Source organism: Larus michahellis, chromosome 2 (genome assembly GCF_964199755.1).
Source record: "Larus michahellis chromosome 2, bLarMic1.1, whole genome shotgun sequence".
NCBI classification, from domain to species: domain Eukaryota; kingdom Metazoa; phylum Chordata; class Aves; order Charadriiformes; family Laridae; genus Larus; species Larus michahellis.
Window position 1 is genome coordinate 3,293,146 of NC_133897.1, and position 134,779 is coordinate 3,427,924.

At 45.5% G+C, this 134,779-nt stretch overlaps 1 protein-coding gene across 2 annotated transcripts; it reads right to left on the reverse strand.

Annotated features, from left to right (window-relative positions):
- Positions 1-59,292: 59,292 nt before the first annotated feature.
- Positions 59,293-121,561, reverse strand: WNT9A (Wnt family member 9A). 2 transcript variants are annotated; one of them, XM_074573891.1, is made up of 4 exons: positions 121,382-121,561; positions 83,054-83,313; positions 78,734-78,996; positions 59,293-66,217 (listed from the first exon to the last, which is right to left on the reverse strand). In XM_074573891.1, the coding sequence occupies exons 1-4, from the start codon at positions 121,474-121,476 to the stop codon at positions 65,744-65,746; spliced, it is 1,092 nt and encodes a 363-aa protein (XP_074429992.1). In that variant the 5' UTR covers positions 121,477-121,561; the 3' UTR covers positions 59,293-65,743. The 2 variants fall into 2 exon arrangements, with proteins under 2 accessions (XP_074429992.1, XP_074429993.1); XM_074573892.1 differs by lacking the exon at positions 121,382-121,561 and adding an exon at positions 79,259-79,418 and having other exon boundaries at positions 83,054-83,190.
- Between the last annotated feature and the right edge of the window lie 13,218 nt (positions 121,562-134,779).

Consider the following 134,779-nt stretch of genomic DNA (forward strand, 5'->3'; position numbering starts at 1 on the left):
GCAACATCACTTTACTATCATTATTACCATTAGTACCCAGCTAATTCCAAGGAACCAGTCACTGTGCTCCCTACTGTACAGAATCGCCATCTTCCCTTGTATAAGTATCTGTAATTAGGATTAGGGTATGCCATTATATTGTGTCTGCACAGATCTTCAGAGCCTGATGTAACGGAGGAGGACTGCAAGCTGGCTGGTGGACCAACCCCTCACACATTTCTCAGTTAAATGGGGACTGGATTAAGGGGAGGTGGAATAGCAGAAAGTTCACATGACATCAGTTCAAGTAACGTGGTTTAGAAACCATCTGAGGTCCTTTGCTGACAGTCTCAAACCACTCTGAGGAGGGTAGGTTCTTGGTCACTACCAAAAAAAAAATATCTCAGGAACTGTGCATCAGAGCAAAATTTAATTCACCTAATTCTATGAGTGTCCAAAATTGACATAGAGGGGCTGTTACCAAGTGCTCCATCATTGCACCGAGACATTCCCACCAGCCTCACTGAATGTGGAAGGCACTAAGAACCTCACAAGAGATCAGGTCCCCGCTGAGCCACCACCCACTTCATTGCTGCCTTCAAAAAGCAACCAGCACCATCATACCGTTGAACGGATTTGGCCACCCTTGGGTCAGATACATGCTCTCCACCATTTCCCCTCTGCCACTGACATCTCACACTTTAGCAGGGATTTTTCCAGCATCCTGGTTTCTGTGGGAACTGCTTATGGAATCTCACAGCCTGCTCTGGTAAGTGAAGGAGAGATGGGCTTCCAACAGGGTCCTTCATCTGAATACTCTCGGGATTTGATAGCAATAGGGAATTGGGTCCAGGCAGGGGAGCTGATGAAGCTGATTTAGGAATGGAAAGTGAGTAGCTCAGCTGAAGTAGTCAATTCCATAGATATATAAAGTCAGAAGAGATTAAACACAGCCCACTAGTCTAATTTACGAGAGAGATGAATGCAGAACTTTTTATTATTACTATTTTTACAAGTATTTTGTAATGATGGTCTGTAGTGACACCCACTAAGATCCAGCCTTTCGTTTCTCCATTGGGGACCCTTCTTCTTCTTTCCCAAGCATGCACGTACATTCTGTAGAAAGTCAAACATGGTTTCTGCTTCTGGTTCACGTGCACAAAAAAAAGGTCCAAGTTAACAGAGCTAAATTTTTGGCTCAGGGTATGCTGCAGCTTTGGTAGTTTTCCATATGTCCACATACACAAAAAGGTTGAAAGCAGCCGCATTGCTGTTGTGAAATATGAGTGTCACAGAGAAGTCAAAAAGGAAAGTCATTGTTCTGTTCTCAGATCAGGGCTCAAGCAGCTTTCAGAAAATTAGCCTGGGGCAAAACCCCAAACCGTGTCAATAATATCTAACACTGAATAGCTGGTTTCTAAGAGGGACCCATTCATTTTTGGACTCTGAATGGTCCCGGAGTTGTTCTAGCCCTACCTTCCAGGCAAGTACATAGTTTCACAAAAACAGTTAGAGTTTAGACATATGCTGTGTTTTAGGAAACAGTGAATGTTGTTGTAGGTCCAACAAAGAACAAGGTCCTCGCTCACCGAGGGGTTCCCAAAAGCAACGGAGATGGAAACTACCCTGCATCAAAGAGCTTAGAGACAAAGCAAGTATTATTGTGGTCATTACAGATCAAGGCACCAAGAGATTAAAGGCTTCATTCTTATATATATGTGTGTGTATATATACACACACATATATATATGAAAATATGTACACTACTCCAGCATTGTAAAGAGACCCTTAAGTGACACTCAATTAGAGATATCTATTATACAGTATGTACTAAATCTGCTATGCAGAATGGCTAGTGTTGAGAGATAAGACAAGGGGAGCGTTTTTCGTATTTTCCACCAATTCATACATAAGGTAAAGGGGTAAAATAACATGCCCAAGTTACAGAGGAAATTTGTGGCAAATCTGTTAATGAAGCCTAAACAACCAAGTTCTGATCACGGATTTGTACTTTTCAGGGGTTATTTTTGTTATTTTTTTCTGTAGAAGTCATTTAAAAAAATATATATTTTAGCAAAGACTAGAGCTGTTTCAGCTGGAAGTGGACTTTTTAAATGGCCTTTCTATAAAAAAATAATGTCCCAACTCTCAACATAAGTGGGGAAAAGAAAACAAATATCTTCAGGAAATAGTTACAGCAAATTTGTCACCAATAAAGTAGTCAGTAGTTTAAATTAGACACACCTCATTTGTAGATCTATGTTGATTTCACCTGCAAGGGCAAGAAACAAAAGAGAAGAAAAAGTCACATAGAGATCACACGCTGTTTTCAGCAACCTTTGCAATAAGTTGCTTTGCCAAGCAAAACCCACTTCAATTCTGTGTCAGACAAAAAAAGCAAATCTATACTGCATGAATCAAGATAATGTTTTCATTTAACAAAGGAGTGTGTGTGAGTGGACAAAAAAGAAGGAGAACAGTTAAGAATTACAATTAATTAATGTAAGAATTTGACTGGATCAATCCATATGTTCATTTCAAGCCACTAAGCTTTGGGCTTCTGCACCTGCACCATTCAGGTTGCCTTCCACGCTAACAAAACAGCAAACCTGATTCAACATAAACAGTGTTCCATGCCACAGACAAATGACTTCAATTTAGGATTTATTTATACAAAACAAGCTTAGATTAGAAGTAGCAGATGAGAAAAGGGATGAGAAAGGATGAGGGGGAAGCAAAAGTACAATTGAGATCAAAGCCTTTGTTCAAAAAAAAAAAAAGTGTGCAAGTGTAATCCTTAATTACAGAAGACAACTTCACATTTATTCCAAAAGAACTGAAATAGTTGTTGATCTTGATTAAAAAAGAAACATTTTTTTTTATTTTATTTTTTTTTCTTAGCAGCTTCTATGTGGTTGAGAGGTATCTAAACCTGCAGGGAAAATGATACAAACTGACGTGGTGTTAACATATGGTGTAGTAGAAAAAAGAAATAGGGAAATCACTAAGGGACAGACAGCCAAATCTGCGCAGCTCAGATACCTGTTTTCCCCAGCATCTTGTGTCCTACAACTGCCTACATCTGCCCGAGCCCAGGGTAGGCACCGGGTGATGTGACTCAAAGATGGTCTCCCACTATACAGAGATTGGTACCTCAAAGGTTCCAAGAGCTCTGATACTGTCTGCCAGGATGCCCAAACTGATGACCACTTCCACTAAGAAAGCACCTGAGTCAGAAGCCTCAATCCCTTCCATGGAGAGCCCAACTTGGGTCTAGTAAAGAGTCATGGGATATTGATACTGGTGCTCTCTCCTGCATGTTATTATTTTAGCTTTTGGTCTTTGCCAGTAGGTCTTAGGTGTATTGTTGTACACTGGGAAGTGTACAGAGAGTGAGGCAGTATAAAGGCAGCCTGCTGTGATCAGGCTAGACTGAGACTTCTGTCTTGCAAACGTCTAAGATAAAAAGACACAAATGCAACACAGGGTCATTAAACAGCCAATTTCAGACTCAGCCAGTGCTTTCCACATACATTGTAAGATTTTATTTCTATCCAGATGAGTTATTTACCCCCTTAAAAATTCAACAAGTATCAAACAGATTTTCTGATGCCTTCCATCACACACATCCAATATGCTCAGATTCATGACCACAAGCCGACAATCTCTCACTGGCTGAGCATGACAAACCTCATGGTCTGAATTTCCCCCTTCCCCCATGTACGGGAAATGGTGATATCACTTGATGAAGCTATTTAAGGAGGATATGAAGACAGCCTGCAAATACCACTAAGGGGAAAGTGAATTTTAAATGAGATTAATCCAGAGCGATATTATTAATGTAACCTATTGGAAAGTCCATTTTACAGATTCCAAACAAATTTGTATTCAAGTACCACGCGAGCAAAGAAATTCAACAAAGTAAAATACAGGAACATAGAAATTAACGTATAATGGCCAAAACAGCAGGCCATGTAGTCTCTTCATCTCAAATAGTAGCAAACCTAGAATAATACGGGGCAAAATATGGGTATACATATGTGCATGCACCTATCCAGATACAACCGTACCTTCACACATACACAAAGACACACATCACAGCTGAGAAGGTGTGAGGACCTACAAGGTTCTATAGCTCCAAGAGGATGAAGATTTAGCAGGTAGAGGAACCAATATCCAAGCAGCACGGGATTAGGTGATGTTCATCTCTTAACTACGTGTGGCTGTTAACGATACCCTTGTGCAACTTGGGATGGGGAAGTGAGCAAGGGTTCACTGGCCTCATTCTGAACCCATTGATGCCAGCTGTTTCCTTCCCAGAAAAACTCATAATTAGGCAGCTAAGATCAGTCTGAGATATAATATTTCTACTTGAAAGCTCAAATGGAGTGAAATCCTGCCAGAACAGGTCTCATCTGCATTTCATGATGGAGAATCAGGGTGAATCTCAAAGATAATGCTCTACATTTTTAAATTTATTCTTTCACTCACTGGGAAAAAGTGGTATTCCATGGTTAAACATTGTAAACTAAAAAAAAATAAAATGAAGATCATTAAGTGGTTAATTCCCAAACCTTTTGCCAATAATCACCTGAAAAACCACTTTTTTTCTGGCTAGCCCACATAGTTGTCTAGACAACCAACACCTGCTCGTAATTAATGACTAATATCCCAAACCGGAAACAGTGCTCCCTTGTAACACAGACGTGACCTCTGATCATCTCCATCTACCAGCAAATGTTCAAAACAGCTGAAGACGGCCAAGCCCAGTTAACACTGCCCACCTGCTGCTGCAGCTACTGAAGCCTGGGTTGCTCCGCTGTGCTGAGTTCCTCAGGGGTTTTGTTTTGTTTTTTCTGCTCTGCTGTGTGCAGTGACCTGAATTGGCACAAATCCGGCCACTCACGAAATTGGAATAACAATAAAAAAAAATATCCGTGGTGTTTGCTGTATGTTTGCTTTCCAGAGAAAGGCATGCCTCCTGCATTCTACTAGAGCAGCTGACAGTAGCTTATCTTTTAATCCCCCGGGATGAGTGGGAGCCCTTCATTGACAGGGGTCTACAACTAGAGCCATCAGGGTCTCCCTCCAGGGACAATCTCCAGGGACCCAGTGCAATATTTATTTTACAGTTGACCAGACTCCACCATCAGCCCAACAACCCAGGAGAATAGCCAAGATCTGGGTGAATTGCACTCTCAGACTTGGAGGCAAAGCTCCTCCAGCAGGAAAAGTGAGCAACAACTCTGGTCACCTCCATTGAAACTTCTCTTTTTAGCTCTAATCATAGGGATATGTAAAAAGAACTCTATCTGTGCCTAGCCGTTACACAGAGGAGCACAGACCGTTGAGGTCCTGCCTCCAGTGATGCTGGTTTTGATGCTGATGACTGGATAATGCTGCTTTCCTAAAGAAAAAGACAAAAATCTTATTTTGTGGAGGTCAAATGCACAGAGGGTATGTAATGGTGACCTTGCTTCCTGAAAAAATGGGCCAAATGTAAGATCACAATGTGAGAAAGCCCCAGATGACATTTTATATCTAATAAACTATTTATGTTCAGCCTAAAGCCTGTATCTCCAATTCTTCTTAATTAGTACTGAATATTAAGAAGTCACAACTATAACAGAGGGAGCTACCATTGATGCTTTACCTTTGCTTACTAGAATCTCAGATTTCCACTAGCAGCCAAAGAGTTACAGGACTGTCTCTGGATGCTGGGTCTTGGTCATTCATTCTGCTCATTTGTTAACACCGACCACACGAAAGCAGATGAACAAGCAAATATGCGAGTAACTTGGGTGCTGTTCAGGATTTAGCATGGAAAGGGAATATTTCCAGGAGCCTATTTCCATGCAGCCAAGCAGTTTCGAAGGATAAGAGTGTTTATTAGTATATGCAGAAGTTGCTCCTTCACTACTTGTCCCTATGCTAGAATGTAAGCATAAATGCAACTTGAGGGTCATAACAAACAATCTACTGGATCCATCTAAGGCAGACTTTGCTGCTTGCTGTGATATCTGACTTCAAGAAAGCAATGACTCCATCACTGCTGGGCATTGGCTTCCCATGCCATCCCCACACTGTTGTCATAAGCTCTCCACAGGGCAACCAGCATGCGGTTCAACTATGATCCCAACTTCTCTCCTCTAAATTCTGCATCCATTTTTTGACACCAGTCACCTAGGTGACCGGTCACCATTCAAATACTACCATGCTAGGCATCCCTGGGTAATAAGAGGAGGGAATGGACATAAAATTACCAAAATAAGTGAAAGTTGGCTTGTTAGCTCATATGGAGCCATGTAACTGTTGATTTCACACCAAGCAGAGTTGTGACCTGTAATTCAATCTAGTGCCTGTGAGCAGCAGAACTCTGCTCCGTAAGGGAAAAAATACATTGCTGAATGCAGAGATATGGGGTAGAGATCGAAATACAAAAAATTAAATGACCTGAAAACTTGCAGTGTGCTCCCATTCCTGGACAGGTTTCCCCCCGAGCTCTTCACCCCTTTCCCAACAAGATGAAAACCGGGGCGTGAAGGCAGTGATTTCACACACGTGCACATGCCTTTGCACATGTGTGTGCACACGCATGCTTTCTCATTTCTAGTTGCATGCTGTTAACAAGGCTTAAGCTTATAAAACTGGTTAACAGCCTGGGGAAAGGACATTGATTTTATTCCTTTTTTTTGTCTTGGGCTGGAAGATGGAGAAGGGGGTGGGTTGGGAGGTGAATGGAGCAGGGCAGCAGAAGAGAGATGAGAAGTGAAGGCAAAAAGAGGAAAGCAGAGGAATTTGCAGGATTTGTCCAAGTTCATCCACCTATTAATAAAGGTCAAATGAGGAGTGACAGGCAGATAACACTGAGCAGGCCTCCACCATTTCACAAACCATCGCCTATAATTTCAGGGAGTAGGAACTCCAGCTGACAGATTTTTGGAGCCAGCCACAGCGCTGTCATGGGGCTGGGGAGAGGAAGAAGAAGGGGGTGACTGGGAGGGGGCAGAACTTACGGAGAGGAGAGAGAGGCGAGCAAGGCTGAGGTCAATGGCGAGGTGTCGGTGGCAGCTCATGTTCTGTGGTCTCCAGTCACAGGCACAGCAAAAGACGCTGCTCAGTTTGGATGCACTCGGAGAAGAAGCACTTCATAAACTCTGCGCTCAACCGTGGCAGAGCTGGGAAAAGACGACCAGCTTGTCTCCTCTGGGGTGGCTGCTTACACTGCATTACCTGACATTTTCCCTGACCCAGCTTTACATGACTCAAGTGCCAGAGGTTGCATTAAGGAGGTGTGAACATCATGAGTCTGGATACCAGCCAAAGGTCAAGAGAGGATTATTTCCATCGACTTCAACTGGACTTTCCATCAGTTCCAGGTTCAGCCTGAGACTTTCCCTGCATGTACCCGAGAAAACGAGGTGATGTGCCATGTAATGAGTGGGACCACACAGTGGTGACTCTTGGGGTCCTTCTCTCATGGCAAGTTTTCCAAGGACACCTGGAACCTTCATGTTTGGGGTGTCCTAGCAAGTTTTTTGCTATTGTCTCAGAAGAAGTGGCCAGGACGATCTCACAGGGAGGAAGATGTTCAAAATACGGAGACAACATGCAAAATTAAGGCTAGAAAGGCAAGATGGTGAGATGAGTTCCTTGCTTTGGGGACTTTTTCAACCACTAAGGACAGACTGGCCAGACAGTCAGGCAGACAAACCTCAGTTGCTGCTCCTTCACTTACAAATACTGGACCAGAGAAAATGTCTAAAGCAACAAGGGGTGCTGGGAGGGTAAAGGCATTGAAGTCAGTGAGGCAGTTCAATGTTGTGATTGAGAAGGAGTTGCGCCATTAGCTTGGTAGGTCCTCATCTGGTTTAACTGCCTCTGCAGATCTCACCCAACGTGCTGAAATGCATCTTCAGCTTTGCCATCAGCCCTCAAATAAATTACCATGGAGAGGTGTTTAGAGACCTCATAGTTAGCAATGTATTTTGAGAAAAGCACTAAAGAATGATGAAGAGTTGGTGAAATTTTATGTTACAAATATTTTTACAGCTTTAGCCCTATTTTTAGTTAACAAATCATCTATGGACCAATTATAATTTCCTTCACACATATTAAGTACACACAAGAATTTGCCAAATACACTGGTGCTAACCCCAAACATTCAAAAAACATGAGTCAGCCCTCTCTCTGCCTTCCCCCCTCCCCTCCCAGTCATATTATCAACTTAAACTTCATCAGACTTTTACAAAAATAAATGTAGGCTCTTTTTACTTGCCTTCTAGTACTGGATTTTTTTCTTTCCATTTTGACTTTTTAAGGTTTCTTCTGCACTTCTGAGGATTATTACTTTATTTTCTTTTTAAAAAAAGCCTGAGATTTCCTCATATTCACTTGTCTTTCAGAGTGAGGGATGCATAAAAAACTCTCCAGCTAAAGACTGGGACAAAAGCACGTGCAATCTTTGAATTTCCCCATTCTAGCTGTACCCGTGTGGTCTTAGCTGTTTTTTCTTCATTATGTGGAATACGCTAGTAAGTAAATACTGTGATTAATGCTTTGTCTGCCCGGCTGCGATGGCAGATGGATTGAGGGCGTGGTCAGACCCTTGTAAGCATATGTTGGAGCAATTTGAAAGATTTCAGCCTTTTTAAATGGAGAGTCATTCCCCCTCCCTCCAAGCTGCCCGTGGTGAGTAAAGGCCATTATTCTCTTACCTAAACATAGGTGACCAATGCCACTTGAGATGATCTACAATATTCCAGCTGGTGTCCGGCCTGTGGAGGACCATGAGTCTTCTGCAAGACCTGTCTGGTATCCACCAGCCCCGTGTGGATGTCTCAGACTCCCAAGAGCCTCGAATGACACTAGACATTTGTATTTCGGGACCTGTCTGCTCTTTCTCCAATGTAGTGAGATCCACGTGCATGGGCTCTGAAGATTACTCATACAAATTATTACTTTGTATTACGGTGGACTTGTGGTCAAGCTACCATAGTATGGCCAACATGACAATTTGCTAACCCGTTCACAATTCTCTGCCCACAGTCCCCAGGAAAATGTGATTGGTGGAGTGGAGTTTGGGCCAAATAACCACCTTCAAATCCATGAAACTTCTGCAACAGAGTTGTCTCCCCCTCTCCCATGTATCAAAACAAAGGAGATGTCTCTCTTTCATTTATGAAAACACTGCAAAGCCCCTTTGGACAGATTTTGGAGCTTTCCTTTGCTGCTGCCAGTGTAGTTTGTGTTAGACAACTTAAATCATAAGTTTCTCAGCAGAGGGACTACAGTTGTGTATAGCCATGCTCTCTTGGTTGCAGAACTCAAGATGGTCTGATTTTCTTCTTCCCCAAACTCTGACCAATACAGACTTTTTTCCCCTTTTTTTTCATGTAGATTAGAGTACCTCCTGGACTGTTCAGTCTGTTGGCTGCTCAGAGTAATAGTTTGCCACAAATTTCCTATCCATTAACCATTTTGAAAGCAACACCCATCAGGGGGCTCCATCACATGGTGAGCTGGACCATCCCTTTTCAATGACAAGAATATATCCTGAATTTTGTTCTTAAAGATCTTTGGAGTTGATTATACGTTCAGCTCAGTGTTAAACTTGTTTGACAATACTGCAGATGCATCTCTTAATGTTAACTAATTTACTAGGCTTTTCTGCATTAAGTAGTGTAAAATATCATTGAAAATAATGCAAGAAAGCAATCAGAATATGAATAAAAATAATAGATGTGCATAATTTCCTTTGGATATGGTAGCAGGAAATGTCAGAGTAAACTGTTAAATAATATAAAAGATAAAATTTAATTTAAATTAAATTAATAATTGGCCAGCAAATACATTTTTAAGGGAATTATTAAGTGAGCATTTCCCTGGCAAACATCAGAAAGCTAGCTTGTTCAAAGCAGCAAAGTATGTATTTTCTCTTAGATCAAATAAAATTATTTTAGCAATACATATACATGTTTATATAATAAATATTATATAAGTTAGTAGTAATACTATCCTGGCATTTTATATTAGTGATGGGGTAGTGAGAGAAAGTCTCCATTCCACCGTAGTGCTCCTGAAGCCCTGAACCTCTGTTCATGCTGAACCTTCATCTACAAACTCCCCAAAGCTTCCTTTGTACCTTGTTATTGAGCTAAAGTTACAGAGACTTTTTCATCCCTAAACTACCAATCATGTCTTATTTTTCTGTAATGCAAACTTTAGTTTTGAACATCAACATTCACTTTTTATTAGTGTTGTACTTGTTTCTAAATATCAAATATCCATAAATGAAGTCTTCATGGGTTTCCATTTTGCTGATGGGGTTAAGAAGGAAAAAAGCTCAAGAAATCCTCGTCCCCCTTTGATTTTACCCATTCCGGAGGACCACAGTCTGCAGATACCTGTACCAGAGGAAAAGTCACACAAGCTAACATTCAGGGAGGTGAAGCAAAACCCCACCAGGATCCAAGCCATCTCTACTCGTGTGCACCCAAACTCTCTGACAAGCTGGAGCAGAGAACTGGATGAGTGCTGGATAACTGCATAATCAGGACCAGGACCATGCGCGCCTAGAGAAGGTCCAGACACATTGCAGGAAGAGAAAAGCCTGAGAGGCAAAGGGGATCAGGATGAGTTTCACACCTCCAAATCAAGCAGAGCTGTTCCTGTCTGACTTTACAAGGCAATGTAGAGGCTTAACTCTCATTTTAAGGTCATAGCTTCAACATATGCTTAACTACCAGTGTAAATAGAGAAACTCATGAACTGCAGTCTGGCTTTCTAGGTAGCTGAGGCTTATAAAAGCATGTTTGGTGCTCTTTGCACTTCAGGACTTTCTTTCCCATCTAATTGAACAGGGCCACAGAAATGCTCAGCACACACAACATCATCTGTAAAAAGCTTCTTTTTGGAACAGCGCTCATTACCGTGCACTGTGGCAGACACTGAAGTAAATCCCTTCTGGCCTGTGTGGTTTTGTGAGAATCCAGGAAAAAAAAAATAAAAAAGCAAAATTCACCAGATCAGCTTTCTAAGCAGTGACTTTCCTTGCGCTTTCCTAGAAACCCTGCTCTGGTTTTCCCATCTCCTGCCAAGCTGTATAGAATTGGATGAGCATTATTTTTCTTTTTTCTCTTTCTACACGAGCTAGTGCCAGTGCAAGGAATTTTATTATTGTAACTTAACTCTCTCTTGCAAAGTGCATTTAAAGCACCTGGCTTTACATTTTGAATGAAACCAGAACTGACCCTACTTTGCTGAAAATTTAGCTGCTCTTTATTTGACTTGCAGGGGTTTAAGTCAGCTGCAATGGATTGGGGTTAGGAGAGTCTCTGGTGAGAAACACCTATAAGAGGAGAGAGCAGCTGGAGGTAAAATAGACTTATAAAATCCCTGAGAGACTCAGAGATAGCACTGTCTGGCAGTCTTCAAATTCTACCTGTCCTGCTGCAAATGAGGACCAATATGGGGGGTTGAGTTTTTTTGTTTGTTTGTTTTGCTGTTTTCTTTTAAACGGGATTATAGAGGCCTTAACTGAAATTGAACCTGGAGACCAGGGAGTGAATGGGTGTCTGGAGGCTGCCTTCAATATAAAGAGAGAACTGAGTGACTAGCACAGACTTAAATAATTTACAGACATCTGATATTAAAATGAGAGAAATCCCACCCCCACGTTTACTGACTGGGAACTGTGCCCTGCAGACACTTTTAATGGCTAATGTGGCTCCATGCACTCTAACCTTCCTGGAATGCTTTTTGCTGAGTTATTTATTGATTTTCTGGATCTAAACAAAAGCAGAGGAAAGAAACAAAAAAGATATTAATAATAAAAAAGCTAGATCAGATGGAAAACAGCTGATAACCCAGCTTTAAAGCAATCCCTGGAGGAGCTGTCTGTAAAGTCATCCTGAAGATGTGACAGCTTTGTAAATCTGGTACCACCAGGTCAGGACATCAAATTGAGTTAAGCCAGTTAGAAAAATAGTAAAAGTCATTAATGGCATCCGTCACACTAAGTCTGGAGTATTGTGTCCAACTTTGGAGTAGTCAGCCCAAGAAGGATGGGGACCTGTTGGAGCGAGTCCAGAGAAGGCCACAAAGATGCTCAGGGACTGGAGCACCTCTGCTGTGAGGACAGGCTAAGAGAGTTGGGGTTGTTCAGCCTGCAGAAGAGAAGGCTCCAGGGAAACCTTATAGCAGTCTTCCAGTACCTAAAGGGGGCCAACAAGAAACCTGGAGAGAGACTTTTTATAAGGGCATGTAGTGATAGGATGAGGGGTAATGGTTTTAAACTGGAAGATGGTGTATTTAGATTAGATATCAGGAAGAAATTTTTCACTGTGAGGGTGGTGAGACACTGGCCCAGATTGCCCAGAGAAGTTGTGGATGCCACATCCATGGAAGTGTTCAAGGACAGGTGGGATGGGGGTTTGAGCAACCTGTTCTAGTGGGAGGTGTCCCTGCCCATGGCGGGGGGTTTGGAACTAGATGATCTTGAAGGTCCCTTCTAACCTAAACCATTCTGTGATTCTATGATGAATCAGTTCTGCAGTTTCGTCTGCCTGAGAGAGAAGCCTGTGATCAAGAGCAGTGAACAGAAATCACAGGCTTCAAAGTTTTTAATTGGGAAATGAGGTTATATCAGAATCTAGAATGTCCAAGGACTAAGAAAATAATAACTAATTTGGAGGTTTATGTAGCTGTTATTATTACTGAATGCATTAATTCTTTAATGTTGAAGTAGGAATTCCAAGCAAAACACCTCTTTCAAATCAGAGGCAATGTTTGCAAATGATGTATATAGCTCACTTTGCATCATCCCTCTTCCATTTCATTTCTATTCATCAGAATGATCCTCTGACAAAGTCTGAAAAGGATTCATCTAAGACAGATTTCTGTGAAATCAGTTAATTTCCCTTCTAAATATGTGTATCTAGCTTCAGCTACTCAAGAAAAAGTAGAAATTACTAATGTAGACAAGATATCAAATTTTAGATTTCTAATATTTAATGTGAAATGAATCCTACTCTTTCCTTTATACCACCCCAGTTTCCTTGGAAAATGAGGGTATTGGCATTGCCAAACTTCAGATGGTGTACTGAAAGGTTACAAGCCATAAAAAATAATGCAGTGGCAGTGGAGACCTTGAAAATACTTTCTACAGCAGCCAGGGTTAAGCAGTGTTGTCTTCAGTGCTAACTCTTTGTTCTAGAACATTCACTCTGCTTGCAGAGGTCCATCTTTTTATTTCATTATCTGTAAAAGGGGAACGATACCCAATTCAGATTAATTCCTGAAACCAGACAAACAAGGACTGCTCTTAACAAGTTTGGGTCATTTTGAAATCAGTGGCTTTTTCAGGGGTTGAAAGGGTCTGGTGGCCAGAACAGGAATGCTGTCAGATTGACATCATAATTTGTCACAGAGTTGGGGATGAAAAGCAAAATGCCATCCCACTTGATTCATGAAAGGTTGTCCTTCATGTCAGCTGCTAAAGAAGGTTCATTGCCCTGTCTCAAGCATTGAGCTTGAGGTGAGAGCTCACCTCAGCCACCCTCTCACTAGCAGTGGGTTGTCCTCATCTCTGACCCTGCTTTGAGCAAGAGGTTGGACAAGATGACCTGCAGTGTCCTCAGACCTGAATTTGCCTATGATCCAGTATGGCTTTCAGGGGAAAGGTGGTCTTGGAAGCAGGGAGGAAAGGAAGACCATCACCACAGGAGACTAAAGCTCAAAATGCAGTGATTTGTCAGGGAACCTGACAAACCAAGCAAGCTCCTATCAGTAATCCAACAAAGCTCAGCTCAGTAAGGCTGAACCCCAAGGGGACAAACCCCATCGCGGTACTTGTGAGGAACAACTGTTTGTGGATGAATCACTACAATCACTGCACTTGAGTCTTGGTGCTGCAGTCAACGGATCCCATCTCTAACTTCATAACCTCGGTCCTGCCTCAGAACTTTCCACTTGTGTCTGCAGCACCATTTCTGACCTTTGGCTGCTGTGCTAAATTTTTCTCTTACTCTGTCACTCCATATTTGAGATGCAAACCTCAACCACAGTGTGGTCCCACAGTTAAAATTTATCAAGAGAACATATGGCAGACCTGCTTTTTATATTTGCCACCAGCAATAACCTCAAAAGTTTACCACATACTAAGACGAGACAGCATTCATTTTCTGAAGCCGTCTTTATTGTCCTTATTTAGAAAGAGCTGTATATCACCATTGGCTTTTTGCTTTCTTGGTCAATACTCAAGTGCTCAGGTCACTTAGTACCATCAGGCTTGTGAAAATTTATTTGCACATTGCTAATCGGAGGTGCTTTATCTCTTTACAACATCAAAGGTGCTGTGAACAGTGCTGGAAAATTTTAATTATGCAATGACCCTTAAAAACACTAGGCAGTAGGGAAGGCTAGAACTGTCCTCTTTTTTACGTCTGTTCACTTGTCAAAATTTAGGAAAAAAAAAAAGGAAAGGAAGACAGAAAATAATTTGTGCTGTTTTTGCTAAGAATAGCAGAGCAGAGGAAAAGGCCAAGTTAAAATTTGTTAATATATTTTCCTATTTAAAAGATCAAAAATGCAAGGCAGCCTCTACCTAGAAGCAAAACAAGCTTTCCACGGCAGCAGGTTGAAGGAGACTCACAGTGAAGATGTTCTTGTGGTCTAGTTTACTAAAATAAACAGAAAAATCTGGAAAACCAGGGCAACTGCTTCTGAGAGAGGGGATGGGTCTTTGTGTGCTGATCCCTGAGAAGGAAAACAGATTTCCCACCCCAGGCATAGATGAACTTGCTTAGAGCAGAGATGGAGAGCGGGGCAGAGAAAAGTTTTGAAAGACACAGCTAAAATGAAGCCTGCAGCACATTCCTCAGGTGGGACACCCTTGCAAAGGCAAAGGAGCAAATACACAGCCATACTCAGAGGGAACAGGGAGAAAGAGACTTTTCCTAGGAACCCAGAGGAGACTGTGTGGAAGCAACTGCAACCTAAGGACCATCTGGAAATTTCTAGACTGAGAATAAGCCAGAGAAGAATTTCCCTGCAAGGACACAGTGGACAGGAGAACTCTCTATGAAACTCTGTTTATGTATGCAGAAAAATCTCTAGTGGCAGATCTGAAAGTCTCTATTCCAGAAGCTTATTGCTCCTGTTTTAAGTCTAACAAGCTCTGGAGATCAAAACTAATCCAAAGGTTTGTGGGGTCCTCACTACAGGAAAAAGACAAAGCCACTAATGGCCAACTCATGGTCCCACTGTAGCTCCCTCCAGACTCAGTTCTGCTCTTCAGCACCTCACGGTGGCCTCAGCAGTATCTCAGCTCTTTACAGAAACCAAATATACCCTCTTAAAACTGGTTCTCACTGAATATTCTCTCTTCATTACTGTTACATTTTGTCCAAAGCTCCTTTCACTTATCCATTAAGTCTTTGCTTAAGGCAACTGTTTTCCATTGTCCCCAGCATATTTCCTGGCATTTTTAGACCCATTTGTCAAACAGACAGGAATGACTGCTTTTATTTCACCTTCGAATGTCATCACGTTTTAACAAAAAAATGTGATTAATAGTCAACTCCTATAAATGTGGTATGGTCCTGCAGACAGTTTCCCTTCCTCACCAGCGAGGAATTCTTCTCTGGTTCACTGTTATGGGTGAGCTGTGAGCTTGCTATGCTTTTAAGGCTTCAAACTGCAGGAGGAATAGATTGACAGACAGACAGACAGATAGATAAACAGATAGAAAGACGGACAGACCAGCACTTTGTTCACAGCAAGGATCACAGCCCTACAATCTTCTGACAGAAATCCATGAGGCCAGCATGTTCCAAGTACTCCTGTGCAAAGCCCTACAAAATAAGTAGAAATTACAACAAATATGCTTGCATTTTAAATTCTACAGGAGTTGGCACTGCCTGGTGGTCTGCTGGTTGGGAAGGGAGCAGTGAAATCTACATGATTGCAGTGAGGAACCCTTGAGTTCTCTGTGAGGGGGTGAATTTGCTGAGCAATGCCCAGCATCCAAGCCAGTGCTGCAGGAAGCTGTTCGCAAAAGTGATCTTCCTTCTACAAAGAAACTTGCCAGAGCTGTGTGTGTCACTTCAAAGAACTCAAACTGCTGCTGCATGACTTATGCACCCAACCAAAGCAGCTCATCTGCAGGGACTGCTGAACCCCATATAACCAACCTCTCACTAACAAGTGCTCGCTCTGGCCGTGTGGAAAGTCAAATTTGGGGTATCAATTCAAGAAAATCATGACCCATGAAGACAGAAAGTGATGAAAAGCAGCCAATAGGTTATTCACAACAGGGTGTTTTCCTACATCTAGTGTCCTCCCTTGTCTTGAGATACAAAGAGTTTGGTGGAAAAAGTGGGCCACTTTTCTTGTGCATTTAATTCTGAGGCTGACAACAAGGACACCAAGGAGGGCAGTTCGACACAGCATTGAGGATTGCTGGATGTTTTTAGTAAGGATGCTTGCCCATGGAGAACAAAAGGTCATATTCCAGCCTCTAGCTGCAGCACATAAGATAGACACAGGCACCATAAACTCAGAAGAGCGATTTCCTGCTCCTTTAGTTGTCCTTCCTTCCTCAGAATCTGGATTTAGAGTTGATTCCCAAAAGCAGCATCAAAGCCTTGATTAGGTGCCTACTCATAGACACCATGCCTAGTTGAACGTAAAGTCTTTCTCCAACTATTTTAACTCTGTAAGAGGCACTTACAAAAGCATTATCTGACTAGGGAATGAGAGGACCCATCGATGCTTCCTGCTTACACACTACAAAGTCTACAGTTGGTATCTTCAGTGAGTCAGCCAAATTCAGAGAAATAGTCTTTCTACATGGGCCACCACAGAGAGATGACATGGTAGCAGCGGTCAGGCTGAACTTAGGTTTCTGTTTCCACCAAAACTGAAAGACAGGAAGAAACAGTGGGTCTTTGATGATCTCCTTGAACATTTAACATCAGCCTGTGCTCATGTATTTCCATAAGCACTAGTAATTTCCATTCCCACTAGTAATGAGCCTAGGGATAAAGGGCCAAGGATGGGGGTGAAATCAGTAGCCCAGCTCAAGTGCATCTACACAAATGCACGTAGCATGGGCAACAAACGGGATGAGCTGGAAGTCATTGTGCAACAGGACAGCTATGATGTAGTTGCCATCACAGAAACATGGTGGGATGACTGTCACAACTGGAATGCTGCGATGAATGGCTATAAGCTCTTCAGAAGGGATAGGGAAGGAAGGAGAGGTGGGGGTGTGGCTCTGTACATTACAGAGTGTTTTGATTGTATAGAGCTAGATTCCAGTGATGATAAAGTTGAGTGTTTACGGGTAAGGTTGAAGGGGAAGGGAAATAAGGGAGATGTTGTGCTGGTAGTATGCTATAGACCACCCAACCAGGATGAGGACACAGATGAAGTATTCTATAAGCAGCTGGCTGAAGTCTCGCAATCGCCAGCCCTTGTTCTGGTTGGGGACTTCAACCTGCCGGGTATCTGCTGGAAATATAGCACAGCAGAGAGCAGGCAGGCTAGGAGGTTCCTTGAGTGCGTGGAAGATAACTTCCTGACACAACTGGTAGGTGAGCCTACCAGGAGAAGTGCCTTGCTAGACCTACTGTTCACAAACAGAGAAGGACTACTGGGAGATGTGGTGGTCGGAGGTTGTCTTGGGTTTAGTGATCATGAAATGGTCAAGTTTTCAATTCGTAGAGATGTAAGGAGGGAGGTTAGCAAAACCTCCACCTTGGACTTGTGGAGGGCGGACTTTGGCTTGTTCAGGACACTGGTTGAGAGAGTCCCTTGGGAGATAGTTCTGAAGGGCAAAGGGGTCCAGGAAGGCTGGACACTCTTCAAGAAGGAAATCTTAAAGGCCCAGGAGCAGGCTGTCCCCAAGTGTCACAAGTCTAAAGGGCAGGGGGAATGGCCAGTCTGGATAAATAAGGAACTTCTGATGGAACTTAGGAGTAAAAGGAGGGTTTACCACCTTTGGAAGAAGGGACAGGCAACTCAGGAGGAGTACAGAGATCTCATTAGGTTATACAGAGAGAAAATCAGGAAGGCAAAAGCCCAGCTGGAGCTCAGTTTGGCCATTAACATTAAGGACAACGAAAAAAGCTTTTATAAATACATCAACAAAAAGAGAGCCAGGGAGAATCTTCATCCCTTACTGGATGCGGGGGGGAAAGTTGCAACCAATGACGAGGAGAAGGCTGAGATACTTAATGCCTTCTTTGCCTCTGTCTTCAATAGTCAGACCAGCTATCCCCAGGGTGTTCAGCCTCCTGAGCTGGAAGATAAGGATGGAGAGCAGAATAACCCACCCATAATCCAGGAGGAAGGAGTCAATGATCTGCTTCTGCACGTAGACGTACATAAGTCTATGGGGCCGGATGGGATTCACCCAAGAGTACTCAGGGAGCTGGCAGGAGAGCTCACCAAACCTCTCTCCATCACTTATCAACAGCCTTGGTCAACAGGGGAGGTACCAGATGACTGGAGGGTGGCTAATGTGACACCCATCTACAAGAAGGATCAGAAGGAGGATCTGGGGAACTACAGGCCTGTCAGCCTGACCTCAGTACCAGGAAAGATCATGGAGAGGATCATCTTGAGTGAGCTCTCACGGCAAGTGCAGGGCAGCCAAGGGATCAGGACCAGCCAGCATGGGTTTAGGAAAGGGAGGTGCTGCTTAACCAAACTGATCTCTTTCTATGACCATGTGACCTGCGTTCTGGATGCGGGGAAGGCTGTGGACATTGTATATCTGGGTTTTGGTAAGGCCTTTGACACCGTCCCCCACAGCATTCTCCTGGAGAAGCTGGCGAATCATGGCATAGACAAGTGTACTCTTTGCTGGGTTAAAAACTGGCTGGGTGGCTGTGCCCAGAGAGTTGTGATTAATGGAATGAAATCTTCTTGGCAGCCAGTCACCAGTGGTGTCCCTCAGGGCTCAGTTTTGGAGCCAGTTTTGTTTAATATCTTTATCAATGATCTGGATGAGGGGATTGACTGCACCCTCAGTAAGTTTGCAGATGACACCAAACCAGGTGGGAGTGTTGATCTGCTTGAGGGTAGGAAGGCTCTAGAGAGGGACCTGGACAGGCTGGATCCATGGGTCAAGGCCAAATGTATGAGGTTTAATAATGCCAAGTACCAGGTCCTGCATTTCGGTCACAACAACCCCAAGCAGCGCTACAGGCTTGGGGCAGAGTGGCTGGAAAGCTGCCCAGCAGAAAAGGATCTGAGGGTGCTGGTGGACGGCCGGCTTAACATGAGCCAGCAGTGTGCCCAGGTGGCCAAGAAGGCCAACAGCATTCTGGCTTGTATCAGGAATAGCGTGGCCAGCAGGAGTAGGGAAGTGATCGTGCCCCTGTACTCAGCACTGGTGGGGCCTCACCTTGAGTACTGTGTTCAGTTCTGGGCCCTGCTGTACAAGAGGGACATTGAAGTGCTGGAGTGTGTCCAGAGGAGAGCTACCAGGCTAGTGAGGGGTCTGGAGACCAAGTCATATGAGGAGAGGCTGAGGGAGCTGGGCATGTTTAGCTTGGAGGAGGCTGAGGGGAGACCTCATTGCCCTCTACAACTCCCTGAAAGGAGGTTGGAGAGAGCTGGGTGTTGGCCTCTTCTCCCAAGGGAATAATGACAGGACCAGAGGAAATGGTCTGAAGTTGCAGCAGGGGAGGTTTAGATTAGATATTAGGAAGAATTACTGAAAGAGTGGTCAGGCACTGGAACAGCCTGCACAGGGAAGTGGTTGAGTCACCATCCTTAGAGGTATTTAAGAAACATCTAGATGTGACACTTCAGGGCATGCTGTAGTGGCAGAGATTGTAGGTTGTTTGGTTGGACTCGATGATCTCAAAGGTCCTTTCCAACCATGAAGATTCTATGATTCTATCATTCTATCATTCTATGAGGGCTGAGAATGAAATTGTTGTCTTCACCATGGGGGAAGGGTTGTGTGTGCCTGTTACTCAATTTGGGAAGTGGGCATTTTAGTAATGACTAATATTTTTCCTTCTCTCTGCTTCCTGTCTCCTAACCTCAAAAGCATCAACCTTCTTACTCACCATTTGCCTGTAAAAAGAGTTAAAAACCCATTTGTACTAGATAACATATTTCGGATTGTTTGATACTCCATTGCTGTGTTTCCAATTAGGTTTCCTTGCTTTTATCTTCTTTGTGTAATCTATTCAGTCCCTCCCACTAATTAGAACCTTATTTGCCTTTTTCCCCCTTTCAACAGTGTTTATCCTTTGCATTGCTCCTCACATCTCTGCTTAGCAAGATAGACTTCTGTTATCTTTATTTTTTAAATATATGTTTAGATTTTATTGGCACAGACGCTTGTTAAAGCGATCCAACTATTCATTACAGACCTCATGATTTTCCATAGTAAATTTTCTAGACAATCAACTCAGAACATTATTTTTTGTCTCATTCTACATTCTTTCAGAGAGTTATGTTTTATGAAAAGCCTAATACTTCAGATTATTACCTTTCATACATAACATTCCCTCAGAATCAGTTGATATCTGATGATATTCTGATGGCTAGACCTCCAGATGTTTTGTTTTATTTATCATACTTGGCTTGTTTTCTAGGACCAAGTCCAAAACAGCCTCTAATCTCAGGGGCTGCTCAACAAATTCTATGAGGGGCTGTGAAAAGTTATTAAGGGGGAAAAAGTCTTTACACAACAAATAATTCTGCAAATCCTAGTGTTGTCCTTGTGTACTTAAAATATATGTTGATCAATAATAACGTTGTAAGACGATTAATAAGGCATTTTAACATGTGCTTTTGAGAGGGCATGAAAACTCTCAGAATAAACTGATTTCTTGATAATGCAGGTCAGAAAAAAACTTTCCAAGGGCAGCTTTCCAGAATTATTGATCAGGAGGTTTTCGTGCTTTTTTATGTGGCAAATGGCACTTGCCACTGCTCGAGATTGAGAACAGGTTCTGGATTTGTAATCTGAGCCAGAATAGCAGTCTCCATGTCCAGAAAACAAATAGAATGAAGATGAGATGAACCATATGTGTAGCATGCTGTGATGCTCGCCTGCCTGTGTGGAGCTTTACAAGGTTCAGAACTGAGGAGCACCTTTCTGGAAGAACAGGCCACAACCACCTGAGCTAAGGGGCAAGTCTAGAGTTAAACAAAAGGTAAGCGAAGACCAAGGGTCACAAAATTAGAAGAAACGAGCCAGTAAGTTTGCAGTTAACAGTTTCAGTTCAGTGAGTAAAGACATTAACAGATTTAACTTAGTGATGGGCAGGAGGTGTATTTCCATAATAAAATGGTCTCTGAGAAACAGCCATTTTCATACCACACTATTTTCCCTGTACTTCCAGCCTGGTTTTGGTATCAGAGACAGATGAGAGAATCCAGAGGCTGAGACACAAGCATTTGCAGTTAAGTGAAGGGCTCTTATGTCCAGTAACATCAAGTAGACAAATCAGCCACCCCTACTAATGACTGACACCATCCAAAGATCTTAGTGGTGTGGTTGACTTGAGCAAATTTACTTTGCTTGGCACTGCTATCGAGGCACTGTGTCCTTCCCTGGAGCAAAAGCTACCTGCACCATGGGCTGTGAATCTCCCCAGATAGTGCTTCTCCTTCTCCTGCCCATGACTGTGCCAGAAGAGGGTATCTGCAACCAGTTCAGGGCTAGGAGGAAACTCTGTGGTGGTGCTGCCTTGCCAGTTGTCCAGACCCAGGCAGGAGGGAAAGAAAAACGGTAGGGCAAAAAATAATAGTTTCATACTGAAAGAGGGTAGATTCAAACTACATATAAGGAAGACTTTTTTTTACAATGAGGGCGGTGAAACAGTGGCCCAGGTTGTCCAGAGAAGTGGTCGATGTCCCATCCCTGGAAACATTCAAGGCAGGTTGGACAGGGCTCTGAGCAACCTGATCTACTTGAAGATGCCCCTGATCGTGACAGGGGGTTGGACTACATGGCTTTTAAAGGCCTGGACTACATGGCTTTTAAAGGCCCTTCCAAAAACAAACTATTCTATGGTTCTATGAAAAAGGGGTCTTGTAGCTCCCAGTGCCATCTCTCACCAATGCCATCTCTCACCAATGCCATCACTGTGAGATGAAAACTCCTCTGAACAGATCCCACAGTCCAGGTGAGGTTGGAGCAAAGAGAGAGCAAAAGAGAGTTTTCCCACTTTAATTTCACCCAAGCATTGTGTCAAACTCCAGCTTTCATGAGATCTCTATGATAGGAGAATGAACAGGAAGTTTAGCAGCAACATGCAAGAGTAGAATGGCCATTTGCTATTCTGTTCAATACGTTTTACACACAGTTTTATCAGAAGAACCAGATGAGGTTTCACATTTCCAGTTCTTAATAAGATCTTTTGCTAGATTCAATTAAGCCACTATTTGTCTTATTTGTCTTCCCTTCTACTCTGTTTCCTTCATTAATTAATACTTTAGTGGAAAACACAAGTTCAGTGTCACAGAAAAATCTCTAGTCACCTGCAGATATATACCTGCATGCCCCCTCCTTCATTCTTATAACTGACTTCAGATGAAGTCCCATAGCATGAAGATAAGCTGAACTAAATGCATAACTAAGCCCACAGTCTAATCTTGTCAAGCTGCTCTGAAATTCCTCTCATCAGGTTTTGTATCCTTGATTTCTTGCAGACGGGCTCTCCAATATCTGCAGTGCTTTTGGGAAAGGCAGTAATAGGACAAACAAGACAAAACCAAACAGATTATTTTGAGTTTCAAAGGAAGTTTTGAAACCTTTTTTTTTTTTTTTTATCTTAAGGCACCCCACCGATATAACGTGAATTTCTTCCTTTGCATTCAACCCAAGTTCAAAATTGACATGCTGAAATTCAGAATACAAAAAAAAAAAAAAAGGTAGGAAATTTGAGGATTTTCCCACCCCACCCCACTTTCAACAGTTTCCAAACCTTTTTACTACGACAGCCTGAGAGGGCTCTTTATTTTTACAGCTGCTGCATACCTAGTTCTCCTCGCTGGAAGACGCACACGCAGCTCCAGCGATTCTAATCTTTTCATTCCAGGAAAGGAACCAGCTGTAAATCCACTGAAGCAAGATCAGGATACAGCACCAGGACTGTTGTTCTGGCCTCCCACTGGTTAAGACTTCCCTTGAACTGCTCTCACACTCAGTCCTGTCATGGGTCCAGGAGCCTCTGTTTTAAGAATCCCTTCCCACCTCCCAGTTCTGACCTCAGTAAGCCTCTAAAGGCAGGGGTATTATGATTTGCATGATCTGGTGAGACACCCCTGCAAAGCAACAGTTGAGCCAGATTTGGAGGAGCAGTGGGTGCTTGGTTTCTTCAATCCTGAAAGCACCTGAGAGAGGTGCTCTGTTTGCATCCACTCCCAATTTCCAAACAAATGGTAGGGGTAAAATTACTCCATGCACACTCCCTGTCCCTGTGTGATGCCATAAATGAATTTGCGTGATGTTGTAGCTCTTGATAGTGCAGCTCCTTCCTTTTTTTACTTCAAGCAGGGTTGTCACTAGCCCTGCTAAAATCATATCAGCTTTCAGCTATATGGTAGCCTATAACAACAACAAAAAATTTGGCGCTGTTTTAAAAAAATCATATTAATCTTTGAAAAGAGTGACAGCTTCCCCACATCCATGGAAAACTACCCAGGGAGTCACCTCGTGGTGGTGACAACGTCACCTCCAGAACAGGTCTTTCCCAGATCTTTACGGTAACCTGGTGCCGAGTGTACACAAACACTCACAATGACTGCTTAGCAACACCTCCTGCCAACCCAAGCCGTGGCAGACCAAACAAAAATGTGTGCTGCACTCTCCAACTATTCCTGCTATGAAAATACATCGTCAAGGAACAGTAAAACCCGTGTTGGGCTGATGGGGATGAGGTGGAGCAGGATCTCCCGCCCATGTCTCCACACCACTAATACAAGTCTAACGTTGTCTTCGTGGACTTGGCAAGTCTCATTCAGGCTCCAGCGGGCCTCATGTCCCCAGTAAAAGCTGTCACGCATGAAAGATAGATAGATAGATAGATAGATAGATAGATAGATAGATAGATAGATAGACAGACAGACAGACAGACAGATAGACAGACAGAGAGAGAGAGAGAAAGAGAGAGAGAAAGAGAGAGACCCTCTGTTGTGTGAGGGGATGAAGGAGGAGGAGGCAGCTCCACAGAAGAAGCCAGCAGTAGCTCCTACAGCCCAAAGGTCAAGAGATCTGTAGGATTTTTGTAGATGTGGGCTGTCCCCTCTTATCTTGTCTAGATCAAAGGTGGCCCAGCAAGGGGGAATGTGGCTATTTGTCATGAAAGGAGACTATTGCTCTCAAGGCCAGGAAATTAATAGATTTTGAGATCAGAGGCCACAATACACCCCCTATAGCAGCGCTGTAAACTTCTGCAGGGTGTCCTTCAGTACCATTCAGCATCTGGCAGGACAGGTCCCCACTTAATGCTGGCCGTGACTTAGCTCAAGCTTTCCACGTTTGGGGCATCCGTTATGATTGATTTTGGTGGCAGTTTTGGAGGTGGGAGTGCCCATACCAACTAGGGAAGAACAATCCAGAGAGACCAGAGCTAACATGGGGGTAAGCTAGTGTATCCACACAACCTCCTTTCAGGGAGTTGTAGAGAGGGAAAGGTCTCCCCTCTGCCTCCTTTTCTCTAGGCTAAACAATCCCAGCTCCTTCATGGCTAGCTTGGGGGCAACCCTGTGCATCGCTGAGTCTTTCATCCTTACACCATACTTCACCATAAATAGCTGTTTCTTTGGTTTTCTGAGAAGCCAAGCAGAAGATTTTCCTCACTGGAGGGACAGTCATCGGAGATGGGCATGTGTCAATAGGATAGTCTGCATTTGCCACCAGCTTAGCTGACAGTAGGCTGCAGGTCTTTTCTTTCCTAGTCTGTCTTGAATATATTAAAATGGTATAAAATCCAGAGCCTGGTATGTGAAACCCTATTGAGTGGCTGTTAATGATTCCCGGTCAAAACTCAATGACAAGGCACCATGCAGTTTCCTAACAAGCATTTAATAAGCATAGAAAACCTTGTAAATCATGTTTGGTAAAAAACGTCAAATATTTAGGACATGCAATAAATTTTAAATGACTACTACTGCGTAGCTCCTCCTTCAGACATCCTTCTTTGTATTGCTCTTAGATATATACCACTGTGTTTCTTCATAGATAACTTCTCCAAGTCAAGAGTGTGGCTGTAGGACACCCTCAGAGGTGGAGAAGAATGGCAGGATCTCAGACATTCACCTGCTGAAAGGTGTACACCTCTGGCAGAGCCTAGAATAGTGTCCTTTTGAAGAGAGTTTAGCTGAAGACATTTAAATTTACTCCCATATGCAATAGCATTTCAACCTTGAGATTAATACCTGACTCACTTTCCTTTAGATAATATGACATAAACCTATAAAAAGACAACCTGGACCACAAAACACATATTTGCTGGTCCTGCATCCACCAACCCTTTGTCGGTAATTTGTATTTCCAGCTCCTGCCTGTGTTGTATGTGTTTCAGTTGTACAAATGTCAGCTGAAAGTGACACCAGCTGTGACACCAGCTGAAAGTGACACCTCTACAAGCTTCAAAGGCAGTTTCTAAGCACAGCTCATAAATACCAGTTCTTACATTTGGCTACATCTGAGCCTTTCTAGACATGATACGCTTCCCTGCTCTCCACATCTACAAGAATTAAAGCTCCCCCAAACCTCTGCCCCTCCCTATGTCTTTGAACCTTTTGTCTGGACTAAAGAAATCCAAGCTGATATATAAAGCATGTGTGATACATCAGCCTGGTAGAAAGCTCCCTCGTGTATTAGCCCTCTTCTGGAGGAGTGAGATTTTTGTGGTATGATGCACAGAGCCAAACCTGCCAGCATTCCCTGGAAAGCAGGAATAAGGGGGAAAAAATCTAAGCTCATTATTTGAGATCTGATCATATTATTATTATACATGTATATCGTAATTATTAAACAAAACATCCACCCAGCTAATTTCCCAATTGCCACCCTGGCAAAGGGCCCCTGGGAACTGAGTATTGGAGTCAGGGAATATTGATCCGTTCGGAGGGTAAGGGCTGGGTTTGTCCGTGTCGGTGAGCAGGAACATCTGGAGGGGAAGGAGGGTGCGTTCCCGTGTGGAGCAACAACTGGCTGCCCCGTGCCTCCAGCCCAGTCACAGCTGGCACAGGCACAGAGCCTCAGCCTCCCTCCACCGGCACCGCTTCCACATGCTATTACCCTCCCATCATATCCTCAGCCACTCTGTGTGCTGCTTGTCACTTAGACCATCCGCACATGGCAGTGGCACAGCACAGCCCTGGCCTCTGGCCCTATGCAGTGTAAGGATACGGGATTATGGGGGAGCCAGGAGTTGTATCATTTGCATCCCGGAGGCATGAATAAGACCGTTTCCAAATACAGCAGCAACTTGCTGTCAAGGGTTGCAGGACCATTCATACCAGAAGCAGATGATTTGTGTATACTGTCATCCGACGTTACTAATGCTGTTGGGTTCCCTCCCAAGTGGAATACCTCCCTCTTTGAGGCAAAGCCTGGCTGGTATTTAACGGCACAAAGGATCTCTATCAGCTATCCCTTCTACTGAAGTTCTGACAAATCACTTTCCCCGTGCAAGTCACAACAGGCTTGTCAACCTCCCGCTCCCAGCACCATCCCAGAAACCCTTCTCCCCCGAGTCAACCGCCTGTGGTCAGAGCCAGCCCATAAAAACAGCTCCCCCCGGGAGGTGCAGACGACTTCTCTCTGAAAGAATCCTCATCCCACCACCATGCCACAGAGAAGGGGGTCAGGTCTCCTGCCCGTGAATCAAGAGCTTCCTATCCTTGCTACAAAGCCACAGGGCTGTTTGATGATCCAAAGATTTCCTTAATTACAATTCAAAATCAAATTCTCAAAATAGATATGATTCTATTTTGGACTGAATCCTGGGGTTGATTTTGATCTTCCTAGTCAAACTGCCTCCTTCACTTCCACTGGAAATCACTGCCTGGAAGCCTTTGGCACCCAGTGGAGCAAGCTTTTATAGAAGCATTAAAGAGCAGATGAAAAATTCCTGAAATCTAAAATGATGGGACAGGAGTTAGCTAAATGTCTGGTTTTAGTGCTCTTGCCCAACTTACTAGATGTGTTTGTCACCTCGAGGTGTAGAAAGCTGGTGTACTGCTGAGGTACTAAAGCACTTCGTGCCCTCTGATGCAGCATGCAAGCCACTAAGGACAATAAAGCAAAGGCCTTTAAAACCATGGACAACATTACAAAACAAGAATGACAGCACATGCCTTTTTTTTTTCATGTTGGGGAAACTGAGGCAAGACAACTTACTTAGCAGAAGGGTGTGGTACCACTTTGAGAGGCCAAAAATCTCTCTAGCACACTGAAACCTTCAGCTTCATTATAAACCAAGTTATCAAATGGATGAGATGGAATGTTACTAATATTTACTGCTTCTAATTTCACCATTGGAACAGTCCATGGGAAAATCTGGGCCAAAGAAAAGATGTTCCCAGCCTCTGCCTTTACAAGGCAGTAGGTTGAGGTGTACAAAGCCCTCCAAGATGTATGCAATACAGACAGGTCATGTAAGTCTTGTGGTTGCCCTAATAACCAATGACAATCTGAGAGTGGCCTGAGCATATCCTCTGTAAATTATATCACCCCTCCAAAAAAACAGCGGTTAAAATCTAATCTCAGCTGTCTTGGGGGTAAATTTAGAACAAATCTTGCTCATGACAAAAAAAATCACCCCTCCCCTGTCTGGGCTGAGAACCAAAATCAGGCTTGAACATCTACATTCCACCTCTACAGTCACCCCATCCTTAGAGTGGGAGGTTGGTGGAAGAGTAAAGGAATGAATCAGGAGCTGCTGTTTGCATGACTTCCGGGTGGTTAGCTTCCCACTCCATCCTCCCAGTACCAGTGTTTAATTCAGCCCATGACTCTCACACTAGCACCAGATCAGCCTTCAGCTCCTAAGTGACCTGAGCATTTTGGAGCATTCTTTTCTAAAGCAAAGTCCCTCTCACTCCAGCTAATCATCAAAGTTGTGACAAAACTGTCCCATGTCTGGGTTGATTTGTAAGTGGGGATGGGAGAAGGGGAAAGGAAAGGTACTTAGGTATCGATGTAGTATAAAAAAAAAAAAACAGCACAAGACAATAGGCATCTTTTTCCATTCTTTGTGTTGACTTTCAAGTCTGTCCTTAGAGCCTTATGTAGCACACACCAAAGGAGCTCTTCTTTCCTGGGGTTCCTAGGCCACGATGGCTCTCTACCTGCATGGCCTTTGACATATCTGGAAAGCTTCTCATTGAGTTCACCGAGCTCCACATAGCAGTTGAAGTATCGAGTGTTCCATGGGCATCAATGGATATAACACACAGGTTGAGCTGAGGACTGACAGACAAGCAGAAATTCAGTTTCTACTGGTTCTGGCTTAGTGACCACCTTATCTTGGGAAATGTTTTCAGACTCTGATGACAAATTCCACATTCTACTAATTTCTCTTACAGAGATTATTTTCTTTTTTAAAGCAGCGACTTTCCCCACTCCTTCGCTTTTCTTTGTTTCATTTTGTTTTCTTTGGTTTTCCTAGGGGTTCAGCAATGGAGATGGCTTTATCCATGAACCCACACTTAATCAGGGTCAGAGCATCGTACCTCTTCCCACTTCCCCACCACTGCATCTTCTTTTGCAAAGACCATTAATTAACACTGTACACAGAGCAGGGTTTGGCTTCTCTGCTGAATACCCTGAATTAGTGCCAGCTGTGAAGGATGACGCAGCCCCTGAGCGCACTGAGAAATGGGCTGAGACCACAAATTCATTTCATGTCAGTCACCGCTACCACACTACAGTCTTTGACCACCGCAGACAAAATAGACTACTCTCAAACTAGCCGTCTAGAAGAAATAGGAGAGGGATATTTTAAATTTTCCATAAGACAAGTGGATCCAACTTCTTAGGTGGTAGGGCTTGGATGTCAATATTGGGACCTTTTCTTAGAAGATCCACAGATGGGATAACAGCAAATGCTGATCTTTACTTTCTGGTCAATTATAATTCAGACAAATGACAGGATGTATTTAGCTGCTGGACTCCAGGTGTTACCTTCACAGCCTTTTTTCCAAAGCAAATACAGCAGGTTAGAGGGAATTGTCCTGGAGGGGAGATCCAACCCTCAGGTCCCCAGCTGGGTCCACCACTCACTGAAAGTGTGTCTGTGTGTGTGATCAAGCCAATTTATCCAAGGTAGTAACCAGTCCCCTGAAGCTGTGCAAAAAAAACCCAGAGGTGATCCTTTCTGTTTGTCTAGTGGGCTGGAACAAAAATATAACAAAGGAGCAAAATGATAAACCCAAAAGAAAGGCTGAGATTAGACTTAGAGCTGGTTCTTGAGAGTCCATTCTTAAATTCCATGTTTTAGGGGAAGCATGGGAACAATCAGGATGAAAGCAAAGGTTTCACCTCACTTTTTCCATTATACACAATGACACTGCTTGGTCTGTGGCGTGTTCCATGTAAAAGTATCAGAGAATGCCATAAATTACTTAATTCAATTGCTTTGTGCTCTGTGCTATGATGCACTCAGAGATATTCGGTAACTGCAGTGCTAGCAAAGACATATGGAATTTGGAGCCGATCTGGAGAATGTAGAAGAGGTCCTTGATGGAAACTGTGTCTGATGATCCATTTCTGCTTGCATTCCTGGACATTTCATTATGACCCTTCTTTCCATCTCCATTTGGGTTCTTTCCATACATTTTCAAATACAGACATTCCAATGCCTAAAATCATCCCAGACAAAGCATATCCATCATCATCAAGATGTGCTGTACAAAGTCATCCTTTTCTGAGACCTCTCAGTGCTGGAACTCCCTAACACATTCAGTATACCCTCTTACATTTTTTACACTCTTATAGAATTCCTATATGCTGCGGTTTTATGGGAATAAATTCCATACTCACAAATGTCCCCTAAAAATGCATGAACCATGTTCAGAAAAAAAAACAAAAAACAAACCCACGACACTCAAAATTCGCTGCAAAGACAAAACATGCGGTCTTCTATCTTCTTCCTTTTACAGGCCTCACCTGGGTCCATCACAGCTCAAACTATTTGTACATGTCTTCAGTACCCCCGGTCAAATAAGATAGTAAATTCCTAAGGAGAAAAACAGTCAATAACCCACATCAGGTCTTACATCAAATCCAGGACCTAGATAGATAAAGTATATGGGGGAAAATTCTGCTCCCTGTAAGTAAGTAGTAACCTTTTAGTTACTAGTAGCCTAATTAGTAACCCTGACAGGACTGGAATAGGGCCCTTGCCATGGAATACAAGTAGATGGGCAATGGTAGAACAAACTAAGAAAAATAACATGTTTTTTTGCCTGCAGTTCAGGTCCTCCCACAGCAGGACTGAATCAGCCACAGTGGGGGAGGATGGAGGAGAGCTCCTTTACTATGGACCATATGTTGCTATGGTCTATTAGTCCTGTGGCTAATCAGAGGGTTTAAGGTCTCCAAGCCATCAATACAGGACTATAATCTCACATTACGAATAACATCAAACTCACAAATGTACACTGTACACAACATTCATGGAAACAAGTAATTCTCCCAGACTAATAACCATTCCGTCATTCCTTTGGGTCTTGACATGCCATGGCCTCAGGCTCAGGTTATTTCATGTTCATTTGACTTCTTTGTGGCCCTGTGTGAGGTCTTTCTGGAGTTTAAGCTGGAGGACAGCCAAGGTGTCAAAGGGACACCTTTCCTCTGAGCTGTTGAGTGGAATGTCCTAAGTTTATGAACACTGGAGTAATTCTAGGTATATGGCCCTCGTGAGCACCATCAATCGCGGATTTTCATTTCAAACTCTCCCTACTTTTTATGGCACTTCCCATGGCTGGGTAGGAGAAATGCTGTCACTCCCACCAGATCACTACAGCTTACTGAAGTTGCTGAGCTGGGTGCTAAGTTATTTTTAATACCCAGAGTGGAGCCTCCAGCAGATTCCTGGTGAGGACTGTGGAAATCTGAGAATGAAAAAAACCTCTCAAATATTCCAACTCAATACAACTTTAGTGTAAAACTAACTGTCCTGGTGCCTGCTGGGACGGGACTCCTGTAACTAACTGTGACTGTTGACCATTTCTCATGGAGAAATATATGTACATGTTCTGCAAAAACCCAGGGCAGTGGTCGATGGGAGTCTGTGGGACATGGTGCTAACAATTCAGGCATTTTTAAGTATACTGATTTATCTATTTACTGATTTTTCTATCACGCATCTCTAGAAATCAGTGCTGAGGTTACTGAAAATGTATCATACTCAGGGAGTATTATCCATATTAAAGTACTGTAACCAAGAAAAGAAACAAGCAAAAAGCCTGAAATATCAGTTTAAGGTTTTCCCAAACATCTACAATTACTCTTTCTCACACTTTACTGGACATATTCAGATAGATGTGGATCACTTAGACACATCTTTCTGAGAATATCATAGGAATTCAAATAACAAAACAGGCCTGAGTCTGACCTAGTCCAGAGCAGGAGTAAGGACTGCTCTTATTTTATGAAATTACTCATGAAATAACCAGAGCAGACTGAGATAATATTAAGCTTCAGAGATATTATTCTTTATTGGAGATTTTCTCCTTAATAACTTTCTGACGTGACAGAATCAAAACTTCCCAGTAGACCATGTCTATCCTGCTCAAACTCAGTGACAATTAACAAGACAGGTAGGCAACATGTAAATGCTTTCTCATGTTTGCTATTCAGGGCTGCTTGGGAATTTGCTGGTGAGGCACGTCTTGGTTTCAAAGGGCTGCTTAATTATTTGTTTTTAATGGGAAAACGTGATTTCATTGCAAAAAAACTTCTTTGGTCTCCAGGCAGATACTGCCTAAGAATCTGTCAGGTTCAGGGTAAAATTTCCCATCAGAGCCTGAAAAATCTTCACAAAAATTTAGCTGTAGGTTGGTGCTTGGAAAAAGAGATTGGATGAGAAAACCAGTCAGTGACCAATTTCTGAGATTTATCATGATGCAGAATTTTTATTTCAAAGCCTGCTCTCCTTCCTACCTTCTGGCTTGGGCAGCTCTTTGGCTTCCTGCAAGGTTTGGCTCACCAGCTCATTAGACAAAGAAATAGATAATTTCTCAATTTTACAGGTAAGATCCAAAAACACACTGAAAGCATCTATTTGACAGCTATGGACTTGAAGTAAAAAGCTGAACATGGACCTGTATTTCTTATGATTCAGACCAGTATGTTAGCTTCAAATTCAACCTGCTTCATTTTAATATGTGACTCAGACAAGGGTATGAAGCATACTTCGTTCCAAAGGGCGCATGCAACTGTAGTCCTCAGTCCTAAGAAAGGGCTCTTTTTCAGAGGTAAGGATGGATAAGCAGAGCAGGGCTAAGGAATAACCCATCCCACCCTTGAGTGCCATAAACTGCATTAGCAGCAGGGAATCATGAGTTCACACATCCCTCTTAGGTGCTCTGGAGAGCTTTAGCCTTCCCAGGATCCCCAGGGAACAAGAAAACAAACCTCACCAGTTTAGACTCATCTCCCTATGCCAAGACCTATCCTTGCCAGCCCAGAGCCCTGCAGATTCAAGTCCCTGAGTTGCCGTGTAAGGTGGTTTCAACATCATGGCATCTCAGGCTTTCCCACCCTGCTCTTTTACAACACAATCACGTTCCTCCCCCTGCCTTCTGCTTAAGCCTACCTTGAACTGTGGCCAATGATGGATGCAATGGCAGAGGATTAGTTTCCCCTGACACAGAGGAGGCCAATACAGGGCCAAGGTGCGGACAGGAATTTCCCCCAAAAGCACTATTACTCCTCCAGCCTGCACAGACAACCAGAGGCTCAGCAGCCTTCACCTCCCAAAGCTACAGCCCAAGGAGCCAGCGGCTTTGTTCGGCTACTCTGCTGCCTCAAGAGAAACAAGGAAGGTATTTTCTTTGCTTGTCCCTTAATTCAGTCAGCAAACATTCCCCACACAAAAAACCTGGGCTGGGAAGAATTGATCTATGCACCATCTTGCGTTTGCCAAATGGATTAGCTAGTAGTTGCTGGGTGTCTCGAATGCAAAAGGGCTCCTGACTCCTGTGTATGGCAGGTCTTTATTTAATTTATTTATCATTATTATTTCCCTCCCCCTTTCTCACCCTTGACAAGAAAAGACCCGACCGGTTTCCTAAATCCTTTTTTTTGGAGGGGAGGAGGGTGGAGCAGGGGAGGGGGAAGGGATTCTTTCATTAGCAAAGCCTGTGAGCCTAAAAGTGACTTTGGAAAGCAGGATATTAACCTTTACAGCTCCTAATGCCGTATTACAACGACTAATCCTACATTCCAGGGCAGGCTGAAAAATGAGGAAAGGATGGGTAGAAGAGAAAATATCACTCATTGTGCAAAATGCATTCACTCCAAAGGAAACAGATGGAGGTAAAGAGACAGGACAAAAAAGGAACCATAATAGATTTGGGTGGATTTTTCTGGGGATGTACAGAAATTTCCAGAGAGCAGCGGGGCTCTGGAGGGATTTATTGAAATGACAATTTCTTTTCCTCTCCTTGGCTTCATGCCACTTCCCATGCCCTGCCACAAGTTCTCTGGTCATGACTGTTATGGGAGCATTTATCACCCAGGTGGTGAGGTCAGGGCAATAGTTGTCCCCACCAGAGCTGGAAACACTGTGGACAGCAATTCAGTTGTGTGGTGGGATGGGAAAGCCCCACAACATGGAGGGAGCAACAGGGCTTCTCAGTGGCTCTCAGCAACCCTCTCCTCTGGATGAAGCGTGGGATGAACAAAACTATTTCTCCCTGTGCTATGACACATAACGCTGTAAGATAAAGCTCTCCTTCATGTCCATGTTAACTTTCCAGCAGGCTTAACCCACCAGTCCATCTCAAAGGGTGACAGGGTCTATAGAAGCCTTAGGACAAGCTAGCTCTGTCCCCATAACCCCCCTGCTCAAACATTTCACTCTGTATATTATAGGGAAGTCAGAGTCTGATTTCATGCAACCACATGTGACTGAGCCATAAGGCCATCAGACAATAAAAGTTTTACTTCAAGCTGCTGCCATGCACGCACGCAACGAAGCGGGAAGAAGAGGGATTTTGGCAGAGGAAGGAGAAACAAGCAACCCTGAGTAAACAATAAAATATCAGCCACAAACAGGAAAAGAGAGAGGAAAGGAGGGTCAGCACTTGAAAATACCTTTGTTTGAAAGTTAACGATGGCTGTGACCTGAAGAACATCTCAAGGTTTTGGTGTGCACCAAAATAGAACCTGAGCTTGAGTCAGTGATGTCTTCAGCACAGTCTTTTCCAGAGGTGCAGACTGGGGAATCACAATGTCGTCTGACAACGGTTCGGTTGGTTTTATCAGTGCTTTTTAACCAGCAGCAGTGACAAAACAAGGAACTGTGCCCAGAATTTGTTAGGATCTGGATAGCTGTTGAGCCTCTGGGAGATTTTGCTCTAGATTATTCTTTTTCAGGAAAAGAGATGGAACTATCACATGGCAATAAATTGATTTGGATAACATTTTGTTCCAGAAAAGAAAAAAAAAAGAAAATTAATGCATTAAGATGAAAATTTCCTTCTCTGACATGTACAGTGTGGAATGATTCATGTTATTCAAGCAATCTGGGGGAGAGAGGGTAACGAAGGGGATTAGCTTCTTTGTAAAGTTTACAGTATTTTTTAAATTACAGAATTCTCTTCAAAGCCGAAGTCAGATCCCACACATTTTACGTGCCTTCCAGTCTGCCTCTCTGCAGATGAATGCACTGATACATACCCATCTACAAACCCAGACATCTAAATAATAATTAGATTTCATTACTGTAGTCTCAAGACAGCTCCTCGCATCTTTCTTAGAGTCCTTGATTGCAAGGGAGAAAACGGAGGCCCTGGCTTGAGATCTGAGAGCCGGGTACAAACACATCCTGAACGATCACTGCCAGCTGCTGTAAAATTGCTCTCTATTCACCTTCCTTGATCACATTCTTGCTTCTCTGCTCAGACACCCCACTTCTAAACCATTTTTCTCTTGGTTTACACTCACATGAATTAAACAAAATAAACAAAAGCAAATCAGCCCTGACTAGCTTTCAGTTTGCTCACTTTCTGCAAGACACACACCAGGGCTTTGCTCACAGCATAGCCAAAACCAAAGGACAATTAGACTCCAGGTTCCCTTTTAAACTAAACATTCCTATCTAGGTCATGGGTTCTGCTCCAAACCAGACAGTGAATCCACCAAGGGGTACATAAAAGAGTTCAGCATTGCAGCACTCAGTTGCACAGCTCCTTGCAAATCACCATTATGCTACAGACTTCGGCGATGTTGACCTGTTGAACTTCTTGTTCAGGATCTGACCATCCTACTTTTTCACCTAGGTCTGCAGACAGGGAAAGCATGTTTGTTATTCTTGAGGACAGATTATTATTTTTTTCCTGGATTCGCAACCGCTAGCAAGGAGCAAAAGGGGTTGGAGAAGCTCATTGCCTTGCTAATGTGTGGTTTGCAATGAGAGCTGCAGAAAAGCTTCTTGAAGGAAAACCAAACTGGCTTCAGGAATGAGCCAAACCGAAGTGTTTGGGAGGGATCCGGAGGAGAGAATGAAGAGTGGGGAAGGGGAGAGGTGAAAGAGGGTAATAAGAGCTGTGTGTGGTACTTCCACATAGAAAAAAGAAGTCTTGAGGAACAGATTTGGGATTCCTCCCTTTGGAAAGAGTTGAAAAAGGAGCAGAAGCCTGCATTTAAGAAGAGGTTAGAAATGTTTAAAAAACAAATAGACCAAAAAAACCCAAAACCATGTCTTTGAGGGTTTCTGTCCCATAAGCACTCCCATTCCAGGAGAGCACACTGGGTAAGGCTACGTGACCAATGAAAGCATCCTGACCCCAAAGGCACCACAAGAATAATAGATCTTATATTGCGCTTTCCTTTTGTAGATTTCAGAACATTTTATGGGAAAAATTGTGTTTTCCACAAAAAAAAATGTTTTCCAACAGGAACCAGAAAAAAAACCAACAAAACAACAAACCAACCCAACTTGTAGAAATTTTCCATCTAAAGTATAAAATCTAGAGGGAAAAACCACTGGGGCAGGAGGAAATTTTTGTTTATAACCAAAACGTTTCACTTCTGAGATAAAAGCCAAGGCATGGGGAAGGTAAAGTGGCTTGTCCAGAAGCCCACTCAGGACTTGCACCTAGATGTCCTAAGCCGCAAGCCAGTCTGCCTTCAGTTAAACTGTAACGTCAACAGAGATTTCAGGCAAACATCGAAAAAAGAGTGCGGTATTACTGGTAAAGTTGCTGGGCTATAAACCAGCCTCTTTAGAGATCTCCGTGCCCACACACGTACTATTCATTGCCGGTATATAACAAAAAAGCAAGTCAGGCTGCTTATCCCCCTGCAATAACCAACCACTAAAAGTGCGTAAAGCATTCCTTGCGCAATCTGCTCATCTGCTGTGTATAATATCACACGTACTATGTACAGAAGGTCAAGCTGTACAGGCACAAGCCATTCCCAAGGCTCTGAAATTCCTGCGTGCTCCACTCGGGCAACTTCTGTGAGTGAATTCCCCTGAACAACACCGAGTTACAGCCTCTCCAAGACCTCAAGATTTTCTCCTAAACAAACAGCACGTTAATCCTGCATGGAGTTTTTACAGAGCACACGGATCATGTCACGTATGGAGACTCTCAAGATGTCATCTGCCACTTAAGAGGTACTAAGAGAGCCAAGAATAGCAGAAACCCAGAGCAATGCATACCCTTGGGTGCTCTACAGCTGTGCTTGAGTTTGGAAGACATGTAATTTTCACACCATTTCTCACCAACCTAGATTCAGTCAACTCCATTTTCCCAGCTCTGTGGTCTAAACACACAGATCTCCAATTTTCACTTTGTCTTCTCATTCAAAAGAGTTGGCAGTGCCTGTAGACAAAACCCTTTCAGTCTACTGCATTTCTGTGCTTTGATTTACATTGGCTTCTGGAATCGGCTCCCCTGTTTAATAACTATTTCATTAAGCAGAGACAAGCGGAAAAAAACCAAACAACCAAACCTACCTGAATGGATTGATCAACATTAGTTGATGACTTTACTGCACAACATCTGGGAATGAGAATGAGGTGGAACACTGAGAACTGGAGATGAAAGATACCACAGCAAGGTCAAGCAGAAAAATGTGCCACTCTACCTCTTTCCCACCTCCTCGTTTTGTGGGTAAAGAAGTTTTTGTGACTTTCAGCCCTAGCCTTACCCATCTCTTCAAGCTAACCATAGACACTCCTCTAGCTAATAGAGGTAGAGAGGCTCTACCAAGGGGGGCATTCATGTCATCCAAACAAAGGAGGAATTCATCATTAGGGAGGTAAATTTGTAAATTGGCTATTGTCATTTATTAGCCATCACGTGCACGGTGACTAGCATAATGGGCTCTTCTCTCAGCTGGAGGACATCACATACCATCACATACCCTCTCCGTAAATGGAACAAATCTGTTCCAGACGAATGGAGAGATTTTCGCAAATTTTGCACTTAAAACCAGCATTAAGCATAACCAATCTCAACTACCACCAAACCTGACAGTATAGGATACAGAAAAACACCTTGTAGGGTGAATTTCTTTTCCTGACTTTGTGGAAAATGGAACAGAAATGCTGGACCTGCAATAAGACCCAGACAGAATCCCAAGACTTATGGAGACAGAAGCATATTGTTGGGTTGAGTTGAGGGTGTATTGTACAGCCATAACCCTGTTGTGTCATGCTGCCGGTAGGTTCAACCTCCAAGGCTTTCAAACCAAACTGGGCTTAGATATTTAGGCTTGACTTTTTTTCTTAGGATCTAAGCGAGTTAGGCACCACGATCTCACTGAATTCCCTTTCTACACCTCTTGTGATCCTCTAGAAGCTACAGCTTTCTACTGCTGCTGTGCTCTCCAACTAGCTATGGTTCAGTTCTACAAAGAGTGCTGCAGTACAGCCTGACAACAAAAGAGTTAACACGATGCCTAAGGCATGCTTTCAACATACAATGAGATTAAAAGTTAGACTTCTGTGTGATTTACTGGCTGATGCAGTACTCGGAGAAATATCATCCTCCACTAGTCCCAGTGGCCCATAACTTATTACACCCAAATCCTCTCAGGTTCAAGAATTCATAGATCAGATTCTTGGTGCATTTATCTGCTATTTTTTAAAGTATGAGCCTACCATATAAGCCTTAAAACAAACTCCACATGAGGAAGAAACCTCTCAGAACTGACAGCAATCTCGAGCAACTGACTCGAGGCCTCACCTTGAGTACTGTGTTCAGTTGTGGGCCCTGCTGTACAAGAGGGGCACTGAAGTGCTGGAGCGTGTCCGGAGGAGAGCTACCAGGCTGGTGAGGGGTCTGGAGACCAAGTCATATGAGGAGAGGCTGAGGGAGCTGGGCATGTTTAGCTTGGAGGAGGCTGAGGGGAGACCTCATTGCCCTCTACAACTCCCTGAAAGGAGGTTGGAGAGAGCTGGGTGTTGGCCTCTTCTCCCAAGGGAATAATGACAGGACCAGAGGAAATGGTCTGAAGTTGCAGCAGGGGAGGTTTAGGTTAGATATTAGAAAGAATTACTTTACTGAAAGAGTGGTCAGGCACTGGAACAGCCTGCCCAGGGAGGTGGTTGAGTCACCATCCCTAGAGGTATTTAAGAAATGTCTAGATGTGGCACTTCAGGGCATGCTGTAGTGGCAGAGATTGTAGGTTGTTTGGTTGGACTCGATGATCTCAAAGGTCCTTTCCAACCATGAAGATTCTATGATGCTATGCTTAGTCATTGACAGTCACCATGTCTGTCAGACATGCCTTCTTCAAACACAAGGCGATCAAGGTCAAAAGAAACTCTGTCTCCCATGATAAACCTGATTACAACAGTCCAAATCCAAATCCATCCTCTGGCTAACAACCCTTGTGAGGCATGAAGAATGAAAGTCAAGTCCAAGGACCCCTATATCAGAGGAGGAACAAGTTCTCGATGTCACTCTGCCAGCCAAAATGCTTTCTGCTGCTGGAGCCCTCAGTGCAGGCTTGGGGCAGGGATCTGCTGTGAATCTGTTGTCTCCTGACTTTCTTCTTCTACTTTTGGAGTAGAAGAGCTGGCTGAGAGGGACTGCATATGCAGCCTTGTGTCCAGTTCAGCAAGGCACTTCACAAAAGGGCTCTTGCCTGCCACCCTAAGATGTCCCTTGAAGTCAGTAGAAGAGCATTTGTTGGGTCAAGCTCTAAAACAAACGGACTTCAGATTTCAAGATCCTGTATCTATCCATAAAGCGCTATGGCGTGTGTCAGCTACCAGCCGAATACACAGGGTAGATGTGAAAAATAACATCTCGTCAGAGAGGGCCTCAGTGATTGGAATAAAAAAATTGTACTAATTTAAATTGGGACCAGATTTGCTCAGGAAAATTACAGAAACAACAAAATCATTCTATCCAGATATGTACTTTTCTCTAAATCTTAAAAGAAAAAAGCGAAAAAAAGTCCCGGTTTGGCTTGGACTGAACTGAGTTGAGTACGAAAACCAAAACCAGTCACTAATTAATTGTGTCTGGTTTTCTGGTATTTATGCACCATAAAAATTAATAAGGGACTTCTCTGGGAAAATAAATGGTTAGCTGGAAAGCCGTTTTTGGCCTTTGTTTTTCTCCGTTAGTCATAGCCTCTCAGTGAGATTCCTTGAAACTTCAAGCTGGTTACTTCCCAGGAACTTTTAGTGATTTCCAAAAGCCAACATTTCAAATGAGGAATTGATGTAGTCTCCCTGATATCAGCATACAGAGACTGGGTGTAAAATTTAACTGTTCATGCTGATTCCCAGACCTCATATTCTCAAGGCACACATATGCAGGAGGAGCAGGCACAAAATATTAAAAAGCTGCATGTGTCTTTTAGATGCATCTCTATATAAAATTTCCTGGATGTCAAGGAAGCCTCTGTTCTTAATAGTGGTAATCATCTGTAGTCGCCATATGGAGGTCAGCAGTTTTTTTCTTTTCCACATAAGAGGCTGCAAAGCTGGGCAACATTTAGACTGATCAGTGGAGTCTGGTGCAGGGTCTTGCACTGATCTGTAGTTCCAGCCAGTCTCCTCATATAATCCAATCTGGCACTTGGAGATATCAGCCTAGTCCTTTAAACAATATATTCTATGAGTACAGTATTAATTATTGCACCTGAGCTGAAAATTTCTGCGCTCCAGTAGGTTTATCTGGTGCAGAGCCGTGGAAGCAATAGGGGAAAACTACTCAGCAAACAGCAGATTTAGAACACAAGCAAATTTTGCTTGGACCTCACCATAGACTCAGATATCTGATATTACCCGCCTTCCTGGTGGAGTTCCCATACTCCTTATCAGCCTCTCAGTCTCTCAAGAGGCAAATCCATTGCACCACCACCATCCCCACCCACGGAAGCAACACACAGCAGCCTGGGTGGGCTGGCAGAGGGAGGGCAAGCGCATGGCTTTCTGCTGAGCAGACCTTGGTGCAGATCAGCAGTGCTTAGTGGACATGGGGAAAAGGAGCCCAGGAGCCCTCTTTTAGGTCGTCATAAGAAAAAGCAGCACTGACACCACCTCATTGCATAGCAACTGGGAGCCTCAGATTGAAGATCCTGGGCTAGCTGGTCAGCTGGAGTAAACCAAAATAGCTTTTGACATTGACAGAGCTCTCTTAATTGACATCGTCTGAGGATCTGGCCCTCCTCTTTGTTTTTTGTTGCTTTTTTAATCTTTGCAATTTTCCTGGAATCTGAGACTTTAGCTTTTCCCCTTAATGAATCCACTTCTACAGCAGCACAGCATTGGAGAAGGAGTCCTGTTTGGGCATTTCTAGGCAGCAAGGTCTTCTTTGAGACCTGTGGAGAGCTGCAGGTGTTTGGCTTTAGATGAAAGGAGGAACTAACAATGCTGGTTTATTCCTGACATTAGTCCTGATATTTTACTCAAGTATTTCAGTGATGTGAGAGCCAAACCTTTGGAAAAAAAATATATACGTAGTACACAGTGTTGGAACAAGTGGATGGATTAAAAGAACATGATTATTTTGATTACCTTGATTTAGAGCACCAGCAGTGCTGAATCATGTTCAGCCAAAGAAATATCACGGACAAAATTTAATTCTTTATATGCAGAAAAGCACAAGAGTAGGAAGGCAGGGAGGAGGGAGGAAAGAAAAATTACTGTGAATCAAAAGACGAAAATATACACCAGTTCAACATTTTCTTCTTGTAATGATTTTCTTTCTCAAGAAGACGACCACAAAACACGGAGATGTTTAATCCATTAAAAGTGCAGTTTTCTGGACAGAATAATCTGAGTTTAGTCAACCCACCAGCCTGCTTCTCACTGGGTGGGCTCTGTCTGGGGAGGGGATAGGCTTTCACTTGATTCCTTCAGAACAGGTCAACGTGCCACAGGCTTTATGGATGGTATCTAATAACCTTTGCTGGCAGATTGTAAACATGAGCACTATGGGAAAATTGATTTCCTCAGAGAGTAGCACAGATCTGAATGTCAACTGGTACCACAGTGGCAAGGGGGAGGACAACTTTTGGTGAGAGCATGGGGAAGAATGAAATTCTGGTTCTTTTTTGATGGTTTCCTTCACCACTCATTCAGCTCTTCCATTTTCCTCAAAGGTTGGAAAGGCAGAAAGATACCATGCTTTTCTGCAAGGTACAGATGGACAGAGAGAGGTTTTGAAGGTCTGGCTTGAGCCAGACCAATGTAAACCATCCCTGGAGAAATAGTGACTTTCCTTAAGCCCTAGCATAGGCAAGGGCAATGAAAGGATTCAGATCTCTCCTGTCCCTTGCTCCTTTCCTCAGGAAGGACAACACCAGGACCATTAAGTTACAGCAATCACACACAAACATTGATGACCTGTTTGGAAGATAACCTGGGATGATGAAAGAAAAAGCAAAGGCTTCTCTGTCATGGCATGAGCACCATCAGACTGTCATCCTCCCTCCAGCAGTTGTCATGGTGGGGTTGCACCTCGTCTTGGACATGGGAGGTCTAAATCCAAATTTCAATATATCTTTGCTCTTAAATGTACCAGGTCTTTGGATGTTCTGCCACGGGCCTGCATGCATCTCTTATTTTGTGACAAGCTCTCAGGGAGCTCAGTTTTGTCTTGATGCAGAGTAAAAAATACATGAAAGCTCACAAAAAAGTAGCACTTCTATGGTAATTGAAAGAAAAATGGTTTCTTGTTCACATTACATATATTCACTCTGCTTTCATTTATACACAGGCTCACACAGACATGCAGATCAGGTCTTAATGGCACAGAGCTGGAAGAAAGGTTGTGTCTGTGGTCCTGTTTCTGCTGAGTTTTCTGTGCATGGAGCAGAGCTCCCTCCATAGAGTATTTTCACATTAGAAAGCTGAGCTACTGTAGTATCATTGACAAAGCCCAAGAAAATCTAGCCATGATAAAATGACAAATCTAAGTACCTTCTTTCTTAAACTTATGTTTGCTTGCTTGTTTTAATGAAAAGAATGGGCTATAAAGTCAGAGGAAAAATACACACAGTCTCTTTAATTCATTTGGTTAAAGAAATGTTGGGACTAGGTCTTTACAAAAGCAAAAGAGGTTTTGCCCCTCTCTGCTCTGGCAAAACCAGGAAAATATGCTTTTTATCCCTCCAATTAACACTTCAGTTAAAGATGATCTCCCCATTAAAAATTATTTTTTTTGCATCAAAAAGATCATTTGTATTCAAACACACAGCAAAAGCAACCCTGATAATCCAACAAGCCCTGAACGCAGCAGGTAAGTGAGGAAACGTGGTCCAATACAGAAATTCTCAAGAGGTGTCCACACTGAATCCAGTCCTGACATCCTCACATCTCTGGAGTGAGCAGACACCCAGTAAAGCCCCTGTGCTGATGCATCCCACTCTGGCAACAGTGATATGTTAAGGGGGAAAGGAGAAAGGTTCAACTGACAGAGGCTGAAGGCTGGGATTCCCAGGAAGAAAAATTCAAGGGAACTCTCTTGCCTGAAGCTCACCTTGGTCCCAGGCATCTGGCTGTGGGTCCTTCCCCACCAAAGTTGTCCTAAGCCTCTGCCCTGCATCTCTACCTGTCTTGGGGCATGGGAGGCACCAGGCTTACCCCATCCTGGAATGAGTACAGAAAAACAGTCAGTTCCTCCTGGTTTCAAGAGCTATTTGAGGTTCAGCATTGCCCCTCACCTTAACTGCAATAATGCTGGACACCTTCTTGGACCTAGTAAGCCATTAATAATGGGTAAAATGCATGCAGGCTTACATGTACAGGCACAAACCTTGTGAGGTCATTCCAAAACCACACCTGAACATGGGGCATTTTGGATATGGAGCTTATCTTGCAGTGCATGGCAAAGAGGTCTTCTTCACTGAGGATTTTCCCAGAAAGGCTACAGCTGCCCCAAAAGCCCCATGCATTACCCAGGCACTAAACCACACACAAACTGAGCCCCAGAGGACACGGAGTTAACTGCTCATTTCCCAGAACCCTCAGGCAGCGTGTCACAGGCTAATAAAAAGAATAATGGATCATCGGGGAAAAACATAATTAGGCTTACAAAACATACCCTAGGCTTCTGGTTTTGTTTCAGATATCAGTCCTACCAAAGGAGCAGTACTTTGTGTTTCTACAATTTCCTGAGTAAAATTGGGAGGAAATTATAAAATGCAAAATGAAAAGTCCTTATCTTGACATGAAAATATTATTCAGAATCTCTGTGGATTGTTTTGCTAATTTCCAAAATGAATGATCAAATACTGAGTGATCCTTCTTTGACTGCCAATATTTTTAATAGGCATCTTAGTCAATGTTAGTACAGCTGTCCTTTCAAATCAACTCTTCTGATGACTCACACTTGGATTCAGAGATTTCCCGAGGTTTTATCTGCTCTCCTAATGCTCTTGGTGGACACGTCCTTGAATCCTGTCACATGAGAGAGCAGGAGGTGCCTTCTCATCCAAAACACACAACCCACTGGGCAATGAAAAGGACACGCACAATTAAAAGAGGCAGGAAAGGAAGGGAAGAGGGGGGGGAAAACAAAAAGAGGAAAAAAAAAAAGAAAGAGTAGCAGGGTCATTTCATGCTCCAGCAGATTGGCATTTATATATAAAGCTCTTGGAACGCTGCAGTTCTGCAGCCATCCTCCAGCCTTACTCATGGCGAGTTCACATCACCTGTTTCCCCTTTGAGTCGACATTTCCAAAGACTTTGGCTTCCTGACATGCAGTTGGAAAACTGAAAGGCAAGAAAGTCTTCACATTCTGAAGAAAACACGGCTGCTTGCAAAGCCCCAGGGAAATGCCAACAGCCAACAGCAATGAAGAAGAGGAAGCCATGAGACGTTATCCCTACTGTAGAATACAACTGATGATTTAATATTAATTTGAGGAATTTTATTTCCCCCTGATTAAAATTTTCCCATGTCAATTTGACTGAAGGTTGAAGGATATTCAATAGTGTGGTTGTGGAGGGGAGAAAACATTCCCCTGTAAAAGCTCGTTCTTCAGGTGGAAAAGTGCTTTGTGGCCTAAAGTGTAACATGAGAAAGGTTTTGTGTAGATAACCATAGTTTTGTTGCTGCCCAGATTGCTCTTGGTCCTTCTGAAAAAAATAAAAAATGGAGAAGTCTCTGAGCTGAATACTTTAATTTTGAAGCCTCCAGTAGCTTGAAATATCTCCAAACCTATTAAAACCCGAAACCAAAATAAACATTTTGTCCTCCCTTCATGGAAGCATAAAGAATGTCTTAAATCAACCCATCCACTTGCCTGCCAATACCAAATTGCCCTCAAGAACATATTCTCCAGGGCTTTGTCAAATCAGCTTTAGCATTCCTCAAGCAACAGGGGGTTCTACCACTTTCCTGGAAAGTCTATTCCACAATCTGTTCCCATACCCTTTTTTAAAAAGCACCATAAAGCGCCTGTTACCTGCAAGTACCGTAGCTGGAGAGGAATCAAATTTTCCATTCTGTGGTAAATCCCATGCTTTCAAATATCTTTCCAGTCTGGATCCAAAGCAAAGCAAAATATTTTCAAAATTTTCTACTACACACAATTCTGAGAGAAAAGGACACTTGTAGCTGATAAAACTTTTCAAGTCAATAAACACAAATTTTTTGACTGAGTTCAAGGTTTATTGCTTCTATACAACCAATATGCTGCAGCACTTTAAATTAAAAAAAAAAATAATGGAAAAGACATTAGGAAACTGAAAACCAAAACTTCTTTTTTTAAATGAAAGTTCATCGGAATTAACATTTGCAAACCATTTGAGTTTTATCAAATTGGCTTTTTCCAACAGGAAAACGTTCCTTCAGAAAATTTCCCATTGGCTCTCGGACAGGGCCTTGCAATATCAAGGTCAGAAAGAGTGCTTTTTGTTTCTGCTCTCCAAGAATTTAAACAGCCCAACTATTTCTTTCCCAGAAGATGCATTTCACAGAAAAATTGTTATAGTGCAATTGAAGGATTCCTTTTAAACTGAAGGAATTTAAATATTTCAATCAGTGCATTCAGTAACAGTACAGGACCTATGGCTAAATTAAAACAGTGCTTAGGTAGAGCTAATTCTTTTTATTTTCTAAGAATTTTAATTCATGTACCTTTTTTTTTTTTCTAAAAACGTTTATCCAGAACCTAAGTGTTCCTTAAATTAAGAAAAAGTGTCAATATACAACTTGAGCTACTTAGAATTGAGTCTGGGCTTGATGTGGATTGTCAAATATTGGAGAAGGGAAAAAAAAAAAAAAAAAGGAGAAAAATAACCCAAAAAACAAAATGAAAGAAAACAAAGCGACCACACACACACACAAAAAAAAAATAGAATCTTTCCCATTTGATGATCTTTACCCAGGACATCAGGTCCTGGATACCAACATGGGGCAATGTTCATCCCTCTGCTCTCGAGATTGTGTAAGCATATACCTGACGTACACATACTTCTGCCAGAACCCAACTCATGCCACCTCCCATTCATTTCCATTTAAAGACTTACCACAAACCCTCCGCCACCAAAGCCACCCAGCATTGATTAATAATTGTTTGCGGAGGGAAGCTGCTTGCACTGTCAGCCATTTAGTATTGATTGAGAAGCACTCTGTGAGGAAAGACTGGGTGGCTCCAGCTCTGGAAAGTGCCAAGGAAAATAAAGCTGGTATTAGTGGTCCTCAGCTTCTTTGCTGGGGCTGAGAAAAAGGCAGTATTGTGGGCTGGGAGACTGCTCATCGAGATCTTGATCTTTGCAGTTACCTAACAACAATAATAAGCACTGGATAAATAGGTGGGATACTCACAAGGGGAACCAACAGAAGGAATTAAAAGTGAATAAAGTAGGAGGAGGACAGGAAAAAAAAGGAAGGTGTTAGACTTTCCAGCATTCTGAGAGAACAAGGTTTTAACCTCAGCTGGGGGAAAAACAGATTTACTAAACACAGTGATCTCACTTGTTTGCATAGCGTTCAGTAACATGTATTTTATTACCTATACTACCTCCATGCTAGCTTACAAAGCCTTTCCAGTGGCCCTGTGAAGGATGCCGAGCGTATGGAAAAGAAATAAACCAGCTTGAGGAAGGAATGGCACAGCTGGGTGAAACAAAAAAAAAAAAAAATATTACACGCTAGAAACACACTGGTTGGGTGTAAAGAAAACAGAGCGAGTAATGCCCTGGGAGTAAATGTTTCTCTCCTCTGCCCAGTGTCACCTCACCAGTGAGGGTCATTTGAACTGGTGATGGGGAAGCGCAGACAGTGGTGAGAAGAGACCTCTTGCTTCTCCTCCCTTACAATTTATGCACCATAGACTTGTTGGGCATCGGCAGATGGAGGAGACATGGTGACGGGAAGGGTGAGAAGGTCCCATCTTCGAGGGATCAGTCTCTTTCTGCAGCACACCTTCTGCTCCAGGAGCAACCACATCAGGCACTGCCAGCACTGGGTATGGTGAAGCTGATCAGCCCTGCTTGATGCATGGGCACCAAAAAATCAGGGGTTAGGCCATTGCACTGCACTGCAGATATGAAGCAGAGCCTGTCTTCCAGCTCATGTGAAACATGCTGGTTATTTTTGGTGAAGAAAGTACCATTCTTATATGCAACCAGAGGACAGAATGCACCAAATGGGATTTCATTGAAATCAAAGTTGAGCATCTTTCTTACTACAAAATTTGGACCCTTGGCTATGGCCACAAGATCTGACAATAATGTATGAAACAGGAAAACTGGTGGTTTGCAGCCCAGAGACAAAGCCCAGGAAAGCCCCAACAGCCATTTCCGAGAGCCCAGCTCCACTTTAGAGGTCTCCTTTTCCATCTCTTTGCACCAAGAGCATCTGTGAGCTGGAAGGAAGCAAAGGAGAGCCCGTGAACCGAGTACTAAAGTTCAACAGTGCTAAAAAATATAACAAATGGAAAGCAAATCTCACTGGAATAATAATAATAATAATAATAATTTAAAAAAAAAAAAACAGGGACAGGAACAGACTAGTATGAGGTGAACTGAAGAGATCTCAGGGTCAGTCCAGTTGAAAAAAATATGAACAAGCCATCAAATGACTTGTCTCCTTCCATGCATTACAAGAGCAGAGGCTCTGCCTGCTCCTTGAGCAAAGATCACACAGGAATCATTTCAGGTGAGAAATCACCTACACAGTTATTTTATATTGAGCCCAAAGTAAGAAGAGGAGATGCAGATGAGTAATAGGTGGGTTGCTGGACCCTATGTGCCACACAAATGGCATTTGGTCAAGGTGAAATCTCCCCCATCTGAGAACAGGGCACCAAATTATGTAGGACCTGTGCAGACCAGACCTATGCAACTGCCTGTGCATCAGTTCTCCAGCAGCTGATGAACCTGCCACTGCTTTACCCAGACAGGGGCAGAGGTTTGCCTGGGTAGAACATGGGTAAAAGAGTGACTTTTTGAATGATCTCCAATACCTGACCTTAGCTCAGCCATGCTTGCTCCGTTTCCTGGTCCTAACTTTGTGTAGCGTATTTTCTGACCTTTGGTCCATTCCAGGACCACATTTTTTCTTTGCTTTCCCCTTTATTATCACCTTCACTTATTGCCTGGGGTTTAGTTTAACATGAGAGCTGCCCTCTTGCCCTGAACATTGGTTTTACCCTTGGATTCTCCAGCTCCTGACCATGAATGGCCTTGAACACAGCACCACAATCCAGGCTCCGTTTGCCCTTGTCCATCAAATGAATCCCCAACAGCACATACAAGCAATGTACCCGTGATTTGACCTGCTGCAGACAAATCAGGTCTTTTCTGGGCCCCATATAGTCATGGTACAGCAGATGTGACTCTGATGGGATGAGCCCTGTTTAGAGGCAGTAGGTATTAGCACAGATACAGCACTATGTTCACCTGTTCAAATGGCTTTCAGCTCGCAGCCCGTTGCTGTCTGACCTCCTCAGCATGTTGCTGGAGCAGACAGATGTGAGCTGACTTCATCTGCGGAGACCTGACAAACCTCGTGCAATAGATCTCTGCTGCTGATAACACATATTAATATTAAGTCTCAACAAGGTTCCTCAACGGCAACGTGAAAGTCACAAAGCTGCAGCTCACAACAGTGAATGAGGCCAGCAAAGAATGGCCACATCTGATTTTATTCGTATAAATTTAGCCTGTGTGTGACCATTAGACTGGACACGAGCACTGCGGTGGGGGTGGAGGGCAAAAGGTACAGCCTAGAGAAGAGAGAGGCATGGCAGGGTACCTTAGGTGGCTCCTATAAGCTGTTAAGTGGGAGAAGTTGTCTTAGTGTCTAATGTGGTTAAGAGCCTCTTATAGATGGGAGAAGTGCGTCAGCAGAGCTTTTCCACGCACTTTGGCTCAGGGCTGAAACAACAGAAGCCGTCAGAAATGCTGCAGCCATCCCCCAGGCAGCTACCCAGGGATGAGGGTAGAAGCTCCATGAGACTGGCTTGAACGAAGACTTGTTTCCAGCTATCCTGAGCGGGCAGTCCCAAGCTGCAGGGTGACCACGGGCAGCAGCAAGGACCTGACCTAGTAATTGTGTATAGGACAAACAGCAACGGTGTTGCATCAGCTCTTCCTCCCAGCCCATGGTCAGCCATGCCAAGGTCTAGTTGGAATGGCCAGATTTACGTCCCGGCAGAAGTTCATTCTTTGAAAATGAAACCACAGCTGATTTTCTTGATTGAATCAAACCCTCTGATTTTCAGGAGGACATTTCTCAGTAAGACAGACATGAATTCTATGGGTTGGGCGGGGGGTGGGGGTGGAAAAACAACCAAACAAAAATTCCTCTTTCCCGTTAGCCACAGTGATTGCGCAATCATCCCAGGGTGCTGTCAGCTGGCCCATTCCAAGGAGCTCTCTCCCAGCTCCACCTGGTGGCAAAAAGGACGTTCAGGCTGTTGTTGTGGGCGTCGGACTGGGCTCCAAGGGGACGGGGATTCACTTGCTGCTGCTGCCATTTTGCATGAGTGGTCCCCGTTCTGCGTGGCATTGGCTTACCTCCTCTCATGTGGTGGGAACAGCCCTTCACCCCATAGGTAAGTAAAGCCAGTCTCCTGCACACTCGCGTGGTGTGTGGTATGGTGGGGAAATCCCAGCTGGGAGGAAGGCACTTAGGAAGAAAGCAAAGGGAGCCTTGGGCTGGCAGCCAGGCAGAGCTGACAGCTGTTTGCAGTATTTGCCTTGGGGCTGAGTCACTCTGACAGTCAAAAATCATGAAAGACAGTCAAGAGTCCTCTCTGAAGGTAGTTAGAGCAGTCATATCTTCTAGCTTGGCCTTTAGGAGGTCCAAGGCTGAACTCAGTTGCCCAGACACAGGCATCTCATGTCCTTTGAGATGACCTAAAGTCTCTCACCTGTCCTGCTTTCTTTTTCACATGAAGGAGAGGAATTTGCACCAATACCTCATGCTGGGGAAGACACCTTCAGCTTCACGAGAAGAAAAGGCTCTGGGGTGATGTTATAGTGGCCTTCCAGTATCTGAAGAGGGCATACAAGAAAGCCAGAGAGTGACTTTTTACAAGGGCATGTAGTGATAGGGCGAGTGGTAATAGCTTCAAACTGGAAGAGGGTAGATTTAGATTAGATATTAGGAAGAGATTTTTCACTAGGAGGGTGGCAATACACTGGTCCAGGTTGCCCAGGGAAGCTGTAGATGCCCCATCCCTGGAGGTGTTCAAGACCAGGCTCAATGGGGCTTTGAGCAACCTGGTCTGGTGCGAGGTGTCCCTGCCTATGGCAGGGGGGTTGGAATCTTGATTTAGAAATTAGAAACATCTAATTTCTAAATGTCAAAAATTATCAAAAAGCATGAACTGGCCAAAAGTCCTGGGACTGGCTCATAGCTAATTAAAATGCTACAAACCCAAGGATGTAATACTTTGACTTTTAACATAAAGCTGGTTACAAATACTGTTACTGTTATATACATTTGCAGAAAATACTCTCGGGAAAGCAACGTGTATCCTTTGGGGATCTTCTCCAAGTTTACAAGTAACAGCCTGGCTTATACATGCCAGGAGCTGAGGTCACTTCTATGAGAAATATCGGGGTGGGAGAAGTGAAGCCTTTGTAGGAAGTTATAGGGGCTATAGAGGGCTAATGCTGGGTTCAGAACCATTGAGGAAGTTGTTCAGAGCCAATACAGTATAAGGAAAGTGGGGGAAAAGGGGAGGCAAAGCCATGGTACCAACACTTCTGAAAAGGCTGCACCCACTGGAGTCCTGCTTATTCCATAAACCGCCCAAGTATATATTAATCTAAAGCCGCATGGAGACCAGCAAAGCAGATGTCCCAATCTAACCTCCACCCATCAGGATCTCCAGGGCAGTTTGCTGCAGCTCAGTGTCCTCCACCCACTCGGGTAGATCCCTTTGGGAAGGGAGAGGTGCCAATGTGAGCAGCGGCAAGGCACCGAGGTTGCAACACAAAATCCACATTTTGCTCTCTCCTGGGTCAAAGGACTGCGTAAAGGGCACTTCCAATGAAAAAAAAAAAGGCAGTATGAAAGCCACACTCTCTCCCCTAACTCCAGAATCAGCCAGTATGCATGGAAATAACCAAGGTGAAGTCAGTAATTGATCATTAATTCCAAAGCAACTTTAACAGTGGTCATAATAATTCCCATAAGCTCTAGTTGAATTACAGCTCAGGTGGGAGACAGGCTTGACAGAGCATTTAGGGGGGAGCATTTAACAAAAAGTCTGCATTTTGTTACCTGGTCAGATTTTATGCTTTTCACAAGGACAATATTTTTCCCCTCAAAATGATTAGGACTAACTCTATATCACAGCATCTCTTTCCTTCAATTAGTGATTCCTACAATGAATGTACCAGACTTTTAAATAGTGAACTAGGAGCTCTGTGTAAAGCAAGAATGTTCTAAAATGCTTATTTGGGAAGAAAAGAACGGGGGGGGGGGGAAGATAACTGATTAAAAATAAATAATTCCTAAAGCATATATTCAGTTCTGTAACTCTTGAACACTTAAATTATAAGGTCTTCCACACAGCTTTCTTTTTTGCATTTTAAGTGAGTGTAACCTGATGGAACCCCAAAATACAACAGAAGTATGGATTCATGTGTAAACAAGCTACACTTTCTGAGAGCTCTCTAGCACATCCCATACGTCAAGCAATATCAGGCAATTGAGATGTAAAACTGAGGTGGTGTGGGCAAGGTTGGCCTTGGGTCGATCTTGGCAACAGGAGCCAAGAGATGGAATCAGGAGACTTTGGTATTATACTGATGATCTTCTCTGAGGATTCTCTTATCTGCAGATAACCATGGGTAAAATATTCCTGTAAATACTTGCTTTCAGTGGAGAATTTTGGTTTCAATTCAGTTCAAATATGCTCTGATTTCCATGGAAAATATTACTATTTTCATCGGATTTCCTCCCTGCCATCCCTTCCTTTGTACTTCCATGGACTGAAAATACCTTTTTTCCCCCTCAACGCTAGCTTATGAGAGTTATAGCTCAAATGCCTCCTGTCCCTGCTCTGAGATACAAACCAAGCTCCCTGGCCAGTTCGTCTCCCACAGTGCCCGTGGAGGGGACACACTGTGCATCAGGGGAGTCTGGTGTGACCAAGAGCCCAGTCTACAGGGGAGAGTGGGAGTAGAAGCAATTGAACTTTGATTTTCATGAGGCATCACAGATGCATTTTCTAATTTAAAAAATTATCCCTTTTCAGTTTTCAAACAGAAAATTGCTTTTTGCCCAGACGAAAAAGAAACAAAACAAAACATTATCCAATCAGTTGTATTCAGTAGCACCAGTGGCCTGTTTATGCCGTTGAAATAACCCACTCCAGCTCATTTTCTGTCACGAAATCTTGCTGAAGCTTCAGAAAACTCCATGCGTGTCTTTTTTCTCCCCCTCTGTAGCTTTAAGCCATGACTGAAAGTGAAAACCTTCCCTCCACCAGGTAATACAACACTTGCTTGGTACCACCAGTTTCTCCAAAATAAAGCCCTCTCACTGCAGCACTTTCAATTTCCAATGCATTTTACTGCCACAATAAATAAACAGCTGACTTCCCTGCACGGACCTAACCAGATCTCCACAAAATAGATGTTTGACATCTTTTCTTTCACTTATCCAGTATTTACAATCATTTCCATTTCACTCGGAGGCACCACTAACTTTCCTTGAGGGAATGAACAGCATGAGACACCCACTGGAATTCACAGGATTGCTTGAGTGAAGATTTCCACCACCTCTAATGTGGTGACCCATGAAGGAAAAGCAATTTAGGATGAGCATCTTCATGCCAAGTCCATCATGTGTGCTGTTATGTGCTCTATGCAGCCTCCAAGCACACTTTGCTGTGACATGAAAATCAGGAAAGAAATAATTTGATTGTCTTTAAACTCATTTCTCTTGATGGTAGATGGCACGTTCCAGTGCCATTACAGCTGAAGTAACTGAGACGAGCCAGCCCAGAAGGGATAGGGAATCATGGAAGAGTCAACCAAGCAAGACCACAATCAGCCCAGGGCTTTGAGATAGGCCGCCCACAGCATCCAAAAAAGCTAAGAATGGCTTCTTCATGTTTTTTCCCAAATATCAGCTGGTAGAAATATATTTTTTAAAGGAGGGTGAATTCAAAGTTAATAGCCAATGCAATCCAGAAATAAAATTCAGTTATAACTATACCCCCTCCTCACTATGTCCTTGTACAGGCAGCCTGCGTTTCTGAGCTGGGAACATACCCCAGTCACCTGTCACAAGGAATAAAGAAAGGCTAACAGGCACAAGTGAGGTCATTCACACCTGGGGAAGGGAAAAGCTTGGTTTTGTTGAGGTTTCCTTGCCTCAGGAGACAATAACAGAAGAACAAGAGAGAAGTAGCTCATGGAAAACACGATAGCAGCCCAGCCTTGATGCTTGGGACATTTTGCCATTCTGTAAAATTAATCAAGACACCAAATCAGGTAAAGGACACTCACTAGTGTCTCAGATGTCTTCTTTATGCCCTTTTTTTTTTTTTTAAACTGTGTCCAAAACTTCAGTTAAAGTGCTACCTTGGTAGAAGTTACTAACCACGTTTTTTCATCTTTAATCCTTACAAAAAGCAGTGAAATCTCACACACGCAGTGTCTTCTGTCCTTCTATCTGAATCATCAAGTAGGGTTAGCTGGTAGACTTTCCCAACAGATATCAGGAGATTCCTTAGGGCTGGAGGTCCCTCCGGTTTACACCTCAGTGCCCAACCACTTTTGTTTTCTTTTTATTCCCCCAGTCCTCCCAACAGGCTGCCCAGTTCTCCTGCAACATCGCTTACCCTGCTTTAGCAAGCATAATCCCTTGAGGGATTCTTCCATGCAAGTGAGGGGGAGAAATAAGTGATAACTTATCATAAGTGCCCTTGCAATTAGCACCTTGGAAAATAACGCTGCCTGAGGAAGCTGAGAAGGCCATAAATGAAAGCGTAGCCAGGACAGAAGCATCATTCTGTTACTAAGTCTAAATTCTTACTAAAGTAAGTGGGAGCTGGTGGTGGTGGAAGACAGGGATAACATAGCCTAGAGATAGGGGCACAGCTCTGAAACTCTTCTCCCTTGGTCTTACCTGATGCAATATCAAGCTCTTTAAAGCAGGAGCTATTGGCCAGAGGGCACCTAGTAAACTGAAGCTACTATCAGAGACTTTGTATAGGTAGTTCGTCATCAAAGGAGAGGTGGAGAATAGACCGAAACACAGGCTCTAAACTTGAATTCTAATGTTTATAACATGGATGTGTTATTTCACTCTCTGATCAGAGCCCATTAGTGTCTTTCTGTTGACTCCTGAAGGCTTCATATCAGTCCCTGAGTTTGGCACTCTTGCAATGAATCCTACTAGACATTAAATTTATAGAATATATGAATGTAAATATATGAGCATGAGCACATATACACACACATAGAGGTAACCCAAGGCAATGGAGAAAGAGGACTATAAGAGGCACCACTTACCCTCTCTATTGTCCTCTAAGTTTGGTTACTTCTCTATTAAACACAGGTGGAGGTCGTACTACCTCCATTCCTTATATGGGTACCTCAGCTAGATAATTAAAGGAAGCTGTGGCTGTTCAGTCCTTGGGCATGTTGAATGAAGCAGCAGAAGGCTACGCAGGGCCTACAAACAGTGATAAGCACACAAATGGACTACCCTCACTTTGGTTGTCTTTTGGCATGAGATCTTTTTCAATGTCTGGCCACCTCTTATCTAAAAAGTGATGAGTTTTGTGAGGTCTAGTTATATTTACTCACCATTACAGAAATTATTTCAGTGGTACCTGGAGGCTTATGTGCTGAAGCAGCTGTGACAGATTTGTTTCTTGCTTTAGTCCTGGCCAACTGGGAAGGCCAGCCTTTCCTGAGATGTGGTTTCCCCATCAGCAGAATAAGAGAACTGACCAACAGGCTTCGTGTGTGAGGATTATTTGTAGAGCACTTGAATTTATGAATCTATTTTAGCAGATTTAAAGAGTGTCAAGGAACATTCCTAGGCACTGGAACTTGATTGAATATATTGCTAAAATATTAGAAAATCCCCGACATGCTTTTGGCTCAGGTAAAAGCACGCTCCCAAGCAATTCCTGGGCATGGTTCAAGAGTTAACATGGGCCAAGGGCCATTCCCAGGAGGCATTTTGCATAGAGCCCACCTTGTTCTGGAAGGCAAGAGCATTTAATAAGTCGGATGTGGGCTGTTTAATGCCAGGTGGCATCAGCATGAGAGCTATGTTTAATTAACTAGCGGAGATGTAGCCAGAAAGTCTAATCCACTCCCTGTACTGACACTGTGACTCTTGGAAGCAGGAGCAGGGGTGAACTGGGAGAGGATGTAGAAAGTCAAATGGCTCCTCCTCTTTTCCAAGGAACCGGTAGCATCTCCACTCACTATCTCTATATCCCAGGTCCTGAGGGAAATGCTCCATTTTGTATTTAACAGCAGCTATGCCCTTTATTAGCCTGGCTGTAGCCCATCAGTACTGTAGCTAACCACGCACAAGGGAGTAATACGGTTAACATCATCTCCAGCCAGTTTTGATTCCTCCTGTAAGACTGCTAATTGGCAGAAGTGGAGGAGACAGCTTCTAGCATTAGCCTGGAGAGCCAGGCTTGAAGCAAATCCATATGGAAACCCATGAATCATGCCATTATCCCATCTGCTTCCCATCACAGTAAGGCAGGATATGAACACTGAAGTGCAGCGTGTTTTGTGTCTCTTTCCTGGCCACCTGTGGTACCCCCACATCTCAAATAGTGTGGAGGGCACTTATCACTACCTGGTTCTAGACACAGTTCTCAAAATGACCAAGGCATGAATTTGGGCAAGTCTCATATCCTTTCTAGCCCTCTTTCATCTCTCTGAGTTTTTACTTCTATTTAGACTGAAAGAGAGTAGGCATAACATCTTCTCTTAAATAACTCAGTTAGGATCTCTACAATGAGATGTTCAAAAGCACCTACACAGCTTGAGCTATGTTAATGATGAAGATAAATCAATATCTGGGACCTGGCTCTCCCATCTCATCTCTTGGTGATTGATTAGATTTTTATTTTTTTTTTGTCCAAGTAACAGTCAGATTTTCATCTTCCATGCCTATTTAAGAGCAGCTCTGTATAAAATTCGTCCCCTTGTTATTTTTTCTCTGTCTTTCTCCTCATTCTTTTTTTTTCGCTCACAAATGCACATGCTTTTCTACATTCATCTACGCTCAGTCAATAGTTTCCTAGCTGGATTACACACCCAGTTCCACACAAAACACATCCCTCAGATGCGTAGTTAGAAGTTTGTAAAAGGTTAGGGCAAGTCCTTACTTGTTTCAAAATTAAAGGCATCTCTATTGCTTATGGGATTTTACTTAATTCTCATGCTACCCTGCTGCTCAGCACATCCACAGATGCACTCTGAAACCACCTTCTTGCAAAGATCTAGCAGTGTCCCTAAGGAAAGCAATGGGAGAAAAAGGGGAAGGAAACCCATTTTATTTTTCTGGAGGTGAAGTCTCCCGTTTGACACTTTTCTTTTTTTTTCCTTTTTTTTTCTTTTTTTTTTTTTTTAATCCCAAATTCTTACAATATGCATTCTAGCTTCACCCACTTCCTCTGCGGGAACAGCTGTCAAAACGCTGTTACATCCTAGGCTACTGCGGCTTTACGACTCACATTAGCAGCTCTTTAAGGGTCTGGCGGAGGCTGGCTGTGAGGTTTCAAGCCTGTGATTTCTCATTACCCAACTGCCAGGAAGTGTAATGCAAGGTCAGATGGGAAGCTGAAGGCGGCAGGGAGGTACGCTGCAGGGTTTGATGGGAGGCAGAACAGAGGTAGCTCCATGGATCCCACATCTCCAAACCCATCGCCTCCAATCATCCATACTTCCTGCTTAAAATCACCTGGACCAAACATCAGCCAAAGCATCCACCTGGTTCCTCAGGGCATGGTGCTGCTCATTCTCATCACAACAAGGGGCAAAGTAAAACAAAAAGGAGAAGGAGTATTGGTTGTGCAGGGTTCTCACTGATTTAGTAAATATTTACTTGGGTGGATGCTGCAGACAATAAGCTGTGAGGAGTGCAACAATGTGATACGATAAAGATACCATCATCTTTGTTTGACGATGGACAGTGATGATTGTCTGTAGAGTACTGAGGAGACATCTCTTAAAGGGTTGATTAAAGGCCTGGATGTGATTGCAGCACCACAGTGGAAAATGAGATTGGAAGGTAAAATAAGTGCAAGAATTTTTCATGCATGGGAATGAGAGAAATGGACAACCAACTCTGACTTTGTGAAGCACTTTGGAGACAGAAGCCAGAGTTTTCAAAGTCCTCCAACACACTATCAAGAACACAGTAGCCCTTGTTTAACAGTCTAACCTGTGATGTACAGAAGTCTATAAAGGGTACGCTGAAAGGACAACTGTATCTAAAGCTCTTTCCAAGCTTAGTTTTTCTATCACATGCCCAGTCAGCCTGCCAAGCAACTTGGGTTGGCTGTCTGCTTGCTTGAACCATCTGGACCACGCTTAGCTGCCTCAACATGGTGCTAAACTGTTGAGAGTGAGTACCTGGACACATGCATGGAAGCCATTAAGTTACTGCAGGGTAGGAAATTACCTCCTGCCAGCTGAACCATTACTGGTTATGAGCTTTTTCTTACCCCACCCCATGCAGATGCTTATGTTAACATGCTTACTTGACCATTGAGAGAGATGACAAGGATGACTGTGACTGGTTGCCTGCTTCAACAGACAGTAGTCCACTAATCTAAATAGCCTCTTGCTTAAGAACCCACCACCTGCTAACTCAATAAGATCTTTTCTCCCACAAATTTTGTCTATTCCAGTGCTAGGGCAAGGGTTTGCATTGGGTTGGTTGTTTGTTTGTTCTAAAGTTCTTAAGCAGTTGGACCTCAGGTGGCTGCTGGTTCATTTCTCAGCTTTGTCCCCATCCGCATGAAAAAGCAGCATCTGTCAACCATCCCACAGATGTGGTCCAGAGAAGCAGCATCTCATTTCATGCACACATGTATGGGGACACCATGTACTTTCTCAGAGGCTTGGCAAACCCAAATCATCCATGTGCGAGGATCATTAGTAGGTTGTGAGATGAAGAGCAACAGGGTCTGGTTATTTAAAGCTCAGTTGAAGTTAATTTTAGGTACCAAATAGCACCAAGGAGGCCTTAGTGAAGAAAAAGACATTTGATCAAGCAAGACAATACATAGCCTGGGATAATGACAATTTTTTTAATTGTTGTCATTCAGCCAGACTAAATTTGGCCACAACCCTCCCTATTTTCAGCTCCTGTCAGATACTCGATCAGAGTAACTTTGCAATCACTTCATGACAGTGACATTCCGCCAAGGTATCATGACTTCTCCAGCAAAGCATGATGACTAGTGAAAAGCTGACCCATCAACCTCTTGAGCTTGTTTAACATTATATTGCTCAACACACCAACACAGCAACTGGCCCAGCCCAGAGCACTATGTAACCATCCTGAATCAGACTGTACATGGTGAGCTGTTTCACTGGGAGAGCAGAAGATGTCGGGGGGAGAGCAGGAATCTGGGGGTTTTGGCCTTGCTGCAGACAGGTCACTCTGTGGTCATGCAAAATTTGCATAGAGGCATTTCTCCAGCTTATGGTAACACTGCGAGGACAACTGCATTTGAACTTCTGAGACACTACGCTGGCTGTGATCAGAGGGCCAGGTCAAGGACCTAAGATGGACATATCTGAGTTCACTTGGCAAGGGTCAATTGTTGCCAAGGTTGGGCTTGTTAAGGACCTGTTTCCTGGGCTGTTGACTCTGCTTTCTGCAGGCAGAATTACCGCAGAGAGAAAAGTAGAACATTTTCTCCTATGAAGGTTGTGAGCATCCCTTCCCCTGAAAACCTGGTGGCTTTCAAAGGAGGAAAGACTGCAATGGAACCAAATAGATGAGTATCTCAACCACTCAACTAATTAATGGGGATTATTTCACCACCCTATTAGGCTATATAGTCTTTCAGGGCTTACATTAGCCCAGGGACAGGCTAGTTCCAGGACCAGTGGTCAGGAGTGGTGCTGAAGGAGGCACAGAGGCTCCTGCAACGGCTGAACTTAGACCTTTTTCAACAGATGCAAAGAAAGAGGAGGACGCTTCAAGTATAATTTAAAATACATTTATTGTTTCATTTGTTCTGGCTTTTTTTGTTATACAAAGATGTTAAATAACTTAAATACATTCTCAACAGTCACTCAGAATCAGATTTATACCTACAAGCTGTACATATGAGGTAGAGAAAAATAACTTAGGCTCCCATAAGACATTGGAAAAAAAAAAAAAGAAAAATACTAATCCTTCATGTTAGTATTCCCACCTCCCTTTAAAAGGAAATGCCATCCCAAGTGTGCAAAACAAATCCTAGACTTTACATTCAGGCCTCAATGGGCATTGTTAGAGACTGGGGTGGATTGGAACAAGGGAAAATTCCTGTGGGAGTTTGGTGATCGCTGTTTCAGATGGGTCCATGTCCAAGGGGAGCTGGCAGGGTTATCCACACAAAACATTGCTTAGCCCTGAACTCATCCCCACCATTATTAACCTAGGTGCATATGTCTTTATCCCCTTCTGTTGTCAGCAGGGAGAAACTGGCACCTCCGCATGGACCAAAACACATCCTAGAGGTGCCTACACTAGTTGCAGACAGAGCCTGGGCAAGCACACCTGCACCATGGGCTCCTTATCTAAGGTGGATGACTCCAGGCCCATTGCAAATGCCCCATTATGCCAAGCATGTCAGCACCTCTCCCAACTCTCCTGAGCAACCCCATGAGTGAAAGCGGAATCTCCTGTCCTTTTGGGTCACCTGGCCAAATGCCACTGAGAAGGGTTTTGCCCATTTCTGAAAACCTTCAGCAACAATTGAGAAAAATGCATTGTTCAGATGTGTCCCCGGATAGCCTGCTGAATTTTCATTTGTCTGAATCATTTATGGTCTTAAATGACACCCTACTCGCTCCTTGCCTCTGAAGAAACATAGTTATGGAAAGCCTACTGTGATGCCAGAGCTAAGCTGTGCTTGCAATATCCATTCTCTTGTCCTTCCAATATCCATTTTCTTTTCCTTCCCACTCACAAATACTTGAGATTCCCCTTTTTTTGTTCAGAAATATTCTGTTTCCTGGAACCTGCAAATAACTTGGTCAAATCCAATGTTCATCAGTGAAAAATACATTTAAAAGCTATTCAGTGGTAATATCCATGGCCCTAAGCTTAACTGCTTTAGCAAGGACCAGATTTCTACTGGCCTGATCCTGCGCCATACTGAGCCTCCTTCAAGTTACAAGGGTAGTAATGGTTATAAAAGGCACTATTCCTCTTGCGGGAAAATGTTGCTATCCAAAAGTCATCACCTACTTAGCATCCTGAAAACCAAAAACCAGGACGAGCAGACCATGGAAGCCAGACTCAACCCAACAGATGTGCACAGAGCTGAATAAACTAGGAACGAAGAGCTTTGCTGCACCTGTTTTATCGAGTACAGAACAGACCTAATTTTACTGCAACATCAACTGAGGAATTTTTCACAGGCACTATAATCCACCAGAAAATTACCTTAAGCAGCATCTACTCCATGAAAGTACCCTTGAGAAATCTGTCCCTTCATCTGGGTTCTCATCCAACCCTACTACAGCCAAACCAACCTAATTTCTCCTCAAGTGTTGGCTAAAATAGGGCAGCTGAAAAACGATTAACAAAGAAATTCAAAACCTGGTCTGAAGGAAGGCAGATGTGTACGAGCTGGCCAGCCATAAAAAATCCTCAGAAATTATTTCGTCCCTGCTCAGGTCTCCAAATCAGCAATCCCAAGAGCTCTTTTGAAAACAGATGGTCCATAACCATTCCCCTGCTTCCAAAGGTGAATGACAGGCTTCCTGAACAGCAGCAGACCAAGTTCCCAGCTCCCCAGTTTTACACTGCCTCATTCAAATAGATAAAAAATTGCTTGTGTTGTATCAAGCCTGGAATTTGGTCCTCTTCGTTTAACCTTCCCATGTGCTCAGACTTTTTTTTTTTCACCAACAACCTTTTTAAGAATCATTCTTCCCAGGCCAACTGAGATTAACGGCAAATATTTAGTTATTGTAAATAGGGTTTGGGTTTCCCCCATCCAGATCCAACTCAAGACCAGGATGCACAACCGAAAAAGGGTAATTTTAAAGTTTCGGGGTAGGTTTTTGTATTTTAATTACAAGGTACTCAATCTTCATAACTCATTTTTAGTGTCAAGAATTAAAACAAAAAAACAACAACAAAGCCCCTTTGATTAAGCGCGGCTTTTTCTACCAACTGGAGTCTTTTGAGAGCTGGAAGATGATGAGAATGTAATGTTTAGGACTTGTTTTGCATGTCTCCACATCCCGCATATATGAGTCAGTCACACAGAATAGAAGCTTGTTAAAAAACAGATGACGGGTGCAACAATTATTTGTGTGGGTTTTTATTTCTTTTAATAGAAAATTCTAATATAAAACAGCAAACATTTTCAGTTTGCCTTGTTTACAAAAATATTATATATTTTTTTTATATTTCTGACATAACTAAATGCACTATTCAATAAAAATATTCTTCCATCAGCTAACTTCTCTTTTAAAAAAAATTAATAAAAAAGTTATATAAATAATGGTTGCACCCCCCCACCCCAAAACTGATCTTGCAAGTCTTGCTGGATCAGCTTAGGAGAACCAATATTTGACACTTTTGGGGGGACAGGGGCTGAAAGGGGATCAGAAACCAGAGACGTCCCCCTACACCCATCAATCCTTCTCCAGTTACATCTGCTGCAAAAAAATGCCTCTCTGTGGGTAAGAAAAAGGGAAGAAGTTTCTTTGCACTTGTTTTTTGTTTTTTTTTTTTAACATGAAATGACACCATGAAAGACTCACAGACTCAAATCCACTCTTGTAGTAGTTTTACGACAATTAGCAATTTCATTGAATTGCTCTGGAGATCCAATAGTGTGGTGGTAGAATTAGCCTCTCTGGAAAAACCCAATTTCATACAGCTGGAACAAAAAGGGTTTTACAGGACACTACCCAATGTTTTACAGAGGACTTCAGGGTCTCTTATCTAGGGTTTTCTGAACTCATGGATGACTAGCAGAAGCTTCTGCTCCATGGGTTAATTGAATTCCAACACACATCTATCACCAGGAGAAAACACAGGTCAAGGACTTGAAGAGCTTTTGAGAGGGTTGGACATCATTTCTACCAGCTGCTACGTGTTTCATCCTACTTAAGCTCCACTGGATTTTTCCAAAACGAGGCTTTTCCCCCCATTCTTTCTTCAAAGATAAGGCAAATATCGGAAAATGCTGGAACTAAACACCCCCCAACACCCAAAACACACGCAATGTGGTGGGGGAAGAAGAAAAATAACCCACATATGTTTTACCACTCTAGGTCAAAAGGCCAAGAAGACAAGTTCTCCTGATTTCAGAGTGTTAGTATATTTTATACACTGCCTATACATTTAACACATGTGCCTCGCTACTATTTAGTTATTTATATTTTTTTTTAACCACAGGAGAATAAACCTTGCTATTTACAATATATAACAGGCAAGTAATATATCCACATTAACATAAATACAATTTGTTTTTTGTGGTTTTTTGGTGATATTTTTTTTTAAATACTTACAGAAAGCATCCAGGCTTCAGTGCGTGAGTTATAATACACAGAAGAGCTCTTTCACTCAGTAGTTCATTCACTCTTTGCCTCTTTCCTCTAGTCAGGCTTTGACAGTCTGCTTTATTGCTCACCCATCTCTCTCTCTCCCCTTCATTGCCAAATGCACCAGGCTACCTTATTCCATCCGACCCAGGCATTTTCTCTGCAACGATACCGATGCCAACACTGCCCTCTCTTCTGCATCTTGGGACTCATTCTCCTCTCACACCAGTGCAATGTGGATTTACTCCAGCGAGGTCAACGGAGACAGAGACACCAGTGAAAAGAAGGAAAATGAGGCCCATGGTTTAAATATAACAATAATAATAATAATAATAATAATTAATAATAATAATAATAATGCACATAAATTGTGGCCCATTCTTTAATCAAGAACAAATATTTTTTAAAAAAGAATGGAGCCAGAAATAGTAATTCAGACCCAAAAATCCTCATGTTTTGAGCAGGTTTGGATCCAGCCTTACTTTGGAGGGGAAGAGCTATTCTAGCACACACACAAAAACGTAACAGTGAGTTTGCACATATGTGTGAGAGAGAGAGAGAGACAGCGGGAGAAAAAGAATTTAACATAATACCACATTGAAACCATAAGAAGGTCCTTCTGAAGGGCTTTACAATAAATAAATGTTCATTCAATATTTATATATATATATTTATGTGTCAGCGTGTGTGTATATATATACACACATGCACACACTGAATAATATGTTTCTAGTCAGTTTATTTTTTAAACCATTAGATAAACTGCTCATGGGTGACTTTCAAAGTGGTGCATCTCCCAGAAGCTGCAAGACCTTCCTGCAAACTTTCTGCGTCGAATGTACCACCGCACATTTGCCACGGTGGAAGGGACAAATGCTGTGTGTGAGTTCCTCCTTCCCCAGCACTACCCCAACCTCCAGAACTGTACAGCAAATAAGCAAACCTCAAAAAAAGAGACGGTGCGCTTCACTTTGCAGGACCATAGAGCTATTAACAGTAACATCCTGTCCCTCCCCATGCCCCCACCTCAAGATTTGATGTCAATGAGCCAGGCTGAACTGCAGGTATTTTTTAGCAAGGAAAAAAAAATATAACTTTTCTCCTCCCAGTAGATGCACATGAACAGATTAAATATTAGTGGCTACTATTTGGGGAAAAAAATTTAAAAGGAAAGAAAAGAAAAAATAATGGTCCATCTCGGAAAACTGCTCTCTTTTTGTTTGTCTAACACCTATTACTGCTTGAAAAAATCCAACCAGCTTTCCTCTTTTGAGAACCAGATCAATGGCTTATATAAAATAGGTGGAAATTGCTACTACTGGACAATCAAAACTTGCTACCAAAAATAAAACAAAATGCCCTCCGCTCTCCATTGTTTCCTTAGAAAGCTTCATTGAGGCATTCACTAACTGCTTCCGATCCACTTTTACGTGAAGGATGTTGCCACATCAAGTCCTGGATTTTAAGTATCCTCTTCAGAGGGAAAAAAAAATGCTGAAAGTTGTCATCTATTTCACAGCGTCAGAGCGATTTCCCCCTGCAGTCAATTTCTGGCTGCTCTGGCCACTTGATAGTTTGTCTCTGCGTCAATTGGTTGTTCCAAATCCAGTAGTTTATTACCATTTAGCAGTTGTATTTTTAAAATACAGTTCTCAATCTAGTGGTTAAAAAAAAAATAAAATCTTAAGGTCATAGGGTTTACATACAGCTTGCGTCATGTACCACTGCCATGGTTAGAGTAAATGGAATGATGACCTAGTAAAAGAAAAGTCAGCTCCTCCAGAGGTCTATCCAGTCCAAAACGGCTGCTATACAATGCAAGACAGCACTGCATTCCAAGATGCACTCGAATTTCTCTTGTCCTACTCAGAAACACATGTCCAAATTCAGCTGGTATAAGACTAAAAAGTTCCAGTTTAGATTTCTGAAGCAGTTACCACAGGGTGAATTCAATCATGAAGAGGTGGGAAGAGGAGAGAAAAATAAATCATGAACAAAGTGAAAATAAAACAAAAGAATCTAGTGGTTTTTAAAAATAAAAATTAAAATTAAGACAGCGATAGTGCTAAAAAAACTGCATTTGGAGAAATTGTTTGAAATTGTTTTAAAAAAAGAACACACGATTGGACTGAAGGGGACAGGCATGTCCGGTTTTCTACTGTCTTCCCAACCTCTTTCTTGGATATATTTCTGTCTGCAACATGGTGGACCCAACATTTTTTGAGCTGTACTTGGTGATCAAAGCATGCGGATACGGAACTCTCGCTAAAAAGCTTACCCTCCCAGTGAGTCTCTTTGTCAGAGCCTTGTTTGCTCGATGTGCAGAAACTCCACTAGAGGAACCATCAGGGCTGCTCCTGCTTACCCTACACACTTATCTCCAGTTTTAAAAGGGGAAAAAATTTAACCACTTCCCGTACCATTGCATTCAAAGCAGAAAGATCTTTCTTTTGTATCTGCTTAGCTCTCTAAGCAGTTGGGTAAGCTTCAGGAATAAAGTAGTATAGATTATTTATGCCAAAGAGAATATATTAGCCCAGGAGTTCATGGAGGATTGGTAAAATGATCAAGATGTTCCAAGGATAAATGATCTGTCAAACTGTGTAGACGACTAAGGTGAAGGTCAACTGGTGTCTAACCCCAGCATGACAGGCACTTATTTCCACATGGTTGGACCTCATTAAAATTCAGTCTACAGGAAAACAAAACAAAACAAAAACAAAACAGCAACACAGCTGGGTCACCTGTACCCTACAAAGTGCTTATGTCTCAACATAGCTTTCAGATCCCAGAAGGTCAATCAAACCCTGTTTGTCTCCATATGTAGTTCTCATAGATCGCCATTGCCCGTCACCAAGGGTTGCCATCAAGCAGAAGACGTGTCAGTCTTTGCAGGTGTAAACCTCCTCTCTCTGGGTGCATTGCTTGCATTCCACATAGCAGCACCAACGGACCTGGCATTGGCACGGACGGGTGACCACCCGGCTCTGTGTATTGTGCCCTCGCCCGCAGCAGATGCTGTCACAGTTCTTGTCTTTGTAACATTTCCTTCCTGAAGTCCCAGGCGAGTATCTACTCATCATACAGAAGCTTGGGGAATCGTCAATGTAGACAAGATCCGTAGTCCTTGGGATTTGATCACTGTGACCAGGGATGGACTTCTTGGGTGGGGAGATGTCTCCTTCCCCTGTGGCCTCGTTGGTAGTGCTGCCCACTTTGAGCGATGTCTCATACTTCTGCTTCAGCTGCTTCCCTATTTCATGGAATGGAGAGAGCTGCCTCCAGCATGTTCGGACAGTACAGGATCCAGATACACCGTGGCATTTACAGGTTGTCTCCACTCCAGCTTTGATGACCTGCAAACACACACGGCCCCAAAAGAAAATCAGTTATGGGGGAAGAAATCAAGACGTAGGGAGGAGGGGGGGAAATTGGTAGAAGACATTCCTGGAACACAAAGTTGATGACAACACGGAAACTATCTATTGGAAGAGGACAGAAAACATACGCTACAGGAAATACTTGTTTTAGAAGGCTCCCTGTTACTAGGAATATGACATTTGCCTGCCAAAACAGTACTTTATTGGCTAGTTAATGATACTGGCAAAGTGTACAAAGGCTGTCCAATGCCGGCACTCATCTATGTAGAGAAAGGTCTGAAGCTGTGATGCAACTAAGAGATTAATACATATTTTAACCTATATATCTATTTTAATAAGAACAAGGGGATAAGATGTAACAAATGTGGAAGGAGTTGGTTTAGTGAAGAGGGAGAGCACTGCTGTAACACACAGAAACACACAGGTGGGGTGGCACACGCTCCAGAACATGAGCTTGGACAGTAGGAACCTCCTCCACACCACCTTAAACTCATGCAGCTCTCAATTAGCAACACAGACTCAGTAGAAAAATGGTTAAGCTGTGCTTATAATTATAGCTGTGCTGAAAATAATGCTGAAATTATATATAAGCCCTTGAGAACAACAGCTTGAATTGCCATCACCAAAACCAGCGGCTCCAGGGAGCTTCTGCCTCTCCAACCCACCTTCAGGATGCTATTCTATGGTGTGGTAGCATGTTCAAACGGACCTGCCAATTTTTTTCTGATAGCAATGAAGCCACCTGCATGTGCTTTTACAATCAAAGCATGACATTGCATGTTGGCCAAACATGTGTTTAACGAAGGACATTTTCATGTAGGGTAAAACCCAAGCCTGCCACAGTCGCCTTTGGGCCCTCCCTTTCTCTGAAAAATTAAGATGTGAAGAAATGGAAAACAGACACACGTGTGAAGAGTTCAGTAATTCCAGGTCCTTTAATGCAGCCCCCAGGATTTACTCTGCCTGTGGCACCAGTTGTTGTCAGCTTGGAAGGCTGGCTTCCCACACACAAGGTTTCAAGTGGAAAAAAGTGAAATCTGGGTTGATGCTGCAGTAATAAAGAGTCCGTCCCAGTGGGTTCAGTGCTCAGCCCATCAGGTAGCAGCCCCTGGGGACTATGACAGGGCTGGTGGCTGCAGGGAGGACTAGGGGAGCAGCCTTCAGTTTTCAACCAGAGAGAAGGTGTGGAGCAGTCACTCTGCAGGGAGATAAGGGGACTTTAATTTTTTAGTTCTGGCCATGAGAACATGAGAACAGACCACCTGCACTAAAGGCTGAACCATCCTGTCCCATCATGAGCAAACAGGAGCTGCTCCATGTCAGGATGAGGAATCTCAACTGCTGCCTTGATGCTTCAGCAGCACCTTGGGGTGAGAGAGTCCTGAGATTTGACCAGGCAAGACAGTGAGCAAGGACACAAGTATTTAGAAAGAGTGTGCTACAGGGGTGGGAAAGCCACTTAGCTAAACACTGTGTAGGGCCCCTGGTGAAGGGATAAAGGGAAATGTCATCACACACAGGCATTCAGGGGCTGCTGCGCCCAAATGTTGTCTACACAAACCACCATCCAGGGAATAACAGGCTACAAGGTTCACGTCCCAGGTTGGTATAACTTCTATAATGTATAGAAACTTCTATAAGGTGTTTTGGACTAGGATGGAAATTTATATTTTATTCTCTCCCCCAAAAAACCCCAAACAAAACAGAGCACTTGTGACGAAGGTCTTCAAACTCAATGTGGAAAAGAAAGGGGAGGCATTTAAGTCCTTGGAAACTGAAGTGGATTCTGTCCCCTCCACATTGGGACTCTCATATCAAACTTTATGCCTGCTTATTCCTCTGGACTACAACTATCAAGGGCAAGGCTTGGTTTCAAATTCTTTCGTAATTACTTAATTATTTTTTTTATTTTAAAATTCAAACACTTGCAGTGGGTGTTGTAATGAGAAATAAGACTCGTCTTGCCGATCCCTAGCGGAGAGAAATAACTTGTTCAAGATATCAGAAAGGAAATGTGTGTTTGATTTATTCCTAAAGCAAAAGAAAGTCAGTCTCCATATAGCAAGATGTCCAGAACCTGCTTGGGGATAGCTTGCATGGGAATAACTCTCTTCAGACCACTACAAAGTGGAAATGCAGAGGGAGAGCAGAGCCAGTGGAACCACAGTGTTCACATACGAGATGGACGGAATGGAAAGACAAGGTTATTTTCAACAGAAAAAGCAGCATGGGAAGAAGCAGTATCAGGAAGCGAAGAGAAGAAAGCAGACAGTCAACGGTTATTCACCCTGGAGAGACACAAAGATGGTAAGAGCCCTCTGGGTGCTATAAAGGAACCCATACCCATAAATTGACTGATGCTAAACAAAAGATCCCATCCTTTTTGAATCAGACTGCAATAAAGATGCTCCATGGCACAAAAGCATGCCCATCTCCTTATAAATGACACCTGAATGTTCTCCCCTACCTTCTCCCAGAGATGGGTTTACACGTGGGACGACTCCATGGACGACATGAAAGCAGACACATTATTTGGACAGTCACAGATAACCTACATTTTTTTCCCACAGATTATAAACAGATATTTATAGCTCTAGTTCTCCCTCCCCACCCCTTCCCCAAAAATAGGTTACATTTTGACTTTAAACGGGTAAGGTACAATCACCCCTTAAAATAGCAAGTTAGAACAGAGCCTGTTTTATAGAGCGGTCTCCTGTCAAGGTACTACTGAAAGTGCCCTTCCTTTGGGCATCTACGGTATCCGAAAAAGAAAAAAAAAATAAATCTCCCCCCTCTGCCCATTATAGCATCTGCCTACATTACGGCCTCATGACAGCAGAGGACTGGCTCCAGTCCATTTCCTGACCATCCGGTTCTTAATTATTTGGCTGCATGAGTCCTGCTGAGCACCATCTGCAAATGTGCAATAGGTCATGGACTCAGAATTGGGGTCTGGCCCAATCCTGATATTACAGAGACATTTTTAGAAAGGCACTATGCATAATACAGCCTTCAGCAAAGCCTGGCCAATGGTCACACTTCATTCCTGTGACAGCCAAGACCTTTTCAAATGCAATCCAATAATACACAGTAGCATTCAAACAAGTGACGGGTTACAGAGAGAGATGTGTTACTGCTTATAGTACTCAGCTGGGCCGGCTTGGTTAGGGGCTGTCACGCTTTGCGTGCCAAAGTGTCTAGCCAACTCTGCAAGAAATCCCACAATGTTAGACAAGAGCGTACAGAACACATTTCAACACCAAGGGAAAAAAAAAAAAAACAAAACCAAAAAAACCTCTCACCCATACTGTCCCTCACGCAAAGTCACATTTCACTGGTTGTCCAGAAGTGCGAGCTGAGTTCATGTGAAACAAAGCTCCTATACCTGATTTCACGCCCAGACCATCAGCAAACTGGGCAAAATTGCTGAGATACTTGCAGAAGGGCTGCACACTGCAGTCATTCATCAGTCCAAGCTTTTCTCAACACTTCCACCTCCCCCAACCCATTCACATCTGCTCCACCTGGAAAAGAAGACGACCACCATTGTACAGGAGATGTGAAAGCAAGAAACCAGCAGGAATTGGCTTGGCTGGTAGATATGCTCCTGTGCACAGCCTTGTCCAGATTTAGAGACGGTTGAACAAGAAATGGTCATGAAATGCAGGAAAGGAACCTGGACATGGGGCCACTCTCATCAGGAGCTGCCTCTCCAGAGCTCAGTGTTGACATTGCAGGTGCAGTATATCCAAGGCATCCACATGGGGCTGGCAGATGTGGCACAACACGTGTTGGGAATCCAGACCCTGATGGATTGGCAGCTAGCAGATGGCAGCAGACCTTCAGTCAAGAATAGGCATGTAGGTTTAGGCATCTGAATCACACCATCCAGCCAGGGCTGACCTCACCAAGGCAGACTTTTGAGTTTAAACACTTACATTTGAGAAACACCTCTAAACTCCCATCAGACTCAGTGGAGCCAAAGCAGGGAGGGGATGCTGCAGTGAAGTAGACACCTGCACACGTTCAGCTGAGCAGCTCTCCAAGGCTCCACCAACTGTGCTGACCACATCTTCACTCACTAACAGGAGCCTAGGGACCAGCTCGCACAGAGGCACCTCAGTTTAGATATCTTAACCCGTGAGCAGAATCCCACCCTCTGGTCAGAAGTCAGATGTCTAAATATCAGCCTCTAGCATTGCATTATTTGAGGTACTGTAAAACATTGCATTTCATCGCCAGCGCCCCCTCCAGGAGCAGAAATGTCTCTCAAAGGGTACTAATGAGTATATTTAGGTAGACGAATCCTGCTCTCCTTGTCTGTGCTTAAACAGTGATGCACAAAGTCCCTAACGAGCCACAATCTGGTTTGTTTCCTGACCCACTTCTAGCTCCTCGTTAAGCAGTGGCTAGGACAGCTTAGACACCATGCGCTGGTGGACCAATGCATAAAAGGTTTCCATTGTCCCCGTTCTCATGAATGCACCAGTTCATGAAATCCAGCATGTGGATTTTCATATGGCCACTGTGCAAGTGTGGTGCATCCCAGACGCCCCATAAACTTTCTTCTTGAAGGGCCGGGAAGGGCTCAAGAATGTTACGAGGCAGCTATAGTGAAAATCCTAGAAAAGTTTCTTCCTCAGCCAGCCTCCCCTGCTGCTGTCAGTCACAATGCAGCTACTCAAGGCGACGCGTGATGGAGAACTGCTGCCTACGGGTCCCTAACCACCCACGAGCTAAAATGAATCTTGGCAAAGCCCTTCTGTTTCCCGTCTCGTTCATCAGCTTCCACAAAGACCTTCTTCCTCTTGTTGCAGGCTCCTGTCAGAGACACTTAAATCCATCTCATTCCTCCAGGAAGGAGGGCAAGACTTATCCAAGTCAGCAGGTTTCTGGGAGCAGTGTTGGAGAAACCTTTCCTGGCTGGGCCCTGGCACAAGTGGGTAAATGTCTATATGATGCTTTCAAACTTGGAGGGACTTCCAGGATAGAATAACTTAGCTTTTTTTGCCAAAAATGTCTAGGGTACATGAGGCAGAAGATGACTTTAATGCAACCTTATAATTTCAAGAGCCATAGGTAGCTCCTGTTTTCTTTTCAAGGTACATCACACAGTTCAGAGCCTGATCTGCCTCCATCCTACATAGTCTTGAACCTCTCTTGAACGCAAATGGCATCATCACCTATTTAATAATCATATTTCATCTACACCACAGTAAGTCTCCACGTGCATGCTCCTATCTTGTCACAGATGTGAAGGAAAATATATTAGCTTAAATCCAAAGTACAAAACATTTCATGCTCCCTATGGCCTAAAACACCATGGCTACCACACATCAGCAGAGTTCTAGTAACTCATGAGTAGCAACACAAGTACGCATTTGAATCCTTATTGCATTATATGCTGTAGGGAACTTCTACCATGAAAGCAAAGTTGAAGACAACCAATGGCTCAGGGACAGCATCATTCAGCAAAACTACATCCTCCCACCCTCCTCTGAACAGCCACCTGGTCATGTGGTCACAAATAGGACAGCAGTTTGGGAAAAAAAATAAAGCTCTTTGAGCAAATTAGTTTGTTTAATTTAGGAACACAAATTCCCATTGGTCTTGCCATGAGAATGCCAAATACTGACAAAGGCGCAGTGAGGAAAACAATTATGATAGAGCAAGACTGAACTGTCTTTATTGGTGCTTGCTGCTAAGAGGAAATTAGATAGCACTGCAGGACCGCCTGCCCAAATGGCTTTACAAGAGCCGTAGGGAAAAGGGATCACAGCAGAGCATTGCTATGCAACATGTAATCCTTACTCACAACAATGGTTTGCTACGAAGCTCAGACTAAGTGCCCCCATAATGATCAGTCTCAGACATGCTGCAACACACAATTTCTCAGTGTTTTAGCCGAAACGCTGAGGACAGATTCCCATTCATTCCCAGCTGGGTCACGGGGCTCTGGCGGTGGTTTTCAGACAACTCTTGTCTGGGCAGCAGCAGTCCGAAGCGGACATGCAGCCGTGGGAATTCCTCGGTTATAGCTTCACCGTCGTCATGGCTGGTCTGCGGCTCCAAGGCTTCAAACCATTCGCTATGGTTTGGGGGAGAGGAGGGAGCAGATGAACCTCCTTTGAGTCAGCTCATCCAGGGAAAAGCCTGTCCTCGCCTAGTCTTACTTCAGAAAGGGCTCTGGGATGCTTCTTTACAAATCAAATCTCTTCTATTCTCTATATTCATATCCTTCTTCAATTTAAATAAGCTTAGTTATTCTCTCAGCTTCAGTATTAATGTTTGTTTGGACAGCAGCCATGGTCCACGTTTCTTCATAGGGCTCAAACGACTAGGAGAACACTGGCCATTGTCATTGGTTGAATTATAAAGGCTTCACAGATTGTTAGGAGTTTTCTTTTCTTTTTCCTTCTTTTCTTAGTTCTATCTCATTAAAAACAAAACAAAACAAAAAACAAACAACCCAAACCCTTCTTTTGAGCCTGTTCTCAAACTGTTGTTTCAGACGTTTTCCCTTTCCACTACCCCTACCTTCCTTTAAAATTATGAACAGTCATATTTTAGTGAAATATGCATTAAGATACAAGTATTTAAACATAGAATAACACAACCCTACATTAAATTGAGAAATTGAGAACTTTAAAAGTATTTTTTCCCCTTCAGTATTGCTAGTGTGCTTCACACGCTAAGAGAGCTCCACATAAACAACTAACTGCAATTACTTATGGGACACAGCAAGCAATTTTTTCCAGAGTGTTGATTTCCAGGCCTTAGAAAAACTTCAGCTTAGCCAATCTCAGCCTGAAAGAAGGAGGGGAAAAAGTCCAGAGAGCATGCTTATGCATTCCTACCTGTCATAACCTGGAGCAATTAATACTAGTGGTGGCCCGGCAAACTGATCTGTGAATACAAAGTCAAGAACTAGTCTCAGAAAGGCTGCTATTTGCTAGGTTGATTTGTACCTCGGTAAAAGTGTGATGTTAGATTTCTCGCTGGAAACACACCCCCTAAAAAAACCCTAAAGGATGCACTTTGTCTCTTTTTTTTTTTCCATGCACCAACTGTATTAGTGATCTCATGGATTTGTCTCCCCAAAAAGAACAATTCCTACATTTTTGGAGGGTGCAGAAAAACAGAGATTAGCATTTAAGCTTGCCTGTTTGACAAACTCTGGAGTTTGACTGGAATCATGTTATCCAGTAGGAACCACATGAGACAGGATGGGCAGTGCTTGTAAACACTGTCTCTGCAACAGGAGACCAGGGTGCAAGTCTCTGCTTCGCTACGCCTGTGTGTGACCTTTAGTTAGTCACTTAATCTTTCTGGGTCTCAATTTTCCCTCTGTAAAATGGAGATACAGAAATGAAGAGGGTGGTATGCTCTGATAACATGTTATGTGATAGCTCGTGAAGTTCCTCAGACAGATGATAGCTGGGAAAACATCTACCTGATACGGAGAGTCCGTCTCCAGTGCTGGAGGCACGCTCTCAGCCCTTCAGATAGATCCTTGCCAGCACTGCATAAGGGGAAAAGCCATTCTTTGCATGGACTTCCAAAACAAGCAAGTCAACAGCAAAGAATAGTCCACGCACCTCCCACTATCCTCTTTAGAGCATCCTATACACTTTCAGAGATGCAGTCGTAACGTCTCAGCATGGGTCTGGACTTGAACCCTACCTACATCAACAAAGGTGACAAGGATCCTTCAGAAATGTGCATATAGTCTGTGCAGACCAAAACATGTGAGTTGATATTGTGCAAAAATAATTAAGGAAATCTCCTGAAGGGAACCAGTGTTTAAGGTGGTTATTGCCTAAATAGAGATCTTTCAGGGGAGGAATTTTCTTGTTCTCCATTTCTGCCCTCCCATAGTTTTGCACTAAACACTCTTGGCTCTCAAGGAGACTGTGGTTATACCTCTGACTTCAGGGTCCTGAAGGCAAAGGCTTGCTTGTGTCCCTCCTTCTGGAAGGATAAAGGGAAAAGTGAATGAGAATATGACAATCTTTTTTTTCCTTGGGTAACAGCAGCCCCCTTTAATAGTGCCCCTTGGATCTGTAAGACATGCTTGACCAGACATACCTCTGGAAGAGGTCAGCACTCCTGGGATTAAGAAACTTAGCAACGCTCCGAGAGAGGGAGTTGGAAAGTCATGTTTAATGATACTTTGCTGAGAAACTAGGCAAATTTAATTAAAACATCACTTACTCAAGCCCAGTGGAACTAATTGAGTGCTCTAATATTCCGACTTTTCATTAATGGGTTACAAAAGAGGGCTGCACTTGTGTGTACAAGGTGGGGGGAAAACGGGGGGAGGATATAGAGAAGAGAGCTTTAGCAAGGCTGCTTGTGCTTCATTTAATATAACCAAGAAACTTCATTGCTGGCAACGGAGCTTTAATGCAGTTGACTTCTCTCACCACTGCCGCCCCCCATCCCCTTGACACATACACACATCTCCCCCCATCACACACCCTCTCCACCCAACACCCCTCTGAAAGAATAGCTGAATGAGCAAGAGTAGATTTCGCAAAGGCAAGGAAATTGCTTTTTTAATAAGTGGGCTATTCAGAGCTCCTACTTTTCAATAAAGAGAAGGCTGGAGAAGTCCTGGTCTAATTACCTCATCCTCACGTTAGACAAGCTCGCCCTTTCATTAGAGATTGAGGTCATATCATATAACTTTGTGAGCCATCATGGGCACAAAATGTTCAGTGATTATTTCATTGGTGGCAGCAAAATTACAGTTGGCCCATCAAGGTTGTAAAAAAATGAAGTAAAATACTAATTAAAATGAGAATGTCTACCAAGAGACACTAAAACTAGGTGGGATAGGATAATGTCACCATCGCAGAAATACGGAGATTGTTTGCTAGTGTGACACCATGGAGAAACTACTGTGTTGAGCAGAAGGGTATAGCGTTCATTGCCAAATCAGTCAATTAAGTACAGGTCCTTTTTTTGCTGGGTCTCAAGGGGCTATTTAAACATTTTGCCCATGGTTGTGAGTAATTAGATGGGAAGGATTATATGTTGTTAAGAATCAGTGAGAGACCACCAAGTTTGTGCTATGTCTTTAATAGATATTCCTCCATCCCCTTAGCAAACACACACGTGCACATCCATACGTACGCTGTAAGTACACCAAGAGGCTGGCACTGCTGCAAGCTCCCATAGCAAAGTACTCAAAAAGAAAGTCTCCTTGTCCATTCTCAGCCCAAAGCAGGCTCTAGTGCAGCAGAGGTCTTGGTTCATGCACGTATGGCTTCACTAGCAGACATAACATCTGCAGTTTAGTTAGAGGGAAAAACACAGCAGGTGCCGAGCAGGAATTCAGGAGAGCTGGCTTCAGTCTCCCGGCTCCATCATCGGCTTGCTGCATAACCTGGGAAAAGGCATTCAGTTTGCACCTCAGCTCCCGCTCAAAATGGCCGTAATCATCTTTTTGAGACTCACAGGGACATTTAACACATTAGAGGCCATAAAACCATCTTAGTTATATAATGAATGCTCCACTTCAAAATTATTCCATTTCAAAATGGCACAAATCAGAGCTATCTGAACTCTTACATTGCCTTCGATTCACATCAAATACATATGAGTTATTACCCAAATAATCAAACTAGGTCAGTTCAAAGTTGATTCAGACTGTCACAGCCACTAGGTTAGCATCTCTTTCTACTCAATGGGTGAAAAGTCTACAAGGCAGTAATTAGTTGATGAGCAGCTTTGGAGAAGGATGAGTAGAGAAAACGTGCTGAGTTTCATATTTAACACACTGTCTTCATCAAGGAAAATATGAATAAATTCAGTGAGGGAACCTAGTACTGAGCAACTCTCATCCCCCCACCAACACTGTACTGACACTGGGACCAGGAGAAAAGAAGCTAATTGAGCTTGATATTAATCTATACCCAAGCATAAGTCATGCCAGAGACAATCAACCAACCACACCAAGAAGGTCAATGCTCAGGCTTCAAATCACTTTAAAATCTTAAGCAAGCATAACAAGTTCTGGCCTTGTAACTACAAAGCCAGTCTGGGTCCTCATCTCTGACTCGAACATCTCTGATCGTCATCTTAATGACACCACAGTGCCCATCATTTAGGTCCACACATCCTGCCTATACAGAGGTATGTTCTCCTGATCTTGAACTACCATCCTCCTAAAAGCTTCCCTCTCAATGTGCACTTTGCTTGTTCTCTGCCTGATTTCACAGTACTGATGTGAATCTGGTGGGCTGCTTGGCTTGCCTTTCAACCAGGCCAAGGTAAAATTATTCTAGGAGCATAAACAGAGAAATTCTTTCAACTGCTGCTGCAAATGGGCAAGGGAAAGCTGTCAGACAGCAATACAAACACGACAGACATGGCGTGGGTGGACAAAAATAGGAACACCAGATCACTGACCTGCAGCAAAGGTCTTTGACTTGGATTGCCATGAGGGCTCTCAGTGTCTGGACAACCGTCACAACTGTTACTCAGCTGTTTAGCTGCAGATATTACACTAGTGCTTAGAAACCACTGCCAATAACCAGAGCCTGACCATGCCAAAAAAAGTGGGGGCAGAGGATGCCCTGATATCTCTCCTTCCCCTGGGAACTAGTTCACAGTGGGATCAGGACAAGAAAGGGCAGGCAGAGAGGGGAAATTCAGTCCCTCCAGCTCATCCTTGGAGTTTGTTTAGCTCAAATTCACGTAGACAGTGTAGAGCAAACATGACAAATAAGGACACCTAACCCAAATCCAAGACTGAGTCTCAGCCATATGGGCATCCTGACTGCAGCTACTGGGGTGGAGAGCGCTGGGAGTTAGGTCAAGCCCTTTGGGCAAGATTTTGGCCCCACCACTTCTGGAGGGGATATATTCATGGAGTTACAAGAATACGTCAATGGCACCTAAAGCCACAGCCTTGTAGATTTTGATAAGACTGTATTATATGACTCTGGAAAGGGAGGAGAGCAGGGACAACTCACAACAATCTCCAGCAAGAAATCACAGACTCCAGGTACCACCTTCTCCATTTTTAGACCCATCTACTACACAGCCAACTCCAAAGAGTTGAGATAGGCCCTCGGGGAACAACAGACCACAAGGATTAAAACAAGTTTCATCACCCTGCAAAGCCTGTTTCACATGCCAAAGAGCTGCAACAGGAGTTCAGAGGCACCGATCTTTTTAATCCAGAGGCAGAAAAGCTGTCAACCAAAGCCAGACACCAGCTAAATACAGGATATTTCTAATCCTGATCTCAGTGCTGTCTAGGAGTATCTGGTGGTGGGGAGAGGGGGAGACGTTTTGCTGGCCAGCACTCACTGGTGGCGTTCTCCGATGCCCCAACTCTGTCGCGAGGAATGACATTTTATGCATACGCACAGGAACAACTGAGCTGGGGTGGCGATTCCTAGAATGCACAACTGGCTGGGCTGCATTTGCCTGGGAAACTGGAGACCTAGGTCTCCCACCCCAGCCCCAACCCTCCATCCAATCACACGGACAATAACAAGGCTGGAAGGCTATTTATAGCCTTACAGTATGTCCCCCTTCGAGGTTGGCGCAATGAAACACTGATCCTAGGCACCTGTGCTGGCCAATCTGAGGGATTTTCATATTCGAGCAACTCTAGGCTAGGTACAGCCAAGCAGATTACAGGAGAAGGTGGAAAGCCCCTTCCTTTCCCCTCTCTTGCTGGGATAACCCAGCAATTACAGACACTTTGTCCTTTACATCGGTCCTGTGGGGAGGGCCCCAGGCAGGAGGGTAAAGCCTCATGGGAGGTACATGGGGTAAAGAGATGAAAGCCTTCCAGCTGAGAGGATAAGGATGGGAAAAGAGAAAAGAAGAAAAAGAAAAAAAAAAAAAAAGCAGGGACTACACACCCGAGTACCATCAGCTGCAAACCCAGTATTTTTAGGCAGAGTGGAAGTCTGCCAGAAAAGAAGGCTGAAGGGACTTTTAGGACTGAGGTCAGTCAGAGAGGATATCTCCACCCTGGTTCCCTGCCAGGTGTTTGACTGGCCAGTTTTAAAGAAACCTGGCTATGAAGATACTACAGTGTCCATGCTCTCCTGAGCTACTGCAAGAAAAGCATCCTTCAAGCCTATGTTGTGGCAGCATAAATCCCTTCCGTCTTGTCCTACACCTCATGTAAGCCTGGAGAACCTGCCTCTCCATCCCTTTGCATTGTAAGACCCTCTCCTCCCTGTGGAAAGTCAGAGATCTTTCCTCCCACCCCATGTTTTCTAGACCTGGACATTCCTGTTTCTTCCCCTCTGGTTTCCCTCCAATGGTTTTGGCACAACTCTTGAAGCACAGTGACAAAACCAGGGCATAGGCGCATAACTAAAACTTCACCCATCCTGCAGAAGGATCATTCCATGTGTTTTGCATCCAACGCTCCTGTTTCCACACTCAGGTGCAGCACATTATTGCCCCTACAAGCCGCACCACAGCATGAACCCCCACCCTGAGCAGCCTGCAACGCACCTTCATGCCCACGAGGTTATTGTGAAAGTCCACCCTGGCTCGCAGGTCCTTGTTGGGCTTCCTCCCCAGGAACTCCTTGACGAACTTGTTACTGTATTTCAGGTTGTCGCCGCAACCGCCCCACTGCCAAGCCTCACGGTTCTCCAGGTCGGGGGCCTCGTCGCAGGTGCAACGCTCCATCCGCCCCGCACTGCACGCCTTGGCCATGGCGTGCGTCAGCCCTGCGGAGGAGATGGCGTACAAGAAGGCTGTCTCCTTAAAACCTGCAGGAGAGAGGAAGCGGCAGCTTTAATTGCAGCTGGAGCAAGGGTTAAAAAAAAAAAAATATAATGAGGAAATCAAGGCAAAACCCACTGTGAAAAGAGTCTGAGCAATGTCAAAGCACTCCAAGATCTACACACATCACTGATGGTGGAGAGGACATAGTGGAGAGCAAGGAATGATGCATAGAGATGGCACAAGCCAGGATTCGAGAATGCAAATGAAATCTGACCAGGTCTGTGGCTGTCACTGTGCAGTCTCTACCTGACAACAGAAAGTGGCGAGCAAGAGCTGGACAGGCCATGGAGGTACCATCACTCGGTAGCAATACGGCTACCAAGGGTACACCAAATAGCAGGAACCCAGCATAGACTTCCAGTCTGATGGTTGGGGTAGAAATCATGAGGGCTCCTTGTTCTTCCCTCTTCTCCAGAGAAGAAGAAAAAAAAAAAAAAAAAAAAAATAAATTCAATCAATCACTGGGTCCTACTCCAGTTCAACAAAATTGTTAACAAAAGGCACCTGAGGGCTGGGAAGCACACAGTAGCCAGTCTGTCACCCATTGCAGCATCTCAAATGCCTCAAAAAGCAGTTTACACCTCAAACCTTTCACACGCAACCCTTTTTTACACTTCCATGCTCAGTTGCAGGGATGCCACAGCATCCCTTCCCCCCGATAGGTAAACTGAGGCCCAGAGAGACACATGAATTTGATCCAAATGATAAAGCCAGAAATAAAAAGCAAACACGCCAGTACTTATAGCTCCCCATTCTCCAGCCATGGAAGCCGTAAACGACTGCATATTTGAGATGCAATTCCAGAACAGCTTTGGAACCGACTCAAGAAATCCCCCACTCAAAAATAACACAAGTGGATGGTGACAGTAGTGGATATATCTGTAAGCTGGTGTGTCAACCAAGGACATGCAGAGACACTGCCAGGTCATTTTTGGAACTGTTCCTTAGGAGGTTCATGGTAGTCCAAGCAAGCTCATGGGGCGCTACTTTGGCCCATCCCCAGAGCCTGCCTTCACAAAGCATTCCCAGGTGCACAATGCTGAACTTCAGCAGAACACAGATGAAAATCCAGCCCAGAAGACTAAGGTTTGGTCTTCCCAAGAGGGCTGACTCAAACCAGATTCTGGGAGAAACTGTCCGACCGTTCTACTGCTCACCTGGAAAAGAAGAGCAGGAACCTTTCTGTTATTGGAAGGATGTTTAAAATAAAAAAAAGCTCAACTCCACACTCACTAGGGACACCATGAAGAGTGGCCAGGGTTGAAAAACCAAATTTGTTTGGGTTTTTTTTTTCCCCCCTCTTTGTTTTCTCCCTGAAGTTAAACAATGTTCTCTGGCACCCTAGAAACATCTTCAGCATTGCAAACTCTCTCACTGGGAGTGGTGTGAGAATTCTTATTTAATTCACACAACAAAAAATCATGGGAATGCAGGCCAAACTCCTCTGGGTAGAACATGGCTTCCAAGAAGCTTCCATCTTTTCTAGGCTGGTTCAGATTTTCCTAGGTTACACCCTAGGTCGGACTGCCGACATGGCTGTCAGAGGGATGCTGGGACGCCACTACTAGAAAGAGAGATGCTCCCAAGCCTCCTTGCTCCTGAGTTGTAGAGTTGTCCTCTTGCCACTGCTACTCCTTGGGCTATGAAACGAAGAGGTACCAGTGTGCTAACAGAAGGGCCTCGGTGGAACAGGAACAAACTCTTCTCTGAGAGACCGAGACATTGCAATTAGCAGCAAATAGCCTGGATGTGGTCCAGTTTAGTAGGTATCCCAGACCTACAACCTGCTTGAAGGCCTCCTGGTTTGAAGCACTGAATTCACAGCGGTTGTGAAATCTCAGCAGAAAGTCAGTGCCGTGCAACCACAACGCATGCCAGATTTGACAGAAAGCCAGGAGGAATGGTTTGTCTGCCAGCTTCTCCCCCTCCATCAGTCTCCCCACCAGCTTTGGCTCTACTCCTCCCATTCTCCATCACTAAAAGCCTCACAAATTCCCAGTGCCCATCAGCACGGGTATCATCTCGCCCACAGGCAGCTCAGGCGGCTTCCAAGCAAGTCCATGTGACATTTGGCTCTGGCCAGATTTAAAGCCATCTCCACCACTCACTATTTGATTGCACCAAGATATTTTGTAACAAGATAATGAGCTTTAAATCAATGCAGGCATTCTAACCCCCAATGCAACGACAGCCTGCCGTCCGCAGCTATCCAGTTTCAGCCATTTCCAAAATTGTTTGCGAGTATCCCGAGAGGATAACAAGTCCCTTAAACAAACCCCAGTTACTTTAAGAAACAGGCTGCATCAGCCCAAGTTGCAAACCAGCAGCCAGGCTGTTCTGGTGACTGAGTGTAAAAATGGAGAGAGAAACTTCTTAAGCAAGATGTGGGGGATTTTTGCCTTTTTTTTTTTTCCCCCTCTTCTCTTTAAAAATGGTCCTGGAGGAGAGTAAGAAAGCCCACACCGATATATTTGAATAGTTGTGTCTTAGTGTGTGATACATGTGCCCCTTTGCCCCAGGGTATCACTTGCCACAACACTGAACCAGGAACCGGCAGCTCCCAGAGAGGAGGAGAAAGATTTACAGGGCAGCGTGTTATGCCGCGGGAACAACATCCGAAGGATTTACAACATTGGTGGAGGGCAGAGATGTTGCAGGGGCATAAAACATGGAAGAATGAGACAGCAGGCAGAGCCTTGCAACCCTCAGAGCTCCCATTTATTACACGGGGTCCTGACAAGGGGTGAAGGGGGGTGGGTTCTCCAAGGTGTTTTAAGGCAGCTCAACTTCAAGCTGCCTCGAAACGCTCCTTGCCAAGGGCTGCCCACAGGGGCAGGCACATCTGAAGGAACAAGCTGTGGCCTCCAGGTGTCAGCATGAGAAAGTGCTTGGCTTTCCCAAGGCGCCACTAATCCAGGGACTCCTCTGGCATGCAGGGATATTTTTAAATGTCTTGCAGCTCTGGCTGGACCTCTTGGGTTTCATAAGGACTTTCCTTGTTTCCACCGCAGTCAGTGACAGTGCATTAGTTAAGCCCCAGCGCTTCTGAATTGCTCCTTCTCACTAATTAGCGAGGGAGCGAGCTTTGCAAACCTTTGCTCTTCTCTTTGAGAAGATGTAGATGTAGACCCTGGGTTTCTAGGTCCAGCTCCATTGCTGAGTGTGGGACCTTCTGGGTGTCACTAAAGCCCTTGAGACCCATGCAAGATAGCTGTAAAACAGTCCTGCTGCATCGTTAGCTTCAGTTTGGAAATAAGAACTGGATTTTACTGGGAGGGTTCAGGAAACTGGACTACATGAGGTAGCACAAACGAAGGAGACAAAAATACCACCTGCTCCTCCAATACTGCTTCTCAGCTTCTGGTCATCTCCACCTGAACTGCTGGGAACTGGTGAGGGAATTACCCACAGCTCACATCCAGGGACCTTTTGCCTGGGAGAGCAGTAACAGGACACACAAACATTTGCAGGTGTTGTCCTCAATAGGCCTCCCCTTGCCCCCGCTAGCAGGACAGCACAGAACAGTCCGTTTCGCCTTATTTCCCTTAACTAGGCATTTTCTCAATTTCTTTCCTGAAAGGTTGTCATAATAAATAGGAAAAAAACAAAATAATAAAAAAAAAAAAAAAAAAGAGAGGGGACAGCTTTGGGAATTTCAACACCTTCCCCTCCAGCAACAGTTCAACTTCCAGCAGAAGTGAGGAGGAACCGTAGCTCTTGGCTGCAGACACATGCACAAACATCTCCAGCCTCCAAGGAGAGGAGCTGTGTCCAGCAATGGGAAGCGGACAGGGTCTGCTTGGCTAGAACAAACACATAAATTACTGCCATGCAGCACAACCTTTGCCTGCTGTGCACTTTCATGGATGAGCTGAGCCATACTTTGTCTTTACCTTCTACAAGCTCTTTTTGGACCTCTAGGGAGGTAGTGACCCACCTCTGGCAAAGGATGCACCAGGATGACCACTCTACAAAACGCTAGAGAAGCTGATGGGTGCAGGAGGTGCCAGGACCCCCGACAGACTCTCCCACCCTGCTCACCTCTCTTTAGCAAGCTGGCCCGGTAGCGACCCTCAAGGGTGCAGTTCCAGCGCTCAAAGCGAAATTGGTACTGGCATTCCAGGGCACTCATGCTGATGGCTTCCATCAGGGTCTCAGCCACGCCGGGGTCCCGCCGGCACATCCTGCGCTGCTTCTTCTCCAGCTTCAGGCGGTCACAGACTTTGTAGTGGGCTTTGACGGCAGCTTCCTCCATTTCTGAGGTCAGAGGGAGGATGGTCAGGGGTTCGTTCCCCGTTAGCCTGCAGAGGAACAGAGGGACACAGTGGTGAGGACAGAGAAATACAGCCCATGGTAGAAATGGGGGCACAGTGGGATCGGGCTCTCCCCAGTTGAGCACCCATGTGGATTTGCTGATGTCTGGGCAAGGAGTGATTTTACAGCACGGCTCTCTGCAGTGTGTGTGCAAGAAGAGAATTTGGATATTTGGATTTGTGCCCTCTACCAGCTCTCACAGAGGTTGTTTGGACATAAGACCTTGGCAATCTCCACCACAGGACTGCGTTGAAAACTGAAATAGGGAAGTAATAATAGAAGGTACCTAACTGCATAAACTCAGGAAACTAGCAAGTTGACTAGAGCACTACAGCTACTCTCGTGTGCATAAAAAAAAATAATAACGTTAGCACATCAAGCAGAACTGGCTTGGGAAGGGATAGAGGGCAATTCATTCCACCAGACCCCAGGAGACACACCGAGAAGGCACGTACAGACACTGCCCTCAGCAGAAGATATCCTTACATAAAACCTAGTGAGCCACAGCCTGAGGCTTGAGAGCAGGATATGCTCTTACAGGCGATACTGCCAAAAGCTTTTACAAGGCAGAACGAGCTCAAAACCTAAAAAACGACCTGAAGAAATACGCGTCCCATTGCCTTCTCCCCTCCCCTGCCTTCTCCGAGCGCAAGGTCCTTGACTCGTACAATGTGCAACAAAAGAAGCCAGCGGACTGTTCCCGGTGTCAAGTGACGAGCTGCTGGAAAAGGACCAGGCTGGCATCAGCCCCGGGGAGCAGAGAGGCTGCAGGAACATCTGCTGGGCTCATGAGTGGTTTTGTTGGCCAGGCTGCCCGCACCCCACTCTCCTGGCTCTGCCCTTTTCCGGCCAGGTGCCAGTCCACGCAGTCAATGAGAATCACTATGTAGGGTTTTTTCGAAGGACCTGAAGACACATTTCCCCCAGCCAAAAAGGAAGAATTGCTTAAAGCCAGGATTGAAAACATGCTGGAACATTGCAATCCTCTGCAGGCGAGCCCAGGGATGGGTCGTAGGCTCAGACATCTCCATCGCTTCAGGACCACCTGGGGTAAATGGTGTGATGGGCATGGGAGGGGAACACACACTCATCCCCTTCACCAAACTGAGGCATCCCAGAAACCCTTTAAAATCCCACCTGCCCTGCAGGAGCAGTGGTTTATTGTTTCTGGTTTTTAATAAGGATTTCTCTCTAATGAGTGGGACTCATCTTTGCAGGAGCACAGTCCCAGAGGGAAAGCACCTGGGGTGCTTCAACCCTCAAACTTCCTTGCACAACAGGCAAAAAATCCTGACCTGAGCCACAGCCAGCAATATCCCACATAGATCTAATAAGTACTAATGATTTAACATCAGATGTCTAAAGGAGGGAGGAAAAAAAAATGTCTGGGTTGGATTTTTAGGACAACAGAGAGATGGGCAGGGAAATTATCTCCTTCAGTTACCTTCAAAAGTATTAGGATTTCCAGAAAAAAAACAAACCAAAACAAAACAAAACAAAAAACCTCCAATGGTAAAAACAAAGAGTCAGAGTGATTTGTGGGAAACATGGAAAACTAGAGTAACCAAGTATAAATTTCCCAAAAAATAGGTTTTTTCCCCCAATTCTGCTCCCCCAAAATGATTCAATGATAAAAACATCCAACAGCCAAAAGCAAGCTGCATCTGAAGCACTGAAAAATGTTAACCCTTATGTTTTCGCTCTGTTTGGACTTGGGCTTGACTGCTCCCCGAGGAGTTGGGACATTATCCAGCCCTTGTGCCTCGTTAACCAAAGCTCCGAGCAGGCTAGTTAAGGAGAAAGGTGGCTTGGTCTGAGCTTCACAGTGGTAAATAAAACCTCCAGGACACTCATTTCTGGCCTTCATCAGTATTTCTGCTCAGAAATTTCATTCACGCAAGCTTTCACGGTTGGCACAAGAGATATCCTCCACTGGCATAGAAGAGAGAGGGAGGCATAAAAGCATTTTCTACAGCTCCCCCTCCCCAGTTTACCTTTCCAACTGAGTGGGTACTGTTCAACTAAGTTGGACTGTTCAACTGTTCTGGGAAAGATAAGCTCCAAGTATCGTGTAGCAGATTGCTGTCGCAGTGAGGAGGGATACAGGAATTGATCCTACAGCCAAAATTGCTGCGGAGCAATTGGTGATTTTGCATCCCTTCCCCACCCTCCACCTTAGGTTCTTGGCTTTGGGATACTTCAAAGTGTAGTTGCTGATAGCACAGCCCAACTGCATGTGTCCCCAAAGTGGGCCCAAATAAGAGTCATCTAAAGAAAAACAAAATAAAGAGCCTGGGACAGGGAGAAGGTAGAAAACAGGATTTGTGATGAGGACAATGCCGGAGGACAGCCCTCCATCAGCTACTCAGCTCCAACAGATGGAAAGTCCTGAGAAAGAATAGAAAATCGTCAGCAACGCCCGTTGTCTCTGCTCTTTGCAAAAGGCTTAGGTAGGAATTCACCAGCTCCCATATCTGGGACATGTGGGTAACAGCCATGGTGACCTGAGGAAGCTGGGTGAGTGTGCAGAGACCTACTTCACCCCTTCCCAAGAAAACAACCCAAAAGAGAAGACACGAACACAATGTTCTTATAGGGAAGGCGGAAGATCAACTTTTTCCTGAGCCAGCTCTGCCCTGTCCTCACCCGTTAGAGAAAAGGGGACGTGAAAATCCAAGCTGGCGACAAACAAGTCATGCAATGCGCATGCTGAACGGAGAGACCCGTCCATCACTACCTGGCTTGTTGCTTGGACTAATTTCACTGGCTTTCAAGCTGATCTGAATCAGAGCGAAACAAGTGGATTAAGAAAGCATCTCCAGAATAAGACAAGGACTAAATTTAGGGGAAGAGGGCTTTTCCTAGACAACAAGAAACAAAGCTCTTCTGCGTGAAGACATCCATGGGCAAAAGGAGCACAGATCCATGCATACATAGGTTTTCCCTCCCTGGTGCTGGATCCGTGCCCATTTCAGCAGGGGGGGACCAATGCAGAGCGATGCCTCAGCTCTGCACACACATTCCAGCCGCCGCGGGAAGAAGGGCGAGGTGGCACTTTTCAGAGCGTGGCATCAACAATAAACAAGTGCAGGCAGAGCCAGGGAGAGCCAGTGCCCCCACCTGAAACACTGCCTTGGAGCTGCCGCTGCATGGAACGTTTATAATCCTATAAAGCCCTTTTATGCAACCTAGGCTGAGTGAGGTCCCGTAAGGCAACGGTGTCAGAGTCGGATGCTTTCTCAGCTCCTCACAAAGACCGAGCTGTTCCTTCCAAGGAAGTTTTTTTGGGATGGGGGAGAAGGGGGGTGTTTTTTATTTTATATTCCACACACATGATCCCACAACTGTTACAATTAAACTGCCAGCTAGCATTCTGTGTGATGGTATTATTTTGGATTGAGGGGGCTGAGCATGAGATGAAGGTGTGTTTGTCTACTGGGAACCTGGAGGGAGACCAAACAGCTCATTGCACGCAACCCATGAAGCTTTAACTCTCTGGAAACTAACTCTGGCCTCTGTGAAAGAAATACGAATCTAAGTCAAGAGGTGCTTTCTGCTTCAGACTTTGACTTAATCTTCTGTGCACCTTGCTTGACATCTGCTCCAAGTGGCACACTTACACTGCTCAGACCTCAGGAAGGACCTGGTTGCTCAGTCCCATACCCACCTACCTGAAAGGAACCTTTGCAACATCATTTGCACTATTCTCCTTCCAGTTCAATCTGTCACTTGTTTGAAGCCAGGAAACCAGAAGGTTTATTAGCACCAGCTGTAAATAGCAAGACCTATCCAGTTTGCTTACACACTACTGGTGGCATTCGGCTGCCTTGGTTGTGAACTTCATGTCAAACATTGCTAATTGCTTCGCTCTCTTGGCATTCAGACTCCAATCACCCAGACTGGGGAGAGATCCCAAACACAGTCCCTGCCACTGCACAATTCACACCGATAGCTGTGTAGCCAAGTTTTATCTGTAGCAACATGGAATTCATGCTTTGAGAAACAGTTCAAGATGGGTCCTGCTTTCAGCTCATCTTAGAAGTCAAGAGTTTTTATCACCTCGTGAGTTCACACAGTGTCCCTGTATTTTCCCTTATTTAACTGGGGACTTTCCTGGTGAGAATTTGAGGGGGGTGAGACAGAAGTAAGGCGCCTGTATAGACCTGTGAGTGCACTCTCGTTTTTCACATGCTCAAGAGTTTCTTTTGCAAGTGCAGCCAGAGACGCGAGCCAAGGTGAGCTGTTTTCCTGCAAGGAAACACCTCTGCTATACCAGCCTGGAATGACAGGCCTGCTGAAATATTGCATTCCTATCCCAGTGCTTCCTTCTTTGCTGGGAGATTTATCTTTGGTACATCTGTACAAAGGCTGAATTGATTCTATTTTCACTTTTTACATTAATGTGTTTTGGTTTTGTTTTTGTTCTGCAGTATTGCTACTCTTCCAATCCTTTTCCTTTGCTTTCTAACCCTTCTTTTCCTTTATTTAGGAATGTTTAAAGGTTTCTGAAAAGTTGACAACTTGTACACTAACCTTCTTCACTGCAATACCTAAATTAATGACTCCATAACTCAAGGAGACAGACTGAGTTATGCTGGACACCAGGCCTATATTATTATTTTTTGCATCCAACAACCTTCAGTTGTTCTTTCTCTCCCCTACCATCACCCTCCCACACTGTGAAGAAGCTTTCCTAAATTGATCTACCATGCCCCCCACACACACACACACAAAGGCTAATTGCTATTTGAAGCACAGGAAGCCAAAAGTCCAAGGAAAACTCTGTGAATTCTATGATGAGTGACGAAGAGTTGATATTTGGAGCAAGAGTTGGCCATTGAAGAATCAACTCTCTCATTCTGCACTGTGTTGTTTGTTTTTTAAGCATTCACAGGTATAAGTGCTACTATTATGAACACTCAATGTCCTTTGGAGGAAACTATCTGAGGAGTGCTCACCAACCTCATTTCTGCTCTTCCCAGAGCTGTCAGAAGCATTGGTGGACCTCCAAATCATTTGGGATTAGAGAAATCTTTCTCTTCTTTGCTACTTAATAATTAGTACTCTATTTTCTTTCTATGCCTCAAAGTCAGAACTAAGTATTTTTGCTCCAAGATGAAGTGCTCACCCCAGTATTGAGGCGTTCGTGTCTATTGTCACCTTGCTTAGACCATAAAATCCAAAGCCATACATGCTAGTATCAAAATCCACTGCCATTCACTGAGCGGCAAAGGTTTCCTACTTTGGGTAATGTATGCACATGCAAAAAAAAAAAAACAATCCCATATTCCTTTGAGTCCTTAAAAAAAAAATAATGCAAGGTATTCTCCAAGCCTCAGTAAGGATTTCTTGGCTTCCACAACATCCAGCCATCTCAGCAAACGTTAAGTCCCTTCATGAAGATTTCTCCATTAGAGTTATTCACTTCTTGCTCAGCCCTTCCTCAGTGTAATTTTTCCACCAATATCCTCCAGCATCATGCTGTGACATTGTGGGGGTCCAAAAAGGTGACAGGAGGGAAAGCGTTTCTCCCTGGCTGAGAAAATGTAGACCAAGGCTTTACGAGACAGAGCTAAAGAGCCTATGCTCCACCTAGAAATCAAAAGGCAGCAAGGCATTGAGTACTTATGTCAACCGCTCTGACAAAAAATGCAGCATCGGATTTGAATTGGGCAAGTCGCAGGGCTCCTTATCCTCCTGTGCCACCCTGACTTTTGTACCTCCAGCCACTCCCATAACACCTCTGCTCTTACAGTCATCCCATGCTACACTCCTCTTCCTCCCAGCTAACTCCATCCAATCTTTCATATCTAAGCTCGCTTCCACTCCTGGACCCTCCCCTCTGTCTCTGCCCTCTAGCTGATGGGTGGCTAACCAGCAACAAACAGCTTTGCTAAAACTCTGTCCATCCTGGCCCTTTGCAAGGTTTCCTCTCCTTGTCATCATCCACAGACCAATGCCCCTTATGCACATGCCGATCTTTTTCCTTCATGTTCATTCCCAACCAACTCACTGATGCTTTGTGTTCACCTTTCCTTTTTGCTCTCTATGTCATTCTCCACAAAAAATGGTGTCTTGCTGTTGGAGACCATTAAACAAAGCCAAAAAAAAGTTTGGAAACTCAAGTAACGAATGCAGCTGTTCTCATCACAAGTATGTTTTAAGTACTATTTGGATCCTTATCTTCTTCTCAGTAGCATGGTACACACACTCAGAGCTTTTCTTTAGGTGGCAACCCCTCAAAAAAGGAGTTTCTCATCAGTCAATTGTGCCCAAATCTCAGTTGCAGCTTCTACTTGTGAAGAAATAAATAACAGCCCCCACCACAGAGACCACTACATTACACGCTTCCACCAACACATGGTGGGGGCAACAGGGCCTTGCAACCTCACTTCACACAGGTGGAAACAGCCATACCCTACACTCATGCTCCAATGAAGAGCACGTGTTTCAGAGAGGAATGCCTTCAAGTTCTTGGTTCTGATTCCGAGCGGTGGGAATTAGGAGGACAGAGAGGAGAAAAGCTACAGCACAGAGGAACTTCCAACCCAATAGATCCCACTTACCAAGGAAGGGAGCATCAGTCTCCATCAGACTCCTGATGAAGTATGCTCAAACAGATTTTCTTTCTTTTTTTAGGAGACAAAAGGTGCAGATTCTTGTAGACTTCAGTCATTCAAACTTATCTTCAATCACTCCTCTGCCTGTATAGATCTATACAGTGGTTTTCTCTGAGCTTCTTTGAGCGTCTTGGGCAAGGGGATGGAGGAGTTGGCACGTAAGGATCCTGCTACACATACCTGTCAGGATCTCAGCTCCTGTCAAGAGTTACTTCCAGCATCCAGCAAAAAGACAAATAACAGCTGCTTCTGGAAGAATGAATTTGCTGGTGCAAATCTCCAGCTCTTCCCTTTCCTGAATGTTTCTAATACTCGCATCGGCCGCTCTGATCCCAAATTATTAAGCTCTTTTTAGGCCCAGGTGCTACCACAGAGATAATTTATGCCCAAGTTTCCTATTTTAGCCTTAGCTGAAGTTCACGCATAAGCCGGAGGACTTCTTCCAGTCCTGAAGCACTGCTGAATGCCATGGTCCAAGCAAGTGAAGTGTCCCCAGGCCAGCTGTCCCGCATTGAGAAGAGACCTGGACCCCAAAACCCTTACAAAGGAGTTATCACATCTGCTCGGAAGGGATTTTTTCGGTGAACGGGGCAAGACACAGATGGTTGCCTCCCAGATACAGGATGGTTGCTGTACATATAAATAAGCTTCCATGCAATTTCCTGCCAAAGCATGCCCTCAACTTCTCCTGTACACATTACCAAAAAAAATTTTGGCACCACATAGTATATGAGGGCAAAATTTAGCAACCGAAGGAAAAATACTTCAGTGCATGAGCAGGGAATACGTGACTCAGTTCAGATGTGAAGGGCTGGAGAAGTTCTGGAATTCCTGCATAGAACCTATGGGACCAAGGTGCTGCGAGGAACAGGCTATTTTTGCGCTGTGGTGACCAGGAGCACCACAAGCAAATACTTCAAGCTACTGCAGCATTTCCCTCTCATGCAAGGCTTGAAGACCCACACAGGTTATGAATTACAGCCAATAGCACTCCACTGAAGTAAGGAGACATTGCCTTCCCTTCTGCCTCCCTTCCCCCAGTGAGGGGGACACAAGCAATTACAAAGGAACCCCACCACAGAGGAAGGAATCAAACTTGGGTCTTTCAGCCCTTAGTGGTGTGCCTCAACCACAAGACTGAACTACCTCTCCTCCTCCTTGCCCCACCCCCATTCCATACAACAAACCTTATTCAGGAAGATTTCCAGTCCGCCAGAGCAAAAGACATTTTTATTTGAGGCAAATATCTCAGAGTTGCAACTTTAAGGTTCACCAGCATGGAAACGATACAAGGAGAGGGCAAATATCAGGCCGTTTGCAACATTCCTTGCAATTCACATGGTTTGTGCTGAACAGTTCCCTGCTCCAAACCACCTTTAGGAAACACTGATGGGTTTTTGAGGGGGTGTTCAGTTTTTAAAACTCAATGACTATTAGCTGCCCTTGGCTGGGAGGTCACAGGTAGCTTGTCCCCAAGATCTGCCTGCAACCTAATTCCTCTGGAAAAACCCATTTTGTCCATAAGGGAGCAGAAGTGGAGAAAGGAGATGGGGAGGGGGAGGGAGAGAAGAGGAGGGGAAGGTTGTTTCCTCTCTCCCTTCATCCTCTCAAGAATGAAACAGCCATCAACGAGATTTATGAAGGATTTTCAACCCAACTTAAAACTGGCCGGTGAACCGTGGTGCCAGTGGAATGCACAGGCCAGGAGGCAACAGGGGCTTTCACCCCCGATTTAAGACGGCATTAGCTTTGCCCTTGGCAGCCTGTGCCAGGAATTACACACACACCCCGCCTCGTTTGCACCCCCTTCACAGCTGGGCAGCTCCCCAGCTCCCGGACCCCCGCCCCACCACTGCTCCTTATTCCAGCCACTGTTTATTCCCCGCCCCCCCCCCCAGTTTAACATCATTTCTTTTGGCATGGGTATCCCGTAGGCAACATGTAGCTGGGAGTTTTGGTGCAGGGAAGGAGTAAGTGCAGAGCAATGCAGTGGAAGAAGGTGAAGAAATAAGCTCAGAGAAAAGAAAAAATAAGTCTTGTTTTAACCCTTTCGGGTCTCCATGGTGTGCAGGGATGAAAGAAAGAGGTTTTCAGAGTATTTTCCATGATAGGATGAATTGGTGAGACACACACATGCACAACATATCTATGCCCTATAGCAACACATCCTTGCATCAGGAAGACAAAACTACCATAACGCAGAGGGAGTTGTTCGATCCTTGTGGCTTTTCTGGGTTGTTTTGGTTTTGTTTATTTGGGGGGTTTTGTGCGGATTTTTTTTTATTGATTTTTTTTTTTTTTTTAGTTTGGTGGGTTTTTTTATTTTTTTTTACACTGCTGAAAATACTCCCCATCCCAGGATCTTGGACCCCTGCTGCAGTAAAAAACAGCTCAGCTCCATGCCTGACATGGGGTTAGAGTAGTTCATTTTAATCTAGAATTGGGCCTAAGAGCTCTCCATGATGTAGAAAACAAGGGGCATTTCTAGATCACTTTTACAGAAAATATACATAACCATCATCCCTCCCTCTCACCTAGCTTGGAATTGTTTCTGGTGGGGTTGAGGACCAGGAGAAGACCACAGGTGTACTGAATCACACAAAGGTCTACAGCAGAATAATTTATACCAGATTTTAAAGACAGCAGACCAGAGGAAACAGGCCCGGTGCTCAATGACACAATTTTCTTGCAACAAGGAGTTGAGCCATACGCAAACTCTCTTACATCAGCTCCTACTGTAAAGCCCAAATTCCTAAAAGCCAGAAAGTCATCTGTGCTATAAACCTGCAGCAGTAGTTTTAGTTTTCTGCACCAAGCAAAGGAAATCCAAGTTCTTGGTCTTTCTTGGTAGCTTCCCTTGTCTGGGGAGAGTTGCACTCAGTAAAGGATACTTAGTATTTGAAATCTAAACAAAGAGGAACAAAAAAATCCCAAAGATGTTTGCTTATTGTGGTTTTTGCACAGGGGCTGCCTTATGTTTATTCCAGCACGTTGATGAAAGTGGCATCAGAAAGCATCACGCATGGGGTGAGGGCACTTCCCAAAACACCTCCTGTGTCTGTCCTTCTGGCTGTCTAGAGGTCAAGCTGAAGACGTGAAGCCTAAGCAAGCCTGACAGATCTGCCCAGAGCTGGGGGCTCAACAGGGAGCTCTTTGCTCAGGGACATGCAGGGGTCAGACCTTCTGATTCAGGCCAGGCGCAACGTTAAAAGAAATAGTAATAAATGCAAGACGTTCTAGAGAATGGAGCCCATTTTCCAAACAGCGCATCATTAAACTGCAAGGCTCCTTGCTGATGGATGTTGTGAAGCCCAAAAATATGAATAGATTTCAAAAGGGATTAGATGGATTCAGGAAAGGGAGGTCCTCCCAGGTGGGTGATGAAACATGAGGGCTTGAAGGCAGCCTCTGCCTCAGGAAACCTCTAAACCACTGACTGCCAGGAGAAAGCTGGACACACCAGGAGACACATCACTTGTCCCACTTCTCCTTGGCTTCCCCAGATGTCCATGCCTGGCTGAAGAAAACTTTGGTTCGACCCCATATGGCGGTTTTTATGTTCTCAACACCGAGGCAGGAGCCTGTAACAGATGCACTGCAGGACCTTGCTTCGGCTGCAGCTTATCAATATCTAAAGGGTGGGTGTCAAGAGGATGGGGCCAGACTCTCTTCAGTGGTGCCCAGCAACAGGAAAAGGGGCAATGTGCACAAATGGGAACACAGGAAATTCCATCTCAACATCAGGAAAAAGTTTTTTATTTTGGGGTTGGCAGAGCCCTGGCACAGGCCGCCCAGAGAGGTGGTGGAGTCTCCTTCACCGGAAATATTCAAAACCTGCCTGGATGCGTTCCTGTCCAACCTGCTCTGGGTGACCCTGCTTTGGCAGGGCGGTTGGACTAGGTGATCTCTGAAGGTCCCTTCCAACCCCCACCATTCTGTGATTCTGTGGTTTAACCCACCTGCACTCTCCAGCCCTTTTGATGACAGCAATAACCAACCCAGCGGTGTTGAGCACTCGCCACACACTAACACCTTGCAACACCAGGTTGGATGGAGTCATACATTGGGAGCACCCTGCTCTTTCCTCGGAGAGGCTATTGCTGCCGTGCTTGCTTTTGGCACCCCCAATCCTGCCATGTCCCCAGCAAGCCTTCCACCCACAGCAGCCCTCAGTGCGCCGGGACATGGGCATGCCTCGCACGGCTCCAGCGGCCGCCCGGCCAGCCATGTGTTAGTGTCAGTCTCTCCCAGCCGCCCCTGCCAGGGAACGCATCTGACTTTGTAATGAATCGCCCGTTTGTCTCCCTAACACCTCAGCCAGCTCTTTTGTTAAGCCTTTATCTCCCAAATTTAACAGCTCCACTGCACACATCATACAGCAGCAGGAGTTGGCCTCTTCCTTTCCCCCTCCCCATCCCGTCTGTCGGATAAATCATGCCATCTCTCCCGAACACTGCCCAGTCTGTTCTCGGCAGATGCTGCAGTTACATAGCTGCCCTTGCCCAGACCACAGAGATTGGCAGCCAGGGAAGAAACTCCTTGGAGCCAACGCAGCAGCTTCCCTCACTGCTGGGAGATATCCCTGTGCACACACACACTCAAGTAGCACAGCAGCTAAAGAGAAAATAAAGGTCATTCCTTAGACAACACAAAGCTGGGGGGGTTGAAATTGAACCTTCGAGGGAAGCACAGTGAATGCAGAGAGCTCCTCAGGTTCATTGGGATAGAAAAACAACTGGAGAATGAGCTTCCTCTTCCTTCTCCCCAGCCCTAGCTTTTATATTCAGGACCTGGAGGTCCCAGCTGGAAGCAGAGACTGGCTCCAAATCAACTTCTGGACAAACAACAATTTCTAGAAACAAGCGTGCAGTTTCACGCAGAAGGGGGGTTTCACCTCCTCCTCCCCTCAAAACATTTTACCCAGCCCCTATTCTATATCGCACGGAGGTCAGCTCGTAGAGTATTTAGATGGTTGGGCCGTTTGACACATCATCTGATCTATTTTGGGAGCAGTTTACAGCTCTGCAATTCCTCCCCTGCACAACAGCGATAGCTTTTCCACTCTAATGTCATATTATCCTCGTGGCAGGTTTAAAAACTAAACAGGTGAAAAAACAAACTTTCTGGGTACTGGAGAGAGCAGGATGCATGAGAGATGCATTATGGCGATGGGATTGTAGAATTTTTTCTTCTTTCTGAGCCCCAACAGATATTGTGGGAATGAACTATGAACATAGAGGCTGGTTCCTTACAAAATTCAACAGGAGGATACTCAGAGGCTCTTGCATGAAGGCCACTCCATGACAAAAGGTGTCTCATGAATGTCTTTCCAGAGGAGCTTTGCTGCCCTGAGGTTTTACAAGCCTCAAATGAAGCTTCCACAGTCAGATCTCCAGCCAAGCAAACTAGCTCTGGCCAAGGTTTCAAACTCATCAGATAAGGATAAACCACCAGTGCAGGAGACTACGTTCTTGCTGATGTACTCCAGAACATGTTTCCACAAAGCCAACTAACATCACAAACTACACTGCCTTCTGCTCCAAACACAAGGGCACTGCATAGTCCTTCCCTCACTGTCATCCACCAAACAACATTGCTCTCTTTCCCTTGATCTCCTCCAGCACCATAAAACACCACTCCTTCACACCACAATTTGTCCCAGCAAGAGGAGGGAAAGAACAAACAACATGAACATCTGCCATCAATCTCCCAATGTCCATTCACCACCACCAAGAAAGGCCAAGCTCTTACACCATTATAGGAATGGTACAACCCTTCCTCAAAGGTCTGAATCCATGCACAGTTTTGTGGAAGGGAAGCAGATGCTGTAACAGTGGCTAATCACATGTGATAAATAAATCGATACTGATAGCCAAAATGGCCTTAACAGGCTTGTACTGCTGGCAGGATCCTCACTTACCTTTTGAAGGACTGTAGAATATTGGCAAAGACCTCAGCCAGACCTACCTCTGCCAACACTTCAGGTCAGAATGCTTTGTGACTTCAGCACATACATCTTTTTTTATGATACTATGTAGAGTCAATATGAACAAAAAGTCATATGAACCAAAATACTGTAGCCCGAGGAGACCCAAAGCTTTATTCTATGAGTGCTGCTGAGCAGATGGGACTGCATATCATCCATCTTCAAAGCAACACCCTTGAGCTCAGTAATTAAAAGAAAAATCCTTTATGCATTGTATGAAAGGCACGTGGTACACAACCAACCAGCATTAAGGAAAGCATTTCCTTCTTGTATTGATCATCCATCCATCCAACTAAGTTGCATTAGAAAGGCAGGAGGGAGGACAACAAGCCAAGTGTTATACATAGCAAATTCTGATTAGATTATGAAACTTTAAGAAGATCTTAACAAGTGGACAGTGTGCATTTTACATAATTAGCTTGTTACTTACAAACGCCTTCCATAGTGCCAATGCAGATTTTCACCACCTAAAATAGCCTAAAGCTGTTGGATTCAAGGACTCCTGCCATCCCAATTTAGATCAACTCAAATACAGAAACCACGAGGTGGTTTCGTTACACCAAGATTAAGAATTGAATCGGCTCTTGTGTGCCTGGATGTTGGAAGGGGTAAAAGATTACAGAGGGCAAAGACATTATGTCACACTGCACCTCGCCAGCCCGATCCTCACCAAATGTGAAAGCTGTTCTTCACAGCATTTTGACAGATTTCATGTTACTTGTGGGGGGGGTGTGGGTGTGGAATAGAGCCTCACTAAGACTGGACATAAAGGTGCAGCATTGTGGGATGCCACAGCTGTATCCATATTCATTTAGCAGAGAACTGTTCCCCAGCTCCATGAGATATACTTCATGAAGCAGAGACTGTTTCACCTCAAATCCAAGAACAAGCTCAGAGCAAACCTTGAGTTACAACCACTGCCTGTAAAATAGGACCTCATAAGCAGCAAACCAGGTGAGGAAGCCATTTGATTTGCAAGTTGCTCATGCTTGACAGAAGTCCCAACAAATGCAGAGCTACACCATATTATTCCTATGCTAATCCCTACACCACTCTTTCCCAGTGCCTGCAGGCATCTAAAGGGAGAAACATTTTCAATTCCAAGTAAAAAGTGCAAGAAAACATGCTAGAAAGCATCTCAAGGAAAAATTGTCTCATGGGAAGAGGATCCACAGGCTTAGAGTTATCCCAGCATGCAAAAGTCATCCAAACTGTCAACCAGTTTCTGCAAGTTCCCATTTTCTAAACTACCTACCAACAGCTAGCAAAACAAGAAGAGCAGAAAGGCAGTCCTTGAATCACCGGTTATGCAAAAATGCCATGGAGGTGAACTATGAGCTCTCTGGGTGCATACTACAGGACACCCTATCTTGACCTCCTGAATTGCATTAAGATATCCATAATAGTACCATGGTATAATACTGAGTATGGTCTTTCCACATGTCATATAAGGGCCATTCCAAGGACTGAAGGGGAAGATGATGGCCACGTATCTAATGCAGCAAACAGCCCCAAAGAACTTGAGGAAAAGAGAAAATACTTCCCATTTCCCTTCACCTTAATATTTTTACTCCTTAGGCCCCAGAAATGTCATTGGGTCCACTCTCCTCAACAAATCTGCAGTGCAGGATTTGAATCTTTTCCTTTAGAAAGTTTATGAAGTTACAGCTGAATTAATGGCATAAGGTTTTAGCTGACTGTGAGAAACTATAAGCAAGGTCAGAAGCTCCAACTGAGAGATGGCCCATTAATCTACACATTTGGGAAAAACCAACAAGAATGAACAAAACACAACCAGTGCACTTTCTGCACACAACTCTATATAGGTTTATATCCCTAAACTTCTCTAGAATTCAAAACACTTTAGAGTCCATCTGTGAAACAGAGGTGAAGAAAGTTTTGTATCTAAATTACTCTTCGTGAACTCCTTTGAGAACTAGAAGCGGAAGAAGTGAAAAGAACAAAATTCTTATATACAAATGACCTACAATTCAGCCACTCAAGGGCCAGGAAACATCAACATAATTACTTGTATGGATTAGGAAATAATTCCTCGCTAAAATGTTTACGTGACCACATTCTGCAAAGGAGCACTGCATGAAATAGATATTCTTTTCCAAATTCCCCATCTTGTCTTCATTTCCTCAGGACAACCAGGTGGAAAGGAGGTAGGGCACCACAGGAAGAGACAACTACAATCTTACGAGTATCATGTTGGAGAATTAAAATTCATTCTAGCAGGTCCACAATACAAGGACAATTCAGCCAAGCAGCTTTCACAGCTTTTCACAAGTCATTAGTACTCCTCGTTTTCCAGGTACTGAGTCTCTGGTTTTCCCTAGTGATGACAACTAAACATGGGATGACCTATAATAATTTTAAGTACTCAGAAGTAATGAAAAGAAAGCTGACTCTCAGCTTCAGAAGGGATGCTGTAGATAAGTGGACTCTTGATAGCTTTCTCTTTGAGCTCTGTGCATCTTAAAAACACCCACGAGGAACCAAATGTGTTTTCCATTGACTGTAGAATCTGGATAATGTGTTCTAAGTGAGCCTTGGGGCCACACAGTTAAAGAGAATGGTAAAGAGAAATATTTAGCAATTGCCCATTCCCTGAAAGAGGCAAGGATTTTGCAGAGCAAAACTTGCATCCAACCATGAAACAAAATTCCACTGCAGTGCGCATGCATGAAGGAGATGATTTAGGTTACTCACACAGCTCACCTCTGAAGTTTCCCAAATTAAATGGTTAAGTTGGCATTAGCCATAATTGTATATTAAAAGGTATCTCCAGATGCTTTAGGTGCTGGTATTAAATCCCACTGCTTCCGGATTCACTTGCAGATGCATTTCAGTAGTTATGCTCAGTTTTCACATGAATTTGCCAGAAGTGGTGTTCAGCACTACAAGGGACAAGCAAATTCCAGGGACTCCAGCCTATACCTGGGAGATATATACATCAGGGAAATCCTGCGTCATGTATGAACAATCAGATAATAAAGCTATTTGTGACAGTGCTTTAGTGCAGGTGGAATTTGTCTGACATGGAAATACTGCAAACAGGAAAAGAAAAATTAAAAAACACATTGGGCATATTCTGTAACCTTTGCTGTAAGTCTTCATAAACAACCTTTATCTTCCTTTTCAGTTTAGCCCTTCATATCCTAACATGATCAGGAATAAAAAACACTGAGAACCCCCTCCCTGGACTACTCCATCAACAGATGCTCATTAGAGCCACTCATAACCAGAGCAGCTCCAGCCTGAAATGAAGTTTCCATCTGTCTTCAAAACGCATGTGGGCTTCTTTACAATTCCCACGTCCCACCTCTTTCAGTGGGTCTGGAGTCTGAGTCATCATCCCTGGGATGATACAGGGCACAGCTACATGAAACCTGTCAGAATTAGAGTCAATGGGCTAAAAAAAAAAAAAACACAGCAAAAAAAATCAGAGTCTAACTCAATTTCCAAGCATCACGAAGGTGCTTAGCTATACAATGAAATCTCAAAAACTGAATAGTGATACTAGAGCAAAACTACAGATTTGTGTTTCCAAGAAAAGAAACAACTTGCCCATAAATAAGTCTCCCTGGCAGGTTCTCTCACCGTACAGGAGAAGCAGGACCAGAGCTGTCTGCTCAAGGCTAAATAACATGCAGAAGACAAAAGGCAGGGCGAAAGAAGTTAAAAGCTGTCTGAACCACCAGCTGTACCCCACTTGCACTCTAATTTAACCTGAGTTATATTTTCCCTTGAATCCTGTGGCAAAGCACATTTGAAAGGAGGGTTATGACTGAAAATCGAAGGGAAAAAATTAGGAGATTCAAGGAAGTTCAAACTTAAACAGATACATACACCAAGATGAGATATTTCTTTTGCCTCTTCTACCAACCCAAACTAGAATTCCCAGCACTTTAAGCAAATCACAGCAAAACAGCATTGCTGAAGCAGCAGCTGAAACCCTATAGCACTGCGACAAAACTTGGCTACATCCTTCTCTTCGGTTTTACGTCCTTCCCTGGTAGACGATATCACATTCCCCTTCCCCTTTCTTCAACTGTGCTTAAGACTTTCCAGTTGGCCCCATGTCAAGAAAGCTGTCCCACCCCCAGCCTTGGTCTCTCATCCTTGCAAGAGCGCATGCCTCCTGCCAAGCCTTCCACCGACCTCCCTGGCTCCCTCCAGCCCTCCCTGAGGTTATGGAGGCATCCAGCGTTCCCTGACCTGCATCCCCAAGGGATGCTAACCCACAAGTCTCACACCTCACTTCCTTGAAACCCCACAAGCATGGGTTACACTTGCAATTCTGCAAGCCGAACCACAGGAACAAGAGTGGCAGAATCTCACTCGCTTTGCCAGCTTTCTCTCCACCACCATCCCCAGAGTGACGTTTGTTTTCTTGGTGGTGGAGAAAGGAATCCCTCTAGTTTACCCCTCTCCAGCCCCAAAATAGCAGTGGTTGAAAGTGCCCCAACAGCTTATAACTTGCATATGCAGCTGGAGCAATATGCAATACTGAAACTAAAATCAGGGAAAGACATTTTATTTTACAGCAAAGGAACAACCGGGAAACATTCATTATTTTTTTTTTTTTGCTCTTACAGGCTGATTAGCAAGTTTCAGGGCATTAGGGAGCAAGAATAATCCATCCTAGCACACAACAATCACTATTACTTATCATCAAAAACACTATTTGTATTAATTTCTTCCACCTTGTGTCAAAGAGTTTAAGCAAGCGCTCAAGACCTAGTTTCCTAGGCTCATGATTTGCCACCCAATTTTCTGCTGAAGGATTTCCATGTTGAGAATCTTGGCATTTCAATAACAAACTCTGATCTATTCTGGAACTGTTGAGAAGCAAAGTTAACTTTATCAAAGCAAATGGTGGCTTCAGAGAGGAAAGTAACGCACAAATAAACCAAAGATGAGAAGAAACCTTTCTACCAAAGCTCTGTAACATAATTTCTTTGTGAATCAAAAGCATTCTTCAACACTGGAACTTTCCCCCAAGTTAAAGAGGGCTTGCAACTAATTAAAAAAGCCCTCCAAGTTTCCAAAGAATTTCAAGTGATAAAACCAAAGTTACAGCCTGAAAATAAATCATAACACTAATATGTGCACACTTGAGAGAAAAAAAAAACATCAGATATAAACCTACACTGGAAAAATCTTACACTTAGTGCAGCCAAAATGCCAGTTGATACATGTCACATTTGGGCGCTCTAGGCAACGCTATCACAATGGCTAATACAGGCAGGCAGAGGTCCAAGACGAATGTCCAAAGCCCAAGAGGACACACAGATGCTCCCCAGAGCCTTAGAGAACACCGATGGCATCTCAGGCCTTTTGCTGAAGCTTTCACACACGTTTAGCATCTTGAGCAGCAGAGCAAGTCAAAGCAAGGCTACGACCTTTCAGAGGCTGTTACCGGCTAATCCTTCTTGAAGGAGGGCCTCGGAAAACATTTAGATTGAAGTATCCATGAGATTAAGATGTTTATCCATCTTGTATTTTGCACATTTGTGATTTCAGTGTCTCCTGGCTGGAAGAACTCAGGAGGACCAAGGGCCAAGAAAGAAAGAATGACTTCGGCAGAGGGAAAGGCTAGCAACGCTAACAAATCCTTCGTGTGTTTTCTAGAAACCTGTTGTCAGCCTACAAATAAAAGAGCAAGAGAAAATTAGGGGAGATTTTTCCCCAGATGGAAATACCTTGTGCAGCTGAGCTGACAGATCTATTGGGCCTAACAAGAACTAAGAGCATAAGATGAGAGGTGCTCCTTGGTAAGACTTTCCAGGTGTTTATATTTGGGTTCTGCCAGAAGTGCCAGGAACACCTTAATATCACCCCAGCTCATCAACAGCCTAAAACCATCTCAGCACAATGCTAAGGAGGAGGTCAATTAAATCCCACTGTGGCTGGAGATACTGTTCGAGCGACCACATGTAGAGAAGAGGGTCTTCCCTTCTCCCACCCCAAACCGTAAGGGAGTTTGGCACCAGAGTCCTCATGGGGAAACCTTATGGAGACATTCAAATCCCTGGAGGATAATGCTGACCCTTTCCAAACACAGCATAGGAAAGGAGGTCTCCAAAGCAGCTCTGGCCACATACCACAGAAAAACATGCTTTATGTGACTGCAAAGTAGAGAAGAGTTTAGGTAACACAACAGGAGGGATGGGAGGATGAAGACACAACAGTAAGAAAAGAGCGTTCCTCACAATGCACATGGAGTGAGGAGACGTGACAACAAGTAAAAGCCTTCCTAACTCAGTTTGCCAACTTCATCCTAGAATAACTATCATTTGCAGAGTGCGTGAAACACAGCCTGCAAACTCCAGGTTTAGGAAGCTCAAACCAGACATTTTCGGTCACAGATGAGACATCGCTTACCTGCACTGAGCTACAGCTGTGTTACAGAGTCATTCATGCCTTCGACTAGGATGCTGCATGGGGGCAGGGGACAAGTTTTCCAGTGCTTCTGCAAAGTTTCTGGGCTCAATACCTATTGTGACTCATTGAGGATTTTGGGGAACAGGTCCTGGGCAAGGATGGTCTCCGGCAGTTTGATGTTCCTACACATTTGGTCACAACAAATGAGTCAGAGGGAGAAAACTTTAGGGCACCACTGGACAGCCCCCAGGCAAGGCTTTACAGCCTCCTCAAAATAATCTTCATTGGTTTCACACTCAAGGCCCCAGAGGTTGCAAGGCAGGTTTAATTTTAGAGCACACATGGGATTTGCTTACATAATTTTCTTGATTTGGAAGGCTTTTTATTTTCCCTAGTAAGAAAAGCTGTCCAAATTTATCACGTTAAGCAGGGAGCTGCTTGCCCATAAGGATCTTAAAATACATTGGCTGTGATTTTCCTTTTAAAATTTGCATATCTCAATTAGGGCAATATGGAATTAGAGCAGCTTTAAAGAGTGAGGTGGGAAAGAAACCATTAAAAAGGACAAATCCTTACCAAATTATACTGGCATCTAAATGCAACAGCCCACAGGGTGTCCAGAGGCTGCTGAAAACAGGGCAGCAAGAGATCAAGAAATAGTTCCAGTCTGAACCCATTAAGCAGGATGTATAAAAATCCCACAACAGGGATTTTATTGATTTTAAGAGTTTTCAGTTCTTTTAAGAGAACACCATCTTTCTGTTAAAGTTACATTTATAGGTATCAGAGAAGACATTGGCCTCATCATCTACCTGTTCAAGAGCTTAGTCTGCAAAGAAATTTCTCTTTAGGGTTTCCTGTAAATCAGTCCTTGGGGTTACAGAGATGGGACTGGGTAGCAGCATAGGTACTACAGATTTAGTTTTGTTCATCTCCTCCATCCAGCCCTTTTCCTAGTTATCACGTGATTACAGCAAGAACTCAAGTTCTGAGGTTTGTATTTATCAACCCGAAATCACAAAAAGCCATAAAACCCTTATACCAATAACTCACTTGCCCCATTACTCCCAGTTTTGACACTGTTTAGTTCATGTTTTTGTAGAGAGAAGTTGGGCATCTTCTACAGCCAATACTTTCCAACCCTATGGACAAGTTGCAGAAGTAGAAAGAAGGCGTCATTTTACCCAGCAAGGAAACCGCACAGACTCCATGGATGTCACAGGCCAGCATCCCTCAGAATGCAGGCCCACAGAAGGGATAATTCAGTTCAGAAGTTGCCAGATTTCTTCCACCTACTGAAAACACATTTTAAGGGCCAGCTCCAGCAGCTCCTTTACCATTCTGCCCAATGGAAGAAGTCACATCTCAGGCAGAATCTTTTCATTTGGGTCCAAAATGCACCTCACAGGTCCATACAGGTCTTGCATTTAGGTTTCCAGCACTCCTAAGGAGCCCTGGAGCTCCCTGCCACCACCCTGGGAAGACCCAAGGCTTGGAAAGCCACACTCCAGTTTGCTCTTTGATGTGAGTAATTCCCACTTCACAAAGGCAGCTCATTAGCTTCCCTCTTTCAGATGATGGTTACAAACCCAATCAAACACCAGCTGCCTTCAGTCACTGATATCTGAGGTGTTTTGGCCACAAGCTTTCAATAAGAGTGACACCCCTGAGATACAGGCAGGAGACTAATTAGCCAAAGCAGATCCTCACCTCCAACTTGCTGCATAGAGGGATGGCAATTCCTCAGGGGAGCTGGCCTCTCTTTTCTAATGGAGTACCTTTTTCCTAGCACCTGCAACCTTATTTGGTGTCTTCTACTGAAAAGCCTACTTTTACAAGCAAAGCCTCAGAGAGGCCTTCAAAGAGCTACGCTGGAAAGGTCACAGAACCACACAGAATCACAGAATGTTTTGGGTTGGAAGGAACCTTAAAGATCATCTAGTTCCAACCCCTCTGCCATGGGCAGGACGCCTCCCACTAGACGAGGCTGCTTAAAGCCTCATCCAGCCTGATCTTGAACACTTCCAGGGATGGGGCATTGACAACTTTCCTGGGCAACCTGTTCCAGTGCCTCACCACCCTCACAGTAAAGAATTTCTTCCTAATATCTAATTGAAATCTACCCTTTCAGTTTGAAACCATTGCCCCGCTTCCTATCATTACAATCCCTGACGGGCTCCCTGAAGGACTCCCTGGGTCCCTCCCCACCCTTCCTGTAACCCCCCTTTAGGTACTGGAAGGCTGCTATAAGGTCTCCCTGGAGCCTTCTCTTCTCCAGGCTGAACAACCCTAACTCTCTCAGCCTGTCCTCACAGCAGAGGGGCTCCAGCCCTCTGATCATCTTCATGGCCCTCCGCTGGACCTGTTCCAACAGGTCCCCCAGGGTTTTCCAGGCATCCTTAGGAAAGGAGGGGGTTTTACTGTTGGCCCAGTTTGGCAGGAGGTATTGATGCACACAGATCATGAGGTTAAAATACAGCACCATCCCGAGGTAAAAATTTGCACCTAGGTGAAACATCTCCTTTCAGTAAGAACTTGGTGTTTTCTCAGGAGTGAAGTTACAAGTTGGCTGCTTACACGAGATGTGATGTGTGCTCAGTAGCTGTATTCTTTTCAGGACTGCCCAGAGCAATACCCCTAGAGATGCTAGAGATGAGGTTAATGACCTCATGTCTTAAAGGAAGAAACACCAGCACCTCATGGTGCTAAATTCATTAAGGCTTGCCACCAAAACCTAGCAAGACAGAGGTCTTGGCTCATGTAATTAAAAACCTATAATAAATTTATAAGACTGGGGTTTTTTTCCCCATACTGGTAGAGAATACCAGTATTCTCTGGAATACCAGAGTATTCATTTTTGAGGATATTCCTTGAGCAAGAATAAGAAAAAAACCTCCCAAGACTTGGCTACTGACTACTACTCTAGGAGACTTAGCCTGAGAAACCAGATTTAATACATAACTACATCAGCAAACACCCATGTTGTCTTTCTTTGTGCCCACCTCATGACCAAGCCTGAAGAAGCTCAGGGACCAAAGACCAACGTGGTGATGTTCTTCAGCCATACACAAGCTGCTACAGAGAAGGAAGGAGGAGCTCCTTGGTAGTAAGAAAATAAGGTGAAATCACCTTATGGTTCAACCAGAGAACAGCACTGATGAAAGCAGCCAGGCTCACAGGAAAACAGCTTCCATTGAGCATTTGAAAAGTTAGTGTGGGAAAGTATCTGTCAGCAATTGTTCGTGAATTTGCAAATTGAGACCTTTCCAGGCCCAGTTTATAATCCACCCACAGCAGGGTGCTGTGTCCTTCCATCTTTACTCCCCCAGCTAAAACCCAACAGACCCAGAACATCTCCAAATGCCTGGCTAGAAAAGAACTGCTGGCAGCTTTGGACATGCCTCTCCTCCGTCATCCCCATGGCCGTAGGTGAGATGCAGACTTTGTACAGCAGCACAGTGGGTCTTTTGAGGGATTTCAGAGCTGCAGCATGGCAGCACAGAGCGGTCTCACAGCCCCAACACAGCAGGGCAGCAGCATCTGCATCCCACTTGTGTTCAATCCCTGTTCCCTTCTCCACAGCCTGCGGGGCACCAGGGGACTTCTCATGAAGAGCCATGAAAAACCTGAGCTAAAGAAAGTTTGTTCCCCTCCCAAGAAAAAAAGCTCATATAGCTGCCATCTGCTCCTGTGACCACCCAAACTGCTCACCTATTTCTTAAATGATGCTAAACTAAGAGGAGCTGAAATATCATAACCGGGGGAGATGCAAGGCAGGGAAAGTGAAGTTACACAGGGCTATTAGCAAAATAAACCTTCACTCTGGCAAGCTGAAGAAGACTACCAAGAGCAATGTTGGCACTCAGTTCAGTGATCAGGTTTAACCCTTCGTTTCCTCAGCCACCGTCCCTGTGAAAGATGGCAAAGCTGTGCCAAACAGCCATCCCCTCCCCGGGCTGCTGGCAGACGCTCAGTATGGATTAAATTTAAGACCAGAGCAGCAAAACAGGGGTTTCAGGTGAAGCCCAAGGGGTCAGGATGGTATTAAATCAGTTAATGGACTGCAGGGATACAGGCAAGGGGATGGAGAACTTCATCCGCACAGGAGTCAGTGTTACCTCCTCTCGCCTTTGCAAAGCTGAGCTGAAGTTTAGGGTCAGTATGAAGGGAAAAAACACACTGTGACAATTTTTCCCCCTTTCTCAGGGATCTTTCCCTCACTCGATGCTGGCAGGATTCCCCTCTTCTCCCCAAGACACACATTATCTGATGTTTAAAACACAGAAGAAAACCTCTGTCCCACCCAACTCTCTCCAAAGCAAGAATTATCCTGCCCTGTCGCCCGGGGCATCGCATGTAATGACTGTTTTTCACTCAAGCTTCAGGGAAGCAGAGGCCAATCTCTTTCCCAACCACAGCTCATCTTCAGCTGGAGAGTTAAATTACTGAGCTAAAAGGATGAGTGCACTGTTGGTGAAATACTCACATTTTATCCAGCGAGTCAAGGATGACAGAGAAAAACTGGGGTGTGACTCACTGCCCTGCATTTTTAAGTGAAAAAGCAAAGAGCTTGAAGAATTAAAAAAGCGAAATGTGGAAAAAAAAAAGAAATAGCAAAAAAAACCCAAACAGAGCAAACACCTCAAAATTACCCAGCCAGAGTGTTTTAAAGCACTGAATCAGCAGAGGCAGGAGCTCTTCACAGGGGCTGGTTCACACATTAGCCTAGGTAGTATGTTTGCAGCTTTATATCTGAGAGGCTGCCTATATTAGTCATCTGTAAGGGGACACTCCAGCAATGCTAACTGGAATGAACTGAGCACAGGAATGCAAAGTGGGGTGGTTAAACAACATCAGTTTTGAAGGAGCGCCTCCCGCGCAAGGCTCTGAAGTGCCCTTAATTCAGTTTAGTCTGATTTGCATTGAAATCAAGTATGTTAAAGTGAATTAAGGCTCTTTAATCCCCCCAAGGAGAGTGTTTCCACCAGGGCTAGTTAAGAGTAATTGAACTAATCCACTTTAAAAGTCAGTTCAGATTAGTTGTGCTAAGTGGCTGTGCAGATGAGGCCTGGGAGCACAGGGACTGTCTCTAGCATGCAATCATCACATCAATCTGCCTCTGGGGCTGCTCTGGGAGGACAGGCTACAGCGGGGCTATTTTGCTCTGCAGAGGCTGGGAGTGGTCCAAGACACTCAAATAAGAACACTAATAGAAATGTCTACTTGTGCTTGACAGGTGCCATCTGGTTGCAAGCGAAGGCATTTTCCACATGTATTTTCTGTGCATACCATATGCTGGGAATGGCCAAGGGGGAAGCTGTTTTTATGGGCAGCTCCGGGACCAAGTTGCTGGTCCAAGAAGCACTGGCAGCATCTCTCATTCAAGCCAGGCTTGAAGCTCACATCCCCTCACTGAAATATGGAACACAAGCTTGCAGGTCTCTACTCCCACCATCCCAGCGATGTCACAAGACATATTGTGAGCTCCATGGAGGACTGAAGGGACCATCTACACCATACAGGAAGGGTCAGGAGCAGTTGGTTTCCCCATTTAGTGCCATCACACCCACCCTACTCTTCTGCAAGCTCCCAGGGTGTTAACCACTTCCCACTGGTTTCCACCCCAGCTTTTCAACTGGTTAGAGCAAAAACAGTTCAATCCCACACAGTTCCCACAGAAACAGGGAAAAGGAAGCTAAGAAGGGGCGACAGGCACGAAAGAGAGCACTATCAATCACTCCAAACCCCATCCTGCCCCAGCTTCTACCACAGGTTCCCCTGCCCCCCCACCCCGAGAGCAGGCAGCAGCATCCAGCACAGGTTTTGCCTTTCTAGGAAAGCACCAAACCCCTCTGTTTGATCCAAGCCAGTTCTGCCCCAGCTAAGAATAATCCCCCCCAGCTGCTGTTTGCTTTACACATTACCATGGAGGCACAGTGTTTTTTATCTGGGAGATATACAGGGGGAGAGGGAGCAAGTCTGCGTGTGTTCGTTCTAGTTAATGTTTCCTGTGCGGTTCAGGCCGTTATGCCTACAGGTATGTTTATTCCACTACTTTAGCAAAGCAGCAGACTTTTTAATGGAACTGTTGATATTTTTCCTGGCTGATCCTCCTGGAGAGGCGAGGCAGTGTACAAATGAAGTTCATTCCTAGCTCCAGCCTGAAGCTACTCTTCTTCTCCTGGGACCGCAGGGAATTGAAGGTTTCCATTGCACTGGTCAGATTTCTTCCTTCTCCAGCCTTCAAGCTTTAGATACATAAACAGAGGCACTCGGGCAGCTGACAGTAGCAAGAGCAGTGTGTGGCTGGTGCTTTATGCAAGGGCAGCAGCTGCATTGAAAATCCAGCCGTGCATCTCACAGCAATGCTCTGGGAGAGGATAGTGGGTACAACACTGCACCCCTAAAATGAAGCCTCAGCTCCAAGACTCATTGTGCAGTCAGATCTTGCAGGGTTTTCCTGCTTATTAGCATTTCAGAGGCCACCAAGCCATCAGCAGATGTCTCATGCATTTGTCTTTATTGCACATGCCTCCCTTTTATTGCTGCTAAAGGAACAGAAACTGCAACCTGGAGGGCTCTGCTTCATCAGGCACCCATAGAAGACACTTTCAGGTATGGTCCATAGTACAACAGTCCTTTCGGGTCCCAGGAAGAGCCAAGGGTTGTGCACCAAGTCAGCTCAGCTCACAGTCTGCTCGCCCAGAGAGCAGCCCTGTTTTACAAGCTGAAGTACCCCGAGGTTCATGGATGTGCCCAAAGCCATGCAGATGCCCATCAGTCTCTCCACTCCCTTCAGCCCCATGGAAGAGCATGGTAAAACCTATCCCTGGCCTCTAAACACATCCAGACAGATCAGACACCAGCTCTAGAGCCACTTCAATTGAAAGCACTTGAAAGGAGTGCTCCAAAGAGCTCTGGTAACAGAGTGAACAGTCCCACACCAGCGGGCAGAGCATCTGTTTGAGCAAGGCTACTCAACTGCCCCCTGCGTCTGACCCTGTGCTGCTGGTCTGTCCAACAACAAGTGAAGCACAGCATCCCTGACGGCAGCTCACCAGCCTCATACCACACTCAACATCAAAGCGGTCAGCCTCTGGGAGTGGTTGGGGTCACCATCCTGCCATGAGGTGCGGTGCCCCCCTGCCTACAGCATGGTCTGAGAGGGAGAGCATCCAACCCCAGCCAGCTGCTAGGGGGCATGGTAAAAATATGGCCAGTGTCACCGTGCAGTGGGGTCATCGAGCCTGCTGCAGTCTCAAGCTCCAATGAGTCAGAAGAAGCCAAGTCTTCAGGCTCACCTCCCCGCTCCCAGTGCCAGTTCCAGCTCTCAGATTTTCCATGAGCCTTGCAGCAGCCCAAGTGAGTGCCTCAAGGGATGCAGTGCTGAGGGAGGATGCCCTTCTCTTACCCTGGTACCTCCCACAAGGCGGCATCTGGGACAGCCCACAGGGAACCCAGTGCATGCACTGCGGGAGACTGGGACCACAAGATCCCCTGAGACAGGCTGCAGTTAGCTTTAAGACATCTCCAGTACATCAAGTGAGATTTTTCTGCATGGCTGTTGATCCCTCTGCAAGCTCAGGAGACAACTGCAGGATTGTGCCTGGTCCCACTCCCCTCCAAATGCAATCTCTTTGGTCCAGCATCTGCCCTGCACCTTGCAGAGACAAGTCTCTGCCTATAAACACGTTTTCATCAGCTCCAGAAAGCAGTGTGGAGATTATGGCTTCAATCAGGTAAAAAGAATAGCCACGTCACACTGACCACAGGAACTGCTCAAAGCCTTCTTTAGTCCAGTTCACGCTCTCCCAAGAGCAGCTCTTCAGCTTCAGTCCTCTCTTCAAACTCATGCTAAGCCGCTGGATTTCCAGAGTCAACATGGGACAAGCCAGAAGATAGAAATAGTCACCAGGGATGCAACACAGGCGTGCTAATGAGCCAAAGGAAGTGTTGGATCTTTGGTTAGACCCTGTAATTCAGCTCAAGTGGCTGTTTCACCTCTGGCCTGTCAGATCAACTTGCTAACCACAGACTGGGAAATAGCTCCCTGCTAGCTCCCAGCAGGAGATTTATCTTTGGCAAGGGCTGAAAACATCCCTGCCCCCCCTCACCTTTGATTACAGAGAGGCCCAGAGATGCAGAAAGAGAGCTATGCTATAAGTTTGCCAGGTATTTCAAGATCTCACCTTACACTGGAAGAGGATTAGGGCTAGAAAAGATTTTTGTCAAGATTAAGCAAAACAAGTCCGTTCTTTTAAATAAAGTATCAGTTCTGGTCAACTGTCCCCAGAGGGTTTTGGGCTCCAGGATAGGGTTTCTCGTCAAAGGAGACGGGCAGCCCTGGAGAGCTGTAGCAGAGCAGGGCTCACAGCAGAGCAGTAAACTGAACTCTGTCACTGAGCTGGGCAAGCTCTACTGAAGCCATCAATTGCTCTGGGAGAGGTCCTTGAAGCCAACACCAATGAAATCAGCCCAAAAGGATTCACCCAAGTTGGATCCTCATCCTAAGTGCAGCCACTCTCAGCTGCCTCCCAGGTACCCAGTCCCACCAGCTGCCCTGGCTCACAGGCAAACACCCCACCCTGAACTGAACTTGTCTCCCAAACACTCCCATGTCATAGCACATGTCACAGCTCACTCATTCACATCATAACTCACAGCCCTGAGCAAGACCAAAACTGGTTCCAGGCAATGGAGAAGCTCAGCTCTCCAAGCAATGCCACCAAAAGAGGCAGGGGCATGTAGAGCAGTGACATGCCCCAGGTCAGTGGAGAACACATGGTCCCATCCCTAAAGAGGGGGACACTAGAAGCCTCCTTTGAGACTACTGAAAGAGAGAGGTGTCCAGGCCTCCTCAGACCTGGGTGGGTTGGGATACCTGTGCTTGAGGCTAGAGAGAAATAGGATGTAGAGAAGCTGAGAAACACCAAAATACACAGTGGCATCCCACGCTAACCTCAAGTGGAAGCACGTTTTCTTTGCTTGCCCAAGTATTTCACAACGCTTTGCCTGATGTGCCCTCAACTACACTGACAGTTTCTGCCTTAGAAGATGCTTGGCACCCATAGGAGACAGGGCTGACTGGTTTTCCATGGGACTCAGTAGACACTGAAATCAAAGCAAGAAACTTTGGGAAAGGATCTGTCAGACCTCCTGCAGGCAAGAGATCTACCCTTCCTGCAGGCAGAGTGAGGAGCTTTGGTGTTAAGGCCAAGCAGGGTAGAGATCCACCAAAAAACATGCCCTACCAGTAGTCATCTACTAGATGTCTTTGCATTGATCCAAAGTGAAGCATTGTGTTGATCACTAGGGTAAAATGAAGCCGCCAGAAGCTCAGCTTCCGGCATAGCCAAGGTTGAACACTTCACCTTGGTAACTTCAGAGAACAAGGTTTTTACTAACAGTAATCCTAAAAGATGGAGCTGGAAAGCCCACAAGGAGTCCTCTGCAACACGTAGAGCCAGATTCACCTACAATCTTCCATTGTAATCTCTAACTGAAGTGCAGTTTTGCCCACCAGGGCTGCCTGGCTTTGTTTCATTGCCATACCAAGATCACCAATAAAAAAAAATATCAACCCGCAGAGAAGACATTACAATGAGGATATTTAAAAGCCTGAGCTCACCATAATAGTGAAAGCCAGTCAATGCACCCAACTCAGCAGGGATTCACACAGCAAGATCTACACTGGGAATTAGCTGTAGGCAAACCGTGAGGACTGGGGCACAGCAATGCCTCTGTGCTGCTTCTTTTAAGCAATCAGGTGGGGAAGTGTACAAAGACCACAGCAAATCATGAGATCCAAGCCTACGGAGGGGTCAGCTAGCACCAGTGTACTCCTGCGCAGGCTGTGTCAACACCCAACACACTCCCACATGCAGAGCTGGAGGAGCTGTCACATACAGCTGATTGATGACAGCAGGGAACATAAATAAGGCACTTTGTGGAGGTGGAATTTAAAAGGTAAAAACTTGCTCTGACTGGAAGTTAGAACACGTATTCTTGAAGACATAGTTGAGCCTACCTCAGTAGATGCTCATCTGGAAATGCTGATGCTTTTGGAGCAGAGTCATGACCGGTTCTTGGGGAAGTTAAAAGGTTCTTAGGATACAGAAGCAAGAAACACAGTGTCAAGCCCTGGGCTCTGTGCATCAAAATAACTCATCTTGACAGCCTGTCTCACCTACCTGCATGTTACACATGAAGGCATCACCCAGGGGTCAGGTGGTCACCCTGGATCACACAGGTCAAGACACACCCTTGTGTATCTCAAAGTAAACTGTTAATTTTGCTGGACTCCAACAATGGAGGAAAAAATTAAGTAGACCTAGAACAGATAGAAGCTAGTTCTTTTGCTCATTGGTTGACCTCTTCCAAAAAAACTTGGTCTCAAAAGCAAGAGTTGCTTGACCCTACTTGCTTTGGGAGGCTGATCTGCGGTTTGGTTTCGGAGAGGTTTCTTTGCCAAAGGCAGACCAAGGCTCTGGCTAAACTTCTGCCCATTCCTCCCAGTACTGCCTTAGCCAGACAGGTTTTTAAGCAAAGCTCAGATATTCCTATGGGCACCTCAGTGCTTCATTCACAGCTAGGGGAAGTCACATGTTGCTCCACAGCACGAGAACCTACCTCCTACTATGCACAATAAATGGCCAATTATGCTACTTCAGCCTCTGGAAGACTCAGAACAGTTTTTCCAAGAAAGGAAACTTTTGCTACAATTGTGAAACTTGTCTATCCAGTGCACGGCAAGTGCAGAAGCCAGAGCAAGCTTGTTCCCCATCCCCCCCACCCCCCCCAAACTCCCTAAGCATCTAGCTATCCAATTAATGCTATTTTAATGAACTAGGCCAAATGAATCTGCTCAAAAAATTTCATGCCAACTCCCATACAGCCTGACATCCCATCAACATGAGCTGCACACTCCATGCTACCTTCCAAGCCAGCACAGACTCAGCATTAATGTCAGATACTGTTGAGTTTGCATGTTCTCTAGTGGATATATAGAAGCGCTGTTTTGCTCTGTGTTCTTTCCAAAGGAAGAGTTCAAGTTTTTTTAACCTGTCGTTTCCCCTTCCCCCAAGAGAAATCCTTCAGCAACCGAATTAACAAAATACTCCCCACACCTTATAGAAGAATGATTTAAGGTCACAAGCAGAGTGGAAGACCACATAACACACGCAGGAGCTGCTTGATCCATTTGAAAAAGAATTCTCCACAACAGCTAAAGGGAAATCAGTCAGAATAGATTTTTTTTTCTATCAGCTAAAGCAAATCCTGTAACTGCTATGTTTATCCATGTAGTCAAAATACTCCCTCTTCCACTTAGCACAGTGCAAACACACATTACAATAAAATGTAAAGCTTACTAGGCTGATAAACTTCATAAGTGTATTTTATGACAGTATCTCAAGAGATAAGACTTATTAGCACTTACAGCCACGATCTGAGGGAACCTTAAAAAGCACGGTTAAAAGCAAGGGAAGAAGAAAAATTTGAGACTTAACCCAAAAAAAACCCCAGCTTCCAAAGGGTTAACCCTTTCCACCCAGCATTTTAATTCTAGCTCCTTCTCAACTTGCCTGAGCAGACTCCCCAGCTCTGGGTCCAGTAAGTCAGGAAAACATACTCTACCTGCCCCACCTGCAGCCAAACCACGTGCTGGTCCAGGACCTGCAGCACCAGTCTCCCTGCAGCCACATTCTGCATGAGGAGCAGTAGTGTCCCATCAGCACTTAATAGTGCAACTGGTTCCTCTGCTTGAGAGCTCCTCAGATTGAGAAACCAATTGCATTAACGTGCTACAAGGCCCTAGAGAGCTTTTTTGGCTGCAGAGGGCAAGGCTGCTTCATTATGGAGGGAAGCCAGATGCGCAGTGTGTTTGCAGTCTGGAAAGCCAGGTACATGAGAATTCTTGGGTTGCTTCAACACACACCCTCAGGAAAGCACTGGGAAGCTGGCAGGTTCCTACCTAGACAGTCAGGGAACTTGGGGTAAAAGAAGTTTGTCTCTAACATAGGTTTTAGTATGAACTAAGCAAGTGCCATCCCACCCAAAAGTGCTTTTTCTAGGAGGTAGCTGTAAGCTGCATGGTTAGCGGGTCAAGATAGTTTTAATGCATTGAGCTGTCTCCTCTCAAATGCCTTAGACATCAAACACTAGGATAAGAGTGTCCCATTTATACTCTACAGAACTCAAGTGACCAGAGAACCCAAGCCTTGAAGGTGCCACATTGCCCCATGTAACTGGAGCACAGGATCTATATGGGGCTTCTGGCAGCAGAAGTCCTTACAGCTCTGGTGGCCTCAGACCATGCTCAAGACAGTCTCTCCCATAGGGACAGTCCAATGTAGCATCTCCTTAGTCTCCAAAAAGCTTCAAAACCCCTTTCCAACCTAAGTCCATCTTAGAAAGTAGCTGTGCACAGGGGCACAAGAGGGAGACAGGACAGGCAAGTCTAGCCTTCAGCTATTCTAAGCTGAGCTTTCTAGGTCCCACCACCCCTGTACGGCTCTGGTCAGCTCTGCACCAGAAACTGCCTCATGCAGTGGAGACACGGGTGATGCTCACTGGTTCGGTACCTCCTCCAGCTAGTCAGACTCCTCCAAGAATACAGATAGAGTTCAGCAGTGTCTTCTGGCTTTGTTTTTCCACCAAAATCTCAGTGAGCCTTTAAATATCAACCTTTCACCAAGGAAAACACCAGGAATAAAAACACTGTCAGTATCCCAGTAAATGAAGGGAATGGAACGGAGCATCCCTGGGACAGGAACATCTTCTCCAGGAGGCAATTACATCATGTCTGCAAGTACAGTGGATTAATGAAACAGAAAAAAGAAAGCAGTAAAGACTGACAAAACCCAGTCTGGTCAAAAAGATTCAAATTAAGGAGCATCACATTGGCTTCTCCGCACAGTCTCCCAGACCTTCCACTGAACCCTCCCCCTTCCCAATCCCACAACCTAATTCAATTACCTACCACTGAATAAGCCTTAAGGCGATTCTCATTACCCTGCGATAAAGCACAAGGCCTTTAATTATTAAACACTCATGGGCTTTTTGTGTTGGGGTTGTGGGGCTGGACTCCCTTTTATTGCTGTTAGCAGCTTCCAGAAAGCAAGTTAATCATTGACCAGGCATTTCACCAGGAGACCAGAATCTCATAGATTCCTGGTCTAGTTCTGCATCACCGGTCACATTAAAGAAAGTCACTGGCCTCCTCCTGCTTTGCCAAGTACGCAGCTAACAGTCTCTTAACAAGGCATCTTCTCCCCCTGGGGAGTCATCTGTAGCGCTGGTGACCCCTGCAAAAAACCCTCATGAAATATTTAGGCTGAGACCACATAAAATGCTCACCATTGAGTTCAGAGCAAAATGGCCCCAATGTCTACCCAAGTAAGGGAAACTGAGGCACAAGGTAGCGGTCCCCAAGTCTCAATCAACATGGTCAATCCAGTACATGAGTCCGAGTCCTACTAATCCCTGGCTGTATAAAGTTTTGCTCCATCTACCAAGCCCTCTGCAGGTGGAAGGAGCTTCCATGTACTTCCCAGCCTGATTTGGGACAGATCCTGGTCCCCCAGGCTGGAGATGCAGGTCTGGTGTATCTTACCTGAGTACATAATTTTTTTTCCTGCGTTTGTCACTATCCTTGTGGCACTTCAATTCCAGTGCCACCTTCAAGCACCTAGAAAGCAAATACTTCTCCTGGCCATTACCAAGGGAAGGGAGGCTAAACACTGCTTCCAATCGACCCAGAGAGGCCAATTTTGGGACAGAAGCCAGTCAGGACTCAGACAGATCAGTCTCTATGTGACAATTCACCCAGCTCAAAAGAAGTAGAAAAAAAAAACAAACCAAGCCAGGCACACCCTTCCTACTCCAAGAAAAACCCAATAATCCAGCACCTTAAAAACCAGTATCACCATCTAGAAGAGGCAGAACACCTCAGGGTGGGATGGCAAAGCCATCCTCCCAGCCCCCGGGAGCTGCTTTCTTACGCTCCAGCTGTGTTTGCCTGCGTGCTGCATTCCTCCCTCGCCACCCGCGTCCAGGTTTTGTTTTTTTGGGTTGTGCTGAGAACCAGCTGCTCCATCTCACACACGCCAGAGGCAAACGGCGCGTCTGGAAAGCCAACACGCTGTGGCCTGGCTACGCAACGGCTTCCCCCGAGAAGTTCACACGCCTTCGGCCCAAGCGGCAGACGTCAGCATATGGCCCCACACCACCATCAAGTGACAGGTACAGAAATTCTTGATATGCAACAGCCCTGTTAGCACCTAGCGTATCCCGCCGGCTGGAAAAAACAGGCAGCAAAGCCTGCCAGCACCCAGTGGGCTGGCTTTTATTGGAGGTGACATTCAAGCCAATGCCACACACTGGTAGCAACAGAGTTCAGAAACTCATGCTAACTCTCAGAGCCCACCCCATTGGGGTGCACATAACCCCCAAATATCCCTTCGAGTTCAGTATTCAACTCTTTCCTAAGTAATTTTAGCAGAATCACACCCAGAATTGCAGGGCATATAATATTTCTACCCCAGCAGCGCCTAAAGCATAGCGGGGTACTTATTCTGCACCTGCCAATGGGGGAAAAAAAATATATTTCACTTCCCACGTCAAAAAAACCCCTACCATGGAGTAAGGAACCTGCTCTCACTAGTGATGTGTTGGTAAATTAGGGCAAGCTATGCTTCCCCTCCCTCCCTCTCCCCCACACAAGCATTTAAGGGTTTCTGTTGCCTGCGTGCAGCATACAGATCAGTTACATTTATGAAGAACATTGCAATCTGTCAATATAAACACTATGTAAGCATGAGCCACTTGTAACATTACTACTGTCTTGACAAGTGTTTGCGGAGGGAGCAGAGCTGCTGGGAGAAAGCAGAGCAAACTCCAAACCACAGAAACCAACGCTTCTTCCAGCAAGAAAAGGGAAAAAATAAAAAAGGAGGGGGTGCACCAAAACCGAGTCAGACTAGAAATCAGAACACCCAGAAAGAAATAGGAAGGGTTTGGTTTATGGGCAGGGACAAGTTGCAACCTCGGAGCCACCAACCAAGCAGATCAGGAAAGCACCAAGCTCCCACAGCCCAGTTTGCCACCCCATTGGCACTGGGGCAGAGCAGGACTGAAGTTAATCAGCCCACCTGTCACCCCCAGCATGGCTAATCTTGTCATCTGCCACTTCCAAAGTCCAGGAGTGCAAGACAACACAATTCCCAGATGCCTCTATGGCATTTCCACCACCTCCTCATCACATTTGAGGGAGGGAGGGGATGGTACCCACACCCAAAGCTTGCCAGGTTCAAGAAAAGCAGAGAGAGAAGTGAAATGCAATGCTTTCTCAGGGATGCTGGCAGACTGGGGCTGCTCCAAGCTACCCCCACCACCACCACCCAGTCGTAATATGGTCCAAATTAGTTTTCAGACAGCCCAGCTGCAGAGGAGACAGCTGAACATAAAAGCAGGCTCACTTTTAGAGCAGCCAGTGCATCTCAACAAGCCAGGCTGGGCTGACGCTTATCTCAATGCAATGCTTCCCCCTCTGGTATAAAGTCAGGCAGTAACAGTCTCCCATGCAGACTCCTACCCTAAAATGCACCCATCCTCATCAGGCACCCTGATGGGTGACTCCACCACAAGCCACCAGGTCCTGCTCAGTTTTGCAGGCATGTTTTCTCCTCTCTAGCATCATGAAGTCTCATATCAGACAAGGCTTAGGTGCTGTAGCATCACCCTGTCCCTGAAGCCAGCCAGTAATTAATGCTTTCCAGTAAGTAGTGCTCACAGACCCCTCCTGAGTAGGTGCCTACAGGGACTCGGCTCTGCTCACTGCTACCCATCAGCATCCCTTCAGGTCCTGCCTTTGCTGTGCACCAGCTCCAGGTCAAGCTGGCACCTGCTCCTCTCCTGCACCAGGGACGAGGTCGGCAACACCCAGGCTGCCAGCATAATCCTCAGCAAGGGACAAGCCTGTCCCTCCCTTCACCCCAGGCAGTGAATTGTCATCTTCAGCCCGTGTCCCAACCAGGGGATGGAGCAAGCAGGAAGGGCCCCATCTGCACCAAGGCTTTATCTCACATACACCAAACTTAACTTCCAGAGGGTGTTTATCATTTTTTGGCTGCTTGTGCATCCCTCTAAGGCACCAGAGCCAGACATACAGAGAGGTAGTGGCCTTCAGCCATGGTTTCCCCCCCCATCCCAGCATCCCCTCCCACTGGGGTACTGCCCCAGTGGGGCAGACACAGACATAACTACATGCTGACACAATCTTGTTATCATGTAACCATGCCCAATTTCTGTCCCCGGGCACTAATTCCCCGCCGGGCCATGCATTTGGAGACGCTGAATTCTTTCCCTGAAATAAGACGTTGGGGATGGGGTGGAAGGGATCATCCACAGCTGTCCCTGTCCCCCACAATGCTGTGGAACAGAGCGGCAAAGCTGCAGCTACGGCATATCTGTTTAACGCAGCCACCGGCTGCGCTCTGCTCCCCACCACCTCCTCTGATGGGGATGTTCACACCCGGAGCAGAGGGTCTAGCTGGCGGCCAAGAGACATCCCAGTGGCTTTGATGATGCCTTGGACTGGGAAGGAGTGTCCCTTCCACTGCCTAGAAAGGGTGTTGCATTAATGGAGCCCTCTTCAATATTTCAGTTCAGCACGAGGGATGCATCCAGGTTTTAAGGAAAGGTTCGTATCAGAATAAACAGATGTGCTTCCTCACCAGAGCAGTCCCTCCATGCATATGGCTACGTGTTATGCCAGGGGAGGTTTAGACTGGATATTAGGAAAAATTTTACACGGAAAGGGTTACTAAGTATTGGAACAGGCTGCCCAGGGAAGGGGTTGAGGCACCATCCCTGGAGGTATTTAAAAGACAGGCAGTCATAGTGCCTAAACATATAGTTTAGATTAGTAACAGGTTTTGTCAGAGTTAGCTTGATGGTTGGACTAGGTGATCTGAAAGATCCCTTCCAACCTAGGCAACTCTATGATTCCATGATTCTACATTTCTAGGCACAGCAAGAAGGGCTAATACCAGCCTTCACGGGGCACTTGCAGAGGTACCAAGAGCCCTGCAGGAACATACAGCTTTTACCAGGTAAAATTTCCTTTCCTTATCAATATCCAGAAGCCCACAGCAAGGAGGGCTTAGCTTTTCCACACGCGCTTGTTAGATCCCGTATCGCTGGGGATTAGCGGGGACCCTGGACCTCAGCACTGACTATTCCCGTGTGTCCCCAGCAGCTCAAGCAAGAGCAACCTCTGCTTTAGGCCTCTGGGAAGAACAAAGAGGAGATTAGCAGCAGATGCTGCTACTTCGCTGTGGCTCTAACCAGAGAGCAAGATGCTTTGCATAAGCAAACTTCACTGCGCGCTGCAGCACACATCTGGCTGGGTGCACATCTGGCAGCATCTCCTCTCCTTATTGCTGGAGAGGGAGTCTCAAATCAGAACCAGCAGCCCTTCGGAGACAGAGGGAATAACCTAAAGTGGTCAGGACAGACCTACCAGCACAATTCCCTCAGCTCAGCGTGTTCACAATGAAATTAAAATCTATACCAGCCACACACGACTGGGAGAGAAATCCCAGAAGCAAGCAACTGGAATGAGTTACCTGCTGCACAACAGCAGATCCCAGCACCGCGTGGATTAATAGGAGAGTTACAGCCAAACTCCTTCCAAGCCCCATCAGTCCCCAAGGCACAGTACAACTGCACAGTGCCGGTGGTCCTTCAGCAGCCACACAAGCCAAGGGGCTCGATGCAGCCCTCTGCGTGCTGCTGGGGGAGAAAAGGGCTTTTCCCAAAACCCTGTGCACGTGGGATGGGCTGTTTCCTCACAAAACCAGCCCCAGCAGCAGGAAGTTAAATGGTTCTCAAGTTGGAGAGAGAAGATGTAAGTAGCACTGTTTGGAAAACTTTGCCAGACCACAAGCAATGGACAAGCCTCAACACCAGGATTCGTTTTACTGGAAAGAGGAGGGGGGAGGAAAAAAACCCTCAAGTCTGCTAAAACATTCTCCAGGGCTGGTCCAGTGGCTCCTACCAGCGGTCACAACACAACATCCCAAAATGTGACAAGAACCTTCACTCTTGAGCAAACTTGCAGCAAAACGTCTTAACCAGGTGCTCGCACCCCACTACCCTCGCACACCAGACCCCATTTTGGGGACAAATCTTTAGAAGAAAAAGGCAAGAGGCAGCTCTATTGACACCCCAAAAAGCAAAAGGGGGTGGATGCACAGACAGGGAGGCGGCAGATCCTTCGCTGGGGGCTTTAAAGAGAGAGGGTGAGGGGGTTTATTTGGCTCCCCCAGTTCAGCCCCCCGCCGCTGATAAGGGGGTCCGGAGGGCGATGGGAGGGAGCGGGATCCACCTGCGCGGGTGCGGACCGGGCCGGGAGCGCCCCCTGCCGGTTGCGCCCCTGCACCGCGCACAGGTGAGCTCCGCGGGATGCGGGGGGCTCCGCGCCTCTCCGCGCTCAGCCCGATGGAGAGACCCTCACCTCTTTACACCGTCCCAGGCTGGGGACAGCAGCATGCACCCCCCCCAAAAAAAAATGCAGTTAAATAAAATTAAATAAAATTAACAAGGCCACCGGGGCGATGCCGGGCCCCGCTTGCCAGCACCTGGTGCTGAAGCATGGGCTTAAATTGGTGGAAAAAAATAGTATTTTGGGGGCTGTCCCATGCTGGTGGAGGTTACAGCGGGGAAGTCTCCAGCCACCCCTCTACGGGTCAGGGAAAAAAATAAAAGAGGTGCTCCCTCGCCCGCGGAATTTCTGCCTGGGAAAAGCACGGCAGGTCCCGGAGAGCCCGGCGGTGCCAGGCACACGCCAAGGGGATTAGAATGGCCCGGCTCCGAGCGACGGGACGGGGAGAGAGCCGCCGGGACCGAGCTGTCCCTCCCCCGAAACGGCTGTCAGCGCAGACGGAGGGGATGCCCGCACCCGCCAGGGGAAAGAGGGTGCGGGTAGCATCCCGAAATCGGGCAAAAAAATTAACATAAAATAGGAGCTAAAGAGCGGGGGCGCGGGGCACCTACCCGAAGTAGGCGGCGGAGGGCCGCGGGGCGCAGGCGAGCAGCCCTAGGAGCGCGCAGGAGGAGAGCCATCCCAGCAGGACGTGTCCATCCAGCATCTTGCAGCGGCGGCGCCGGCGCTGCTCATCTCGTTCCCCCGCCGCGCCCGCTGCGGCCCCGCCGCCCGCCCCGGCCTCTTATAGCGCGGCCGGCGGAGCGCGGCCGGCCGGCGGCGGGGCGGGGCCGGGGCGGGGCCGCGGCCGAGGGGCGGGGCCGGGGGCGGTGGGGACACGCCCACGGGAGGCGGGAGCTGGGGACGGGACGGGCCGGGGGGGGGCACTGCGGAGCGGCGGGGAGGGGAGAGGCGGGAGGGACGGGACGGGGAAGGGGCGTCCCCGGCCTGGGTGTCCCAGGTCTGGCTGGGCAGGGACGCGTATCCCGGGGGTGGGTGTCCCCGGCCTGGGTGTCCCGGGGATTGGTGTCCCAGGGAGGGGTGTCCCTGGTCTGGGTGTCCCTGGCATGAGTGTCCCTGGCCTGGGTGTCCCGGGGATGGGTGTCCCCAAAATGGGTGTCCCAGGTCCGGCTAGGCAGGGATGAGTATCCCGGGGATGGGTGTCCCCAAAATGGGTGTCCCAGGTCCGGCTAGGCAGGGATGAGTATCCCGGGGATGGGTGTTCCTGGGAGGGGTATCCCGGGGATGGGTGTCACCGGCCTGAGTGCACTCCCTGGGTGTCCCAGGGAGAGGTGTCCCTGGCCTGGGTGTCCCGGGGATGGGTGTCCCTGGCCTGGGTGTCCCAGGTCTGGCTGGGCAGGGATGGTTGTCCCGGGGATGACTATCCCGGGGATGGGTGCTCCTGGGAGGGGTATCCCAGGGATGGGTGTCACCGGCCTGAGTGCACTCCCTGGGTGTCCCAGGGAGAGGTGTCCCCGGCCTGGGTGTCCCGGGGATGGGTATGCAGGGGATGGCTGTCCCCAGACTGGGTGTCCCAGGTCTGGCTGGGCAGGGATGGTTGTCCCAGGGATTGTTGTCCCAGGGATGGGTATCCCTGGGAGGGGTATCCCAGGGATGGGTGTCCCCAGCCGGTGTGTGCAAGGGATAAGTGTCCCCGGCCTGTGTGTCCTCAGGATTGATCTGCAGGGAATGGATGTCCTCTGCCTGGTGTCCTGGGAGGGTTGTCCCCTTCCCGGGTGTCCCTGGGAGAGGTTTACAGGGTATGGGTATCCCCAACCTGGGTGTCCCCGAAAGGGGTGTCCCAAGCTTGGGTGTTCCCAGCCTGAGGGTCCCTGGGCTGGCTTTGCAAGGGATGGGTGTCCCCCACCTGGGTGTCCCCGGGATGGGTGTCCCTGGGATGGGTGTCCAGGGAATGGGTGTGCAGGGGAAGGATGTCCCCTGCCTGGGTGTCCCAGGGAGGGGTGTCCCTGGTCTGGGTGGCCCAGGCAGGGGTGTACAGGGGATGGGTGTCCCAGAGAAGGGGGTGTGCAATGGGTTGGTGTGACACAGCTTGGGTGACACAGTTCTGGGTGAGCAGGGGGTGGTGTAACACAGCTGGGCAGGCAACGGCTGGGTGCACAGGGGCTGGATGTGCCAGGGATGGGCAGTTGTGCAATGACCAGATGTGTCACATCTGGACAACTGTACAAGGCTTGATCAGTCATGAAAGGGCTGTGTGTGCCAGGGCTGGATGTGCCAGGGCAGGGCAGCCAGGCAATGGCCAGCTGGATGTTCCAGGGATAGGCTGGATGTTCTAGGGCTGGGCAGCTGTCCAAGAGATGGATGTGTCACATCTGGACAGCTGCGCAAGGGCTGGGCAGTTGTGCAAGGATTGGGTGTGCAAGGGCTGGATGTGCCAGGGCAGGACAGTCGTGCATGGGCTGGATGTGCTGGGGATGGGCATCTGTGCAAGGGTCAGGCAATTGTGCAAGGGCTGGATGTGCAAGCCTCAGGTGTGCAAGGGCTGGACAGCTATGCTAGGGCCAGGCACAGGGCTTGAGTGTGCAAGAGCTGGATGTGCCAACACCAGGCAGCCAGGCAAGAGCCTGACTGTTGTGCAAGGGCTGGATGTGCCAATGCTGGGCCACTGGGCTGGGGGTGAGTGTGCAAGGGCCAGATCTGTGCAAGGGCTGGGTGTGCAAAGGCCGGGCATGCTATGGCCAGGCATCCACACGTGGGCCAGGCAGGGCTCGATTGCCGTGCTGGCGCTGGGCGTGCAAGGGTTGGATGTGCAAGTGTTAACTGGCTGTGCACGGACCGGAGATGCACAAGCCAGGTGTGCAACGACTAGGTGTGCAAGGGCTACAGGTAATGGTGACCCGTCATGCGAGGATTAGGTAGTTGTGCAAGGGATGGACAGTTGCCCAAGGGTTAGACATGCCGGTCAGTCTTTTAAAGGCAAGCCAGCTATGCAGAGGCAGGAGGGGCAAGGGCTGATCCAGCAGGTGAGAGCTGATCACCCCACCACAGACACCCCAACGCACGGACAGGACGATGAACACCCTGGCTGGGAAGCAGTTAATGCCTTAAATGTCAGCCCTTCAGGCCGGTGCCTGGTGGCAGCGTTGTTCCAGGTCGGTCTACGTCACTCTTTGTCACTCTCTACGTCATCCTCGAGGCAATTCTTGCACCCGCTGCCGCCCAAGAACGAAACGGTTTCCCTCCTGAGCGTGTGTGTATGTCACGCTGCTGAACCGCCCTGTGTCCCCGCGGGGACAGAGACAGGAGGACACGCAGGTACTTGGCACTGGACTCTCATCTCAAAAGCCACTGTCGCCAGGGATTTAAGGTGTTCAGCTCCGCAGAGCTGTGCCCAGCAGGTGACAACAGGGTGTGTGATGAGACGGTGAGACCCTCGGATAACCGTGGTGGGGTTTGTCTGTGTTTCTGACCCCAATAGTTTGTGGACAAACCGATTCAGGAACCATGCAGGGGGTGGGTTAATGGGGATGAACTTTTTGTCCTGGAATAGCCCCTGGAGTGACACCACTTATTCTCACCACTGGCCATGCACTTGGGCATTTCCAGCCTTCCCAGCACTGTGCAAACTATTTGGGTTTTGTTTATTTTCAGAATAAAAGCATGAGGGAAAGCAGGGAGGGCAGGGCCGGGGGGCGGGGGGGGAACTGCTTTAATTTTAAACGTATAAAACTTCTCAAGCCTGTCCCTTTGCAACACAGCCTTGTGGAAAAGCACTGTGCAAAGCTTCGCACGTCCACGTGCAACGCCCCCATGATGGGGTTTTGGGGGCTCCCACTGCAGCTCCGCATCACACGCCTCAACAACCCTTGGACTTGGGACTGAAACATGCTGGGAAGACGGGAGGGGTGTTAAATCCAATCCAGCAAATAAATGGCTTCCTCAAACCTGCGTGATTCACCAGGGTCTGGGAATACCTCAGTTCCCTTATCCCAATGGCTGGGACAAAGTGGCACTGTGCCACCACCCTGTGTCCCCCCATGGGTGCTGGAAGGTGAGCAGCCCCCGGGGCTCTGCAGGCAATCACAGCCCAGCAGAGGCCAGCAGCAATATTGCATTAAAGCCCCATCTAGAGGCCTTTTATTAAGGAGAGTTTGGGAGATGAGGACCAGCTCTGGCATCACGTTGGGTGTCCTCATCCTCCAACCCCAGCAATTCCAGCTTGAGAAAAGGCAGTAAAGAGCCGCGGATGTAAGGAAGGACAAGCAAGGTTATGTATATATATATCACTGGGAGGCTTTGCCTGAGTGTTTCTCTGCTGGAAAAGGCAGTTTGAGAGTCATTCTTCATGCGCATTCCCTAGAAGCTGGTGTGCCCAGCACATGGAAGGAAACTGCGGTTACTCCAGGCAGCCCCAAGACAGAGCTCTGGGACGCGCAGCCAGGGCAGGGTCACGGAAAAGCAGTGCGACCCTCGCCGTTACTCATTTCCTTTGCCCGGAGCAAGGTGCCATAGCCTGGGGTGATGCTCTGGGGCATGCATGACTCTTTCCGAAGTGAGACAGCACCGAAAATAGTCACCACTTCTGCTTTCAGCCCAGGGAAAGGGGAAGCCCAAGAGGGCGCTGACTTCTCCAGGGCTTTACCGTCCACAGATGCTGCCTGTCGTGCCTGGGGACCATGCACTGGTCCTGGGTACAGCATCCTCCCAGGGCAGATTTGTGTCTTTTCAGGTCCTTCAGCAGTCCCCCGGGTGACATAAAAGCCGGGTGTTTCTGCTCAGCAGCAGTGGCCTTGGCCGGTGTCCCCATAGCCACTGACAGCAGAGGGCAGTGCCACATAGGCGCAGCGCTGTGCTGTCATGGGCGGCGTGGACACGCTCTGGCGTGTGCTTGGCTTTTTAAGTGGGTATTTTTCAGTAGAGTGGTTTATATCCAGGATGGATGGGACGCGCCATAGCCAGCATGAAGCCAAGGAGTTTGGCGTTACAAGTGACAATTTCAAAGGGCCACAATCTCACCAGGGAATGTTGCTGCTGCCAGCACCATACCATCTTCTTTAGGATGGAAAGAAGATGCCAGGGTGCAATGCTAATGCTGGGTAAGGAGCCCTAGAGAAGTTTTTGCCGGATCTGCCTCTGCTTTGGCATCAGTAGAAAACCTGCATCCACCCCCTGACTCCAACCCCACCATTGTGCTTTTGTAACGGGCTCCTGTGTGTGAGACAGTTAGGGGAGCGACTTGTGAGGATCCCAGCAGTGGGTCTGGCATCCCATGCCCACTGCCAGGACAAGCCCTGCCTCCCAGCCCCACAGATGACACCGACCCGTGACAGCCAGTGATTGTAGTCAACGGGACATCCTCAGACTGCACAAGGCTGCTGCGGCCACCCCGTCAGGCCCTTCCCAGGCACGTTAGACCACAGGAGGATCTGGAGGGTGACTTCAAGTTTTCCTTTTCCATGACTCAGCTCTCGAGCAGGGCTCAGCCTGCCTGCATCGCTCCAGAGGCTTCCCCACCCCAGAGGAGCCCTCACCACCATCCTCCTTATGGTTTTTGCAGGAAATCCATCACCTCTTTTGCTTGGGGTTCCCCTTCCCCTCCCTACGGCTTTGCTCCAGGTGCTCTTCTCTGCAGCACAGAGCTGGGCTCCATCTGCCCTCCAAGCAGCTCCTGTTAGAGAGGCAAGGACTTTGACCAGCTCACCGAGGTCTCACTGCATGAACCAAACTTCTCCAGGGCAGCAACTCCAGCTCAGCGGGGCGGTTGAGTCATAGGAGTCCGAGAGGGAAGGAAAATACCCATGAGGTCATCTCGTTCATCCCTCGCTGCCAGTTCTGCATGGGTTCCCCACCAGATACTTGGCACTCACTCACTCCTTGGAGTAACTCAAGCAAAGCAGCAAGAGGTGGGGACCTCACCAGACTGGAGCTGGGCTGGGTATCCGAGGCTATGCCTGGGATAGCTGAGAAGCCTTCAGCTGCGTTTCCTCTCGATAAATCTCCTCCGAGATGAGCCACTCACATTTCCCTTCCTCAGTTTCCTTAATTAGAAGTGGGCCTGGCATTTATCTGCCCTCCGGATACAGTCTGAAATAACAGACAAGACCCGGCAACGCTGCCTGCCCATGGGATGTCGTTTATTCCACCGTCTCGGGGATCACGCCGTGCAAGTCCCCCCCGCTGCCGCTGCCTCCCTTTCCAGTTACTCTTTTTTCACCGTCATGTGGACTTCCAGGGTGTTTCCTTCATTCGAGTGATCACATGCAGGCTGGAAGCCAGATTCTTCCTTCTTTTCCATCAGGCTTGAATGCAGTTAGAGTCACCCCGTGTGTTATACCTCCATCTCTCCCTCCATCCCACACAGCACATGGCCCTTTAGCCAGGGTCAACGATTTTGGGCAGTAGACCTGTGGTCAAAATATGCCTGTTGCTTTCAGCTGGGCCACTGAGAGCCAGGCTGAGAGCATCCTTGCTTCCCCAGGGCCCTGGATAGTTCAAATCACTGCAAGTAATGAGCTGTATGGTCCTGATCACCCCTGTCCCAGATCGTCCCCTGTGTCTCCCCATCTTTCCAAATAAAGAACAGGCACTGAAGCCAGATGTAGTGCATTGCTTCAGCATTATTGAAGGCAAAAAACAAATGAGAGCTTCTCATGCCAAGGTGGTCTGCAATCAGCTCTCCATCATGGAGTCTCCCTCCCTCCTTTCCATCCAGGGGAGAGCTGGATGCAGGGACACAGGGGTGCTGTAAGGCTGTGTGTCCCCCCAGCCGCAGAAGGGGGCGGGCCACCAGCTTTGTCCTCTGAGATCCATTTGCTATGCTGGACACAGAGTCATAGCTTATTGGGCTGCACACGTTGAGTTTTTTGCTTGTTCCTCTGTACATGTACCCTGAAATCTGATGGAAACAGAATCAGGATCAGGCCAGGGCACCAAGGTGCTATGGGACTGACCCTTAGCAGGGCCCCTCGGACCAAATCTCAACAAGCCATCGGTTTCCCTAAATCTCACTCTCATTAGAGATCCCCTCTCTTAACTGATTACAAGACCCATATTAAAATACTTTGAAAGAGACTTAACCAACAGGTCCCAATAGGCATCTGTTACACAGCAGCTAAATCTCATTAAGCATTAGCAAACACCTTACTCCTGGCCCACGGTAACAGGCTCACGCAGATCCTTTCTGAGCATTGCCAGCTCACAGTATAATCGGGCAATCTCATAAAATATGTTTACAAGGGGCCTCAGGAGGTCATCCAGTCCAGCCCCCACTTCACAGCAGGAGCAGTTCCTTTATTTAATTATTTTTTTTCAGAACAATCTGTAGGCATTCTGCTTTCCTATTACACCACCAAGAGAAAAGTGAGAGGAATATTTTCAGCTTTCTTACGGCCCCTCCAAGAATTGTATCTCATGCAAGAAGAGCAAGGGGTGATCGTTCGGAGCTCCCACATCTCTCCCCCTAATTTAAGAAGCTATTCCTTGCAAGCTGAAGGAAGGACCAAGTTCGTCACCTATTTGTATCAAGTGAGCTCAAGGTCCTGCACAGACTTCCCCCAGGTGGCATACAAGCATCGTATGCAGGTGGAGATGCTTGCCACTGGCCTACCCTTGTGCATCCTTTGCAAGGACTCCTACATCACAAGGAATGCTGTACAAACCTTGACCCACAGGAGCTGCTGAAGCCCTGTTATATTTGCTCTTGGTCTTTGGAGTGATGTGCAATGGCAGTGATAACCCAGCATCTGAGTAGGCTTGCAGTAAATCCAAATTTGGGAAGTACAACCAAAAGAATCACAGAATTGTAGGGGTTGGAAGAGAACTTTGGAGGTCATCTCGTCCACCCACCCTACCAAAGCAGGGTCACCTAGAGCAGGCTGGACAGGAACGCATCCAGGCAAGTTTTGAATGTCTCCAGGGAAGGAGACTCCACAACACGCTCCAGCAGCAGACATGCCTCCCATTTAGGGAAGGCTTTCTGGGTTCCTGGACTATAAAGTCCCCATGGTGGTGAGGAACAATGCATTTTCAGAGCTCTGCATCCGTCGATGAAGTGAACCCGTGAGCAAACCATGCCCGGGGGCAGGCACGGATGCTGCCCTTCAGGCAATGGGGCCTTGCAGGAGGGTGGAGAGTAGAGGGCAACTCAGTGGGACTCCCCCAATTGGCTTTGATGAGCCTGAACCACATGGGGGACCATCAGGGGTCCCCTAAGCCTCACAGCTTTCTGGTATTATACATGCGTGTGTGTGTGTGTGTGTGTGTGTGTGTGTGTGTGTGTGAAACAAGGTATTTTCAAACTTTTTAATTTTTAATTGCTTTCCATCATTAAAAAATTGAAATTGTAAATAATCGTCTCCTCATGGAAAGCCCAGTAAAAGCTTCTCCTAAGGTCCAGTTATTTCTTTCTGGCAGCAAAGAACATCTCTTTTCACTGATGTTCTCAAGAGCTGGCAAAAATATTTAAAAATTACCTAAAAATGGATATTTTGCCTCCTGCTTCCTTCCATGTCTTTCCTGAGTTGTGCTCTGCTCTTGCAAAGATTTTTCTTCTTAAGTACACGAGTAATACCAATACTCTGAGTAAACTCAGACAGGTTGTCCTTTGCATGGACACCTTTCTCCTAGTGATTTCATGGAGAACTGGGGACTTTATAGTCTGAGCCAGACTGATTTTTTAATACAATTAGTCCCAGTGCAAAATAAGGTCCTTATTGTCTTTATGACAGTCAGGCATGCGAGGAATGAATGTGTTTTTGTTAGACAGAGCTGCAGGAGGTATTTTTTAGGTCTGAAGAAATAGTGCCAAGCAAGCAGGGACGCTTTTCACATTCCGCCTGAGCCCATGCTGTAAAACAGTGCTTTACCAGCCATTATTTAAGGGCTTCTGGTGACAGTTGGCTTCCTTAGGAAAATAAGATACAAAAGAGAGATCTGAACTGGTGCAAAGTGGAGGGAGAGGCCCCTGTGTAAGCTCAACATCTCCTTTGAGCTGATTGATGCCAGCCCTGAGACAGCCTCTGTCCATGCTGCTTGTGGACTTACTGTGGAGGTACTGGAGGTGGTAGTGGAGCAACTGGAGGAGGGAAATTGGGAAATTGAGGTTGTGTATGTGTGGAGGCAGGCATTAGGGGATATGAAGGTGAAGCAAGGGTTACTGCAAGGGTAGATGTCGAGATGCTGTCTGCAGTCTACAGGAGACCTCATCAGCTCTGCTCCTGTGGGACCTCTTGTTTACCTCATCCTTAGGGTGACAGATGCCCTGGGATAACCTATTCCTCTATCTTTAAGGTCACCCACCTTGCCTCTGTATCTTAGCCGCTGATGGCAATGACCAGGGCTATGCCCAAGTCAGAGGTCTTTGACCTTGAACATATATTAAACCAGTTAACTGAAGGATGTGCACAGTCCCTGACACGGAAGGGGAGAGGTATGATAATGTGCGAAATAAAGAGAAAGGAGAAAAAAAGACAAAAAATAAAGAATGGGCAGTAGTGTCCAGCTGGCCCCTGTTTCTTTGTCCCTCACTGCAGTTACTCCTGTCCCCTTGGAGAAAGGTACACAGAAACCTCTTTAGAACCCTACAAATTAATTTTTGGTTGGTGTTTTGTAACACTTTCTGGACATCCCAGTGATCTGTGGATGTTGCCATCCACCATGGGATTTTTTTGAAGTTCCCCTAATTAATTTCTGGTCTGGTAAAAGAATTTTTTTAAAAAAATCCTCTTATTGATTCCCAGTTTCTTGCCACCATTTCATTTTAGGTCTCTCCTTCATGGTAAATGACACGTCATCACATCATAACATCTGCTTTTCCTGGACTGCATTTATCCAAATGGGTTGCAACAACAACATGGCTGGGCTGGCGTGTGTTGAATGTCAACGTGTGGCCATGGGCAGTGAGGCAAAGAGCAGGGCGTGGGTTGGTGGATGGGGCTGGGGATGCTCGTCCTGGATCCAGTTCCTTCCATTGGCTCCACTGAGAAGGGATACAGGATGTTGGATCAGTTTTAACAAGGCAAAGAACAAGAAATCGTAATAATAGTGGATGAAGTGCAGGTCTGGGTAGTGTCTTTTCTCTGTTTTTATATTTCTTTTATGAATAGCGAATTTTTTGGAAATGGAGATTTGGGAGGGCCAGCAGATATTCATAAATTCACGTTGAAATTCTGTGGGCTGGAGAAAAGGTGGGAGAAAATTTCTGGGGGAAAAAATGAAACATTTCCCTGCAATGTTCTCAAGGCAGGTCCAAAATGTCAACAGATTTCCTTGGATATTTCCAAATATGACCTTTTTGTTTGAAAATTACATGCTGTCTTTAAAAAAAAATCCGTATGTGCAAAGGAAAGGCAGTAAAGGGAGGAGTGAAATGCCCTCAGAAGGAAACAAAACCAGCAACTGAGCTGAAATGGACTGTTATGAGCTGAGCCAAAAGGACATTTGCAGTTCTCTGATTTCATTTTTTGCTGAAAAGCCTGAAAAAAACCCAACCAAACTCCTTTGGTCTTTCCAATCTATATGAACTTACTTCAGTCACCACTTTCCAGCCCTTGTGTTTCTGGGTTCAGCTTCCCTTTGGCTGTCCCTCAGAAGATCCACCTCTTTTCCCCCCAGGCTGGGGCCGTGCAGGTTGGGGGAGAGGAGCCAAGAGCGTTGTCCAAAATCACTCACCGCCAGCTCTTGGATGGCAGATGTCTCCCTAGGGTCCTGTCCTCCCATGCTCCTCCGTCCTGCGAGCAGCCACACTTATTTAAACAAAAGGGGAAAACTGCTGCTTCTCGGTCCCGCTACGCCCTGTTCAAAATGCCGAAGCAAGAAGCAGCCATTGGTTGTTTTTTAAGCAGCTCTGGGCAGTTTCTCGGAAACTGTTGACAGTTACGGTGGCTCAAAATGGTGGGATATTTCTAGAAGACTTACTGGGGAGGTAAGTCCAAATCCAAAATCCAAATCCAAGTCCAAATCCCAAATCCAGCAGCACCACTGTCTCTTCAAGCTGTACGGGTAAGCTAGCAAACCCATCTTACTGAATGCCGAAGCAGAAGGGATCCAGCCAAGAGATCTGGCAACCTGTCAGCTGCAAAACAGCCAGAAACAAACTGAGCGAAAATATTTTTGTAGTCACAATATCAAGCCCACCCATTGAACGTGTGTCGGGTATTTTCCAGTGCTGCTGAAAACTCTCTCTTTGCTTTTATTTTTAGATGAAGGGCAATTTCGGTCATGTTATTTCACTTTTTGGACATTTCATGGTAATAAAAGGGGTTTATTTCACAGTGTTTAACCTTCTTTTAAAGTGGGATTTATGATTTACTGCGGTAACTGAAATGTCATTGTCTTGAAGGTTGTCATCTGTCTGGTCTTCAGCCAGAGTGTCTAGGAGCTGGGTGTTTTTACCTGTGTTAGCACATGAGTTGACTGCCAGATTTTAGCTCACAAGCCCCAGTTGGAAGAAGCTTTCCATGAGTGAGTCTCTGCTCCTGAGAGCAAAATGAGTCTTGAAAGAAAACACAAACTCAGAAGCTGGAATTGCAGTCATTGAACTGGTCAGCTGTGATGCTCCCAGGTGGGTATACAGCAAAACACAGAAACCCTCAGTGCAACCCATGTCTTTCCATTCAGAGATCTCCAGCAAAGGTGGCCCATATCTGCTGGGCACAACCGTGTGAACGGGCTGGCCTTGGACACCTTGGACATCCCTACAGGTACAACGCAGGAGACTTGTGTCTTCTGGTGCAGCAGCTGAAGGTCACCAGGACACTTTAGTGAATCTCAAACTGCACTAGATGACCATGTCTGGACACTTGTATCCCACCCCATTAACTGCTCTGAGTATGTCCATTGGCTGTAAAGGGAGCTTGAACAACCAGGGTGCTTGTAAAGACTTAAACGTTGCTAGGGTTTGAATTGCCTAAGTGGAGAGCAGAGGAACATTCTTGCTATGCTACCTGTCTTCTGCCAGTCCTGCTCTCTGCTTGCTCAATGTTTAATGCCTCCCTGCACAGCCAGTGATGAAATAATCATTTTGCAATGTGCCAGCTGCTGCTCAGACCCTTGCAAACCTTATGCCAGCCCACCACAGCTCTGAAATCCTTTACCGTTTCTTTCCATCTAAGTAACAGACAGAATAAAAATGCCAGATCTCAATAGGTAACTCACTGCTGGGGAAAACCTGATTATCTGTATTGAGCTCCCTGGTGCAGCTGGGGTGGTCTCCAAATATAGCCATTGCAGTGACTCAGGGCTGAACTGTATGATGCCTTCATATTTAGGCATTCAGATACCGTCTGTGGTGGGGTACCATCATGATGACGAAGGATGATAATAGCATATACTGCTTCATACAGTGTAAGCCCTTACGAGCACACCATCATGCTCAGCAAAGCCACCTCACTCTTTCCTTCTCTTTTCTTCCTGCTCCGTAGCCCATCGCCTTCTGTCTTATATGGCAAGCTCAACACCTGATACAGTTTGAGAGACGACCTGAAGCCCTGTTATCTCACAACATCCAGCTTTGTGTGTCCACAAGGCTCTCACAGAAGGACTGAATGTGCCCAGAGTCCAAATCTTAGGAAGAGTCCCAGGCTGCATTGTCTGGCTGAAGTTTGGGATATGACATTACTACATGAGCAGTTGGTGAGCACTGAAAATTAGGGTCCATCCACACTGTTAAGCTGTGATCTGCGTGCAGTCTAAAGGGCAGGATATTCATTCTGGATGTACCAAATGGGTGACTCCTTAAATGTGATTGACCAATTAGGATGTAGATGTCTACAGTGTAGATACCTCCATCTGACCTAGGCACTCATGTCAGGCTCTTTTTATAGCTATTGGAGAGCTACGCAATATATGAAGTGGAACCTAAAGGACAATTCTCCACTTAACATCTAAACTCTCACCCTAGTCAGTGAAGACCTAATCAATACAATCCAAATGTGGGAATCATTTGATTTAACATGAGCATCTTGGGCCATTTGAAAGGACCTAGATTATCCCAGACAACAACTTGTGGCTGCAGATATAACCCAGGTCCTCCTGGATCAGCATCTGGAGGCCACACAAAACTGGAGGCCACACAAAACTGAAGGCCACACAAGACTGACTGAGACATCTCCAGAGCCACAGCCCTGAAGGGCAAGGCTTGAGAGCCAAAACACGCTTAGTCTCTTACGAAGCAACTTTGGTAGAGTATTGGCAAGTAGGCTGAGGAGCACAAGAGAAAGCACAATAACCCAAGTCCTGTCTGACACTGGGATCCTGAGCACTCCAGAGATTTATAATATCTTGCAAAATGTCCCTTTAGCATACAAAGCTGCAATACTGCAAAAGGGCAGAGTATCTGCTGCCTGAGCTGAAGGTGCACTTAACTATTGCTGTCCATGTCCTTGAAGGACATGAGTATGTCAAGTTGAAATAGAGCCGGGAAAAATCTCTCACCTAAAAAAAGGGGGAGGTGTTGGAAATGAAAGTTTTCTTTTATTTTTCAAGCAGTCTCCAGGAGGGAAGTGGAGATGAAGCTTAATATGAAGAAAAGTTTGTCATTTGTTTCAAAAAGGTGTTTACTTTCAAAGTTTCCATTCAAATACTGGACCTTCATTTTTATTCACTCTTCTTCCCAGCCCCAAAACAGATCTTTTGTATTCTGTTTTCATCTTTAGTATACTAAATACTTTTGGAAATCTGATTCTCAGGTAACTTTGAGGACCCCAGACTTAGCGCTGTCTTCGGGGAACTTCCTATTTCAGTATTCCTGGGAACTCTGAGATACACCAAGGAATATCCCATATACCAAATGTAGATCTTGCAGAAAATCCACCCAGTCTACATCCATGTACTGGCCTGAAAAAAAAAAAAGTATCTTCCCATCACAGTATCTGGTCTTTGTGTCACGTTGTTTTGATGACATCCAGATGGAAGATATTCCCTCTTAATATCATCACATCGATGGTTTTCCTTCTCTTTTGAAATTAGAGAGGTGAGAAATTAATTCGCCTGAATTTCCAGTAGCACCCACC

What these genes read in the sequence shown, in the direction of transcription:
- WNT9A (XM_074573891.1), bottom strand. Translation starts at nt 121,476, where the DNA reads ATGCTGGATGGACACGTCCTGCTGGGATGGCTCTCCTCCTGCGCGCTC. An exon ending in CCCTCCGCCGCCTACTTCGG is followed by an intron (nt 83,314 to 121,381) that starts GTAGGTGCCCCG and finishes GTTCCTCTGCAG; the next exon opens with GCTAACGGGGAACGAACCCC. An exon ending in ATAACCTCGTGGGCATGAAG is followed by an intron (nt 66,218 to 78,733) that starts GTGCGTTGCAGG and finishes GTGTGTTTGCAG; the next exon opens with GTCATCAAAGCTGGAGTGGA.